Genomic DNA, 125,408 nt, shown 5'->3' with positions numbered 1-125,408 from the left:
GCAAATTTATTTGTATAGCACAATTCAACAACAAGGTGATTCAAAGTGCTTTACAGAGACATTAGAAACAAAAACAAATAAAAAGCATGATTTAAAATTAAAAGCATGATTTAAAATTTAACCTTGGTTTGCAAATGCCGCCCGTTCAGAGACAGGGATTTCTGGAATTGTTCCTGAGCTCATGGTGTCTTTTCCATGGCAGAATCATGCCTGTTTTCAAAACAGTGCTGCCTGAGGGTCCAAAGATCACAGGTGTCCAATACTGATTATTGACTCTTTGAACCTACTAATGTCACCGACAATGTTGCCATTTAACCTAATTAGTTGCAAAATGTCAAAAATGGGTTTATGACATTTGCTAATCATTTACAATTTATACAGTGTCTCAACTTTTCACTTTATGGGTTTGACATTTGAGATACTTTGACAACCAGCTTGTTGAAAAGCCATAAATATGATATAGTAGGTTTATCACCGTTAAAAAATCCACCCAGTGAAAGCTAGTTTTACATGTTACGTAACACCTGTAGCAACTGCAGGTCAAGTGCTTTCCCACTGTTGGTTTAAACAAGACTCTACAGACACGTGAGCTGTGAACTAGAGAATTTGAACATCTGGGAAACATACCATGCTTTTTTTATTTATTTATTTTTTAATTTAAGCCTATTAATATGTAGCTTAGACAGGATCAGAATGGGATCAACTCAAAAAAGACATTCATATGTGGGCAAGATTTCAGGTTTTCAGAACTGGAAGGTTTCTAGGCTGCATGCATGTAAATAGTCTGCGTGGGAAAATAGAAGAGGTTTGGCGAACTCCATCAGAAACTCTTATTCATTATTTAGAGATTATTGGATTATTGTCCTGTGGAACTTGTTTTACCATATTACCTGGTGGGAACCATCCATAAAGTTTTTCTTTATGTTGGTGGAGGTTTATCTGTGAACACGTAATTTAGAAAGACATCCAAAACTCAAAATCCCTTCAAGATCAGAGGAGAGGTCTGCTGAAATGTGCATCACTGTAATGTTAAAGAGAAATCACAAGAAAAAAAATCACAAAAAGATTTGAATATGAATCCAGAGGACAGCATGAACGTTACATGTTACATTCCATCTAATAGCTGATGGCTTATTTCAGTCTAGACCAAACCGGTGGATTGACCACAGTTAAGGTTTACCGGTAACCTAATGATGTCAACTGCTGCAGTAATGCATCTTGGGAAACAAAGCTGTTACAATACTCAAGTAGAGAGAATAAAATGTTCTCTCCTGAAGAAGGTGTGTAGGGAAGTGTTGAAACCGGTGTCTGTCTGGGCATGTACACGAGCGCAACCTATGAACCTGCCGTGACATCACCAGGTGATTTCGCGACTCAGGAATGCAGCATAGGCTTCCCCCGTCTTCCAGGAGTCTCCTTGTGGTACTTTTCCAAAGAAGAGCTTAATTACTTTTCCAAAACAACAGGAGAGACACAGCAACCTGCTTAACAGTTTATTACAGGAGACTTTGTTTAGTGGTCACTACATCCACTTTCACTTTTCTCCCTTTTACCTGCATGCTGGGTTTTGTTTTTCCCCTGAATTTTCGGTTTCTTAAACGTGCAGCACCATCGATACCAACAAAAACACACGTCACCGTTTACAACAGTCAACAGATTCACAATTTATTGCACCGCTGCATCTGAGCCACTGTATCTGGGGAGCCTGTTCAGAGCCCAGAGGTTATAAAACACAGGGCTTGCCGAATGTGGCGGCTTAGAGTCCGGTTTACTCCACAACAGTTTTAGGTTTTTACGATAGGTCCACCTTTTTAAGACCTTTTTATTTTTAAGATCTCTGCAGCCTAGCAACCTGCAGCTTCCAAACAATGCGTGCAGGTGTGGCGAGAGACTCTAAAGATTAAAGAAGTCGAGATAGGGAAACCAAACATAGTAGCTATACAGTGCACTGTGTTTTCATAGCCAGAATCCCCACACCACCACCCCTACCCACCCTTACTCTGTATTTAGCACCCGACCCCCGCCTACATGACGGGGATCTACAGATCACCATGACCTCACCATCCAGGAGGCTTGTGCATCCACAGGGTCGGGGGATGACATGATGTCATTAAACTGAACACGTACACCCCCCACTGATCACGACCTAGACTTGACCCCAACGTTAACACGAACCTCATGTTTGGTCTTCAGTAGGAGGGTATTTTTTCCCCAGAAATACACATGCTATTTAATGTTCTATATAAGGACTTTGATGAGAAAATGATTCTTCTTGAACTGACAGCAAAAAACTTTCCTTGCTATCAGTGTTGATCAGTAGGTGGATGCAAGGGTGTATATGGTTGTGTGTTATTAATACCTCAAAGCTAGTCAGTTGGGGCTGATTCGAGAGGCTTCTTGGGTTTCAGTGTTTCTGAGCTCACAGACAAATGTCCCTACATGGATGGTTTCTTCTCCAACGTGCTAACGACTTGGCCGCCTTGTTGGAGATGCCAGCCTAGTCCTGCAGGGCATTTCATGCAATCTATGCATTGTGCTGCCTGAGTAAGCACACATGCATGCCCACGCGTAGGGCAGCAGGAAACTTGTGACTGGGGTGTCATAGGTTTACTATTAATGTGATTTAATTACCAGGTTATTCGAGGGAAATCTATGTGGGATGGATGACAACCAGTATCAACGGTAGTTCAAATTTACTATTGTTAAACAGGGTGCTGGAGCCCAAACTGTTCCCCTGGGGCTGTTTATTGGTCAGCTAATCAAATGATTCTGATTCTGAGTCAAATGATAAAATTTGACTCAGAATCAGAAATATATCATCTTTCTGTATATTAAAGTTAATGCTTGTAATGATAATTGTAATGTAAAGGAAAAAAAACACCAAAAAACCTGCATGATGTGTGCACAAAAACTCTTGAGCGGTGACACAGCATGCCTATCTGTCAGCCACTCTCTGACCTTGTCTGTCTGTCTGTCTGCTTTAACACCATCATTGCAGGCAGCGCGCCTGCCTATCTGTCTAGCTGTCTATTTGCAGCTGCAGTCCTGTTTGTGTTTGACAGTTGATGTGCTATTTCATCTGCGCTTTTAGGTGATGTCATTCAGGTGCACTGTGCCAGGGCAGAAAGCTCAGGTGTCCATCAGCTTTTTTCAGACTGGACTGGAGCTTTCTGCTCTGATGCATGTGCAGCAAGTCTGATTTTGTGTTCCTGAGAGGTGAAGACACCTTCCAGACTTTTTTTTAAAACAATGCAAATGCTAGTTGTGAAGATATAAATCATGGACGCTCTTGTCTAATGCATTGTGCAAATTCAGAGGAAAGTCTGTTACCATAAAAGATATTGGATTGCACATTAATGTCACAGATTTAGTTTGATAAAATAAATAGTGAGTAAAAGCAGTAATGCATAAAATCACATTACTGTAGCCTTTAGGAGACAAGACATTCACAGTGTTGCTCTTTCAGTACGAGCTCTGCAAACTACTTTGCGGCCCTCCTGCACACGTGCCTTCATTAATTTCTCCCTTAATTAGGAGATTTATGCATAAATGACTTAAAACATGAAATCATGGAAAGACAAATAAGAATTATGACATTAAATATGCCAACTTGTACCACCCACAATATGGCTTTGCTTAGTCTGGGGAGAATTTTAGGGGCAATGCCTACAACTCCAATGCATTTGTGCATACTAGGTGGCATGTTGTAAGGATGCAGATGTTTAACACTGTGCTGTGGGTCCGATAGCACAGCGTGACCTGTGGCACTGTTGTGGTCAAATTGTGTTTGAGTTTTAAATAGACAAACCCTTAGATTGGACTGTGGTGACTGATGGGCCACACTTTCCCTTCCTTGCTCTCTGGATGTCTGTGCATTTGCACCGCTATGATGGATGCCCATCCCTCCGTAAATATAGCCCTGCCGCAGCTAGTTAGCATGGCTGGCATGTTCCAGGCTGGCGGTCATAAGTTAAATATATATCCAAAATAAATACTTCCAGATTCAATTTTCAACTGTTGTTTAGACTAACTATAGTATAAATGTGAGAGAGAAAAGGGGTAAGAGAACCATTTCGTAACAAAGCAAAGTGCATGGTTTTAGCTTTGGAGCAATAAAAAGCTCTGAAGCCCACAGAGGGTTGCATTTTTTTAGAGAGCAGTGGAGGAAAACGCTGTGGTTCTGCAGCAGCCTACAGGAGCTGAGCCCAGAGCTGTGGCCACTGTGGTGACGAGTCACTGCAATGGTAACAAGTCATTACCATGGTTTCCATCCAAACTCCGATTCTGTGTTCGAACGCACTGATACTGTGGAATGGATGCTGTGGGTGGGGAATAGGAGACAGCCAGCCAGCAGAGACCGCAGCAAGTGACGTGAAATGAGAGACTGTGATGTTAGTGTTTCATTCAGGTGCTAAATGTAGATGGAAAACTACACCTGCTTCATGCAGTTGCTTCTTGGTACTGACAGAAGAACAATGGCACATCCCAAAGGTGCCCTCCCGAAGGATCAGATCAAACAGCCAACACTGAACACATTCATCACCATCATCAAATCTGTAAGCTGCCGTCTGCATACACACCACAGAGGTATTCAAAAGGGGAGATTTTTTTGATATGGCTCACAACAGAGTCTTTGAGATCTCTTCAGATGAAGCTTATCACGCTCCCATTGTGACCACACTGGTAGGATGGAATGTCACTGTGTGAGAGTTTCTTTTCTCTCTGCAACAATAGAAGGCCTTCTCTGCTTGTTTCCACCCTGCATGACTCGCTGCGCTACAGTCACTCATACATATCTTCTGTTTTTTCCCTTCTGCTGTTTTTCTTTTATCTTTCAGACTATTGTGCATTATCACTTATGAAGCAGATTACACGGGAAAGCAAATGATAACAGTGTTAATAAACCGACCTTCCTTAAACCACTTGTCTAATGCTGTGTCGGCCAATCTCATGTTGCTACAAGTGGTGTTGGCATGGAACCTGTGTAGAGGTCCTTTCCATCTGGGACGTGACCAGACCAGGTGGTGTCTTTGTTCCATCGACTGTTCCTGAGGAGTTTTTGCAATGCTGCAGGGTCCTGAGGTTCGGTAGAGAAAGCTACTGTGGTTGGGGAGTGCTATTAGCAAGCTGGTTTTGACTGGGGCATCCCTCTCAGTGCAATCAATACAAATATAACTATATAATGTTAAATAATATAATATTGTACTGTGAAAGCTTTACTTTATTCTAATTATATTATTCCTAACATGTTTTCTTTTCAATAAAGAACTTGAAACAAAGGTGTGTGAGACATTGTTCTTCACTTCTCAACAGGATAACAGTCTTACATTTGTAACCAGACTGCATTGTGTTAACTCCATCACCTCGTAGCTGAATGTTGCGTTTCATTGCTGCTGTCATATAGTTACTTCTAAATTATGCTTCTGCGGTGAATCTATTTAGAGATTACAATGTAGCCCATGCAAGTGGCCGATGCCTTCGCCAACATTTATACCTGTGTGGGCTGCGTCGATGGCAACGTGTAGTTATTTTTCTAGGGAGGTGCACGTCAGGCCATGGTGTAGGTGACGGTGTTGGGTTTCAGAAGGGTTTGTGCTTTTGGCCCGTGGCACAGATTTAACACAGAGGTATAACTCTACTGTCACAGGGCCTAAAAATATTTGGAAGGTGCATTGTCTCTCCACATCTGCTGCTTTTAGTGATATTTATTTCTAATTTCAGACTTTTCTGATTTCCAGTGAGTCCTCCCTGACATCACAGGTGGCTGTTGCTCCCTGGCTGTGCCACCCCATTTTAAAAAATCCATGTAACATGCCTGGGCGAAATCAGCTTTTCCAGCACTTTAACAAGATGGTGACCTGTCAGTGGTTTTAATGTTGTGGCTAACTGCTGTACGCACACTTTATCTCACAGGGCTGCGGTCGTTTCCTGTGTCCCAGCATGGTATTACTATGTGTTTATCCTATCTTGGTTTTGAACATGGACACTGGTAAAAACTACAAATATGTACTGTTTTAAGTTTTTAAAAACACACTGGTTTGGACATCAACTTTCTTTTCATGTATTTGATTTCTTCTTAGACATATGTATTTTTTAAAGCCTAATAAATTCTAAAATTATCACTGGATTTGCACTAAAAACTGACTGCCATCTACACTGTGTGTGGCAGGAAAAGTTGCTGCAGGATCCAGCAGCAGCTTTATTGCTGAACTTGCAAGAATACACAGAACTTAAACCAGGCACGTACTGGAGAATGCTAACTGGGAAACACTGAAGAGGCAGAACACACAGCATTGAGGAATGAGGAAAAAGAGGGGCTTAAATACACACAAGTTAATCAAGGAGATGGAATACATTACATAACACAGGTGAGCTAAGTCAGGAGTTAAAAGGGAGTTTTTCTTTCTTACTGTCACCAAATGTTTGGTCAAAGCCGGTTGTGTAATTGATAGGATTGCTATGAATTGGCGCTATAAAAATAAAATGTAATTGAATTAAAAACCTTGAAAAATAAAGAGCAAAGGCTTTTTTTACAGCACAGATTTTGACATGTCAAAAGAACGAAGGTGTTTAAAATACCTTTAACAATGACTCTGAGGTATTCAAGTGGCGTAATACACCAACTGTGATGAGAATATGCGCAACAGCAGCATGCTCTAACAATGAGTGAGAAAAAGAAGTGCTAAGAATGTATCATTTTCACCGCTGCTTCAAAAGCCATGAAACCTATCTATTGTTTGTCACTAAAGCGTCAGGCTGCATTTTCTTTTCAACACTGGGTACACCCACCTGAAGTTGTGTAAAATTTTCCAATACATACCTGCATGTTTGTATGTCCTTTCAGTTATATGCGAAAAATGCAAAGCTGTGCGACACAGAGCTCGTTTATCTGTTATCTCACTGTACCTCCACCCATCAGCTTAGCAGCGTAACACGTGTCTGACCTCATATCCTGATATGACAAGTTTCACATTCAGCCTTATTTGATTCTAGAGAAAATCACTGTTAATCTCAGGAAAACTTATGAAAATATTTTTAAAAAAGCATTGCTTTGGATTTTCTTGGCAATCTGCTAATGTGTGGCCCAAATAAAATAAAACACTGGATGGAAAAAAAAAAACATTAGCTGGAACACGATACACCTCTCTGACACTTACCACAAACAATCTGGGGGCAGTTTGCTTGGCAGTTTATCCAATCAGTGCAGTATGTTGGATCTCCTGCTGATCCTGTTTACCGCTTATTCTGCTTGTCTTGTCAGTGTTATCATCAGTCCAGATGTAATCTTTATAATTACAAAAAAAAGCTTTGTTGCTCATGTTAAAAGTAAACAGTTTTTAAGGTCACATATGTACTTCGTGGGGAAAACTTGAGGGCCTACTTTACACTGCATTCATCCCGTTGGAGGGCACTGCTACTTCACTGGCAGTTGTAATTTTGAGCCCTTATTGAGCCCCACTTTTTCTCTTTTACTTCAAAATACCAAAAAAAAAGAGGCTACAACATTCGGATGTTTCAGTCAAGCTTCGAAATCATGATTAAAAATCTAACAAATTCATCAAAATACTACTTGATCAATGGTGATGTTTAATCGCTTTATATAATATAAAAACCTTACAAAGCTGGAAGCTAGAAAACCAAAAATAAAACCAAAATTTTTTTAACAGGAAGAGACCTTTGACAGGCTTGTGGCAAACAGCCATCAGCTGCCGCTGGTTATGGAGTGAAGGGAAAATGATGAAGGGAACGGCACAGACAGATGTCAAACAACAAACTATAGGAGACATATGTGCAAATTAAAGCCCGTGGAGTGAAAGTGAGGAGAATGGAGGGGAGACGGAGATCATCACAGGAGATCCCCTCTGCAGTCTGGGCCTAAAGTAGTAATAGAAAGGGTTGGATAACTCGACCCAGCCTTAACTATACCTATTGCTTTATTGGCTTTGATATGTTTATATTTAGTTGCCACTGCAACCTGTTACCTTTCACCTATTTACTCAATGATTATTAAATATGACAAAGAGTGCAAAGTGCAAGTGTTGCGTTCACCTCTTTGCCTTTGTAGGTGCATGGAAAAAATTTTTCTTAACTCTTACGTTTGCTACTCCCGCATATCTCCATCCCAGCGGCTTGATGCCAAAGTGAAATTAACTCTGATAACGATACACAGTTCCCTTTAGTCTATTGTGCCTAACAGTCATGGCAGTGTTTCTGGTTAGTAAGAGGGATTAATAAAACCTGTATATTTGTTTTTAATGACACAGATGGTCCCCATCTGCACATAGGCGCTTTGTTCATTTGTTTTTAGAGGAAATTCATTTGTTGGGCCTTTAGCCATGGATTATAGACTTCCTGTCTTCTCCAAATCCGACTTGGAAATCCTTGCTAGACTATTATGATGACCTTGTTTGAGATTCCTCGCCCATGATGACATACCAGTGGAGCAAAAAGTTCCTAAGTGAGAGCAGTGAAACATAAATATTTCTTTAACTGATGTATTAGTGTTAATGGCTGCAGCTTTAATGTCTGATACTTATATTATTAAATGTCTAATGCCCACAGTCTGCGAGGCCAGGCCACCTTTTTTTGACTCGTTCTTTTTACTTCATACTCAAAGAATCCACTGATCCACTCAGATGACCCCACAGTGAAGGAGTTCCCCCAACATTAATGTTTAGCAGAGCTCTCTGCAGATGGTGTCAGACCACGTGGGATGTCCATCCCCCTGTGTGAAGCTCTAAGGAGCAAATAGCTGAGATGGCATGGTATCAATAAGAATTTAGACATGTCATCAGCCCTGAGTGATTCAGAATGGAGGCAGCAAAGAGCCCATTCCTGCCTATAACTCATGTGCCTCTTGTTCTCACCAAGCACTTAAACACACACACACACACACACACAGACACACACACACACACACACACACACACACACACACACACACACACACACACACATACATACACACACATTCACTCAGTGCCTCTTTTCTCATTCCTTCCATTCCTCATTGATCTGCCATCCAGGTCCTTGGAGAAAGAGGAGGGAGAGGACGGGTAAAGTGATCAGGCCATGACATCATCTTCTGGCTACCTCATCCTCAACACTAGATCCTGCAAGTGTGTTTGTGTGTATGTACGCGTATGTGTGTTTCAGCCATGGAGACAAGGATAGACTCATACTTTCATCAACACTTTCCTCTCTAGACATGAGGGGTCCGGGGATTAAAAAGAGAGAGAGAGAGAGAGAGAGAGAGACTAGACTAGTCTACAGTAATGATTTCCACTATGAATGAAAACATAGTACTTTTTCTTTTTTGGTCATAGTCCATCATAAGTAGCTGTTGTAGCTCAGTGTAAGCTTGCCCAAATCAGATGCAGCGGTTACTGTACAAGATGACTCAGCCTGCCTCATGAATACGATCACTGAGGCTGTGGCTGAAGCAACCACAGGATGTGACATAAACAGACAGGTAGGGACACCACCTGGTGGAGAGAAGGTGGTCTGTCTGACACGCACAGGCAAGTGGGCGACTTGCAACACCCATCCATTATTAGTTGTGTGGTTGCTAGGCTACTTGGTTAATGCTGGAGGGTGAGGTTTTAAGTGTTTGTCAGCTTCTCGCCCTCCCTTTTCTTATCTTCCCTCATTTTCTCACCGTCAAAGATCACACGTGCTTGCATAGTTGTAACCGCGCCCACTTCCTACAGGAACAGCCTTTTATGGGCATACAGGTAAGCCGACCATAGGGATGTGACTTTCCCTCACCTTGTTTCTTGTCCTTTTTCATGATTAATAAAAACAAAGTTTTTGGTGTCACGCAGCAAGATTCCGCAGAGCAAATGGAAAAATTGGTGTTGTAAGCAGACATCGAAAGGATGAAACATCTTTTGACACGTTGTGGCTTCTCACGGATGAAAGTGTGCCTACGTGAAGCAGGCACATCGCAGCGGTTCACGGTGCTGGGGTTGAGCTTCCTCCAGTAGGTCAGAAATCCGTAAAGGGTTTAATAACAGTAGTCACATATAAAATCATCAGTGGATTTTAAACGTCTTCTCTTTTAGTCTAAAAATACTTGATTACCTTATTTGTTCATTTATAACTATGCAAATTATATAAATGACTCATAGTTCTCAGATAAGACTACCTTCTCTTCTGACACGGGTTAATTCAGGTCAATGCAGTTCCGTTATTTTCAATTTTATTCGTATATCACCAAAGCCTCAGTGGGAAGGAAAAATGTATTTTTAATAGGGAGAAACCTCAGGTAAGGGCAGACATCTGATGCAACTGGATTAGACATTCATTTCTCCTTCTTGATTGATACATTTCACACACACACACACAGTCATGGACAAGAACCGCTCCATTTTATTGTGTCATGACTCAGATATACTATTAGTCACTGTTAATCAGTTCTTGGAGGCTGCTGACATCCACTAATATCAGTGACTGCACATTCAGGGGGCACTTTGTGGAAAATGTCAGCACACGGCACAATTTATTCCCAAAGACTTCACGTGTCATCACCTAAACCTCTGTCTCTTATCAGGCTGACCAAGCCTCCATGCCACCCACTCTTTTAAACATTCTTCATATTAGGCCCTGCAGAGAGGACTTTTCCAGTGGTCAATCAGTGACCTCCGGTAGGTCTACATCAAAGAGACAATGTAGGTGGTTCTTGGGTGGGGTGAGGATGATGGAACTCCAACAGTTTGTGCGTGTGTGTATGTGTATATCTCTGCATGTGTCGACACACTGTGGGCTACAAAAGTGCCCACAGAACCATAACAATAACAGACACAATGGAAAGAACCCAGAGCACTAATAATGATGTCATGGTGTCTGTTTTGTGTGTACCCACGATTGGAATTCACCTCAGTCAAACACAACGTGGAGGACGTGTCTGGAAAAAGCTGATTAATGTTAAAAGATCATCAACAACCTAAAATATTAGTGAATTTATAAAATGCATTATCACTTTATTAAATGTCCCGACCACTGGCCGTCTCACCGATACCATAAGCGGTCTTGAATTTGCGTAATATTTGACACATTAAAGGTGTTAAGAGAAAATGTGCAGGATCATCCAACGAAAAGAAAAAATGTTGCAAACCTTGGATTTTATGTAACCAAATGTAGGTGGAAGTATTTGTGTTTGTCTGGAAGTCATTTTGTACGAGGCGTGTCCGGAGGTTTACATAGATGAGTGTGTGTTCCCAAGGTGTGTCTTTAATAGTTATCCAGGTTGTGGTAATGTGGAATCATGGCAATAAACTTAGATGTATGACATTTCAGTGACTAGTTCATAAAAGAGGAAGTCATAAGAATGCAGACTGGCACGTAGTTTATTTGCTGTGAACAGTAAAGATTCGCTGTGCAGCTCTTACTCGCGGATTTTGTAGACACTCTCTTTCTGAGTTATACATCTTCAGTGTCTTCCTTAGTGACATCCGTGGGAGGAATTAAGCCAATCTTATTTAAGTCAGTCACCCTCTAGATGTGAATGCACGCAGTCTTAGGATAAACAGGTATTTTTCTCAGTCATTCGAGCATATCTGTAGCTCAAATGATTGAGTGTCTGCAGCTGTCAGAGGGCTAGAGTACCACCTACCACCTAGAACAGAGATACAGACAGCCATTCACACTCACATCCACATCTACAGCCAATTTAGAATCACCAGTAAATCTAACATGCATGTGAGAGAAAGCATGGTAGAGAAACACACAAGTAAAGGGAGACTATGCCTCTCTCTGTGGACCCTTTTTTGCTCTGAGGCCACAGTGTTGACCATGTAGCACCAACAGATCATCCAATGAAAGTCTCAGTGTCTCACCTGGCCCTCTCACAAAAGGTTAGTAGATGTTCACATACCTTCAGGATGTGAGAAAGAGTCTGTAAAGCTGTAGTGGTCTGTGGCGCCACCCAGTGGTCACAGTGTGAGCTTACAAATTCAGACTGGGTACATTTTTTTTGTTTTCTACGACTTACCAAAAATCATAGTGAGTTAATAATTTGTTTAAATAATTTACACACTATAAGACCTTCTTAATCCAAATGAACACATTAATGGACCACTATCATATATGAAGGTTTATATAATCTGTTGTATCTTATGAGCTTAAGTGGTGTCCAAAGTTTCTGTGTTTTTTGGATCTCTTTAATTGTTTTTTAGACTATGAACTATCAAAATATATTTTAAATAAGTCTATATTTTTTACATTGATGCATTGTTCCAAGGATGAGGAGTGGGGGCAGTGTCACACTACCTAATTTTCTTGTCCGTTCTGGCAGAATATCTCACTGATGTGTGGAGCATTTCACTAAAATAGTATTTCGCCTCCATTTTTAATGTTTCATCCTAAAACAAAGCACTTTAAAACGAAGCTACTGATATCAGGAAATAACCTCTGAATCCGATTGCTACGCTGGCGAAATTAAAGGTTGCATGACCAAAGATTTCCAGTATTTTAAAACAGCTTCAAGATAAAGGCTAAAGTATTGCATCAGAACAAAACATACAAAGAAAGAAAGAAAAGAAAATTTTGTATGAGACATTTTATTGGCATTGATGTGTTGTTTTACAGCCATCGCGTGCACCAACTTAATCAAATTAAGAGAAACACAATCATAAAATAAATATGAGGTTCTTTTAAAACACTATTTTCAAGTTTGTTTTGTTTTTCGAGATATTTGTAGAGAAAATACACACCTCAATTAATCAATAAACTTATGGATTTAAAGTGTCTGCACATTACTAGTGACTTTAGAGTACGACCTGATTATCCTACATACACATTTTTGTTAGTACTTTTAAAGAGCGCCTCAAACACAAGGCCTTCTTGTTTGCATTTTGAATACCCAAGAGTCATCTATTTGGCATAGCACATAGCAGCAAATAAAAAATAAAACAACCAAAGACTTGCTGTCTTCAGTTGCAATGTGAAAACATTACAGGCTAACATTGGACACTCCATTTATACATTGTGTATTTTAAACCTAACAGGCTCCAGGAAGTCGGCCTCTACCCTCTATTTCAGGACCTTTTCCCCCCTGTTGGGGGTAAGTTGGGGGGATGTTTGTGGTAATAGTCTGGTGGGGTGGGATTGGGGCTTGTATTCATCCCTGTAGGGACATAATACATGCTCTCCAGGTAGCTGTGGTCCACTGGGGGATGATTCTGAGGCTCGGGCTTTGAACCCTGACCAGAGGGATTTCTGTAGCCGACCCCGGAGCCGCTTGGGTGCATTGCTGCTGCAGCTGATGCTTCGGGGTACCGGGGTGGCTGGGGCTGGGCCTGGGGGTGAGCTGGGGGAGCAGGAGCTGCATAGGGCATGTACTGTGGAGCAGGGGCGTACATGCTGGGGTTAGGGAGGGGTGGGTAGGGGGCTGCGGAGGGCGGATACAGGCCTGAATGTGATATTGTTTGCTGTGGGATGAGCACTTCCACATATTGGCCAGTCTCTGGGTCAAACAGCATCTTCCTCAGAGGCTGAACAGGCACCTCAATATAAAAGTACTTCCCTGTTTCAGGATCCAGGAGCACTCTGCGAGGCGTCTGCCCATAGCTGCTTTCTGAGTACAAACTGGAGCTGTCACCCCCGTATTCAGAGCCATAGGAAGGCCCTGCCATGCTTTGAGTGCCACATAGAAACTGAGGATCCATAGAGGGAAGGCCAGGGGAGTGATTGTGGCTGGGATCGCTGTAAGGAGCCCCAGTTATCAGCCCCGGTGGCTGCTGGTGGGGGGATCTGTGCACAGGAGGCCGTCGAGGGTCAATGTGCTGGGGTGGGGGCAACGAGCGGTCCACAGAGCAGGCCTGCATGAGTGAGGGGTGAGGAGCGCAGGGAGCAGGCTGGTGGAGAGGCTGGTATATTGTTGGCTGCTGGCTTGGACCAAAAGGGTTTGATTTGGGAGAGCCTGGCTGGTAGCTCATTGGCTGAGCATCGGGTCTGCACTGGTGGGGCCGAAGAGGAGGCTGTGCCACTGCGTAAGGTAGAGCCTGGCCCGGAGAATGCGTGGGGGCCGGTGGGGTGAGGTTATGGGGACTTCGGTGATGGTGAGGAGGGTGGAGACCAATGTGAGTGGGGCAACCAGCTGTGCAGGGGCAGGCAGGAGGACGGGAGGAGGGTTGAAAGCGATTTGATCTCAAGGGTGTCAAATCCGGGAGCGTCAGTGGACTGAAGCTCTCTCGTTCATCATAGCTTGGAGGGTCATCAGAGGCATAAAAATGCAGGTCGTCGGTCCTCTGTGAGCGCTCACTGGAGAGAGATCTGTGGCATGGCTGGTGCGTATATCTTGGCAGTTGTGTTGTGGAAACAGCAGTGGGCTGTGTTGTATTGTTTGAAGTCAGTGGCACAGTTTGTTGTTGATGAAGGTTTGCTGCCCTGGGATACTGCAGCTGGCTGTCGCGATCCATAACAGCCGGCTGGCTTGGTTGGCTTGGCTTGCTGACTCCTGCTGAGGCGGGTGCGGTAGTTTGGCTTGCAATCGGGTCAGAAACCGAACCTGCAGCTGAGGTTACACCTGAGCTGGTGGCTGATGTTGGAACTGAGGTTAAAGCTTTTTGTGCACATCTGGCAGTCTGAGGAGAGGCAGCTGGTTGCTGCATCTGCCCTCTGTCACAAGTAGCCTCTGAGTCTGGAGGTTCTGCTGACTGGTTTGAGAGACTGGAGCTGGCAGTTGAAGTTGTTTTGCTGGGCGGAGGTTTGAGGCTGGACACCGCTGACACGGCTAGTTTTCTTGAAAAATTAGATGTTGCTGTGGAGTCAGTGGAAATCTTCCTGTAGATTGTTGGCGAGCTCACTACAATCGTCTGAGTCCTCTCATCACTTTGTGACTTTGCAGTCGATGTTGCTGCCGACGATCTATGCGCTTCATTTGATGTCACACCAAAATCTGCAGGTTTAAATTTGCAGTTCGGCTTTGGAGGCACGACTGGCTTTTGGGAATTTTTAGCTATGGATTTAACTTCAATGATTTGAGGCCTGCTGTTTCCACTAGAGTTTCCAGTAGAGCTTCCAGTAGAGCTTGTGGGAATGTCTTTTTTCTGTGGTTCTTTAGACATTGATTTCACCTGAATCGGCTGTGGTTTGAATCTCCTTATTGCAGGTGACCGCGGGGGGAAAGTGGGATCTAATCTCTTCACAGCTTCAAAATCTGACACGTCCCTCTGCTTGGTAGGGAGTGGGTCTTGTTCCTGAGAAAAACTCCTTAGTTTTGCAGTGTCTTTTTCTGCAGGATTTATGATACCTCCCTCGTCTTCCCTGGTTTTTGTGGTTGCATCTGTGCTGTCAGACACTGCTGAGGGGACGGAAGTGGTAGATGAGGAGGAGAATGTCCTCTCTCTATGAGACTCATTCCAACCCCCGTCAGAAGGAGCAACGGTCTGAAGGGGGATCTCCAGAGAGTTCACATGCTTGCGGGGAACTCCTTTAACTCCAGATACATTCTGGCTGTCACCCACAACTGCTCCAATGTCAGCTTGGTAGCCTTTCTCCTTTAATAACATGGACACAGAGTGGCCACTAGTAGCAGGGGCACTACCAGGGGTAGTGGGCTTAGGTGAAATTGAAGCAGGCCTTGCTAGGATTGGGGTTTGGATCTCCATCTCCTGGGCGGGAGATGCAGATGTCCTGGTCTTGCTCGGTCCTTCCCTGATTAACACTACAGCAGTGGACACCTCTCTTTCCTTACTGGGCATTTTAGGGAGGTTTCCAAGCATGTGATGCTTCCTGTCTGTTCTTACAGCCGCAGGTTTATCCTCACTGTCTGGAACTTTGTGGATTTCTGGCAGCGTCTCTCGTGGTTCTGCTGTAATGTTTACACCAGGCTCACATGGTCTGGATATTTCAGTATCTGATGCTGTGTTGTTTGGTGCATTCAAAGACTGCAATTCTCTGCTCACATCGGTGACGGGCTTTGAAAAAACCTGGGACTTGTCACCTAGGTTCTCTGAGTCTTTTTTGACACGCGATGTTTTATTCTTGTCTTCTTTCAAGCAAACAGCTTTGTATTCTATTTGCATTGGCTGTGGACCAGACAGAGGCTTTCCTTTGCTGTGAGGTGGTGGAGATGGGGTTGACATTTTTGAGTCTTTTGCCTCCTCCTTCTCTTCCTCCGTCCTCTCCGCCATGAACTCCTCTGCTCTTTCCTCCCTCCTCTCCTCCCTCCTTATCCCTTGTCTTAAATCCATCTCCTCTGCTGCTATGGCCTCTTCTTTATGTTTTTCATCAGCAGTTTCTACACTTTCTTCAGCACTAGATGCTTTAAAGGACAGATTATAAGTATTCTTCACGAGCCGCCTCACATCTCTAACTTTGTGAAGCGGGCCTTTTGCTTTATTGTTCTCGTCTCCGTCTTCTTCTTCTGTTTTCTCATCCATGTTTTGTCTAAAAAATATATCTGGTGAAGTACTCTCAGATTTGCTTTCTGCTTCAGGTGTGAGACACACATTTAAAGAGGCTTTCTTTTTCCCCACAGCTTTCAGTTTGATCTCTTGCGTTTTAGACATGAAGGCGCCGTTGTCACCCTGTTGCAACTGTTTCGGTTCCTCCCGGCTTTCACACACGCCCCCTCTCATTGTTGGTCTGAACTGTGCGCTGTGGGCTGCGTCGGCAGAAGGAGTTTCTGTGGCATTTGCTGAGTCGTCACCCTCCCTTTTGTATGTTTTGCTGTAGTCTGCTTGTTGTTCTCCACTTCTGCGCTGCTTACTATCGAATGGCACCTTCAGTTCCGATCGCATTTCAGATCGCGACAGCACTGCATTCCTGCTTTGAGAATCGGCCTCTTCACTGTCAGTAAGGGAAAAGGTAACACTCCTGCAGCTGCTGGATGAGCTCGGCCTGTTACTAGATCTCACACCAAAGCTTCTGGGTGGTTTAGCTTCATCCTTGGCGCTTGGTTCCCCTCTCATGGGAATACTCTCCGATGAAAGGCTATAATCCGATTGAAAACTGGAACTTAGGTCATGTATGTCTGGTCTTGGTGATTCTTTAAGTGGTGCCACTTGACTCTCAGCTGGTGGACTGCTCTTCTCAAATGTGGGGCTCAATCCTTCGCCTGCTTGTTCATCAGGTTGTTTATCAGCACTTTGCATCTTTTTGGACAACACATTCTTGATCAGGCAAGAAGCCATCTGAGTTTTCGTGCATGTTTCATCCATAGAAGCAGATTTCTGGAGTTGGGATTTTCTGACATTGGGAAGATGGGGCTCAGGGCTGTGGTCAGAGGGGTAGTGCTCGTGCATTGCTGCTGGTGTACTCTGTTGCCTCACAAACGTCCCTCTCGATTGACTTGCCTGGGAGTAGCTTTCCACCATGCTTGCTAGCCCAGGACTGCTATTTCCACTGCTTCCGTCTTGCTTCCCATCAGCATCATTCCTCTTTTTCAGCTGGATCTGTCTCTTTGGGACTCCTCTCCTCAGCTTCCTGGAGTCCTCCCTTTCCACAGCCACATCTACGCATTCAAAGCTGCCCAGTTCATAGCGCCTAGATGGATCTAAGCCATCTGAGAAGTATGCAGATGGTTGCTGGGAGGAGAGTTCATCATGGTCCAACTTTGGCACAGAACCTCTGAAGTCAGCATAGGCTTGCCAGGCAGTGCCGATCCCTGCCGGGCTCTCCTGGGTAGATGGCTGGGAGATGTTTGCGGATGAGTGGTGGCTTGAGTTGTACATGTCAAGGTAATCTATATCAGGGCTTGACAGGCTGCGGAAAGCCACATCTGTAAACCACTTCACCTCATCGTCTGCCTCGTCAAGTTCACTCCCCATGCTGGAGCTGGAACTTCGGCCGGGCCTGTATGAGGCCGCATGTCCGGGAGCACTGCTCTTTGTTCGGGGTGCAGGAGGTTGAGGTCGTCTGCTGGCAGCACAACCCCTGGTGGCTTGTTGTGAAGCGAGTCTATGAACACTCTGTTGTTGCTGTAGCTGTCTTGTGGCAGACGAGCTCTCCGAATAGGAATGCGCTGTTGGCAACCCTTGTCGGGTCTCTCTGCTTGTGGGAGCTGCACCGCGACTCGCAGGTCCTTTTCTATTCCTGGCACTGAATGACAGCTCAACCTGTTCCCCTCTGTAACTGGTGTCCCCCTGCGACCCCTCCTCTTCCGTTTCAGGAACCTGCTCCTCCCTCTTCCTATTTCTTTCCATCTCCCTATCCTTTTGCCTCTCTCTGCCTCTCTGCCTCTCCTGCTCCAGTGGCATTCTCCTTTCCATTCCCAATTGCCTTCCTGGGCTGACCCAGTGGGCCTGGCTATTATTGTCGGGGCTTTCCCTATTTGTCACCGCCTTCTTTAAATTGCCTCTAGGTGAGGATGCGCCAACATGAGTGGGACTGCGGCTTCTGTTCTGCCACTGTCTGTATGGTTTCTCAGGAGCGATGATGTGGACAGGTGTAAACCTGGTGAGTGGCGGAGAGGGGGTCCGCCTTCTGTTTGCATGATGGGACATGTCCTCTGTGAACCTCTCTCTGTTTTCAGGTCTAACTTTGGTTAACAGCTGTCCTCCCGAGGTCTCAGATGTAGATTTTAAAGAGCTGCTACTGTCAGAAGTTGGGGAATGAGCAGCAAACAGAGGCTGCGCAGGTGAATTTGATTTAACCCCGTGAACAGGTGAGAGGTTTGGACTTCTCTTCTTGGGAACTAGAAGATTAGGAGAAGGACAGTTGATTTCAGAAGGGAGATTATTATCAGTGTCTTCTCTCTGAAAAAACAGGGGATGAATATCTGTTTTTTCCTGAGGGAAAGAAGCTGCGCCTGATTTATCCTTTATATTTACTTCCTCTGGTGTTTCTTCTCTCTCTTCCCTTTGCAGTTTTAGTGGGCAATCTAACTTTCTATCTGGTAAAATAGGTAAAGGAGGTAAAGGCAGAGGAGCTGGTGAACTGCCTTTGATTTCAGCAACCAAAGGTGGAGATTTGTCCCTTGTTACAGTCTCAAATGAGGGTGGCACACTCTCTTTTCTCAAATATGTGGGAGACTGTGTTTCTGTGATAACTGCTGAAGAAGAGTCCCTATCACTCAAAAGGGTATTTAATCCAAGGGGAGGGTTGCAGTCTGCAGAGAGGGTTGCTGGTGATAGCTGACACCTGTGCGGAGAGGCAGCAGGTGATGGATCTCTACTTTTGTGCTGAGGTGAAGGACTTTGAAATCTTGGTTCAGGTGAGGGAGTTTGATGATTTGGCTGAGGTGAAGGTGTTTGGTGCTTGGGATGATGTAGCAGAGTTTTTTCAGTCTCTGGGGCAGAGCTTGTGAAGCAGCCAATGGACTCTGCTATATCGTCTCTGCTTGTAGTGAGGCTCCTTTCTTCAGAGGGGATGGGTGTATTATCTGGCTCTGGGACGGGGAGATGAGAGAGTTCAGGAAATGGGGGACTGCTCCTGTCCTCGGGTTGAACAACAGAGTAAGAAATTCCTGTGATGTGAGGGGAGGAAGTGAGGCTTCTTGATGGGGATGTGTCAAAGAGAGGCTCCAGCAGAGGAGAAGCTGATAAAGGTTGCTCTTTCCTGCCAACCTCAGGAGAGGATGCTGTAATCCTGATTTCAGGTGAGGGAGAAGTATATCTGTGCTCGATGGGAGAGCAGCTGTCTCTAAAAGCAGGTGAGGGAGATAAACTATAACTTACCACAGGGGAAGTCGCCTGTCTTATTTCTGGTGAGCGTTCAGGAGAGGGAGTTGTTGACCCAGATCTGATCAGCGAGGCAGCGCTGAGCAGGCCAGGTGAGCGAGCTGTGTTTCTGAAATCAGATGAGACCGAACCCTCCACAAGTTCAGGGGATGATGCTTTTGAAATGACAGGTGAGGGAGGGGTGTATCGTGGGCCAGGAGTGGAAACAGAACTGCCTGCTTCCACTGATAACCTTTGGCTTTCAGGAGTAGCTGCTGTTTCTCTTTCTGCAGTAGAGGGACCTGATGTGCGGGGAGAATCTTTTATCTCAGGTAAAGAGATCCTCCCTCTTAGGTCAGGGAAAGGAGATGAAGCCTGAGTGTCAGAGGAGGAGGACCTATGACTAAGCTCAGGGGAGTCCGGTGTTTCTCTTAAATTAGATAATAAATCTGTGGGTGAAGGTGAAGGGGATAAATGAGAGGTTCTTAATTCAAAGGCTGATTCTGTAAAATCCTGAGAAAAGTCTTTGGATGGGAGCTCAGCTGATGGACTGCTGTTTTGATTTAAGTTAGCAGCTTTTGGCTCAGGTGTGTCTTGTGCTACTCCAAACTCAGGTAAAAAATGAGGGTTCACCGATTCACAGCACGACTCGCTGATACAGTTTCTGGGTTCAAGAGAGGGACTTGGAGTTAGAGACTGATGTGACGGGCTGCTGTTGCTGTCTTTGAATGAAGGAGTTGTTCTTATTGGTTCAGGTTCTGAAAGCGTTTGTTTTGGATCAGGTGAGGACGATGAAGGCCTTTTTTCAGCCGAGGAGGAGGACAAAGATGATAGTCTTCTCTCTGGACTGAAGATACAGGGGCTGTTATGTTCAGGAGAAGGTGTCCTCTCAACAGTGCTGGGATTTTGGAAAGAAGGGCTTGCTGTGCTAAGCTGAGGTGCTGGTGATTGCCTTCTTGGTTGTGAATTTGCGCTGCTGTCCTCAGAAACTTCTGGATGACTAGAGCTCAGCCCTTTGGCCTCCAGAAGCCTCTGCAGTGGGGGACTGTAAAGCTTGTCTCTCGAATCTTCAAAGCCTTCCTCGCCTTCACTGGAGCCCTGTGCTGTGTGGTAAGAGCCAGAGGAATCGTTCAGCTCGTCCAACAGAGGTGACGCAGCAGCCGTCCCATCCACCTCCCTCTGGGAAGGGACAAAGGGCCCTACAGCGGGGCTGCTTGAGAGAGACGCCGACTCACAGTCGTCTCCGAAAATGTCACACAGGCAAGTGGTCTCGGAGATGGCGCTGCGCTGAGAAGGGATGTTGATAATGTCGAATATTTCAACGTGGTTGGGGGTGCCGTCACGATGGCAAAGGGAAAAGGTGCGTGGGGCACTACGCAGGAAGGAGTAGCTGTCCCCCTGGAGAGTCCAGCTGTCCATTGCTAGTCCACAAGCTCCAAATTCTCACTGTGGCCAGTCCAGTCTGCTCCTCTTGCCTGTTCTGGGCTCCGTTCCTGGACTAGAAATAAGATACAGTCATCTGCACATTGTGTAGCTCATTCATTTGTAGCACCAGTAATAGCTGATAAATATCTGTGAGAGGCAAAAGTATAGAAATTACAAATGTAGAACCTAGAATTGGATTGATTCCTTTTACTTAACTTCCCTAGAGTGAAATTATCTTTCGGTGCCCTAATGTTCTAATAATAACTCCATCTACAATACCTTTGTTATGTAACTTGTAATTAAACCAATACAGCAAGCTATATGAACATTTATTTTGACTCTAAATCTTTTTGTGCTACAGACTCAAAATCTCACAAGAAGAGATTTTGAATCTCACAAAGAGATTATCCTAGATACATAGAGTAACAATATTTAAATTAACTTTCACCAACACATATCCCTTATCCAAACTTTAGAAAAAGCCCTCTCCTTGTGCAAGTAGACAGAGAAAGGCTGGTACTCTACCTTTAGCCACTGATGAAGACTTCCCAGGGACATTGAATTCTTCTTTGTTGTGGTATCCGTCCCAAATCGGACAAACTACCCGTTCAATCCACAAAACACCCCAAGCTGACAAAACCTCTCTTCATAAGCTGAATCCAGGACTGAGAAGATCCGTCCAGCTCTGTCTGCCGGTGGTCCACTGACAGCACAGTGTCAGAGGCACTGCCATGTATCAGACTTGAATAGAAAAAGCAAAGAGGGGCATCTAACCCAGACATATTACATCTCCTGGACTGTATTTCTGCCCCTCCCTTCTGCACTGGCAACAGGGAAAGTGCTTACTGTATCTAATGTGGATCTCTTTTCTTCTGCAGACTGGGGTTTGGTTGGGCACAGACTTTCCTGTGTGAGCTGGGATGGGGTGCGGCACAGGGGTGGGTGGGTGTATAGTTAGCAGCAGGTGCTGATCCAGCCAGGACGGATGAGTGCGCCTGGAATCTGACACTTATAGCCAGCTCAGTCACAGGGCTCTTCTATATATAGACCAATACTATCGGGGCCAGATAGCCATAGTCATTTCACTGTGTGCTGGAGGAGAAAAAAAAGGGAAAAGTGGAATTTGAAGTACAGCACACACATTGTCCAGGTGTTAAATACATGCAACTTAACTTACACCTTTGCTTATCTGTGTGTATCTGGGGAAAAGGTCAAAGTTTAGCACAGATTATCCAGTTTTAGTAATAACTCACATGCAGACCTCTGCTGAATTGCATTTTTGCGGCATGCAACAATTAAAGGTCTTAAACTTTCTACATCCTGCTGTTTTCCCCTAATAATATTGTTAAATATTAAGATCCATGATCTTCGTAGCCTATGAACATCCTTAGCTTTAATTAAACATTCATGAGTGCCCATCAATCAAATGCATGTAAAGTGTTAAGCCAAACCTACCAAACAAAAAGGGGTCATGTCATTTTACTGTTCTTATTACTGTTGCTACAACTGTATTGCCCAATGAGTCTCAGGTTGCCTAAACATGTTGGTTGGTAGTGAGTGTGGATAAGCCCTCTGTCCCATACCTAATACCTCATAAGATTATCATTCAATCTCAGTCATTAAGTCATCCGTAGGAAGTGGAAAATGTTTGAGCACACAGGACTGTGATTATGTTTGTACAGTGGAACGTTAATGACAGGTTTTGTGTATGGTATTGTAATTTCCACTAAGCCTATTCTATAGTATTAAGCGACACACATTGCTAAATTAAATTTTATGGTTGACTGTGGAATTTGGAGTCACTGACCTCTGTGGAGCTGTTTACTGTGGCTCTAATCACACAACATAAATACAGATATATGCTTTTTTTCCAACAGTCATTGCGAAGATATCATGTGATTTTATGTGCAATGGGTTGCTGTAAAAAAACAAACAAAACAAAACTGGGAATATCACTAGGGAAATGTGTAAAATATGGCTGTTCAGACCCATAAAGTATAAACCGCTGGACAGAAATGCATGCATACTTGCATCAATGCGTAAGGGTGCACTGGCTGTGAGATAAAGGGTAAAGGAGGGCTGATAAATTTGAACCTCTGCGGTTATGGCAGTGCAGCAGACTGGAGGAGGACTCAGAGGGAAAGAATGATGAGCACCTCGGCAATGGGGAGCTTTGGTCTACATCACTGATAGATTAGTCACGCCATACTGCTCAAGTCCAAAGACCTCACCCACCCTTGCCCTCATAAGTTGGGCATGAACAATAAGCTCCAGTTGTGCTCAGATGTTTACAGGCATTCATCACGGGCATGGATGTCGTGGGAATTTGGGTTTTTTAAAGATTTCTTTGAACTGTTCTTTTTCCAGGTTGGAATGATTGTACAAAATGCATCTTTAATGGCTTAAAAAACATGAATTTAGTGCACCAGTTTGAATATATTTTGGATTTCCTCTCATTTGCATGGGGTCAAAGCATACATGCTCAATTCACTAATATTTGGTTAATTGTCCAGTATCAAGTTGCACCTCCATTAGATGCTTTTGGTAGCTATCAACAAGCTTTTGGCATAATTGTGCCTGGATATTTGACCACTCTTCTCAGCATGTTTGGTATACTTCATCTAAATCGGTTAGTTAACTGGCAAAGACTCTGCTTTCAAGCTTATTCCACAACCTGTCAATAGGGTTGCAATCAGGGCTTTGGGAAGGCCATTCCAGAAGCTCTAATTAGCCTGTTTATCCATTTGATGTGTGTTTGTTATCACTGTCCCGTTACAACACCCAGTTGTTTTCAGGTTTCAACCATCCAGCTGTTGATTTAAGGTGGAGTTAAAGAATTTAGAGGCAGTCCTCCTCCTTCATTAATCTAACCATTTTGTGTAATATACCAGCCCCAGTGGCAGCAAAATAGCCCCAGAGCATGATGCTAACACTACCATGCTTGACAACTGGTACAGTGTTCTTAGATTGAAAGCCTCACCTTAACTCATAGGTGTCAAACTCTGGCCCGCGGGCCAAATTTGGCCCGCAGCCTAATTACATTTGGCCCGCGAAGCCATACCAAATTACTATTAGAGCTGGCCTACTGGTATTATACAGCTAATATATATATTGTTTAGTATTAAGCTTTGCTTGTTCCATATTCAGTTTTTCAGCAAAACTTGTTTGAGTCCATAAGAAAAGATTAATTCTTATATCTAGAGGAAGATTTTTTTTCAGTAAATATTAACGTTAGCCCGCAACTTTGTTCCAGTTTTGAATTTTGGCCTACTGTGTATTTGAGTTTGACACCCCTGCCTTAACTCATCCAAACATACCTCTTCTCATTGTGGCCCAGTAGCTCATTATCTTTCTCGCCTGACCATAAAACTTTTCTTCAGAAGGATTTGACTTGTCCATGAGCGCAAACGTCAGTCAAGCTTGAAGGTGTCATTTTTGGAGGAAGGGCCTTGTTCTTGGTGGGTACCCTCTCATTACACGAAAATTCAAAATAAATATAAAATTTAAGCACCCAAATCTTGTGTTTTTTTTAAGTAATTAAAGATGCTTTCTGTACAATATTCCACCCCTTAAAAAGAATAACTCAAAGAAATCATTAAAAGATATTCATGCCCAAATTGAGTGCATGTAAACTTCTGACCTCAACTGTACATGCATAAAAAAAACTAGAACCTTGCACAGAGCTTGGTACGGCGGCTGATGTTCAGTGTTCACATGCAGAGCAAATGCCAAATGCTGTCTGCTCACAGCACTCCCTTGTGTGTGAAGATAAACACGAGTTACTTAAAAAAAATCATTACAGGTAGGATACTTTTGCTGCTGGTGTTCTAACTGAGGGATATGATGCTAAACAAGGCTCTAGTCTCATGATGGGCTATTTAAGTGCCAGTATTTATGACAAACAGAAAGAATATAAACATATATATCACATTTCAAATCTATCTTTTTTGAACTGACCTAGTTGCTCTTTTAGGATGTGATTAACTTTGCACAGGCAGGGGCAACAGTAGCCACACTTCCAGCCCTCTCTCTCATTATTATTTGTTTTAATTATAACTGATTTATTAAAGCTTCGCCAGAACTAAATGACACTAAAGGTTGAGACATAATATTTAAAAGGTGATATGATAAATTTTCTACAAATAAACTCAGAAACTAAAATTGGGTTAACTATTTAGATTTGTTAATATAGATCTAAATAATAATATAGTATCCCGTGCTAACCACTTAACCTATGAACAGCATACAAGTATTAAAGTCTTGTACCCTTGAAGTCGTGCTTGAATTAGTCTGTCGCAGAGACACTGACTTTTATTTTGAAACGATACGTTAGCGTAGGATGCGACGCAGGAAGATTCGCATTACGGTGCTGCCGAAGTGTTGTCATAACACAGAAGTGGCTAACGCTAATGTTTGCTAAGTAATTAGCACGGCAGGTGAGTGCATTTTTTTATTTAAAAAATATCTGTCAAAATTCAGCTGAACCGCGACGTGTGTGTTGACTGTTAGGATAAGGCAAAATAGTGCAGACAAGCGGGTTGACATTCTCTCCTGAAATTATTTGGGCCTTGTCAGTTAGCAGATCGCTAACATCTACTAGTTAACTAGCTGCTAGCAATGACGAGCTTTTGTAGCCAGCTAGCGACTGCGAATTCCGTTTGTTTATGTTAGCTGTGCGGCGGCTTGTGTTTTTTTTTCTTAGTTAACATATTAATTAATTACGTAATAATTTATAGTACTTAAAAAGAGTAATTTTGAGTAAAAAATAACAACGTAGGGAACTTGTCATTAAAACGTTAAAAGAGAAGTCCGTTTGAGGCTTAATATTAGCTAGCTCCTTTACGGTAGGTGGACATATTTTGTTGTCGGCTTACTAGCGGTGAGCTACGGCAAAGCGTTACCATTAAGTAAAGCTTTTCTATTTAAAAAGTCTTAATTTCAGCATGCAGACATGCAGTGTTTAATATCATCACTTGGTTGTTAAATTACAGTTACAGCTGAGACGTAAATAGCAGGCCGCAGCATACATTGTGTGCTTGTTTGTGATGTTGTTAGGCCTTGCTAATGTTATCACGTAGGCCAAACTTTGAATCGGGGTAGGACCGAACAGCTGTTGGAGGTATTTTAAGACATTATTACTGATCGGGCATACTTGTTTTAGAGGCAGCTGTGAGATAGTCATGGTATTGTCAGTGTGAAATACAATTCGTTAATATTTCTGTCATTAAAAACCTGTAGTGTTTTATCTTAAATCTTGTGTTTAGCTCTTAAAATGTCAGATAAAAAAACTTTGTTCGGCTTATTTAATTACAAATGTTATTTGTTAAAACGTATCTTTATAGAAATGCACATTTGTGTTCACTGAGAATCCCAAAGATTCTTTAGAACTTTTAAATAACTTAAAATTAATTTAACTTGGGGATTCCCAGTATGCAGCCATTCTCCAATTTTCTGTAAATGGTACTATTTATCGATGGTCATGGCAATTTGCACATTAAAGAACATGAAACTGACCTCAGGCAATTGTGCCAGTTTTGTAAGTATGCAAATGCTTTGTTATAAGGCTGGGGAACCCTGTAGTCAGTCTTAAGAGACTGAAGAAGACACGTGGATGAGTGACAAAACATTTCTCTCATTGAAAATGCAACTTCCAGATGATATGCAGTGCTGTGCAAGAGCATTATAATCATGTCATTTTTTTTCAATTAGTCTAGTTCTCCAGGTTTTCTAAAGGGCATCTTTTACACTCATTTTTACTTTTTTTTTTTTTTTTTTTTTTTTTTTTTGTTAGCTAACAGTGACCTACGAATGACTCGAGTGTAAAAAGGCACCAACAGAATCAGTATCAACAAGGTTTTTCCAGTGTTGTATCTACACATGAGTGAAAATTTGGCAATGAACCAATTTAGGATTGCATCTTTAAGCACTTTGTTAGTAGGAGCCTGTTGCAGAAACACATAAGTTGTTGAATCAAAGTTAGATTTTTTTTTTTTTTTTTGGTTCAAATCATGGTTGGTATTTACAGAGTAGGTAGGGCGAGAATTTCAACTGTCTGTAAAACATGGTGGAGGCTATCTGGGTTTGCATTTCACCCAGTGGTGTTGGAGATCATGTCAAAATTGCTGGAATTTGAACCATCGTGAAATAACATGTGATTGGAAGAACTTAATTTTTCACCATGACAGTGATCCCAAACACACTGCCAGTACAGTAAAAGCATACCTAGATAGAGAATACCAACATCCAAAGAAGAACTTTAAATATTCCTTCAAGAAGCCTGGAGAACTATTCCTGGAGACCACACAGAATAAATTACAAGAAAGCTGCTTAAGAGAGTTAAAGCTGTTTTATTATAAGTAGGCATATCAGATATTTCTTGTAAAATGTAAACAAATGATTGGTGGCTCAATACTGCATGCTACTGTATCATCACTACAGTTTCAAAAGTCTTTCAAATAAATATCAAAACATTTAGTTAATAACATATTTCTGTTTTTCTAGGTGTTATTGTTATTGTGTGTGCGGGTTCCAGCCTGAACCATGGAACAGTGTGCATGTGTGGAGCGGGAGCTGGAGAAGGTGCTCCATCGCTTTGTAATGTACGGACACCAGTCTGAGGAGAGGCTAGATGAACTCCTGCGCAGCGTCTGTGAGATACGAGGACAGCTAGTTGCTTTTGGTAAGATCATGTATCAATGATTGAAATTGTATGGAAGGTTCGTGGTCTCTCTGTGCTCCATCTTCTCTGGTTTGGCACATTAAACCTTTACCTTTTTTCTCCAACAGGAGTACAAGATGCAGATTTATCGGTCCTATCACAGACTATGGCGCAGTGTTGTAAAAATATCAAAGAAACAGTGCAGATGCTAGCCTCTCGACACAAGGACATCCACGGCAGTGTGTCTAAAGTCGGCAAAGCCATCGACAGGGTGAGGAATGGCTACAGGTTTCTCTTCAACTTTCCTTGAAAATCTTTTAGAACATGTCCGTCACCTCTGGCATGCTTTTCTGTAGAATTTCGATGCAGAGATCAGTGCAGTTGTGGCAGAGACCGTGTGGGACTCCCCAGAGAGACAGAAATACCTGAGTGAATCCATTGTGGAACACCTTTACAGACAAGGGATGCTTAGTGTAGCAGAAGACCTTTGTCAGGTAAAGAGCTGAAACCTCCAACCTTTATTTTTTATTTATCTATTTATTGCAAAATATTTGCCTGAATAGCTTTGATGTGATTCTTTATGAAATGCTGATGAGTGAAGAAATAGTTTTGGCTGAAATGTTATGTAATGCTGTTTTTGTGAAGATAAGTCTTAGAAATTCTTAAAAGTAATTTTATTTTCTAGGAGTCTGGTGTAGTTATAGACATGAGCATGAAGCAGCCTTTCCTGGAGCTAAACAGGATCCTTGAAGCTCTGAGGATGCAGGACCTTAGGCCAGCACTAGAGTATGTGGTCTTTCTGTATCTATTGTTTTAATCATCTGCTTCCTTCTAACACAATTGATAAATCTTTAGTTGAGGAGTGTTTACGTTCAGTAGCTGAGTGTTTCTTCCGTGTCTTTGCAGGTGGGCTGTGACGAATCGGCAGCGTCTTCTGGACCTGAACAGCAGTTTAGAGTTCAAGTTGCACCGCTTGTACTTCATCAGCTTGCTCAGTGGAGGAATCGGCAACCAAATGGAGGCCTTGCAGTATGCCAGGCACTTCCAGCCCTTTGCTTCACAGCACCAGAGAGGTAAGCATTATAGTATCTCCATGTAACAAGAATTTAGATTTTTTCTTTTTCTTTTTGTGTGTGTGTGTGTATTTTCACCACTTTTATTTATTCATTTTTGCAGACATCCAGATTCTGATGGGCAGCTTGGTGTACCTGCGTCATGGCATTGAAAACTCACCGTACCGCAGCTTGCTGGAGACAAATCAGTGGGCTGAGATCTGCAACATCTTCACCCGGGACGCCTGCGCTTTGCTGGGCCTCTCTGTAGAATCGCCACTAAGTGTTAGGTTAGGAAAAACATGAACAGTGAACTAGATCACCTGTCATCAAGTTTAACACTGGAAGTGGAACAGTTTTTAGTAATTATTAGACATTTGTCATCTTTATGCTGTCTTATCAACAATGCCATATCTGTTTCTCTGCAGTTTTGCATCTGGATGTATGGCCTTGCCTGTGCTGATGAACATCAAACAGGTGATAGAGCAGAGACAGTGCAGTGGAGTGTGGACACACAAAGACGAGCTGCCTGTAAGTCCTTTTAGAGTTTTTAAAATGCAGTTATCCCTCCTCAGAATAATTTCTGAGCCGTTAGCTCACTCGTGTCCTGTCTGTACCTGACAGATTGAAATTGACCTCGGGAAGAAGTGCTGGTACCACTCTGTGTTCGCCTGCCCAATTCTTCGACAGCAAACGTCAGAGAGCAATCCTCCCATGAAGCTCATCTGTGGACACGTCATCTCCAGAGATGCTCTCAACAAACTAACCAATGCTGGGAAGTAAGTCAGCAAAAAAGGAATTTATTTATTTTGGAAGTCGGTGTTGGTTTGAAAGCACTTTTACTATTTTCCAGGATCAAAATGTTCAGTTTTACTAGTCACCCAGATGCAAAGAAATTAAGACTTAAGCTACATGCTGAGTCTGATGTTGACTGTAATTTCAGTCACTGCTTTCCCAAAAGATTTATTCCTGAACAAAATTGTAATTGCAGTTAGAAAATAAAATGCAAGTGGTTCACTGAAAGGTACAAATGTAGGATAAAAGAATTCAAAGATGGTAACACCTTGACTCTTGTCCTCCTCAGGTTGAAATGCCCGTACTGCCCCATGGAGCAGAATCCGTCACATGCCAAGCAGATCTACTTTTGATACGCTACTCTCTCCTCATCAAGGATGAAGTTGCCTGGAGCTGTTTGCGTCTTCAGGACCTTTTGCTCTGACCCTTTTCCTCTGTCCCTGGCCTTCTGGCCTGTTATGGTAAGCATTAAGGTTTTTTTCCCCAGTGCTCCTCTGGACTGCCTTGGGCATCCCGTCACCCACCTCGGACCCTCTAACTTTGCATAATATAAGGAGTCCAGAAAGGGATGGTCCATTGACAAACCTGTAGTAGAGTGAGGAGTCAGTCGGTAATGGGAACATCCTCACGAAGCAGCACCTATGAGAAAGGATCATCTATTGGAAGTCATTTGCAAATACCTGCAGAGTTATACGCTTATCTTTTTCAAGTATGTAATACTTGCTAGTGTTTGCTTTCTTGGCTTTATCAACTTAATTTGAGTTTGATGACTGCTTTTTTTTTTTCTTTTTATTTTGTTGGACAAAAGCAGAATGATAATGAATGGGTGTAGAGTGTGGGTACATGGTGTAGATAAGCAGTTTCTGATTTCAGGTTGGTAATAAACTTCCGTTATACATGAAAGCAACACGCTGAGTTACAAACTATTGAAGGTGTATTATTTGCTGGTGAGGGGAAACTGAAGGTCTCTCTCGAGCCGAACTCTGATTGTGACCCATTAGTCCTCCATAGTGTAATAAAGTCCTCACGTAGCTTAAAACTCACTGTCAGCTGATGCATCTGTTCAGATCAGATTATCCATCGACGGTGGGAACAGCTTTTCTTTTGTGTATGACCACACCAGCAAAACTTTCCTCATTATAGAAGCCATTTGTCTTGTTCTATGTATGTATTTAACAAATACTGAAAAAGCAAACGAAAAAATATATATATATATATATATCTATATATACTACTGTGAAATGTGTTTTGTTCCTGTTTTCTTTTGTTTTGTTTTTTTTAATCACAATCACTGCAGTGGCTTGTGTAAAATAGTAAACAGAAGAGCAACAGGCACATTCAACACTACTACTGCGTAACTTTGAGATCCGACGACTCCACAGTTCACATCACGGCTGCGCCATCGCTTTACTGTGCCCCCTTGTCGTATGTCCTGAGCTTGCACGCCATGTGATTTGGAGATGTAAATTGGTGTGATGGTAGCCGCATGGTCTGGCTTGCAGTGACTGTAGGCTTGTGGTTAAGCTTTACTTTTTGTGGATACAGAAGCCCTCTGGTCACTGTGGCTGTTGTTTAATATATAGAAAACGCCTCTGCTGCGTAGGGTTGGCTTTTATTTGAGATGGAGTCCGAATAAGTGACATTTAAAAAACCCCTACATTTCCTCAGGGCTCATTGTAACAGTTCATACCACACTTTGCATTTAGTATTAAAGTTGTACATTTATAAAAGGAGTCTTGAACAAAGATTATACATCTATAGATGCAGATTGCTTTGAAGGTTGTGGAACCTGTGTGTGTGTGTGTGTGTGTGTGTGTGTGTGTGTGTGTGTGTGTGTGTGTGTGTGTGTGTGGATATACAGTCAATTTCTGCAGTCTCACAACATCCAAGGCAGTGTTTACCATGTTTAGATGTTAATAGTGCAAGTTTCTAGTGATGTCACCTCGCACATTACTGAGGCTTTTTTTTTTTTTTTTTTTCTCTCAGCAAGCACTGCACCAGCATTACTCAGCTTTAGGTTTGATTTTGAATCAGTTTGGCTTTGTGTGGAGTTTCCTCTCCGCTTTCCTCCTCTTTGGTTGACAATCATTCTCTGCTTCTTTGACTGTCCCTGCAGATAGCGCTTCGTACTACATGTATTAACTTTTTTTTTTTTTTTAATTTTTTTTAGCTGAATGTGTGTGTTTCCTGCTTTTGTGTTATGCGACTTTTATTGTAAATATTTATCCTCTAACATGTTTCATATACTTGCATCTGAAATTAAAATAAAAATTTATACTCCAGTTGGTTTATGGAGGCTTGTACTGGGACTTGGTGATGGATTGCTCCTACCACACGGGGAGGGATTTGTGTAGCTACCACTTGGTGGCACTAGTGTCAATCTAAATAGCGTTTATGTGTTTGAGAAAACAGATTTGTATTCCAGTTTCACAGCTAGAAATGTTATCTTCTGAAATAATTCACTAATATTTAACCAGCACATTAATTTATTAGATAAACCGTGGTGCTGCCTTGCAGCGCTGCAGTACTCCCACAGACTGACAGCATGTGAGAGGTAAGAATCTTTCCTCATCCCACTTCAGTAAATCAATCAGCCTCTCTGGAGCTGCACGGTTATATTAAGCCTTAGTTTATATAATGTTTTAAATGCCAAGGTAAGGGCCTGTGAGTCAGCTGCAGCTCGTATCTATTCAGATTATCACCCTGCATTATGGACTTACATGTGCTCTGCCTTTTTCTCACTTTGGTGTTTCCATTGCACATTTTTTTTTCACCTGGAAAAAAGTCAGGTGTTAAACCTTCATTCCTGCCAACATTTTCTTGGCATTCAGTTCAGGCTTGTGCATTTGTTGGTTTCTACAGAGGCACCCCCCCCCCCCCCCCCCCCCCCCACCACCACCAATCAGGGATCCTCCTATGTTTCCATCTGAGCTGACCTTCCACCTCTTTCCTGTCTGTACTGCAGGCGATGGTATGTGAGGGCTGGCTGAGGTAGAACAGGGAGGGCCTCAGGGAGAGGGTGAGATAAGGATCCAAGGATAAACCCCTAAAAGCCATATTAGTCCCAAAAGCCTGCACAACTCTGTCATAAAGCTCCTATCAGCGGGCTTTATTGGTATACTCTCTGTGGATTTTAAGCCCCTTCAAAGCAGGCAGGTCAAGTCCTTGAGCAAATACCATCAGTCACCCTTCTAACGTTTTCTCAAGTGATTTCTAGCCGTTCAGTTTGGGCTACGCTGTATAGAAAAGGGTTATTGTAACACTTTTTTGCAGCCCAGATTTACAAAAAGGGATCTGAGCTGATTTTGCTCTTCTTCAGGAATAATTCACAAACAGAAAACAAATCTTTATACTGTACAGTTTTATTTCCAGTAAATAGATGTGAATCACAGTATGCAGAAAAGGTCAAATGAGAGCTGGTTTTTGAATGTTTATAATATCAATAATAACAATACCAGAGGACATATTTTCACTACGGGCATGCATTTGATGTTATGTGCTGGGTTTGTGCAACAAATCGCACCAAATAAGCATGGCAATCATAAATGCATCTACCGATTGATTTTGTTAAAGTATGCATATTTAAGACGACAGTGCTCTTGAAGTACCATGACAAATAAAAATTACAGTTATGTACAAAATACATATATATAAACCTCACCTGTCTGGAAACTGAAGGAAGTAAGGTGAGTATTTCCAGTTTACTATGCACCGTTTTCTCTGCCTTGGCACCATTCTTCATAATTAACCCGAAGAAGCTGTTTGCTCCAAAGGTCCAGGTGAACCCTGAATTTATAGGTAGTCTGCAAACACTGAAGAGGCTGTGAGATGTTAACTACTGTATAATCCAAGGGTCCCCAATCCCAGTCCACAAGGCCCAGTGTCCCTGCAGGTTTTAGATCTCACCCTGGGTCAACACACCTGAATCACATGATTAGTTCATTACCACACCTCTGGAGAACTTCGGTACATGTTGAGGAGGTAATTTATCCATGTAATCAGCTGTGATGGATCGAGGACACATCTAAAACCTGCAGGGCCCTCGTGGACTGGGATTGGGGACCCCTGGTATAATCGGTCAGGCTCAACCCAAATCAACACAAAGCAGTCACAATCATCATGTCAATTTTCTCATTTACAGGTTTATCAATAAAAAGAAGTCTTAAGTTGGACCGTTTAGGTGCTTGGCTGTATTTTTTCTTTTTACAGCGTTAACACAACAAGGATAGAGGAACCTCAATATCACTTGGCTCTGTGTGAGGTTGGGGGTCCAGCTTTAGCAGGAAAAGGGTTTTAATTAAACAAGGGTGGAGTGGAAGAGATGGAAGAAGGGTGAGCAGTCTGTGGAAGTCCTTCTGTACCATGAAAAGAAGAAAAAATCAAAGAAAAGCTAATTATGCTAAAAATAAATACTCTTCAGTAAGTCCAGGTTCACTTACTTAATTTGGGATAATAGATATAAAGTTTGATGTGATAATTAAAAAAAAAATGTAGCACATTAAATTTTGACCTATTTTTGTCTTTTTTATGGTCATCACTTGGAGTAGCGTATGATAGCGTATGATGCTTGTTTTTGGACTGAATGTTTGGTATCATATGTTTTTGGACTTATGGTTCAAGTCAAGAATTGGATTACACAGAAAGTATAAAATCTGACTAATAATTTTACAGTTTTGACTTGTTAAATCAAAATTTTTAATCATTTATCCTTTATTTTGACACAAGTCTTTTAGTTTTTATTATTATTATCATTATTATTATTGTTGTTATTATCATCAGTAAATATTTTCTTGTTATCTCATAATTCTATTACAGCAACATCAATTCATTAGATTTTTTTTCCCTTGTCCTGGCAGATATGGTCTTCCATAGACACACTTTGCATTGCAAACAAGTAGGTCACAGTCAAATTTCCGATGATTCGATCCGCTCTATCCACGGCAGACCAGGGGAAGGTGTGTCCTCTTGTTTGTCACCTGCTCTCTCTTTCCTAAGCTCTGGCGCTTCTTTTTCCAAAGTGCCATCTCTGCTTCCTCCGCCTGCTCCTCCACCTTGTTGCTCTCTGCTTGCCCTCAGCTGTTGCACTTCCCTCTCGAGCGCTTCGTTGCGGTGGTACATGTCTAAGTAGCTGGCCTGCAGCTCCTTCTGGTAGCGGATGACCTTGTCCTTTTCCATCTGCCACGTGTGCCTCTCTTCCTCGAAAGCCATGGCCTGGGCCTCGCTCTGGCGTCGCTCCAGCAGCAGTTCTGCGCGCAGACGCTCCTCTGTGGGGCCCCCGCACCCTCCTGCAGAGAAAGTGGTTCACATGGCTTCAGCTAGAGCCGTCAGGGGAGGGGAGGGGGGGCTATGATGAAAAACACTGGCTGATTTTAAATTCCTGCCCCGCTTACTCAAACGACCTGATTTTTGGGTTGACACATTGAAATGTCAGAACTGAAAATAAGCCAATCATCTGTCTGAGACGACTCGCTTAGTTTAATTTTAAAAACACATCTGTGGCCTACAAACACTGTGGTGTGAAACAGCTGCTGTGCCCAAAAGTGCAACTAACCCAAATATATGAAGACATGAGAGATGTAACTCTACCTATCGTCCGAGCAGATGGATTCTCTTCAGCTTCTTTTTCGTCTTCGTGTGCGGCCTGAGAAGGTCGTCTGTGACGCTGTGTCCCCTGCAGGACAAGCTTTAAAGCATCTATCTGGCGTTCCCTGTTGCGCAGCTCTGTTCGCGTCTCCCTGAGCTCTGTCTTCACCTGGAAGATCTCACTCAGCTTCTGAGTTACCTCTGCCTGGGAGTCCCTCAGCTGCTGCTTCAACAAGGAGATCTCCCCCGACTTCTGGCAAACCTGAGAGGGAGAGAGTCAAAGGGAAAGGAAGGAGGCTAGGGGTCGCCATGATTCAAAAAGGACAAACAAGGAATCCAGATATCTTGTCTCTTCCCTGTAGTTACTTTTATGTGCTTCTCCCTGCCATGAACTGTGACTGCCCTAACCTTCCACGGCCTCACCTCCCATTGTGTCTCCTCCAGAGTCGGACTGGTTTGCCTGGGCACTGCTCCAGCCTCCCGGCACATTTCCTTTCTCATACCGTCGAGCTCCTCTTGCAGCCGGTTCTTCTCCTGCTGGACCTTAAACAGCTGCAACTGCAGGCTGCGCTGGGAACGCTGGGCATGCTGGGAAACCTGACGCAGCTTAGCAGCATACAGGCGCTTCAGCTCCTCCACCTCCTTCTCCCACAGACGCTGCTTCCCTTCAAACACCTGAATGCGGTGGAGGAGATGAAAAGGTCAGATGTTAAAGGGTGATGAAGACGGGTGCGTAGACTTCTTGATGATTAGAGTCACCTGTGCGATGGCGCCCTCGCTCTCATCCAGGTTTCTCTTCATTTGCTTGAGTTCATGCTCTTTCTCCACCAGGCGCTCCTCCAGATCCCGCACCTGGAAAAGACAACAGCATGAAGCATTCAGGAATCTTTAAATCACACCCACCACTCATCCACCCCCCCCAGCACTCACCACCTCCTCCACAGACAGGGAGAGCGTCCATTCATAAGGAGGTGGAGCCTCCGCGCTATATGGAGCAATACGGCTCAGAGTAGCCATGCTTCGACATGCCATCTCCCCAATAGGCACGCCCCCTGACCCCACAGCCTTCATTCCCAGAGAGGTGCGGTCCAGGGAGCCGATGGTATTGATGTGGCCCATAGATGCACTAAAAGAAGAAAAGAATCCACAAAGGCCATTAAAATCTCTTCTATTATCACAACCCACACAGTCATTAACCATAAAAAAAAATCAAATATAGCAACACTGCTTTTCAGCTCAAAGTATAGTTAAGACTAATACTGCAGCAGACCTGATGTGAGACAGGTGTGGGCGGAAGGGAGGTCGGTACGGCGGCAGGCTGCTCATGGAGTTATGGCCCGAGTCTGACAAGTTGTCATCTTCCTGGCCCATCCCACACACCGAGGAGAGGGCCTACACAGTCATAATTATACAGCTGTTCATCAGTGTAGCATTAATGAGCTGAAAAAAGTTTAATTTTAGCCATAAATAATGAATGGAAATGAATTTTATAATAAGTCGCGCATAGTTAATTGTTGTGCACCTATGATCTCGCTCCCCCGGCTCGCAACTCGCAGCTTTCCGCCAAGATTAACAAAGGTAAACGAGATAATAATAACAGGATGGATGAAGGTTGTAGCGTTAGCTCACCTTGTTGCCGGCTGACGTCGGTCCTCCGTGACGTGACGGTGAGGAAGAAGAAGACGAGGTGGAGACAGCTTTGGGAACATGGGCGTACGCTCTGTGCAAGCCGTTAGAGAGGCCATGATCCACGTCCTCTGATTTGGAAGACGGGTAGAGGTTTTGCATTGAGCTAAAATTCTTGGGGGTCACAGGCTTAAAGGCCGAAGACCTCAAACGTGCCTAAAGGAGAGGAAGCAAGATAGTAGCGAGAGGTGGCAAGGCTACGAAACATGAATCACGATGTCTCTTTTAAATCAATAGCGTTGATTAATTCAAGCAGGGAAATAAAGGTGATATTTGATTGGTGCAATAAATTCAGAGCAGGTTGTCAATCTGTGCCAGTGACATGGAAGATGTTTACAGCTAGGTGACAACGCCATGGGGGTATTTCAGCATGCTGCCATTGATGTATAAATGTGATATGGATCAATTTACCACAGCCCTAGAAGTATTTCACTGACTGTAAATCATTTCTAAAAAGGAAACAATGGGAAGTCATTCATCTGCATTTGTGCAGATCTGTGCAGAACGCCTCATATTGACTGTTGTATTGACCGTTGTAGAGAATGCTATAGGTAGTTTTACTCAAATTACTCAAAATATTGAGTTTTTTCTTATATTTACTGAGTCTCCTTGGTCATGAAGTTAACATTTTTACTCTTACATTTAAAGTTTTAGTTGTATTTTGCAGCCATGTAATAAACTTGCTGAAAATGAGAATATCCTCCTTTGAGTTTCTTTGATACATCAAGAAATAAAACTTCTGAACGGATCTATTCGCAGTACTTTAAAGAAACATATTCACCTTTTCGTACTTGCCCGCGCTTGGCAGTGAGTTCTTTGTAAGATCTACCTCAGTGCCATCCTTATGGTAAACCTTAGCATAAACGTTATCCTCCTCCCGTGCACTGACAGCGCTGAGGCCCGGGATAATATCCTTCTTGCCGTCGTTGCTCGGGCTCGCTTTAGGCTCTTTTCTGTTTGAAAGCAAAGTAAGCCTGCTTAGGTCAAGTTCTATCATTTTTATAACACCTTGCAGACTTCTTCACCTTCAAAAACCTGCTGTTTCGAATTCCTACGAGGGAACTTTTTCCTCATCAGGACCCACCTGTTGATGTTGAGGTAGTTGAGCAGCTCTCTCTGGGTGAAGCCTTTCTTCAAGAGCCCGTTGCTGTGTTTCGGTCTCACCTGGGGCACTGCTCGGTTGCCTTTAGTCGGAGAAACATCCGGCCTCTCCACCAGACTGCCTACACTTCCCATGCCGCAACGCGGGGACAGGGGCGGGGCTGGGCAGGGGTCGCGGAAGTTTTTGCTGGGGCCACGAGTCAAAGGAAGAGTCTGGACCGAGGTTGCCATTGATTACAGGTCACAGTGGGGAGAGAAGGTGCTCTGTAAAAAAGAGAAAAACAAAGAATTAGTTAATTTGATGTTTGTCCAAAGCGTTTTCACTGTGGCCTCAAATGCTTTGTTGACCTAGAGTGTCAGAGTTTTGTCAGTCTTTAGTAGATAAACTGATCACAAATATTGCTAGTGGTAAATTTTTATACATGTCAAACTATAGAAAAGGAGTCTGTGACTGTGGTAGCAGCTCTGCAGAGCTGCAAAGTCGAGCTTCCACTGTCATGCCAATAGGCTGATGTTTACCACCAGCACTGTAGAAGGCATGCATTTACAAGGCATCTTTTGCATTGCGATGCAAATGCATGCAAACCAAAACACTGGGAGTAAATAGGAAGTAGAGGTCAGAGAATGAGTCACTGGATTAATACAATGGAAACCGCAGGGGTGGCTGTAGCTCAGGGGGTAGAGCAGGTCATCTACTGATCGGAAGGTTGGTGGTTTGATTCCTGGCTTCTCCTTGTCTGCATGCCAAATATCCTTGGGCAAGATACTAACCTAAAATACTAAAATTGCTCTCTGATGCATCCAATGTGCTTGTGCGAATGGGTGAAGGCACAAGTTGTGTAAAGCGCTTTGAGTGCTCAGAAGAGTAGAAAAGCGCTATATAAGAACCAGTCCATTTACCAAACCATGAATATCTGTATAACAACAGTTCCAACAAAGGGATGCTGAATGGTTCTCTTAAAAGCTAAAGCTATAACTGCCAATCACACAGGCACTGATACACTCATATACCATCAGAGATGCAAGCTTTAGAACAGAGCGATAACAAACCGGATGGTCCCTCTCTGCGTCTGGAGGTCATGACATCTATGTTTTCCAAAAGCAATTTCAAATTCCGGTTCTTCTGACCACATAACAGTTTTCTGCTTTTCCTATTTTAAATGAGCTTTGGCCCAGAGAAGAAGGCAGTGTTTCTGGATCACATTCACATACAGCTTCTTCTTGATAGAGCTTTGTGGATATAATTTCGATGATATCATGTACTGTTGATAATGACATATTCAAGGTCTTTGCAATTTCATGTTGAGGAACATTATAATGAATTTGATAAACTATTTGTAGACCCAGTTTTGTGCAGACTTGTGAATACTCTTTTTATGCCCAGTCATGTTACTGAACTGCTGCCAGTTAACCTAATTAGTTATAAAAGTGTTCCTCCAGCTTTTTTCTTTTTAGTACCACTTATTTTTCCATCTTTTAACTGCCCATGTTCCAATATTGGGGGGAATTGGGGTTGTAATAAATGTGCCAATCCATTTATAATGTCCTGACATATTTTACTGGAAAGATTCACATCCAGTATTTTTTAGATTTTCACTGTGGACCAAAATGTTGGAGCGACTGACACTGGCTTTTCTCCTTTGCTGAAATAAACCCCACCTCTTGCCCCTCTTACTACTGTTAGTGGATGTTAATCCTCTGAGGACGCGGTTGAGCTGACACGCGTTTCATCAGCTGTGTTTGTCTGTACCGACAGCTGTCCAACAGCACAGCTAGAACAACGCAGCCTCCCACTGCAGCCGAGCACAGCACCGCACTAGAAAACAAACTCGTAAAAGCTGAGCTCAATGCGCGTTAGACAACAGCAATGAAACTGAAATGATGTAAAAAGAGGGCAAATCCCCAAACGTGTTATCACGGTTATCTTTCTATCTCTGAGGCTTGAGTTATGTTTCCCCACAGGGAAAAGACCACAGGATTATGTGAAACGTGTACCCTGTCAGGGTAATGCTGTTTTCCTCTGAGGTCGGACAGCATATGTCCCATCGTAAGCCTGTTATGCAACTCTGATCCAGCTAGGTTACTACAACTCATTTCCTTAAAAAAGGCAGAGTGAGGTGCTTTTTGGTTGACAATGCACATTATGGAAAATCAAGTCCTGTGGCAGCTCATTTTCTTTGCAAATTTTCCTACCTTTCATGAAAGCCTGTCACACCGTGTGTTGTTTTATGACACTAGATTTACTGTTGGAAATACACTCATTTGCATTATCTGTTGCCAAAACGAAACAAGCTGTTAAATCACCAGAATACCCAAGTAAGAGGCCTGATTACTCTGTCAGCGTGTTCACCATACAGCCTCCCTCTCACTGCCGGCATATCCGCTCCTTTCCTTCTTTTCAGCAACCTCATTAAGGATCACTATTGATTTCACCCTTTTGACCCTCTCTCTTCCCGTGCATAAACACCCCCAGCAGCCATAAAACGTTCTCGAGACCATAAAACATGCAAGTGCGCCGCAGCCTTTCCGACTATAAACAGGACCCGAGGGAGGAGGGGGTTCCCTTCATGTTCAGCCAACTGATGTGGCACCTAAAGAACAGGTAGACTTCAAAGAGGCCATATAGGGACCTTTTACTTGTTTTAGCCCATTTACTACCAATCTCGAATACTTAGCATCGGTCCTGACCACACTTACTTGTCAGCAACTAGTTCTATTTACATTATACATTAACAGACAGCCTGGGTGGAGGGGGGTGATAAATTTGCCTTCTTTGTGCAATTTGTCACTATTTGAGACGCAGCTGCCAAAAAACACTCTAAGGTAAAAGTATGCCAGCATGAGACTGAACCTGACAGAGCAAGCTTCTTTAAGAGAAGTGTGGGTATTTGATTATTTCTCTCCCAGGATGCTGCTTAGCAGGTGACTCATAAATCTTACAAGAGTCCCTAAAAGCATTGTAAAATTTGAGTTTTCTTGCTCCTACTGAAGCCTGCGTTAGTAAGAGCAATAATGGGAAAATAAGCAAAGACTAGTCAGTGGAACTGACTGCTAATCAGTAGCACATTTCCAGTTATGCAACAGCAATATGCCATCAAAGTCAACACTATGTGCATTACTATGTGCATTACTTAGCAGGCACAAGCATGAAGAAACAGCCTGTACTTATTAAAGAGAAACTGCATGTGCAATTTCCATTTAAAATGTTGTGTTGCTTAACGATTTAAATGAATCTTGAAATTAGAAAAAAAAGTCAGCGTGCCAGGCAGGAATATATTGGAGATCAGATCCAGGATCATCCCAGCTGATGACTGGGCCTTCCAGCTGTCGATTCACGCTCGTGACATACTCGCATCCTTATTTTATTCTTACTTTCTACCACATTTGAGAACAGACACCCACAGTGGCACTCCGGCATTTCCTCTCGCTTCTAATACAATCCACATTTATCAAGTGTTTTGCACTGCTGGCCTCGACAGTTATGGCAATTATGCAAATGGTTAAAATGGGCAGAGAGAGCTGTGCAAAGGCAGCTCCAGCCCACTCCATTCGGGGCTCTCAGCCAGGCCCAGATCAAAGCAGACCAAGCTACTCATGTTTATATTCATGAGATACTATCCCCCCCCCGAAAAGTTAAAAAAACAAAACAAAATTTCCACTAAAACATCCGCTTCCTAATAAGCCGATATAACATGCTGAGCTCAGGCTGAGGAAAGAAACCCGATAATCACTGATAATGAATATCAGACGCTTTGTTAACAAGTCTGCTTCTCTGCTGCTGTCCATCTGAGACCTGGGTCAGAGAGTGACATGAACTATGTGAGTCAGCCTAAATGAGTGTGTGTGTTTGACACCAAATGAATAAATCATGAGTGTGCCAAACCTAATGGGCACTGGTCAAGGTCTGACTCAGTATTTTTAGCCCGACTACTTTACTCGGCACGTGCCTTCTATCTACCAAATATACGAGAGCCCAATCGATTCTTGATGGGAAGCCGAGCTCGGGGTGAGGGGTGGGCGAGGCAATGCTATTCCTTTTGGGTAGATAAGAGGATAAAAATCCTTTCAGCAGGCAACCACAAGTCTTGAAGGACGGAAGAAATCTTGCATCCAGTTGTTTTCCATAATTGCTTTCTAGTTTATGGGCCCAAGTAAACTGGGAGACAAGGCCAGATTTACAGCCCAGCCCCGACTAGCCAAAGGGGCCCTGAAATGCAACACTCCCCCTTAAATCGCACACGTGCGTGCGTGCACATCAAAGCAGCACCTTCAACCAGCCTTGAACAGTTATAGTCCGATTTAAAGTAGTCTGCTCTTGATTTATGCTTCCTTTAAAGCAGCGATCAGCTTTTTTTTAAAACCTTTTTTTTAATTCAAGCCTTGTGAAGATAACAGATGCTTCTTATGCTTTACACTTTCACATGCACACGCATTCTTCTGATGTGTTTCTTTGCAAGAGATGCACAGGGGCTATGTTTTGCTAGCACCACTTGTCAACTTTGTTGTACAGAGCTGACCATCACGTCCTGTCTTCAAACAACACCATAATTGCAATTTCCAAAATGAGAAAATATTTGTCAGGAAACACATACTTCACACATCTTGCTAAACGAAAAAAAAAACCCTGCATGCGCCTTTCTCCGTGTCCTCTAGAAAACCATACCCTTACCACTTTACTGCAGTCACAAAGAAAACAAAACACGCCTTGAAGAAGAGCACTTCAAGGACGATCCCTCCTGAGATCTTGTAATCAGACCTCCTGTATGCTTTTCAATGAAATGCTCGAGTTTGAAGAGGGAACATTTCAAACCCTTACAACGGGTCTCCGACAGAGGAGAGAATCGCGGTGCAGCCAAATTCCAAAGATGCTTAGCAGAACACAAGCTCGGGCTCGTCAGTGTTTGATGCACTAAAGGCTCACTCCCACGGACATTCACTCACACTTGTGTGTGCGCCGGTCACTCAGCGCACTCCCGGAAAAAAAGAAAAGAAAGAAAGGCATGTGCACAACTCGCAGATCCTCTGCCCTCTTCCCTCGACACTCACTCTCTCGCTCCCCTGCTCACCATCAAAGTTTGTTTACATTTGTGGGGTAAGTTTTACAGGTTACATCTAAAACTCCCACACAGCACGCACTCTCTGTTTCATTATATAAGCTCTATCAAAGCTGCACTCGCTAGATTTTCTGTCAGTTGTGGAAAATGCAGCTGCTACCATTAGGCCGAGTTCTTTTATTCTACAGAGAATTCTGCAACTATATTTAACACCTACTCTGACAGCCTGTCCTGAGGGACACTTCCCATCAAAAAATAAGGCCGTGACAGCATCTTGTGGTAGTCATGATGCACAGTGCAAACACCTTATAGGAGCTGCTGAGCACGGTGGTGGAGATGTGATTATTTGGGCTCGTTTTGCAGTTGTTGAACTGACCATGAATGCCTCTGTATACCAAAGCATTCTGAAGTCTGACAGCTGAAGCTTGACTAAAATTGGGTCATGGTACAGGATAGTGATCCAGGCATGGCAGCAGATCTACAACAGAATGACTGAAAAAGAGAGTGTCGCAAAGGCCCAGCCAAAAGTCCAGTGTTCAACCTGCCTGAAATGCTGTGGTGGGACCTTCAGAGAGCGGTGCACAAATAAATTCCTGCACATGATAATAAACTGAAACAACATCCGAAAGAAGAGTGAGAGACTGATAAAGTCACACATTAAACGATTACTTCAAGTTAATGCTGTTAACGGTGATTTTTCAAGCTAATGAGTCACGGCATTTACTTAAGGATATACCTTGATATACCCACCACACTGGTCACTTTGCATATGGCCAGCAACGTCATCGTTACAAAAATCAAGAGGTGCACTTTGTCCTACGGTGCCGTTCGGCAGGCAGCGCACACCAGATGTAACAGAGTCCTGGGTGAATTTCCAGCACAAGCTCTATTCTTGTGTTAGTTATTCACTTAATTATAAATTGTTTAAAAACGTAATATACAGTAATTATTAACGTCCTACGTTAAAAACAGAGTTTAAGATGGAACTGATGTAAGTGAATGTGAGTCTCGTTTTATATCGGCGTGCTTTGAGAGTCTATATGTGTCAGCAGCAGGAGCAGCAGCAGTGTGGTAAGCTGTGCCTGAGGCCGATAGGGAAGGTACCTTATACTACACGTGAAGCAAAGAAGAGCTCCGCTCTGTGATTGACTGTTACATGCTAGCCTGTAATGAGTGAGTGTGAGAGTGTCTCTCTGGCTTTGGGGCATGACAGCACAGGAGTGCTACGCAGCAGTCTCTAATTGTTAGCAGGTTATTCATTACAGACCGGGGATGTAGTTCCTCTCCACAGGCCCAGAGGCCATTCAGAAGAAACTAGACACTAAAGAGCAGGCTCATTAAATGTTATTTCTTCTGCGTCTCCGATGGTAGCTTTTATGTCATTTAGCATCTGTGAAGTCCAAACGGATGCAACTGGAAATGCCGCCTCAAGCACAAGTGCTTCTGGGTGATTCTTGTCTGTTTTCTAACTGAGGGACAGGGAGGGTGTCGCATGAAAGGTTAAACTTCATGTCACGAAACCCACGATGACAACTGGTCTGTCTGTGAAACATGGGCTATAATTTGCCTGATGATTGGACGTGGCACTGCCCAGTGTTTGGTTTCACACTGCCCCTATTCATGATGAATACGCCAGAGGTTAACAGAGGTTAAAGGTCATATTTTGTCATGGCTAGAGATACATGCTACTGAGCAGATAGCTGAGAGCAGACACAGACATTTCATTCTGCAATTTCCACGAAGCAAGTGCCGATGGATTTTAGGAACCCTCGTCTGTAAACCCTACTATTACTGCACATGTTCGTTCATTATACGCTAAGCGGAAGGAAGGAGGCCGGGGACTGGTGAGTGTCAGTACCACAGTCTTGGATGAGACAACAAAGATCCACGAATACATCAGGAAGATGACCTCAACCGACCGCATGCTCAGTGAATACCTCAGGCAGCAAAAACCCAATAAAGAGGAGGAAGAAGAGGAACCATCATGGAAGGATGGGAAGTGGCTGACATCCAGAAGTCCTACCAGTGGCTGGACAAAGCTGGACTGAAAGACAGCACAGAGGCACTAATCATGGCAGCACAAGAACAAGCTCTGAGCACAAGATCCATAGAGGCTGGGGTCTATCACACCAGGCAAGACCCCAGGTGCAGGCTGTGTAAAGATGCCCCTGAAACAATTCAGCATATAATAGCAGACTGCAAGATGCTAGCAGGCAGGGCATACATTGAACGCCATAACCAAGTGGCCGGCATAGTGTACAGAAACATCTGTGCCGAGCATGGCCTGGAAGTCCCGAGGTCAAAATGGGAGATGCCCCCTATGGTGGTGGAGAATGACCGAGCTAAGATCCTGTGGGACTTCCAGATACAGACGGACAAAATGGTGGTGGCTAACCAACCAGACATAATGGTGGTAGACGGTCGTGGTGATAGACGTAGTGATACCGAATGACAGCAACATCAGGAAGAGAAGCTGGAGAAGTACCAAGGGCTCAGAGAAGAGCTTAAGAAGATGTGGAAAGTGAAGATAACAGTGGTCCCAGTGGTAATCGGAGCACTAGGTGCGGTGGCTCCCAGGCTAGACGAGTGGCTCCAGCAGATCCCAGGAACAACATTCGAGATCTCTGTTCAGAAGAGTGCTGTCCTAGGAACAGCTAAGATACTGTGCAGGACCCTCAAGCTCACAGGCCTCTGATAGAGGACCCGAGCTTGAAGGACAGACCACCCGCAGTGGCGAGAGGGGAATTATTTTTAATGATATCAGTGGCTGTTGTTTGATTTTAATTCATAAACTGTACCTATGGGGTCTGAAAAGCTGCAAAGCCAATGTGTCTATTAGCACCTGTGTTTTAAAAGGAGGCTCCTCTGCCTTAAAATTGAAGTTTGACTGTATAGAAACCTACAAGAAAGAAATTGTTAGAATCTCGCTTGATTTATGACCTCGGCAAACACTTTCCTACTGAGCTTATGGTCTTAATCACTGGTTACAGCATGATATCCATTTTGTAAATTATAGTTTCATTTAGAGGAAAATGAATGATTACGTAGGGTATGATTTAGGACTGGCGTACTGTGTGCTTGACAAGTTTCCACCATGCGCTTAGATCCCAAATTTGTTGGAAAAAAACGCCCCACAAGTTTATAATTTTGCCACCGCAGCAGTTTTGAAGTCAAACAATCAATATGTGATTGAAGTGAAGACTTTTAGTCGTAAATCAAAGGCTTTAGCAACAGTTTTGCATTGACTGTCTATGAATTACAGCCACTTGTATACACAGTTGCCAATTTTCAGACTAAAAATTAATGGACAACTAACTGATAAGCGGTTTTATGGCAAAGTGAGGCCTGTTGCCTTATTATTTCACAAGCAGCAGCATATCTAAAGCTGATTCAGAGTGTTGAATTTGCAGTTTAGGTCTTTCACTGTTGCATTTCAGCCTCAGACAGTGCGAGTGATGGAGGCCATTATTAGGCTGGAGAAACAAAATAACACTATCAGAGAGAGCAAAAACTTTAGGAATAACCAAATCAACAGTCTGATGCATTCTTAAAAGGTAGGAATGCACTGGCCTGCTCAGCAACACCAAAAGACCTGGACGACCACAGGAGACAACTAAAGTGTATCATTGTCAAAGTCTACAATCAAGAGACAGAGAGGGTTTAGACGAGGCGCAAACCACTGCTTACACTCAAGAGTGAGAGGACCAGATAAGACTTTGCCAGAAATAACCTGAAAGAACCTGCTTTAAAAAAGTATTTGAACAGATGAAACCAAAACACATGGTATTATCTGTCAAATGTGGCATGATAAATGTTACTGCATGTGCACACATGTCTGCCTGTGGACCCTGGTCACTGGTGTTTATTGGTGATGTCACTGCTGACTGAAGTGCACAGGGCCATACGCTCTGCTCAGATTCAGACAAATGTTGCAAGACTCAAGGCAAAGCAATCTGACATTATCAATGGACAAGTCTGTCACCTGATCTCAGCTCAGAAGAGCATGCTTTTCAGTTATTACACACAAAATTGAAGGCTGAGAGACCCACAAACAAGCAGCAACTGAAGGTGGCTGCTGTGAAGGCCTGGCAGAGCATCTCAAGGGAGGAAACGGAACAATGGGTGACGCCTGTGGGTTCCAGATTTCAGGCAGTCACTTGTAGAGGGTTCATCCAAAAGAATCATCTGATTTTAAAGTGCTTTCTGCAGCTGTTCTTTGGTAATGGTTGAAACACATAGTGTGCGAAAGAGTGGATTTGTAAGTTTCAACACCACATCTTTTATGTACTTTCATGTGGTGCAGTGCTTTACTTGAAATACCTCAAGGTCTCAATACCTCTTTTAGATTCAATTTAGCCAGTGAAGAGAAACTAATATGGTAGAAAAATGCTCTTCACATAAAAACAGAAGCCACTGAGCACCAGTACCACCAGTACCAGTATCAGCTGCATGTGGCATGTCACATATATTTACTACAAAATCCTGCCATGCATATCATTCATCTTGTTTTCCTTTTACTCTCAAAATTGATGTTGTCAGTGGATGTGAGCTGGCAACTTAATCGCTCTGATCCCTGAGTAGACAGATGAGACCTCGAACTAATGATTTCCACAGCTGGATCAACAATTACTGACCCAGAAAAGAAAACCACGAAACTTACGTGAGACTCAAAGTTCAGCAGGGTTTTTTTTTTAAAAAAAAACCTGCAGGATTACTCTTAAGAGAGCTTCAGCTTGATACAGAAGTCTAACGTTTGTGATCTGACTGGCTGCGTCTGCCTTTCAGTAAATCAGGTGATGACTTCCTCTCAGGCTGATGTGGGTTTCCTCACTTTGCATCAGTTTGCCTATCGACGCAGGCCTGCACAGTGTGCTTTGGCTATAATGCCTGTGTTGACTTCGCAGTATTTCTGCAAAGAATCCAATGACCACAGCAGCCATGTTGGTGTTATCTGGATTGACCGGCTGCACCATATTGATCTGTAGCTGACTGATGTTACATAAATCAGTTTGATTTGGCAAGACAGCACAAGGGAGAGCCCTCGCAGGCACCTGCTCTCACAGCGCCATGGGTATTATTTGTGTTATTTATGGGGGGAATTTATGCACCAACATCCCTTCTGTGGTTTTTATGTAACTGTGACTCAGTAATAAGAGCAGGTTTTGTTAAAATATGATCAATTTGCAGTGTGAAAAGAATTGCACAAGTTTGTTTGGACAAATGCCTGCGTTGCTCCATCTGTGAGGTTATAAGTTCAACCTCTACATGTGGGTTTGTCTACGTTCGTCTAGTCCTGATATGACTCATGTTTCGGGGACCCACATATGTTTACACGATCACAGTATGAATCTGCGTCTCCCTTACGAGGACAAAAAAAATATTTATAGGTGTTTTAGGATTAGGGAAGTTATGATTGTGTGGATTTGTTCTGCTGAGGTGTAGATACACAGCTGTGTGGAGCAGCTGACCTCACTGTTGTTTTAGGTTGCCCCTTTCACTCCTTTACAGATCACACTTCCACAAAGCATACATGCTTATCCATCCCACAGAGCAACTGCATGTCGCACCAGATCATCAACATCCAGCCCCTCTGTGACCCTGATGAGGACAATCTAAAGAGGATGGATGGAATATTTAATTATTTTTAAAAAAATTATTAATTATGTGTAAAAAAATTTTTTTAATTATTTTATGGTTCAGGCTTTAAAGGGTTAAAATATTGTTTTGCGTTTGTGGTCATTTCCATCTTTATTTTTATCCTTACAATCAGTTGATTTTATTGATATTAATGGGAAGGTTAACGTGTTCAAAGTTGTTTCCTCTTTTAGTGTCTGTGTAAACGTGTCGTTTTTAAACACTGCTCAAATGAGTATGATTATGACTTACAGGTAGATCAAGGCTCGCAAACAACATAAAAGAAATGTATAACAATCAATGTAAATAGCTGATGATGATATAAGCTGTATGACATACAGGATGGGGCTGTTGCTATTCCATCTTTTCCCATAACTTACACGTTCCTATTGGATTTCTGATGGTGCCAAATTGTTAGCATTTCCATATGTTCACAAATATAACTGTACAAATTCTGACTCAGGCTTTGGCTTGCATCTAATAAAAAATAGAAATGATACAGGACGACACGACTAGTTCCACAAGACGCTTTAAACGAAGCTTTAGAAAAACATGTGGATCCGCTATTCAAAACAAAAACTGCTCTTCAGCCACAAGAGACGATGAGTTAGATAGTAGCGTGGGAGCCGAGATGAAGGCCTTAATCTCTGAACAAACTAAACAACGTATTGTTCCATAAGCCCTTCCTATTACAGTACTTGTTGCTACAACAGTCGGGATTTCTTCTCCCACGTGAAATGCATCGTAGTTTGCAATTACAGCAGTATCAGGTTTAGCAATCAGAAGTCCGGAGTTTACTGACAACTCTATGATGGGAAAAGAATTTGAAGCTAATCAGGAATCAAAGAGTTGCCAAGAAATTTTGCTGATTGTAGGTGTTGTTTTTAAAGCGACTTTTTAGCTAAGGTCTTAAATATGAAAATGACACACGTGGAGGATATGAAAATAAAGAATGTAGCACACTAAAGAGTGCTGCTATTTTTTTGGTAGCCGAACTCATTAAAAATGCTAAGATTTACTAGAGAATTGTTTTTTGAAATGGTGTAAAAACAAAAAAAAGGACAAAAAAACAGAGAGAGAAATCTTATTTTTCTGAAACCAACAATATGCAGAGAAAGCCTTTTTTAGGCGATGCACTACGGAGGAAAAACTGAATCCTTGACCCCTTCAGTGATAGGATCCAGCAGCAGCTCTTCTTTGTTGGTAGGAGGCAGGTCACTTCAAATCAATACAGAGAAGAGAGTTGCTCTTTGTTCTAATAATATGCTTTTGACTTTTACAGTCCAGATTTACACCAAACTGAACATTTTATGGGAGAATTTGGACGTGTTGGATGTGTTAGTCAGCGCTCTCCACCGCCATCATCAAAACACAGAGTGCAGAAATATGGGGGAGAATGCTGCTCCCACCCTACAGCAGCGCTTTAGAGGAATAGAGAATAAAAGCCACGAAGAACTGAAGCTGTTCAATTCAGTGCAGTTTCATTTGTACTGAACAATAACCTCAAAGATATCTGACTTTATAAAGGGAAACCCAACGATCCAACAGTGCCTCACCGAGCAAGCTCCTGATGACACGTGCCATCGTTATGCTGTTTTTTCATTTTATCTATCAAGATAAACTTATTATGGTGATTTTCATGGTTCATTTCTCACTTTTTGCCTTCTAAATATGAGGTTCGCTGCTCATGAGCTGATCAGCATTTCGCATCTTTTACTCTTTAGCTTGTGCAATTTCAACTAACCAAGAATGACACAATTTGGCGCTAGATTATAATTTTCTTACTTTCATACTTGGATCTAGTCTGCGTGATAATTTTGTATTAATATGCAGTTTATGATGCCTGACATGCTGAGAAAATGCATGTCAGGCATTCTGTAAAAGGAAAATATAGATTTTTTTTCTGTATTTTCCGTATTTTAAAAAGGAAATCAACAGCTATAAAACCAGCAACATGCTAAAATATTTCTTTACTCACCTTCGCTGGCATTTGTAACAACGGCATGATATTTATTACACTTGATTCTGAATCCAGTTCAAGTTCTGCTTGGTTTCTGTGGATAACAGGTAAAGCCTGTATAGTGTTTGCCAACTGCTGCTATCAGCAGAGCCATGTTCAGCGCAGAGCATAAGTCCACCGAGAGCAGTGTGAGGAAACAAACCCACATTCCTTACATTTCTCACTGGGTAATGATTAAATGTGCCATGCCGTTACTTAACACGTGGAGCTCTGATGTGGCTGATGTTGTCCGTTTCCCCTGCTGGAGGACTTTGAGGGCTTTGGGACATTTTTAATCTGTTATCAAAAGTAATTTTATTCCCATGAGAACCTGGTAACGGCAGCCCAACAACAACAACTCAGTGACCGATTATTCAGCCACATAATCATAGGCTGCAGGTAACATAATGTTAAACTGAGCTGATAAAGGCTTTTTATTAAATTCTTTACAGTAAGGAGGGGTGAGCAGAGACTCACTGTGGCTTCTTTGTTTCCTGGAGCGGTTCACGCAGGAGTCACCGTTCTGTGATTACATCGATGGAAATTGAGTGGTTCCCACATCGACCTACACCTGAACCAATTCCACTTAACAGCTGCAAAGAGTGTGCAAGCATCCATCGGGACGCCCTGGATGTTAGGCCACACACTCGGCACAATCAACATGGGAAAACGGATGCACCACAGCTAAAAATTGGTTTGGACTCAGAAGCTAACAGGCACACGTGGAGTGACCCGTGTGCAGGTGAAACTGCTCTGCCGATCACATCCCAGCAAATCCTTCTGATCTCATTTGCACCAGAGAGAGAGAGAACTGAAGAGGGATGATGTCGGGTAGTAAACACTGATGCTGACGAAGGCCGATGCCCAGTCAGAAGATCAGTGTCCCCCCCCCCCCTTCCTGGCTGAAGTTTCCCTGTAAATGAATTGAGTGCTACTGGAAAACACCTTATTCAGCCAAATGAGGTCATAAGTTTACTGTAGAGAGTTTACACTAACAACAAAAGCCGCAAGAAAAACTATGATATGTGAAATATCACCTAGATGAGGTTGTTTTGTTTTGATTGCTGTTGCAAAAATAAAAAAATCTCAAAAACAATTAGATTTAATTTAATTGACTGGAGAACACAGTCAGTTAAATTAAATCTAATTGCTCAGCCTGGGTACAGAATTCATGAATAGACCTCAGGGGGAATTCCAGAGACACAAATAGACCATCAGACCAGAGATAATTCAGATATAACAGAAAAAGAAAGCGTGATATTATTAATGAGCTCTCGATGCAACGCTCGCTGGAAGGCAAGTACCCCCGTTTATTATTATTTGAGGACCGTACGGCTTCATTCTGGACCATTCAATAATTAACCGTTAATTAGCACATCACTTCCAAGCTGGAAGGCTGATTCTGCTGCTCCGAGTGACGTCACATCCCCGTAGGGAAAAGATTCAGTTATAAAGTTAGCTAATTCCAAATCAGCTTCACTGCAAACAAGAATTCCTCGTGGGCAAAGTAATTAACAATCAGGATGCTTCCCTCTTCTCTCTGCAGCTTAGGCTGCTCTTTGACAGCGCTGCCTTAAATCTCAGTGCATTAGAGAGAATTTTAAGGTTACTGGCATGCAAATTAGTCAAGTTTTCCCTGGAGAAATCGGGGCTGCGTATTAAATGCTAGTAGATACACGGATCTTTGAGCTGAAACCAGAATTGAGGTACTTTCACTTTTATAAAAGGAACATTGTAAACAAATCTAAACCCAAATCATAAGCAGACAGGTGAACAGAGAGGCAAAGTTAACTTTTTTACACTAAGAGTGTCTTTAAATAGTAGGAAATGTAGAAGGAAAAAACACTTGTTTACCTGTGTTTGTCCACCTGAAACTTCACTTCTCTGCTCCTGATCCCATGCACGCCTTGTTTCTCTCTGTCACCCTCGCGCTACTGATGATGACATCACATGACTCGTGTTTCCCAGCCTGCGATGGCAGCTGGGAGGTGCGTGGATAAAGAGGAAACTGCTTCAGCCACTGACCTGCAGGAAGACTTTACACTGGTCTAAACAGATGGTTTGGTCCCATATCAACATTTTGGACTAAGCTAAGCGAGCTCTGTACGTTCCTAGTTACACTACACCCTTCCCTCCTGCTCACTTCTTTGTGCACTGTGAGCCCTCTCAAAGGCCAGTGTGGTCAGACTGGTTCTTCCAGTTCCAGAAACAAAAGCCCCCGCATGTGAAAACGCTTTGAAGCCTTCAATGCAGACCTTAAATAAAACTCCCAGCTTCACTGGACAACGGCAACGCAGTGCGTCTGTTTGCTTGAGGATAATAAGACAATCAGGAGGGATTTGACTTAGGTTACAAAGCAGACAGCATAAATGGGGAAAGAAGGATGAGGGTATGAAAAGAAAATAAGAGGAAGATGGGAATGAGGAAGAAGTGGAAAATGAGGGCATGCGGAGGGGGATGAGTCTGAGTGGACTGTCTGGACAAGAGTCTGAGTGTACGTCTCCCTTCCTGAGAGGCTAAGTTACTGGACGGGTTCGACACCATATCAAGTTACACATCTCAAACTAAAGATGCTGGGATCTGAGAAGGAAGAAGAGAGAAGACATTGTTCTCTGCTCTGTAACCAGGAGAGAGTGGCTCCTTTCTTCTGTCCTCACCATCTGATGTGGGCCAATGAGCTGAGGTGGGTATCCGGACCAACCGGTGGGCACACAAGAATCTCAGCTCATAAAAGCACCTTGCCAGCCAGGGATGCACTATGTTGAGACTGGCAAACTATTAAAGGCATTCCAGTGGAGTATGATGTTTTATGGTGCCCCTTGGCCTGCTGAGAGTAATCTGAAGAAAATCAGCAGAAAAATGAAAAGAGGGGCTAACCCCATCAAAGCTGGATAGCCCAGCCCAAAACCTGAGCAGGTGCTCCCTGTCATTACTGTATGTGTGGGCGCCCAGAGGGCCTCAGATTTCAAAGGCAGTCACTCCCAGCTGGCTGATAGAGAAGTTCAACCAAAAAGAAGAAAAACAAAAGAAAGAAAAACAAAGTAAGAGACGGAGGATCCTGAAAAATGAAGGTGGTGCATGCATGTGATTGGCAGCAAGCATTGCAGAAGGAGAGGAGACAAAGAAGAGAAGATAGGAACGTGTCAGAGCCTGCTTACAGTTACTGTACCTGTATGACCAATCAACTAAACAACAAACTCATTGTCAGCTAGACTCATTTCCTCTGGCTAATCTCTTCTGGACAATGTCATCACTGGAAAGTGCTATGGGAGGTATGCTGGCTGTCTGGTTCTTGAGAAATACCATTATCCTGTTTTAGACCGGAGCTTACTGTGTCTGCCACACAGGAGTTAGCTCTTGTAAACAAATTTTGCAACTCTGTCTGTAAGGATCGGGAGACGTTAATGCGATTAGTTAACGCAACTTTAAAAACTGAAGAGTCGCAAGTGTTAGACTGTTAGATGACAACACCGATGCCAGTCTCAGATCTGTACGGCAAACATACACAGCATTCAGTTAGCTTAGCGTAAAAAACAGGAAACCATTATTCTGGTTCTGTCCGAAGGTCACATAATCCACTCACCAGCTCCTGTAAAGCTCACGCGCTGGCACACAATGTCTCATTTCTTTAATTTGTACCAAAATATAAGCTTTTGGCAGGGCTGTATTACCGATTCTTCCCTGTTTCAAGCATGCGGCAACTGCTGGGATAAAAAATGAAGCTAATGCAACAGTGTAGCCACTTGAGGCTGTAAGCAGATATATATATATATACTAGGTGTAAGAATGTCCATGATTTTTTTTATCCATGACCCGTCTCTAACGTTTCTTGTAGTCACTTTCTTTTGTTGTTGAATGTATCAATAAAACAATAAAGAAGAAAGGGAATAGAAGCATTTTATAACACAATTTCAGCCTTGCTTGTTTAGTTGGCTATATTATAAAAGAAGTTATGTGTGTACAGATTACACATGTTAGACCTCAAAGTCTTTGTTATGTTAAATTAAACGAAACTTAAAATTAAAAACAATAAGGGGTCCATATCCTTCAATATTTGGTTTACAGAGTGAAATAATTATGAAAAGCTGGTACGCAATCGTGAAGCAATATTAAATGGAATAATGTTGGACCTCCTTTTGCCTTCAGTGATGCCTTAATTCTTCATTCACAGATTGAACAAGGTGCTGGAAACATTCCTCAGAGATTTTGGTCAATATTGAGAGGACATGCAGTTTGTTTGTTGGCTGCACATCCACAATGTCGCTCTATTGGATTGAGGTCTGCTGACTGTGGAGGCCAACTGAGTACAGTGATCTCATTGTCATGTTCGAGAAACTAGTTTGGGATGATCTGAGCTTTGTGGCATGCTTTCATGTTGTTTACATCAGCAGTCCCCACGGACCGGTACCGGTCCTTGAGTCGTTTGGTATCGGGCCGCGAGAGTTGAGGGCGGCTCGGGTGTTAAATGTTATGATTTTTCAGGGTTTTTATCGTTGACTCAGTTTCCCTGGGTCTTTTCTCGTGTTGTAGTTGTACGGCTCATTTTAAAAGAAATAGTTACACGTTACTATAGCGGCCAGAATGCATTAAGGGGCAGATGTTGTTGGCGGTTTTCAGGAGGACGCTGCTAGTAAAGTTAAACAATTACACAGGGAATTTGCGTTTATTATTATATTTGCAAAATACCACAGTTTTTGTCTTGGTCGTATCATTTTATTTTGTTGTATCTATTTGGACGGTCTGTGAAAATAATGTCTGACATTAAACCGGTCCGTGGTGCAAAAAAGGTTGGGGACTGCTGATTTAGATCACGTTCTGACTCCACCATCAAAACGTTGCAGTAAAAAATTGAGACCCATCAGACCAGGCAACTTTGTTCCAGTTTTCTATTGTGCAATTTTGGTGTCCCAGTGCGAATTGTACCCTCAGTTTTCCGTTCTTAGCTGTGGCGTTTGGTGCGGTCTTCTGCTGCTCTGACCCATCTGCTTCAAAGTTTGACGTGTTGTGCACTCAGAAATGCTCTTCTGCATAGCTCGGTTGTAATAAGTAGTAATTAGAGTTACTGTTGCTATTGTTCTCCGACCTCTGATTTCAACAAGACATTTTCTCCAGAGAACTGCCACTACCTAGGTATCTTCCCTTTTTCAGATAATTCCTCAGAGATGGTTCTGCGGGGAATCCCAGTAGATCTGCAATTTTTAAAATTGTTAGCCAATCACACCAGATTCAAAGTCACTTAAATCACCTTTCTTCCCCATTCTGCTGCTTGGTTTAAACTTCAGTAGGTCGTCTTGACCACGTCTATATGCCTAAATACAATGAGGTGCTGCCATGTGATTGGCTAGATATTTGCATTAGATATTTGCAATGAGGGGCAGTTGATAAAGTGCCTGCTGAGTGTATATCAATAGCTGTCTGCTTGTGTTTGGTCTTCCAAACACTATACAGGGAGTGAATAAGTGTAAAAGCCAAATACAGCTTTAGCACTTCACCCTCCTGCCCCCACATATCTGGTTCCAAAAATTAAAAAAGCTAAAATCGAGCCATAAAAACAGGAGTTCACTAACCATTGGGTGACATTACAGCAGCTATATTCATACTTTCATACAAGCTCCTGGTTTTAAATGACATAATAAAAAAAGAGAAATACAGCCTCAACAAGTCTTCACCGCTGATCCACTTAACTACCTGTGAGACATAAGGGAGACACTAGGAGGTCATGGAAGCTCACTGTAACCTTTAAAACCACCACGTTGATTTCTTTTGAGAGCACACGATATGACAGCAAACTGAAATGCCGTTGGAGAGAACAGAGCCGCGGCTGCCTCGACGACCGCTACTTGTACACGCGGATATAAATACAACAATGCCCACTCACAGAGGAGGGCTTTGACTCGTGGCCTTTTGTTCTGCAACACTACAATTCTTCAGAATAAATAGGAGACACGGGCTGAGCGCAACGCAACAGACACACACAGAAGGTAACCGCTGCTGCTGATAACTACAGGGAGGAGGTGAGTGTGAGCGCTTCTCACAGGGAGATAAGCCCGATCAATAAAAACACAAGCAAGCGATAAGGCTGAGATGAGGTAAACAGGTTGCATTTGACTCACGGGAAAATGTTGCGTTCCATAAACGAGTCTGTAGTCCCAGGATGAGGCGATGCCAGAGTGAGCGGCGGAGCTATTCACGTCATCCTTCTGAGTTGGTGACATTTAAAGACAAAAGGGTCTGTCCGGCCTCCTACACTCTCAGACCTTTCCCCTCTGAAGGTCAAAGGGTTCGGTCTGTCTCATGAGGATGAGGTAATTGTTAAGCAGTCAGTTGGGAGGTCAACTAACCACGCAGTCAGTTATATACCACCAAATAATGGGCAAAGTACACTTTTGCAGGGATTAAATGTCAAAAAGTGAGTCTGGCAGTTAAACTGATTTTGATTGACAGAAATGAGTGTGGGCCACCAAGCCAACTCCTGATGATGCCAAATCCACCCATGCTCACTCACACTTACACTTAAAACTGTTATACATCATGAATCTGTGATGTTCTGTACTTTGCAGTACTTATGTGAAAGTGTGAAAGTTGGGGACTTTCAGAATATCTCTGGCAGATAGCGCTGGACAACTTTAGGATTAAACCTGCATAGCAGCCATGTTACCTCATAGATAAACAATCGGAATCAGTGTTAGCCAACTGACACAACCACTGCTCTGCAGGTTTAATTTGCGAAGTTGTGACTTTGCTGCATTTAAGTTTCAAAATCTGTTAAGAGGAAGTGGCAGGAACGGTAAAATACTCCCAAAGATTAATCTCCAGCTATAAGGAAACACCTGCCACTCGGGGCCAATGATTAACTTGGGTGTGTTCTCTGTATGGGCACTTGTAACCTGTGAGTGAGAACAGGGGCCATGCTAATGCAGCAAGCATTGTGGTTCACATGGTTAATACGCTGGTTAGAAATTACACAGAACTTGCTGCCAGTTACTTACACAGTTCCTGATAGAAACTACTCTTGACTGTGGTGGGTTCGAAAGCTAAACAGCATTAAATCAAACCGTGGCAGAATAAAGGCTGGCAGCCCTGCATGCTTGGCCAGGTCCTGCAGTGATTTTCTTAACCTGGCCTGGCTTTAATTGCAGTGACAGACGGCCTTGAGTGCAGATCTGGCCAAGCCACGGGGAGAGGGATGAGCGAAGGGGAGGAGTGTTGAGTGTAAGAACATGACACTTTCACCTTAGAGCAATCAGACATGGAGTTTTGGGGATGACCGCACACAAAACGCACAAGGAGAATAGCGTAACGGGATAAGCTCGGGATCAGGAGAAGTGAGAACAGAGGTTGGAGGAAGGGGAAATCTGTGGAACGCTGAGGCAGAGCAAAACCAGTGAGTGGAAGGAGAGCTGATTAGTGTTTGATTAGGTGGCTAGCCTGAGGGGAAATATCACATGAGGAGGACTGTGCCATTACTGCTGTGCTCTCCCCATTCCACCATCTGCTTGAGTGTAGTACACGTGATTGGCTTTCTGTGCACTTTTGTGCCACAAAATAATATCAAGATAAACAGCATATTGCATCGTATGGAGCACATTTGGGGGGGAGGACATTCAGTTGCACCTTTGGTGCCTGCATTAAAACAAGCAAAGTATGAGAGTGCAGAGCTGGGAGAGCCCACTAAACATCAGTCTGATTGATGGACCACAATCTGGATCCTCTAATCTTTACTACGCTCACCAAATAGTCAGCAGAATATGTGTTTCATCAGCTGCTTGTGGTTTAGGGAGACAGACACAGAGGCACACTCACAAACGCACACTCACCGGGGGGAGCGTCAGTCCCCCAGAGCTCAAACAGCTGAACAAGGAGCTCTCATCAGCTGTTTGGCTGATTGTGCTGAGAGAAGAGCACCAAAGACTGACTGTGTCAAAAGAAATAAATAAAAAGCCCTAAAAAAAATCCAACAATCTCCCGCATTGAGCTTAGATTTAATATTCTAGAGTGTACAATGTGCCTATAAATAGTGTCACAGCCTTTTTTTTTCTTTAATAGATCGAGAGCACATGATCATTTGGGATTATTTGAGCTTAAATCAATATACAGTGTGACAGCCAAGGTATTAGTTTTACACTGATACAAAAGAGAGATCGTTATATTTGCTCTGCAGATTCTTCAAATAGTTATCAAATTATTACTTCTCTTTACTGATTGGCGTAACAAGTTTCTGCACACACACAAAAAACAAACTACATGAAAGCAATCTGCTGTCACAGACACAGAGGTTAAAGCTCTGATTGCAGAATTTTATCTCCTGGGTGATCACATGGAGGAATGTGTTTTTATGTGGCGACTTGAAGCCTAAACAGCACTTAAGCTGTCTGGGTGATTGCCATGCAGTGACGAGCGCAATCTCACAGCAGCAGAGACAGCAGCATCACCTCCAATCCTAAATTACAGGAATGGTTAGCGCGCAGTCTCCAACAACAGCCTGCACTTGTCTCTCTGATGTGCGCTTGCTCTTGCGTCAGCATACGCCCATAACCACGGCAGTCAAAGGACTCCTTCTGCAACGCTCCGCGACTTCTCGGGTCAGAGGTCACCTGTGGCCTCTGGTCTCCACGACGACGACAGCCTGGCAGTCCCCAAGACATCCCCCCACAGGCACCAACCTCCTTCCCCCTCCCACGCCATCCAAACACAGACGCTCACAGAGAAACAGCTTTTGTCCCCAAACTCCTGGGCATCAAACAGAGAGCCAAACATTTACAACCGTGCAGGCCCAACAGTAGAAGTGCAGGAGACCACCAAAGCTGCAAAGAGACCAGAGTTAAAGGCTAAAAAGAACAAAAATATATGGGTCCACCAACCCCCCTTCTCTTTAACATACTCACTGACAGGGTGAAAGCACTGCAGACGGCTGGGTAGCCGTAAGGATTAACCCTGATTTAGGAGCTAAAAACTTTGGGAGAGCGACACTGTGTCACTTTAAAGGCTTTAATCTGCACAGGCAGGCTTATCAAGCGCGGTCCTTTCACGTCTTAAGTTTTTATTTATTGATTGATTTATTGGATCATCATTGACCACAACGCACCATGCACTGACACAATTTCCAGCTGCAGCTCTGCATGCGCAGCAGTGGAAGCAGATCACGGCAAGATTGGGAAAAACAAACTGGCACTCACCATATTCCGCATGCAGGACATCTCTGGAACCAGCACGGCCACTCTGCTGCAGTTCTGTATCCCGGTGCTTATAAGCAGGGAGGAAAAAAAGATTTTAAAAAAAAGTAGAAGAAAAAAGGTGGCTCCCCGGGGGTATTTTCCAGTACTTTGGCGATCGACCGGCGTGGAGAGAGTGGAGTTCAGACTGGGACTGTGTGGTTTCCCTCTCAGAGGTTTGAATAGCGGAGAGCAGAATGAGGGAAAACACGAGAGGCAGGGAAACATGCGCCTGTCCTGTCCCCCGGTAACGCTGACACACTTAGCTGAGAGGAGGAGAGGCAGTGACATCTACCGACAGTAGAAGCTCATGCAAGAAAATCAGAAGCAGCGCGGATAATATGATTAATAATAGCAATAAAACAAAGTAATAATAAAAATAAATAGAAATCTTTTAGGTGATACCAGAGCTAGACTATTAGCAGGTAAAGAGGGCGAACACTACTGGAGTACTCACTTTTAGTAGTTTTAATCTATACAAATTTGTAAGAGAAAAATCAGCTGATTCATACGGAGCCCCTCTGATGACATGGTCCAAAAAATAAATAAATTGTGGCCACGAAATATCATTTCGAGGATGATATATATATATATATATCATCCCAGGGCACATTCACTAGAACCTGCGTCAGCCATAGTACGGAGTCCTTGCTGTTGGTGATGTCCTTAAGGTGAGTGTATTATATTTTATATTTATTTCATATTGTTATCCCGCAATTCGGCAGTTATTTATTCAGACCTATATTGTTACTATGTTCTAAATGGTATCTGCTGACGTTTCAAATGTTGTATCCTCATGTTGTTACTACACGTTGTTTTGTTGTGCTAATATGTAGCCGTAAACTCATTTTTAACTGTAGGACGTGCGGCGGCCCCGCAGCACACTTTCAAAGTAGAGCAAGGCTGAAGGCTACTAATAAAGGAGGTATGTTCAACATAAAACCTTAGTTCTCTGTGTCACGAAGGTGTCTCTCTTTTACCCTGGCCACATCACCATACTATCTGGTGCAACTAATCTGGTCTGGACAATAATAACAGTTTTAGATGGAAAGCATCTTAAAATTGCCTTTTTTTTTTTGCTGAACATCTCCTTTGAAAGTAGCATCATGTGAGTCACACTTGTTAAGGTAATACATGCTAAATGAGCCGTAGCTTTCAATGCATCACCGGATGATGATGATGATGCCTTGCAGTTACAGTAGCTCACTGCGGGTATCACGTTGCCAAGGGAACTAATAAAGCATACAGTGATCGGAATGATTTTGTATTGATGCAGGTTGTCATTGCTCATGCTGAACTACTTAAACTCCAAGTAGACAATCGCTCCATTCCTCATTACCTTAGATAATATCTAAGTAATAAAACAATCATTATCAAATTCTGATTTGCCATAGATAAAGTGATTTTATAGGTAGGCTATCATGTAAAAATCTGCTACATAAAATTTATAACTGAGTGTAAAAATACTTATTTCATTTTCATGTGGTTTAGAGGTCAGCTATGGATACTCGGCTGCGAGAATTCTTAACAGAGCGTAAAGCTGAAGAAGATGTGATCAAGAAACTTGAAGATGAGAATGTAAGCCACTGCAGCTGTTGCTGTGTGCATGCGTGTGTGTCTGTGTGTTTGTTTCTGAACGGAGAGCCGCAATCCACAATTTACTATGCACATTCTAAAAAAATGTATTGAATTTCATATTTTTGTTTAATCAGTGACATTAATTAATGACGTGATATGTTTAAAGAGTAATTTTAAAAGTAATTTTTGTTCATCTTATGTTGGACAAATGTGTACCACATTACCAAAAGTATCTGTTATCAAAAGTAGATAGCAAAAAACAACTCTAAAATATGCAGTTGTATGTATTCATTGTTTTTTTAATATTGACAATTTTATTAATTTGTTATTTATATTTTTCAGATTGATGAAACTGTCATTCCCTTAATGACAGACAATGACCTGGCAAAGTACATCCCCAAAGTTGGCGATAGAGTCTCCACTGTGGCCTTCTGCAGACAAGCAACACTGTCACGGACGTCACCATCCAGGAAAGAATCTATACTCTCAAGGCTACGACAAAGACTGACAGGAGCTGAGGGAACGCCTCCTAAAAAGAAATTGTCTCAGTGGGCAGAAAATACAAATGCAAAACGAACAGTGAGACGAATTGAGGTTGGCTGGATGGATTTTGATGAGGAGAAGGGTGGGTTCAAACAGGTGAAGTCTGTAAGTGGTGGTGGAACAAGGCATTTATCTGTAGATAAAAATGAAACAGTGTCAAATATCAAACTTATGGCTGAAAATCTGTTTTTTCCCCAATGGCACCTCAAAAAAACCCAAAAGTCTTTCACACTATTCAACTCATATTGAGAGCTCACAGATGCATGTGGATGCTTCCAGTACATTTGATGAGTTGTATAAGCAAAGTAAAGTCAAAATTCTGCGACTTTATCTGTGTACCAGAAAGAAAACACAACAGCAGCCCCAACAAGCACAGGGGGGGGGGGGCGTGCCGTCCAGAAAAAGGACCAAATGATTTTTCCACTATTTGTGTTTTTATGACCATGCACAGGGTGACACGTCAGGAGACTATCGCAAAACCCTGCTGATTCTCTGTGGAGGGGAAGATTAACGCAGTTATAGCCCCGCTGCAGCTCAGTTCACAGACTTTAGTGACCACAAGACTGTTGACAGAGTGAAACTGTGATGGTTCACGTCAGCATCTTTTCTCAGTGTAACTGCTGCCACTCTTCAGCCAAATCAAGTGACCTATGACCTCGCAGCCTTGCAAGCCAGTTTTCTGCTCTCATGTCTCAACTTCCTGTCCAGCAGGATGAGACGGTTCTTTTTTTTTTTTTACAGTGTTATACGCTCACGATGAAGATGATCATGTTCGCATCTGTAGTGTATTTAACAAGTAGGTACTAAAGCAGAACCTTTAATTTATAGGCCATCCAACAAATACTGTGATTTGAAGGTAACACACACACCTGAATAAAAAAAAAATACACAATTGAAAACAGTTGTCTCTTCTGTTTTTTACTACATGTTGTTATTACAGTTTTTAATTTGTCTCATCAGACCACACATTCTCTTGCTGTACCTTTTTTATGACGTGGGTTCCTGTATTTGACAAGGCACTTTAATAATTAACCATGTTGATACTGGCAACAGTACAGAGGTGAGCAAAATGGGAACTAGAATATTTAAGATCAGGAAACCCCCCTTCCATTTTAATACCTCTTCTGCTTAGCAAAAATACCCATATGTTATTGTTACTCATAAAAGAGAACTAGTGTAAATAAAGGCTGACAATTCCAGAATAGCAGATTTAAGATATTGAATAGCAGCTAATAGATAATTAACACGCTCATATTAGCTCTTCCACATTTGCGCGTATTAACGCGTCACTTTATGCTTCATTTCACGTGTGTCAGTTGCACTTGTACACTTGTTAATGCAGAGGAAAAGTGCAAGACAGCTGTCTTTTTCTTGTTAGTGTTTCAGCTCATTGCATATGTGTGAGCGCAGCTGTTGTCGGGCCACTGCAAGTTAAAAGAGGAAAGAAGAAAAAAAAGATGTATGTGGCGAGGAAATCCCCTGCAGTACGCCAAATCCAAGGCAACAAGAGTCTGCAGCTCTTGCTGCTCTCAGTGGCACACCCAACTTGAAATTGCTCTATTTGATCATAATTACAGGAGATTAAGAGATTACTGCAATAACACTTTGTTAATGTCAATACATACACTGTTCTTGAATTTCCCTTTTGATAACGGGGGATTTTTTTTTTTCTTTGCTGTAGCAATGATGAGCTCGTACTGCATAAATTAAACAGATTCAAGTTTACATATTTCAAAGGTGCTCAGTTCTCAGAGGGAGTCGAAGATATTGCTTTAGCCGTTGACTTCATGTTGTTATAGTTTTCATAACTGTGGTTCCTTCATGCAAACAAGCCAAGCACTGTTCTGCATGTAGGCCTACCACACTGTGCATACACACTAGAATAAGTTGTCTATGCATTTTTCTCTGTTATACTTGTCACATTATGTGCCCAGTGGCTCTTTTGTATCATTCAGTATTGTAGGTTTTTTGCCATGCATCCTTATATGAAGCACGTGCATGTGCTGCAAACTGCAAGCTGCTGCACATAAATGATTTAAATGTATACAGCTTTCTATTCATGTGTTGGCAAAGGCAGGCCAAACAGTTGGACACACACCAGGTTCTGAGCCTTCAGTATCAGGCCATTTTATGGGTTATGGGAATTCCCCAAGTCTCACAGTAAAATCGCTTCCCCCAATTCACCAGTTTCCTTAAAAAGTGCCTCTCCGATACGAGCTAAATGTGTGGGTGAGTTGTTGTTTATTTGTTTTAACATTTGAAATGTAAGTAAAGAATATTTTAGATGTGTGAATATTTATAGATATGTGATTTTTTTAAAATATAGTTTTGGGTGGGTCAGTTTTTGTTCTCAGTTATAGGCTGCCCTTTGTTTGCAACAGAATGTTTTGGGCAAATGGAACAGTGAAAACATGCATCACGCTAGAAAAGAAGAGATTTGTGATAAATATTGTATAAAAATCTGTTGTATATACGGACCACAGTGTATATTATCATCACTCTCAAAACTTGTTTTGCTTTTGTTTTTTCCATTTAAAAACAGTTTTCAATACATTGTGGATTTTAAAAACTGAAGATAAAAGAACTCAAATTATACTTTAAAACTGATTTACTCACTATCATAAAAAAAAATCTGTTAGTATCCATTACACACAGTCCTAGACGAACTGTATTTGTCAAGCTAATACAAAGTCTTGGATTTTATAAAGTCTACAACTTTTTTTTTTTTTAACTAAAATTGATGTAAGTAACCTGTAAAATGTTAAAATACATTTGTATCTGTTGCCAGTGATATGTAGCCCAGTTTTTGAGGTTTTTTTGCATTGCGATAGAGTCTCAGCAACAATAATGTCCCTGATTTAATGCCTCGAGAACGATGGCTGGTCACTACTCGGCTAACAAAAGGACTTTTTGTATTAAGTAGCACAGAGCTAATGACTATCAGCTGCTAATTTCCACTGCTGGGAGATGAGAAAGCGTCCCTGTCTCAGCAGGGTGAGGTGCCTACTCTGTGCTACAGACAAAAAGGGTTTAGAGAAGGGCTCAAATTTGAGGATTGCTCATTTAAAAAACAAACAAACAAACATACCATGTGTTCATTCTGCTAGCTTTGTGCAGTGCTTTAAAATATTGTCAAATGTTGGTGGGAGCATAAGAAAAAGTGTGCAGTTTGTCACCCAGCAAGACTGAATGATGGGTGACATTTCCTGTATCCTCAGGCCTGTAGTTTTTGTTTTCTTCTGGCACTCTCAGAGTCATCAGCCTGTTTATCATTTCTGCACATCGCAGCAGCCCGAAGTGGAAACACTTTGCACCAAAAAAAATATGGGCAATGTAAATGTTGGCAGGCACAGGAATGAGGAAAAAACAACTTCTGTGTGTGTGACAGCCACATGAGCTGTGCTGTTGCTTTTTCCTGTAGACACTAAATGGCTCTCTGGGGACCACAGTCACACATTTTTACCAGACTTTTATGGCCAAAGGGATAGATACCCTTTGTGTGTGCATGTGTGTGTATGCCTATTGTTTCATTGTTGTACATGGCTTTAGTTGAAGCATGTGACTTTTCACTTGACTTGAAAAGGGCATTTATAGCTGATTTGTGAAAGGATTTTCAAATAAGGCGTGTTGTCTTAAATCACATGCTGTCCACCCACTGTCTCTTGTTTTCTCACTTATTCTCTTTCTTTACAGTAAGATTTTCTGTCAGAGAAGTTAAGTCAAAGACATCAATGAGTAAAAGGAAATTCTATTGAAAGTCAAGCTGATTTCTCTGTTAAAGCAGTTTTAACACTAAGTCAGTAACACACCAGTAGAGTTTTTACATGACAGGAAGTAACAATAATAGAAAAGCTAAACACAAGTATAAGATTAGATGAGGTTTGGTATAAATTATGTCATGTATGGCAGTTTTACTTGTTATTTGTGTAAGATTTTTATTACAAATTACGCAGGAGGCTTCTTAGCCGGGAATATCCTTGTGTGGTTCAGTGTGATTGTGTGTAGCCACAAGCTGAATGATCAAGTATCACACTTTGTGTTTCCAGCTACCAGAGGAACAACGTACATTACTCCCTGAGGAAGAAACATAACCGCAGATTATCTGTTCGTTAATTCCCACAAGATGTCACTATTGCTCCAAGTGATTAATTTTAGCCTTCTTGGGGGGTCTTCAATAAAATTGGGACAGTTCTGGTCAAATACAGTGAGCAATGTGTGAGAAACACGGTTTTAAGTAAAAGTTCCATCCAATAAATGATGAGTCTGTTAATTTTGCACTGTACATGTTTTTCTTGTCTAACAATATATGGGTGTTCCTCCTTTCCTGGGACAACACAGATATAACTGAAGTGGACGGTTAATTAAAAAGAGTTAGGTCAGCACTGAAAAAAACTAATATTTGGGGTTGATTGTGTTATAGGTACAGTGTGCACTCTTAATACCTCATATTAATGGACTGGAAAAAAAGAATATAACTACTGTAATATTCACATCTCACAGGCTGAACTCTTATACAAGCTCAAAAAAAAATAAAAGTCAGCTATTCACCTTATTTATAAAACTTATAGTTCATCTTCATTTTATTTGTTATATCACATTTAAAACTAATCAATTTCTTGATCAACTAGATAGTTAATCAGGAAATAGACAAAACACAGTGTGTTTGGACGTTTTTCAGGAAACTACTTTTTTAAAATGTATTTTTTTTAACCACATTTACGATTTGCTCATTTTTTTAAAAATGTAAACAAATGTTTAATTTATCCAGTATTTCATTTGCATAAAAATGTGGATGGAATAACAAGTTTTCTTCCAGCTCTAAACTCATCATTACACATCTCTTAACAATAATTTAGTTCAGCTTAAAAAAAAAAAATCTGCGTAACTCGAACTAAAACGTATTGCCCTCTCAGTTCAGAGGAAATATGTGATGCAATCACAGAAACCCCCACCAGCTCCATCTCTGAATTTATCAATGAGGGAAAAAAAGTCACTGAGTGAAAAAGGTCGGGGTTTGTCTCATGACTTTGGGGGGATGGGAGTGGTAGTCGGGGTTTAGTGAGTACACAGTAAAAACAATAATAATGTTAATACGAAATATAATTAAAATGATTAAAATTCAAGAGAAAATATAGGGGATTTAAAAATTATTATTATTATTATTATTATTATTATTATGAGTCTTACTTACCATCGAATTATTGCATCATTCACTATTTTGCCATATATGGATATTGGTGCCTAAAAGTAGATCATGTGAACAGGTTTGGCAATTCTGGTAATACCGCCACGGTTAGAATACATGTAGAGCGTTTGCTCCAGTGTTTACATTAAGGTCAGCTGCTCCTGTTGGTGCCCCTCTGATAGAGCCGAGCTGCGATTGGCCACGTTGCTGTCAATCATCGCTGTTTACCAAACGTTGCGAGGTGGAATTTCCCAGGTTACAGCATAGACTCAGTAGACCACTTCCGCAATACATGTCTGGGCAGACGAGAGGCCACTGCGAGCTGAAAGGTACCGAGCAAAAAAAGCCACCTCTTTGTTGTTTTGGCTTGGCGTTTATCTCCGCGTTTCCAGCGATTTACCGAATCGATTACAGTCTCTGTAGAGGAAAAATAAGGGGAGTTTAGCACCTTCGTTTCCCGCACAGTCATCTAGTGTTAGCTAGCCGACAGCTAACGAGGATGTTGCTAGCAATTTGCATGACAACAGCGAAAACTAATATTAGCTTTCTTCAGCCAATCAAGGTAGCTGTCATTTGCTAGATTGTGGTGTATTTGAGCCTGGTCTCCTGGATAGATGTGTGTTACTTGGATTTGCATTACATTTTGTTTTGTTTTGTTATTTTTTTGCTCTGCTTTTGTTCCCTTTTTCCCAGGATAAGAACGTTGTAGTTGTCATATTATGCCATCACCATAGCTAACACATTTTTGCCATATGTCCGACTCTGTCAGGGTTCATAGTACAGCATTTGTCCTCTCAAAGTCGTCGGAGGATTTTTATTTTCCGTCCAACGTTTCGCTCATAGTCTACAGTCGTCCTGTTAGAAATGATAACTTAGAAACAGGTCGTTAGTGTCACGCTGTATAGTATAAAACAAAAAGCGGGTGGTATTAATGTCATTTGAGCAGATTTGCTTTTACTTTCGAGCTCCTGTTATAAAACTTTATCTTATGTTCAAGTGTTCAACTTTGAGAGAGAGTACGAGCGTATTTGGTGATCTTGTGGTGTACCTGTTATACTTTCAAATCACCTATGTCACTGACACAATTTTAAGTCGGAACTTAAATATAACCTCACAATGTAAAAATTGCCAAGATTTCTTTTTCCAGTTGTTTACTTTTTCAGCCTGTTAGAAAACTCTTTGTTTTCTGTAAAGGTCAGCTACTCCTGACTTCTTCTGTGTGTTCTTGTGTCTCCTGCTGCGTAGCTTCTGATATTTTTGTTAAGTTAAAAATACCAGTTTGTGTCTTCTTTCCACAGTTCAGAGGACGATGTGTAGGAAGTGAGCAACTGCAATGGAGGGGAAAGGACCGTACCGCATCTATGATCCGGGTGGGAGTGAGGTCAAGGCCAGGGATGAGGCTGGAGGAGGGAGCAGCTATCGGCAGCTGCTGGAGGAGAACAGCATGCTGAGAGAACGGATGAAGGGACTTAAGAGCTTAGGTATGTTTCTAAAGACTAGTTATCTCAAGTTGAAGTAAAGGCCGTGTGCGTCTGTTTGTGTGTCAGTCCTTTTCAACTCCTGGGGGTGTGGTGATCCTTTACCAGAGGCTTGGAAGTTTGAGAGTTCTGTGCAGTATCTAGGATTGCACTCCTCTGGACAGCGACCTCTGACATTGTGCCTGGAATCTGCTGGAGCCATTCTTCCAGTCTTGGGGTTACAGCTCCTAATGCTCCTGTTACTACACTGCTCCAGTTTTTCTTTCAGCCACTGGTACTTTTTTGTTTTCTTGTGAACTCTCTTTCAGATTGTGCTCACCACTGGGATTACCATGTCTATCACTGCTGCATTGTGATAGACGAGGCTTTTTCTGCTCTTTGTCATCCACCACTATGGTTAGCAGCTACACGACTGTCTGGAACTTGAAATCCCGTAGGACCTTAGGCTTGTTGTTCTCACCCATCCTTGGCTGTATCTCCCATCAAGAAGTGTGGCTTTTTATTCCATATGTAGCACAGATGTTCCTGTACACTATCCCAGCCTCTTGATTGTGTCGACAATGCACTACATAGTCTCCGGGGCTCCTTTGCACAGCCTTCAACGTGGGTCCTTGGACCCAGTGCTGTTATTTCCAGTGCTCTTCTGATCTGCATGTGTCATATATTGACTCATGTGGCCACTCAGCCTAGTTCATGAGACCCTGAGTTGATCTTCCATGTTAAGGGGAAGCAGGTAATTGGCTGGCTTGTAGTTTGATGGTGTTGTACCCTTGTGGGGGATCCTTCATGCTCAGATTGTTCTGGCCTTTGTTATCCAGTGCGGAGGAGTACCTGCTGTTAGCAGTCCCTTTTATTTGTGCTGCCAGGTGTCCATGGTGTGTTAGCTTCTTCATCTATCATCTTCAATTATTTTAGGTCTTGGTGCTGTCTAGCTCTTCATTCTTGAGGCTCGTTGCTGGATGTCTGCCTTTGTGATCTTGATTGGCACTTTTTCTGTGAGGTTGGTGCTCATAGATCCACCAGCCACTTGGCTTTGGTGTTGTGTCGTTTCTTCCTCCCAGGTGTTCTTCCATTATTTCTCCAGCCTACTTGGACTAAAAGTAGATCAATATTTTTATTATTGTGGCAGTGACATATATAAGCTCATTGGTTTTAGTGCTATTGGTAGTCGGGAGAGCTAGAGGTAGAGCTGTGTTCACACCTACAAGTATCTCCTGTGATGGGATTTTGTCAGTGAGTGAGGGGAGTTGTGTCCTTTGTTTCGGGTCTACCTTTAATTTGGTCACGATCTTCATCCTCAGCTCAGTAAGATGGAACATCTACTTAAGTTAGACTGCTCTTTTCGGCTCATTATGTCCGTAATACCACTGGATTTCCAACTTCGATGGTGGCTTTCTTTTACTGATGTTAGAGCGCCGAGTTACCATGTGCTTCTTGGTCACAGTGGAAGCTCATAAAGTTTTTTCCAAAATTTTCTACACAGGAAGTTGAGATTGTTCAGCTTGAATTCTGTAGCAGCAGAAAGTTGAACAGACATTTTAAATAACACATTTGTTATTTAAAACAAATTCGACATAGGCACAAAGACAACATGTGATGTTGTAGCATCATATCTGTTTGTAGTCAAAACAAAATCCTAAAGTGTCATTCAGCAATTGTGGTGAAATGTAGTGAAACCTGAAAATCTGCTTTGGTCATCCAGTTAAAAACTCACATGCTAACAACGTGAATGGCTCAGTGACTAACTAAACGAGTCCTTACTTTCTCACAGAGTTTCTGTCACACGTTGTTTGATGTTGTGCTGATATTTTTAGTGACAACAGGGTTTGCCAGTAGAAACAAAGCAAGATTAAGTGAAGGTGTTACTAGATAGAGACGAGCTCTCTCCAATACCTGCAGGTGATTTGCTGGAAGAGTCTCAGTCAGAGGCGTCGAGGCTTCGACAGCGAGTGGAGGAACTTGTGAGAGACAACGAAGCCCTGAAATCGTCCAGCTTCGCAGCCAGTTTGTGTATGGGAGGGCCCATTCAAACTGAGACACAAAGTAGGTTTCACATACTTAAAGGCAATGAAGAAGACTTTTCTTCACATTTTTGGATTATTACACAGTGTGGCCAGCATTTGGCTGATTGTTACCATTAATATTCATTTGGTGTATTTCAGGTAATAAACCCTGTTTACATACCACAGCTGAGCAGAAGGAGGAGCAATCGAGCTGTTTAGGAAAGACTCTTCAGCCAGAGAAGCCCAATGTAAATAATTTGTTTCTGCTTTCTGTTCAGGTAGAAATGACCCTGTTATTATTTTAAGACTAGATGTAGGCATTATCAGGGCCTAAAATATAACGTCCGACTGGAGACTGTTCACTACGTCGTTGTTTTTTGGGATCATGTTCGAGTTGTGTGTGTATATTTTTTTTATAGGATGCCATGTCAGAGTTTGAGGTGGTGAATATGGAGGGAAAGACTTCAGAGGCATTGACAGTACGTACCAGATGAATAGCTCAAATCTATTTGAATCATATGGTTATTTTTAGCATTTATTCTTTACCCTTTAAAAGGATATTATTTTGTATAGGTTTCGGTTTAGTGAGGTTAAATTTAATCATTCCTCTTTATAGCCATTTCCTCAATATTGGACATACATCCTTGGTGTGTTGACTCACCAAAAAACTCAATACTGGTAGCTCCAGCCTGAGTCAGTCAGGGGAAAGTCCAGGATTGTCACTGACTAGAATTACACCGCTGATTCATTCACATACTAAATCCCAGGGGATGTGTTAACAGGACATGAGGCCAGTGTTGAGGTGAACATGTTAAAACCTATGCTAGTGGCCAGCCTGTCACATATTCTAACAAATTTAGCCAACCTTGCTATCTAAAATATATGTTGGCGAAAGTAGAAAAGCTAATTGTAGTCTGTGGAGAGTAAAAATAAACCCAACAGGACCAACTAGTTTGCCTTTCATACAAATCGGCTGCTCCCTTTCATAGAGAACGATGACTCTTACAGAATGGTGTTTTAAATAATTGAGATGTAATTGAGAACACGCTCACTGAGTCAGCTTGAGAAGAACAGGTGACTGACTGGTTACTTGTGTGGGTATCTTCAGGCCGGGTCAGCAGTAGGAGTAATTCCCCTCCTTCCTCAGGAGAACATCGAGCTAGCAAGCCAGCTGAAGAGGCTTGAGAGCTCATTCAGCATATTTGCTGAGGAGTCCAACCCAAACCAGCTGTTAGCGCACCTTGGCCGCATGGCTGTGGAGTTTCATCATCTTTCTTCGAAAGTCCAAAAGAATGAACAGAGGACCTCCCTCCTACAGGTATTGCGCACAACTACTGTGTGATAAAACTAAAAAAATGTGACAAATCACCACAGTGCTTATTATAAATAGTGATTTATAAGTGTTGTAATAGTGCAAGAGCATACCAAGTGTATATACAATGATCAGTCATGTTAAAGAAAAATATAAAATCTGAATTTTGTTATAGCAACTCGAAACTATCTCGCTAAATACTACTGCTACGGCACGCTCGGCATAACTTGATGACTTTAAAAGCATTTTTGTGTGAGATTTGACGGGTCGCGAGAGTAAAACTACAGATGCAATAATACTTCGTTCGGACGGATGTGGTTTCAGAACTTGAAGAGTAATTTAAGTGTGTTTTGTGGTAGAACAAGTATTCTGGAGACTCAATAACTTTAAAAAAATAAAATAAAGCTGCACGTAGTTGGTGCTCTGTGTAGAACCTCTAAAACATTCAATAAAATATTTTTAAAGTCTCACTACTTTCACTACATGGAACATTAATTTTTCCTCAAAACCCTGTGGGCAACAAAAGTGTTATTTAATGGGATGAAAATAGGAAACTAAAGCTTGATTTATCAGATAAAACAGATGGCATTTCCTTATCTGTTAGATTATTACACGTGACTTGCATTCCGACGTAATTTAAAACTCAACATAAGTTTATCTTTGTGCCACTGGGTTGATGGCATTTCTGGATATGTGATTGAGTACAGATAATAAGAAAATGTCAGAACGGTGTTTAATATTGTCCTCTCTTGGCTTTATAGACTCTCTGCGAGCAGCTCAGACAAGAGAACAATGAGCTTCGAAAGAAAATGGAAGAGGATCATCATATCAGGAATCGAGACTTGGAACAGCTGAGGTAATGTTTCTCCTTTTGATGTGACTGCTACAATTAAAACAATACTATCGCTCTGACATCTTGTTCTCTTTTCTTCTGATCTGTTTTTTAACTTTTTGTGGGACTGTTTTGCTTCTTATAATTGTTTGATTTTATGTCGAGTCAAAGTCTCATTACTGTTAATAAAATATTTATCGCCTAATCTTTACTTTGCCCTTGATGTTAACAATTCAGCGCGCTTTCACTTCTGAAGGGGGATTACTCCAGGGCTTTCTGGTGTTGTAGGTTCTTCCCAGAAGGCCTCCAATAGCTGGAGCATGATGACGGCCATGTCTTAGAATGAGACCTAGTTCTCAAACACTATCATTTTCATTTTCATGCCGGTGTAGACAGGAAAATCAGAAACTTAAGGAGTTGGTCACAGGAGCGGCAGCAGCGGCGGCAGCATCTGCGTTGCCACCTGACGCTGAAACTCCAGAGGCCAAAGAGGAGCCGGTGAAGGAGGAATCTGCGGCTGTCCGACCCAAAATGGAGGCCACCACACCGCAGAAGGTAGTTTCAGTTTAATTAAAATTGATTTATTTAAATTTGTATACGTACATTATTTGCTGTAGCTTCATATTTAAAACATTTCTATAAAGTATTTTTTTTACCTAAACCAGTTTTTAATCTGTGTTCTTTTTAAAGACCTTTAATTAAATTATTCTCAATAATCTTGTGACTGAGAATTTCCCACTCGTGACCTCTTACAACGTGCGTAATGTAGTAATGTTGTGGATTTAGGAATATTTTATGTTCCCCCAACCCCCCAGAGTGGAAAAGCTGCAGAGAAAACCCCAACTAAACCTTGTGATGTCGAGGTGTATGAAAAGAAGATCAAGCTTTTGGAGAAGCAAAGAAAGGATGTGAGTCTTGCTTGCTTACTTTCTTACTTACTGCTCATCCTCTTTTGCCATAGGGGAAAGTCTGTGTATTTTGTTTCCTACATGTTCAGTGGTGTTTGTTTCGCTTTCTGGCTTCTTACAGGTGCTGGAGGTGAACAAGCAGTGGGACATTCAGTGGAACGCCATGAAGTCACAGTTTGAGCAGAAGGTACAGTAATGACTTTACAGCTGCTGTGACGGGTGTGGGAAGGCGTTACGGTGCTCTTGACTGCTTAAAAGAATTTTAAATTTTTTTTTAGATTTCTTTTCTTTTTTCAAATTTTTTTTTCAATTTCAGGCCTTTCTTTTTTTTCTTTTTTCTTTTTTTTTTTTTTTAACATTTTCAAAATATTGAATCACCTGCATCAGTTAGCTCTGTTTGGTCCAATTTAGTTCAAAGAGATGTTAAATGCTCTGTTGGACTTAAAGTAAATCACTTGTACCCAGTAAGAGTGATTTAACAAGTGTCAGTACAAGTGAGATACCAGTCACAAATTTCATTGGGTGTCTCTCCATAACACCACACTCAGTGATTTGTGTGTAAAATGGATTACATGCTATGAAAAGCTGAAACTTAACTAAAGAGTTCCACTGTATTCATTTCAGCATATAAAGAAGCTAAGGTTGGTTACCTGTGGGGTTCAAATATTGTCTTAATTACTTATTTTATGAATTAAAGTTGCTTCTGGTGTCTGTAGCAACACTTTTTCCAAGTGATGCTTGAAGTTAGTTTCAAGTGTTTTGCCAAACTAAGAAAAAATATTACTGATCACTGAGCATCGTGACATTAATTAGGTAAAATATCGTGATTTAACAGAAAAACAAGCAAAAAAACCTGTGATGGGTGAAGTGACAGATGGAAAGCATTTTATAATTTGAAAAAAACTTTAACAAACAGGACTTTGAAGTTTGTGTTTATGACTTGACAGAGAAGCAGCTGTGTATGTGTCTAGTTTTTTCTTTCTTTTTTTTTTTTTTTAAAAATGTGCTTGTCCAGTGGAAAAGGTGCAATCTTGCAATAGCTTGCGATCTGAACATGCTTACCACAAGGCCTGTCACACTTCAGTAAGAATTCCCCTTACCTCTCCGGTACCCGCTGACTTCCTGCTGTGGTGCAGTCAGAGGGCAGCAGAGACACACAGACGTACACACTCTCACACTGACACTCACACACCTATGTTGTGCACACCCACAATTATGTATAAACCTACATTCACACTTCGTTCAGACAGGGACACCGTGCAGCTTTGGGTTATAACCACAGAACCCTAGATATATCCATTTGCGTCACTCGGTTCGTTCATATGTTACACAAAAACAGCAGTGCGTGTTTGCGAATTTGATGGCTTAGTTTTCTATTTAGATAATATTTCTGAAGCTAATACCGGAGGGTTATTACTTAATCGGTTTTATTTATTATTAGGCACTTTATGGCAATTTATAAAAAAAAATGGATCTTTAACAGTGTGATCATTTCCCAAACTAAAAGATTGCCACTTTTCCTCAGATCACAGACCTCAGACAACGGCTAGCCGAGTCACAGAAAACTGTGCTTGAGCTGGAGGCTGAGCGGGAGCAGAGGCAACGAGACTATGACAAGAAGCTGCTGCTGGCCAAGTCCAAGATTGAAAATGTCCAGGTGAGAATACAGATGTGAAAAAGGCCAGGTGAAACTGGTCTAAACGAAAGCAGGGCACAGAGTGACTGTGGAAAAGGTGTTTTTAAAGCCATGGGGTGTGTGCGCGTTCGTTCCAGGGGGAGAAGGAGTGTTTAAACACTGAGACGGCCGAGCTGAAGCAGAAGATCCGCTACTTGCAGGATCAGCTGGTGCCCCTCAGCAAACAGAGAGAGTACCAAGAGAAGGAGATCCAACGCCTCAACCGAGTGAGTGTGGAAGAGATGCAAAAAGAGTAATCGGGCGAAGGGACGTTTCTGTCAGGGTAACATTGATTTTTGTCTTATTCAGGCTTTAGAAGAAGCCTTAAACCTACACTCACCTTCATCCTCCCAACAACCTCCTGGCCAGGGCAACTTTGCAGATGCGGCCAACAACTTTAAGAAACAGGAGCTGCTCACTCAAATTGCTGTACTTAAAGAACAGGTCAGATAAACAGAACATTTACACACACTCCTGCAGTTACGTGTGGATTTCCCTTCAGCTGCTTTTTCTTTCTTTGCACTTCAGGTAAAAATCTTTGAGGAGGACTTCAGAAAAGAAAGGAGCGACAGGGAGCGAATGAATGAAGAGAAAGAGGACTTGAGGCGGCAAGTTGAAAGACTTCAGGGTCAGATTACTAATTTGACCAATCAGGTAAGATCGTGCTCATGTAACATGTATTTTTTCCCCCTGTATATAATGTGACCAGGAAAGCTTTAGCTTTTGTATAATTTTTCTGCTAGTGGCTATTCTAGCTGACCTGCCCTAATATGAGGTGCTTTATTTTTCTTGTTGTGTACTTGTTGGTGTGGCGCAGCTTCATCAGGCGCAGAACGAGTGTCAGAGAGAGCGTACAGAGAGATGTAAGCTGGAGAGACTGCAGATGCAGCATCACAAACAGGTACTGCTAGTGTTACATATACACTGAAATGGTGGATTAAAGGGCGCTGTCACACTGAGTAGGTGAAATATTTGTTCAGTGTGGCTCCTGAAAAGAAAGTGCCAATAGGCTACAGGTGGTGGTAAAGCTTGCAGGCTAGTGCCCCCTAGTGACAGAATGGTGGAAGACTAGATTGACTTGACTGTAGTAGGTTCATGCCGAACGAATCACAAGAGCCTCACTGCAGCTAGCTTGTTTCGGTCAGTGCATTTGGGAGCAGCGAGGTGAACACTGGCACGCCTCAGTGGGAGGCAGAACCGCAGCAGGGTTGAAGGTCAGCAGCGTCCCGTGCCACAACAGGGCCGCTGCATTCGCTGAGAGTAGCCACAAAGCACTGATTGGGGATCACATGTGTACTTGTGATCCCTCGTAGGGGCAGCAGCAGGAAAGACGTACCTCAGACCCCACGTCAGACTCAGTGAACGGCCCGCTGAGCCCTCCCTACTGTGGTCCCTTTGTGCAGGTGGGACCGCAGGGCCTTGAAGGTTGGCCCATACACTTCCCTCCCCGGATGCCCAATGCAGCAGGCGCCGCAGCCGCAGCCGCCGCAGCACCACCCCCTGTACGAGACTTCCAACCCGTTACCCCGGTAAGGGCGCTCTAAAGCCCCTCTGTCTTTGTCTCTGGAGTGACTCTGGTTCACTGAAGAAACAAGGCTTTCTTTTTTTTCTTTTCAATTTCTCTCTTACCTCTACTTCCCTTACTTGCTGGGGGCAGCACGCTTACATTCAATAACCAATATTAGGTTATGGCAAAGACTTAAGGGCTGCTGATTGCGACGAGTAAGAATAGAAATTTTAACAGAATTGTTCTGTTTTTGTTTTTTTAAATCAGGGTTTTCCTTGGCAGTTGTCATTCAATCAACCTGAGAGGGGGTTGAGAGGGGCCAGAGCAGTAGGAGAAAGTTCACGACCACCACCAGAGAATGCAGGTAAGATACAACCAGTCATATGTAGTTTATTTCTATTGCACAATACATGATGGTGTGTATTCAAACAGATGTACTCTTAAAATGTAGTGGAAAAACAATGAGCCAAATTTTGTCATTAGTTATGCTTAAAGTTCTTCAGCTCAGAGGTGTAAACTATAGTGGGGTAAGGCTTATTTATGTTCATACTGACTATTAGCAGCACTATCCGTCCATGCAAATCACCAATGATTCTTTTGAAACATGATTTAGTTGTGCATCTTACTTTGGTGTCCGTAGATCAGTCAGCGGCGGCAGCAGCAGCAGCAGCGACAGGAGCACCTGGAACAGGATTTGGAAAAAGGGAGCGACAGAACATTGACCCTGGAAAGCACTAAAGCATCACCGTACCCACTTAAAAGGAGCCTGGGTAGTAGCATGAAATCAGTTTGTTTTTGAGTTGACAAGGTGTGATTTGATCTATAATTTTCCTACTGAACTGTAGATATCCTATTGTAATGTTGTTTATACTTGCGTTTTATAAGGCTATTTGTGACGCTATTCTGAATATACACATGAAATATTGTTTAATTTTTTTTTTTTTTTTTTTTTTTTTTTTTTTTAAATCGGCAACTTTAAGTCATTTGTTAAATAGGTTTGAATAATTAACATAGATTTTTTTTGTTTTGTTTTCCAGACAATATACCTATGTGATTGTCTATCTGCAAGTATGTAACAAGTAGTTTGTTACTTGTAGGGTCACAGGAAGCCATTCCCCAGTAAGACTAAGACTACATATACTCATTCCAGCCATGAATGATTATATAGGTACACTGAATCATAGAGCTTACAATGTGAATGTTAATTGATTTATGAGGGTTTTCAGTACCATCGATGTTATAGAACTGTCCCATAACTGTGTAACTGTTCAAAAGTTGTTGTTGAAATACAAAAATTTTGGGAAATGAATTTTGATGGTATCATACCAAAAAAAAAACCAAAAAAAAAACCATGATTGTGATTACTGATAATTTATTTATAACCTGCTGTTTTGATAGTTGCATTGACTAAGTGTAAATCATTGTCTTTAGTAATGCTGTTCTTTCTATGTTGTTAGTGTAATCCCAATATATTGTAGCTATTGACATTGTATGTTTGTATCAGACACAATACGCAGTACATACACAATCCTTTTTTTTTTTTTGGTAATTTCTCCCCCATGATGATGGACCTAATCTCATTAAACACTTCGACTTGATTTGACCACTCATTCCAATATTTATGCTCATCTCACTGCATCCTGTACCACTGCACACAGCATATCCCCAACACAGTACCAAGAGATTACAGCAGCAAAATCTTAAGGCAGCAGCCGCGTCCTCATATACCTGTTATGTCACATAACCTCGCTGAGTTGTACTTACCAGTACAAAATATCCAAATTCAGCTCAAGGAGCAGAATGAGGACGATTTTCATCAGAATTCGGAGGCCGTGGTTAAACACCCAGTTACAGCAGTACAGCCACCCCAGAGGATAAAACCCTCTGTCGGGATGTCTCGACTTTTTGTTTCCATCCACTTCAACAACCAGCAACCCACACCTTGCCGACTGACCTGTGAACTGCTCTAACGCAGTCAAAGTCGCAATAACAGATAGCGGATCCACACCTCCAGGTCACACTATTAGGAAAAAGTTCAATCTGATCTCCGAATCAACAAGCCTTGCCTGTTTAAACTGAATGCCAGTTACGATTACTTAGTATAGTGTATTTTGACTAGTCAGATGAAGGGCTTAAAAAAAAAAAAAGGTTTGAAATGGCTTACTTTTATCTAGCAAGATATCAACAGGGAACAAAATCAGGATGGGCTAGAGCTGAGATGAGACATTAACAGAATTGCACTTTGAAAGGTATGCTGTAATTTATGGCAGATGTATTTTCCTGGTTTTTAGCCTTTTTTTTTTTTCCTTTTTTTTTTTCTCTTTTTTTGCTGTAGGAAAAAAGCACATGTGAGACTTTTTGTATTTGACTGGCTTAATAAATCTATTCTAAATGTCTCATTAGTATCTTACCGTGTCTTGTTCCACAGAGTACATCATTTTTACCTTTCTGTGACACAACACTCATGTTTGTTTCTCAAAAACTGCACAACACAGTGTTATTCTTGATGATTTATTGAAAGTAATTAACATTTAGACAGTAATGGTTAACAAGTCCTGAGATGGGAAGATGACATGGTGCTGTGGGATTGCAGGGCAGCCTGAATGCACTGAAAGGCTGGCCTAAACCCCAGATTCCAAAGAGGCACCACAGAGTTCCTGTTTTCAAGCCTCCTCTTCATTCAACATGCCATCTTCACGGTACAAGAAACTGTAACATTACTCGTTTTCAGGCTACCTTAGTTCTACTAATCATTTGCATCTGATTACACTTAATTCATTAGACAGACAATACTAAATGATCGATCACATCTAATTAAAGACATCCCTTGTGTATTGTTCGAGCAGGTATCTCCGGATGTCAGCTCGGACCACAGAAACTTTGGTGGTCGGGTGCCACCTCATCACTGGCTTCCCATCCATTCCCACCAGAAACTTCTCAAAGTTCCACTTGATGTCACTAATCTTTAGAGGCTCCCAGAACAACCGGCCGTACATGGGACCAAAGTCTTCTCCGACAGCGGGGCAAGAGCTCTGCGTGGCACAAAGAACTTTTAAGTAAGACTCAGAAGAACACGGCTCAGGGCCATATGTTTTCTCTGCCTTTATAAATGCTCATGAAGGCATGAATTATATCTAGTGCATCCAGTCTGTTTCAAATACAGTGGGGCAAGTAATTATTTGATCCCCTGCTGAATTTCTAAGTTTACTCTCTTCCAAACAAATGAACAGTCTCTAATTTGGTTTCATTTTAATAACGAGGGACAGTCTCCATTGATATCTACCAAAATAACCCCCCAAACAAACCACATTGCATAACAGCTATAAACTTATTTGCATGTCATTGAATGAAATAAGTATTTGATTTCCAATAAAAACCAAGTTACCAAGCGGCAGCCAAGAAACCTAAAGGATTTGTTTCTGTAAAGCGGAGTGGCCCAAAATCCCTCCTGAGATGAGCCAGTGACCAACTACAAGGAACAGCTTACCATGGCAAACAAGGTTCCTTCACCAAGTAGTAAGTCGTGGTTTACTTATGGATAAAATACTTATCCGCTCAATGATATGCAAATCAATGTACAGCTTTTATTTAATGTGATTTTTTTCTGGATTTGTTGGTTGATATTCTGTCTTTCTCCGTTAAAATGAAAATGCTAAAATTAGAAAGCTTATGAATTCAGCAGGCTATCAAATAATTATTTTCCCCACAGAATATAACTAAACACATGTAAAGAGTCTAAGCATTGAGAGCAGACAGTAGCATTCATAATACACTTGGAAAAAAATAATTTAATAACATGTAAAATACAAAATTTAAAGGTAAGTTTCAACTTACAAAGACTCAACTGAATTTCACACACAGTTTCTTACCTTAAGGAAAGTATAAACCTCTTGCTCATTTTTCCCATTCACATCACCTTTCTCAAACAGCAGGAAGTTTGGAACGAATCCATTGCCAGGCCTAACGTATCTGGAATCCAGAAAAAGGACATCCTATCAGTGGACATGCCCCTGAGTACTTTACTGCTTGGCAGCTGCCCTAGATTCCCTACAAGCCGAGTAAAGTCACATAGTGTATTGCAAAGGCTTTGCTATGGATCTGTGATGACTGATGCAATCTGAGACATACGTTCTGGGTGTGCTGCAGAGACTCTCGAACAGAAACTGCCAAAAGATGCTTTCATGCTTTAATGAAGTTTTGTTGATTGACAGAGGATTTACCGTTATTGCACATTCCAGTCTACATGCTGCTTTAAAGCTTCTCACCTTACAGCACATATATACGGCCTTGCGATAAACGTGTGACTCAATACTAGGGAATTTAATGTTATCACATCAAAATCCTATCGAGTTCTCTGGAAAACCATGACCTTCATCGAGCCTATTTCATTCATGAGTATTTTTTAAACAGTGTTTTCTATGGGGCAGACTTGAAGTGCAGTGAAAGACAAAGATTTCTCACTTTAAACCTGGCAGGATTTCATGCCTTTGCCCTGGTTCCTGTTTTCCAAACTGGTTGCAGGGGAAGCCAAGAACAGTTAACCCAAGTGGGTTCATCTCCTCATACAGTGCATTCAGTTCTGATGAAAGAAGAGAAAAGAGTTCAGGTGGAGAAACCTTTTCCCCCCACCTCTTTATTTCTTTTTTAACTGCAGCACAAAACAACGCTGCCTGTGCCATCTCTTACCCACATACTGACTGGTGAGTCCTCAGTATGTAGCCACGTTGACAAAGAGGACAGCCTTGCCTGCATAGTCACTGAAGTTCACAGTCTGACTACCATTTAGAGTTTTTGCTCTGTATTTGTAAATGGTGCCTTCCACGGATGAGTTGCATTGCTGCAGATACAGACAAAAGGTCGAAGCAGTTATGGTTGCTTTAACTTGCTAACAGCCTATACAGTTAAGGTGAGCAAGAACACAGAGAGTCTGAACATGAATTGCTTCAAGAAGAACACAATGTACTCTCAGACTTCCAAACAGCACACAATCTATATTGAAACACAAAAACCTGAAGCTGGACTTAACGTGGACATAACCTCTCACCTCACACAAATGTTTATGAGGGGTGTGTTTAACCTTTTGTTCAGTCCCCCTTTAAATGATCTGCCACAGTGAGTGACTGAAAAATGACAATGTTTCATTTGCGTTCTTGTGGTAAATGTTTTTTCACCTAATGACCAATATAGCAAACAATTAATCACAGGCAATCAGCCAATAAGTAGAAGCATAATGAATGGCAAATATTTGCAGGTACAGAACTTGCCATTAGTAAGGAAGATATTTATTAGTCTTATGTGATGGTACTGGCCATCTTCGGGATCGGGCGTCTCACTTGGACAAAACAACACATAGGAAAATCTCGTTATCAGCTACTTTTTCGTCCCGTCAAGGTCAAATAAACAATCACCACGACAGTCTGACCATCCACTACAGATGTCAGGGGTTTGTTTGCCCAAATTGATCCTGAAGCTTTAACCAAATAAGCAGCATCAGGGACAGCTGCAATACTTCCCCTTCTTCCCCCTCCATACCTGCGTTGTTGTGTGGGCAACAGAGCTCCTTACAGTAAACATCAAGCTCTGTGCCAACAGGAGAACTCTGCTGACAAACAGTTAAAGGGACTTTAGCTGTCAAATTACCCTCACCCAGCCAGAAATCTTTACGTGAAATTACCAATGCAGCAGATGTGACTCTATATAAAATGGGTATCACAATATTCAAAAACATGAACGCAGAGGGCCATTACAGTTCCAAATGGCTCTGTTTTAAGCTATTTGCTTTTGTTGATGCACTTTATCTTGTCATTATGGCTGATGATTGCCAGATGCTTCCTTAGACGGTCATTTTTCACAATAAATCAGCACAGCTTGGAAAAAGGATGCAATCATGCTTAGAAATTCACCAACAAAAGAAGCCCAGAGTAACAGGTGTTTATGTTTCTATTCAAAGGCTTGCTGTCCAGCATAAGCTTGAATAAGCAGTAATAAGCAGAAGTTATTGAAAGAGGTGTGTGTTGAGCACAGATAGTGAGCAATTGGGGGAAGTTATTGTCGCTCAAACTTCCTCATAATTTAACGCAAATAATTTGATCTTTGACAAAGAACATTCTGGAAAACACTGACACAGGGCCAAACAAACAACTGCAAGAGTAAAATAGACCTATGCTGTGGAAGACTGTTTTTCCATGAAAATCAAGCAACACTCACCTGATAACCTACAACGTAAACAGGTGAGCCGGGTAGCAGCAGACCGAGCAGCAGTAGCGGTAACACGGCCCACATCGTGCAGTCCTTCCCCCCGACGCGGTGACTGCTCTCTGTGGATGTCTGTCTTCTCGATAAATGAACTGGCTGAGGTGTCGTCATCTGTTGACGTGCACCGATTGTGAGCGCGGATGAAAAGTGTCAGTAGTCTCCAGGTCAGAAAAATAACTATTCGTTCTTAGCGCTAATGTTGTGGGCAGAACAATGCTTGCGATTTAGTAATCAGTGGTATGGTGGCCTATATATGCCAAACAAATAATAAACAATTACAAATTACAATTCATACCGTGTACATTATAACATGCCATAATAGACCCATTTCTGTAATATACTCAGTGAGTACATATCTATATTATTGCTAATATATATTGTAATATATCTATATCACTAAAGCACTTCTGGATGGATGCAAACTGCATTTCGTTGCCCTGTACCTGTGCATGTGCAATGACAATAAAGTTGAATTCTATTCTATTCTATTCTATTCTATTCTAAAAAACAAACAAACAGGAAATTCTTATTTTATTCGTCTAACCAAGATTTAACCCACAAACAAGACAGGGAACACGTTACATATATACAAAGAAAAAATAATAGTAGATGTACGTTTATGTGTGTGATGTTGTCAAAGTTATCGGGGATTTTAGACACCTTGAAACCGCTGCAAAAGTTAAAGAAGAAGTACAATCCTGATCAAAAGTTTAAGACCACTTGAAAAAAGGCAAAAAATCATATTTTGCATGGCTGGATCTTAACAAGGTTCCAAGTAGAGCTTCAGCTTTAGATCATGATATATTAATAAGAAAACTGGAACGTTAATGTGTCAGAGGGTTAGTTTTAAATTGGGTCCGGAGTTATTTAAGTGACAGGAAGCAGTTTGTGAAATTAAATAGTGGTTGCTTGTGGTGTACCCCAAGGGTCAGTTTTGGGCCCAAAATTCTTCAACTTATAGATTAATGACATTTGTAAAGTGTCCAAAGTATTAAAAATGGTTCTCTTTGCTAACGATACTAACATTTTTTGCTCTGGTGATGATATGCAGAATTTATTGGATGACATGACTAATGAAATAAGTAAAGTGAAGTTCTGGCTTCATAAAAACAAATTATCATTAAATTTGAATAAAACTAAAATTATGTAATTTGGAAATAGTACTTTAAATACAAATGCTAAGATTCAAATAAATGGTGTTGATATTGAAAGAGTAAGTGAAAATACATTTCTGGGGGTAATAATAGATGAAAAACTTAACTGGAGAGCTCACATAATATATATTCATTCCAAAGTATCACAAAGCATTGCAATATTAAACGATGCAAAGCAGGTATTAGACAGGACATCACTTCATATTCTCTACTGTTCACTGGTTTCACCATACTTAAGCTATTGTGCAGAGGTCTGGGGCAATAACTATAAAACCACATTACATTCACTTTTTACTCTTCAAAAAAAAAGCAGTTCGAATCATCCACAATGCAGGTTATAGAGAACATACAAACTCACTATTTTTGCAGTCTGAAATATTAAAAATTGCTGATCTAGTGAAATTCCAAACAGCACAAATTCTATTCAAAGCAAAAAATACAGAACTACCAGGTAATATTCAGAGTATGTTTTTTTTTTGAAAGAAGTAAGTTCTAATTTATGGAGGACCACAAACAATTTAAGGGTTTTTTGTAACTTCAAAACAGGGAAGGTATGTACTACAAGAAAAAGCATTTGTGTTTCTGTGCATAGAGTGAAACTGTGGAACAGTTTGAATATATAACAAATATAAAACAGTTAAAAAAGAGTTATAAAGACATGATCTTCTTGAACTATAAAGAAAGGGAAATTAAGTGAATGTCTCTATTTACAAAATTTCATGATGTGATATTATAGTATATAGTATATCAGAAATCTGTTCACTTTTTATTACAGATTATATAAGTAAGGAAGCTGACTAAATATTGACTGATAACTTATGGCAAAGGGGTGGGATTAAATAAGTGTGTACTTCTTCCCACTCCCTTTCGACATGTAAATGAATCCGAACAGTGGCACTATTGAAATGTACTGACTTTATTTTGTATAGTATTTTTTCTCTAATTTTCTTTACTAAATGTACCTGTATATTGTTTACATGTTCGAAATAAATTCACAAACAAACAAACCCTGCTTATGCAGTTCAACAACCTGGCCACGTTCAAAAAGGGAATGTTTTTTTTGCCTTTGCCATCAGAACGTCATGACAGTGTGACTACCTGACAGAAAATGACAATGAATCCACAGTTTTGCACAGATTTGGATTTCTTCTTGTTGCATGTTGAAGCTCTACTTGGAACCTTGTTAAGTTCCACAGAAGACAACTAAAGTGGATGATGACAGAATTATTTCCATGGTTAAGAAAACCAACTTTACAGTGTTTATCCAAGTGAAGAACACTGGGAGAGCTAAGACTATCTTGTGACACTCTACAATCAAGAGACACCTTCATGAATCTCTAACTTACTATTCAGACAGAGAGCATGAGGTTCTGTGTGCATGGCCTTGGATTTGTGTGTGTTTGACTGTTGGATTACTATTAAACAGAACACACTGGAATTAAGCAACAGGGGACACATTACACTGAACAAATCAGGATCTTTCTGCTTGACTTATCAAGCCAGTTATGCAAGATTAGTTTACCCTAACCGAGGACCTCTCTTGTAATGTGTTGTTTTTCTTCTGTTTGGAGGATTAAATAATCATGTCTCGTGAATCTGAGATTGGAAAAATAAATACATGTAGAACTCAGTGTGTATTGAATACAAACCAGCTGAGCTGCACATCAATATTGAGTTGTACTTTCAAATCTGCCACAGCACCAACATGGCAGCAGATTTTGACACTATAAACTCAGCACTAACCTGTTGTGTTTATAGTAGTTTATAGTGTCAAATCTCACCTATTAACAGAGATACTGCAGTGTGACATAGTTTCAAAAGTGCATATGTTACTATAACTGCTGCTATAACTGCAGTCAGTGTGCTTTGAATGAAACATTTATGCTAAAGTAAATGAATAAAAAGCTCCTGCGGTATTACAAGTTGAACTTACCCGAATCTTCATGAATGCATGAGAGCTAAGCGGCCTACTGTTGGTTTATTTTATTCATGGATCATTTCTCTTCCTCTCTCCTCTCCGGGATCAGCTGTTGCCATGGTGAGCTGGTACTTGGCCATATGCCCTGTGGGTGGCTGACAGGAGTCTTTGCAAGCCTGTTCGAGTGTCTCGCTCACTGTATTTTGTACACAGCGTTCGGCTCAGATCTGCAGGCCAGAATAAGTTGTTATGCAGCGGGGAAGCAAGAGGCACCAGAAGGGCCAAATATCCCATGAATTTCTCTGGTTAAGGAGAAATACTGAAATTTAATTGATTATGATCAGTTGCAAGGGGCTGTGAGGACATGAATAAGTGCACATACAAATACTTTTATACAGTATATATAAAATAAAATGCAGCTTTGTCAAAACTCCAGGTAACACAACAGAAACTTGGGTGCAGATTCCTGCCATATCTTCTTTGTGTCATCCTGCGATATTCTTGGACTTAATCATTACTGTTTAAGTAGAGCCAATTATAAGAAAAATGTGATTATTTCTAATATTATGTGGGAATAAGGGAAAAAAATATTGTTTTTAAATCTTAAAGTTTAAAGCATAAAGATAAAGACATACACTACTGTAGATGCTTTAGTATTGCATGGATCAAAATTTCACTGTTTTTTTTCTGGGTTTGTTCACAATTCCATCCATTTTGTATGAGATCTACAACACTGCTGACTGGAATGCAGCCCCAAATCATGACAGAGGCTCCACTGTGTTTTTCTGATGGCTATAGACACTCACTATTGTACCTCGCCCCAAACCTGCTCCAAACACATTGCTGATAATTTGGACCAAAAATTTAAAACTTGGATTCATCACTCTGCAAGATCCGTTTCCACTGATTATCAGTCTAGTTCTTGTGTAATTTGATATACCTCAAACTTTTCTTCCTGTTTTTCATTCGGCTAAAGAAATGGGAACAACAGGCCACAAACGCAAATCTCACACACAACTCTGGCCAAAACATAAACGTGGCGTTTTCTATATTCACCACACGAGGGCGACGATGAGCTCACTGTTTTCTACAGTCATTGGTTTCTCCAGCCAAGCAACCAGCGGTGGCATCAACACTAGCAGACGGTCCAGTGAGTCGCTGGGCTCGTCTACGTTCCTCGGAGATGGCGTCCCTTCTGCAGCCAGATAGAGTTGTCTATCTGGTTCGTGGGGAGAAAAAAATTAGAGCCCCCCTGTCTCAGCTTTATTTCTGTCGCTACTGCAGTGAGCTACGATCTCTGGAATGCGTGTCTCACGAGGTACGTTAGTGTTTTTCTCATCATCCTCCGCTAACAGTTAGCCTTTTCTAGCTACTTTGTTACCTTCTGTTAGCTTTGACAGGCGGGAGGGACTAGTTCAGCCATATGCTGAGTTGTCTGGCCAAGCCGTTTGTCAATCAAACGGTCCCCTAATCTCATTGGTTGTACGGTTTCACTTCCGCTTGTTGAAAGAAGCAAGCGCAAGCTAATGAGCCGTTGCTATCTGTCGGCTTTAGCATTAAACGCACAGGTTAGCTTATATAAAGCTGTGGGTGGCATGTTCTCTAATTAAAACAAGTACACAAGCAAAATATTTTGATGTCGGTATGTCCTTGCTAACGTCCTCACTGTTAAAACCTTGTAAACCTAACTCAAAGTTACAGACACCACGCCCAGAGCGATTTAGCTAGTAGCATCACCATCATCATAGGATACCCTGACGAATATTTGTTAATATACTACTACTTGATTGAAAGCTTAACTTTTACTTCATTGAAGAATAGATAAAAATGAAATAAAACGGGTTCCCCTGTTTCATGGTACCATACTGTTCTAAGGAATGGTACAACGATAATCCTATTTATTCCTCATAACACTGTTGGTAATCCAGCAGTTGGGAAGCGTGTTTAAAATACACTTTAAGACTGACTTCTCTGTGTTCAGGTGGACTCCCACTATTGTCCCAGCTGTCTGGAAAACATGCCGTCTGCAGAGGCTAAGCTTAAAAAGAACAGGTAAGATTGATCTGCTTTTCTTTGCAGATTCGTAGAAAAAGCTTCGTGTTTATATTCCACCCCTTATGTCACTATGTAATTAGCGACCTTAGTTTCATTCTTAATTATTGGTGTGCTCTGTTGTAGGTGTGCAAACTGTTTTGACTGCCCGTGCTGCATGCACACACTATCTACTCGGGCCACCAACATCCCAGCTCCTCTGCCTGATGATCCTACCAAGACAGCCATGAAGAAAGCGTACTATTTGGCTTGCGGCTTCTGTCGCTGGACCTCAAGAGATGTGGGCATGGCTGACAAATCAGTTGGTGAGTGCTAGTTCACTAATCCTAGTAAACCTTTTTTGGTCAAGGCTGTATTTGTTCTCTGTGACTGTCTAAAGTCTGATGTTTGCATTTTGTTCACTGCAGCCAGTGGTGGATGGCAGGAGCCGGAGAACCCTCATACTCAGCGGGTAGGTTTTTTTTCCACCCTGTGGCCATCTAAATTTTTCTCAAGTTGCTCACATGTTTCCTGATAACACATTGCTTGCTTTTAAACCGATGTGCCCCTGAATAAGTGACACCCTCAATAACACAACCCAGGCTAAACTGAAATAGCTGAACATTTGCTTAGGCTACAAAACTGACATGCACGAACTGCACATGCTCCCATTTATTTATTTATGTCTTGCAATGAGCGTCTTTACACACATGTAGTTATTGCGGGAAGTCAACTGTTTTAATTTTTGCAGATTATTATTATTCCACAGTTTTCTACAGCTTAATTTAAGTCTATCACATTTTAATACAATCATACGAACTTGTAAAAAAAATTACATAAGTTGCGTTTAAAAAGACCAGTATCAGCCAATAATATTCGCCAAGCTATTAATTAAGAAAAAAACTATATTGCATATAGGGACATAATAAATTTGTGATAATATAGGTATTGATATGAACCTATACTATATGTAGCATAATGTATCCAGTTCTCTTTTAAATTACAATATAGTCTGTTTTTATAAAAGTACATAAAGAACTGATTCTTGTTTGTTTGCTCCAGATCAACAAACTGATTGAGTATTACCAGCAGCTGGCCCACCGAGAGAAGCAGGAGAGGGACAGGAAGAAGATGGCCAGGAGACGACAGTGCATGCCCCTGGCGTTCTCGGTACTCTGCTCTCTCTGAGCCCCACAGATGAACAGCTTCATGTTAGCTGTTGCCTCTGTGTGATTTGTCGTTATTGTGAATAGCAGCAATAAATTGCAAATAACAAACTAATTTACATAGACTTTGATTTAAATAATAAATACAGAAATATTTCTTTGTGTCAGTAAGGATGTCATTTGATTTGCATGCTTTAAGCCAAAGCAGGCGGGAATAGACTTGCTGTGCTTGGTTTACAGATTCACACCATGCCCATGCTGTTACCCTGCTTAAGAAACAAATGTCATGGTAGTCACCAGTGTGATTTGCCTGAACGTAGCGGAAAATGTGCACAATGAGTTTTATGCCCCCCTGCTTTGGATGTGGTCTTCACGCTTTGCTAGCTTGGTGCATTGTTCACACCTGCCGTTTTCTTCTTTGACAATTAACATCCATTAATGCAAACCCGTCTTTCCTATCGCGCAGTGGAGCCACTTAAGCTGTGATATCCTGCAGTTGTTTTCCATCACTGATGCATTTCTGTTGCCGTTGCATGTCACCAAATACCAGTAATGTTTTGCTTGATCGCTTTGGTTTCACCTTGTTCTTTATTCTCTCTCTTTTCCTTTTTTTTTTCTTTGCTTATGCACTCTGACATTTTGGTTTTTATCCCCCAGCAACACACTATTCATGTGGTGGTGAGTTGTACTTTTTCACAATTTGGGTATTCTCATCTTTTACAGTAGCACTGTTTTCTATTTCTATCTGTTCCTGTCTGCTCTGTTACTGACTGACCTCACAGATCACATGAATGTTTCTTGGGTAAATGAGACCGAGACCCACACAAGGAGAGCCTTTATGTTGATTAGAGGGAGGGAAGCAACAGAAGATCTTTCTCTTTCAAGACATTTATTCATTAAATATGAGTTGATTCTCTTCCTCTAGTCTAGAGTACAAAGGCTCTTCTTTCTGTCTCTTACCACTGCTAATTTTAACAGTTTGTTCTTTATTTGTTGTTTTTCCACTTCTTTACATTTTTTTATTCTCAAAACTTGCCATAAACTAAATTTTTTGGGTCAGGATGTTGTGTTGTATTTGTCATGTAGATAAATAACTGTAGATGCATATTTATAATCATCTTGACATTTCAGTGTTCACTAGGCTAGATCTCTGATCATGTTTTGTCCTCCAATTCTACTCAGGAAAAATATGGCCTTGGAACCAGACTGCAGAGACAGAGGCCTGGAGCTCCACTATCAAGCCTGGCTGGCCTTTCGTGAGTTTTTTTTTTATATTTTTATTATCATGTTTATCTGCAGTTATTGCAGCTTTTAACACATCCCATCAACCGGTTTTGTCCTTTTGAACTTTTTTTGACTTTCAAGGTCAGCACCTGTTTTCCATGTCTCACGTCTTTGACATGCATATTATCAGTGACTCAGATTAATTTTCTGCCGTCCACAAACCATTAGTTTGATTAATTTCAGGGTGCCATAAAAATGAATTTACAGAGCCTTGGAACTTGTCTTTAGATACTTATTGTAGTTAATCCATCACAATGAACAGTTTGTCACCTTTTTTCTTGTTCTCAAATTGCATCATCACCTTGTACTGATATAATTGTTAACAGAGATCGCTCACCAGAATTCATTCAAGGACCCTGCCTAACATTTTGGATTAATGATTAGCTGACAAAAGGCAGCGTATTGATAAACTATGCTGTCAGACCGAGGGGACGAATGTAAAGCTGGCGAGGACTCTCTGAAAAGAGTGATGTGTACTTGGTTGTCTCTTGTTTCAAAGGACTCTTGTTCAGGAGCCAGGTATGAAAAGTTGGATGCCCTTGAAGGCATCAACCTTAAGTTTTCCAAAGTTTCTTTGTTCTAACTGTAACCGTGCAACTTTTATGTGAGTAGGTTATTTATAAAGAGCTAGAGCCTCCAAAAATACCTGCACTGTTTGCTTTGCAGTGTATGTAATTAACTTCCAGTTACTTTAAAGACTGTCATTAAAGAGAAATAACAGCTTATTAAGCAGTATTTATATTAATCTAATTAGCCTCAAAGAGGGTGAAGACCAGAAGGAGATCACCATTGAACCAGCCCAGGCACTTGATGAGGTGGAGCCCCTGCCTGAGGATTGTTACACCAGACCCATCAATTTACCTGAAGGTATGGTCTTATCTGGCGCTCGCTGAACAGTACAGAGAGCTTGTCAAAGTGAGGTCAAGTTGAATCTGTAATTTCTCTTGTCTTGCAGTGACCACGCTGCGACAGCGGCTTCTGCAGCCAGACTTCCAGCCTGCAGGGGCGTCTCAGCTCCACCCAAGACACAAACACCTCCTGATGAAGCGCTCGCTGCGCTGCAGGGTCAGCACCTCTTCAGGCTTTTAGTGTTCCATATCTATCAAAGCCTCTCTTTTAATAGATTTATATTTACATGAGTCTTTTTTTTCCCCCTTCTTCAGAAATGCGAGCACAACTTGAGCAAGCCAGAGTTTAATCCTACTTCAATCAAGTTTAAAATTCAGCTGGTGGCTGTGTGAGTGCTGCTCTTCTGTTTACGTTTGAAACTTTTTTTTCTCAGCAGTTTATCGTCAAGTATAAATGTTGTTTAGTTGGATGACTGTATAAAGACGTCGGGACATTTTTCATGCAAATGCATGAGCACATTAACCCTCCTGTTATGTTGCGGGTCAGATTGACCCAGAACAGAAGAGATGTCACATGTCATCTGCATCACTACAGAAAATGAAAAAAATTAAATTATAAAAGAAAATTGTAAAATAATCAATGCCAGTGTTTCTGACACTTTTGGATGAGTAAATTTGCCCCGGGTCAAATTAACCCAGGAGCATAATTGGTGTTCCTGGAAACCAACATAACAGGAGGGTTAAATGGAGACAGTTTTCACTTTGTGCTTTTTCTTCTTTTTGTTTTGTTTTCAGGAGTTTAGACAAGAGGTCACTCTGACTGAATGTTTAGTGATCTTTGGTGTGTTAGTGTATTGACTGTCTGCCTTCCTCTTCCTCCCACAGGAGTTATATCCCAGAAGTGAGAATTATGTCCATTCCAAATCTCCGGAATGGGAAGGTCAGTGTCTGCACGAACTTTGGTAGATTATCTTGTATTTTAGATTTTTTTTTTTTTAAATTCTATGCACACTACCAGCAAAAAGTTTGTACATGCCTTCTCATTTAATGTTTTTTCTTTATTTTCATGGCTATTACATTGTAGACACATCTCTGCATATGTACACGACATCTGCGATTTTCCAAAATGAATTTTATCTGGTCTATTTTTAATTAATGATGCATGAAAGCTCTGGGAATTTGAAGTAAAAACCATTTCAGGTGACTACACCATGAAGCTCACTGAGAGAAGGCCAAGGGTTTGCAGAGCTGTCAACAAAGCAAAGGGTGGCTACTTTCAGGAATGTAAAATATAAAACATGTTTTGAGTTATTTAACACTTTTTTGTTTACTACATGATCCCATATGTGTTCATTCATAGTTTTGATACAGTCTGTGAGAATCTACAATGTAATTAGGCATGGAAATAAGGAAAAACCATTAGTGTACACATAAACTTGGAAACGATGACAAGCATTTGCCTTATCTTTTTTCTTTCCTGCCATTCGCTGTTTAGGAGAGCCAGGTGCTGCTGACCCTGACCAACCCAGTGGAGAACATCACCCGTGTCTCACTGACCTCTTGTGAGGAAAATGACCCTGATGAGATTAATAGCACTGCAAAGGTATTTTATTTATTTTTTTAATCGCTTCTATTGACACACAACAACAGTCGATCCGAAATTGATACAAAACTTTGTAACTTTAATGAAGTTTTTAAAATCTCTTGTAAGTAGAGCTGGGCGATATAAGATTCTTTCATATCACGATATGTTTTTTTCATTTCAGGCGATAACGATATATATCACGATATAAGCCAAATAACTATATTTGTAAGATTTAAATGTGCCGTTGCTCACAAGTAAAATGTGAAATAATCAGCAGCTTGTTTTGATTTAAATATTTATTTCCCATAATAAGTTCAACAGGGTAGATGTACTTAAGGAACATGAGACTTCTTCAGATAAATAAAGGCAAATATTGCAAACTACACAAAAGGCAGCCGCTAAAGCGTTTAAGTTTCAAAATAGAACAAACGAAACAGACTAAATTGTCAATTCCACTTAGAAACAAAATATTAATTCTAAAAATAAATCTTAGTTTGTTTTACAGAAGAACAGACAAAATTGACTAACTTTTGTCAATATCAAATAAACTGAGAACTAAAAGGAAATTCTCAATCTCTCCTTGTTGTATAGCTTAGCTTTTCAAACAGTTTTAACAGTTACTTTAATCTGACAAAAGCCGAATGACGAACTAGCGCTTTCAGTCAGACATTGAGCATGCACCGGTTTATTGTATTTCCAGACTTGCTTTCGGCACAATTTACAGTGCGCGCTACTCTGTTTTTTTTGTCAGACTTGAAATAGCCGAAATACCTTCACACTACGGAACTTCTCTGGCTCTTCCGTTCGACAATCTCTCCGGCATTGGAACCATCATGTTTTCTCTTCGGTAACCTTCGGTCACGCTCTCGGTTGATTTTTCTCTAGTTGGCACACTCATTTCCTCCATTACCCGGGCAAATACACATGTGAGGCTTGGCACTTGTGCTGTACGTAACAAGTCACGTGACGTGGCTCTGCGCTAGTTAATTTGGATTGGCTGTTCTTTTTTTTTTTTTTTTTTTTTTTAAGAGGACAAGAGAGATGAGGCCTATCGCAATAGTTTAACTTTTCTATCGAGAAAAAGTTATTTCGCTATATATCGTTATTGTTCTATCGCCCAGCTCTACTTGTAAGTTGCCTATTGACATTTTAGAAAGCAACCACAAATGCATCCAGTGAAAGAAACTTCAGACTGCAAATATTAGACTTGTTTTCAAAATGATAACCAGAAGAGCCGCTCTTATAGATAATTAAACACTTATCTGTTATTTTTAACGGAGGTTTGTAATATCATTAATAGGTTCAAAGAATCCAGTTGTTTCACTGATTTCCTTTCTGAAATCTGTATCTTTGTGGTAAACGAGCCCAGGTGCTTGACTGGGTGTGTGTGACCGGTCACTGATAGAAAACATTTGGTGTGGTATGAAACAAAAAATATGACAAAGGAGGCCCTCAAGCAGAAAGATAATGCATCAAGTGAGAAAAGGAAAGTATTTGGATTTCACAAGTGCAGCAGTTGGTCTCCTCAGTCCACAAGCAGTGATAGAAAAACAGGTGATGCAACACGGTGGTAAACTTTTTTTTTTTTTTCCCCTAGTGTGCTGGCACCAAATACAAAATGTGCATGTGTTAGCCATTTTGTTCTATACTTATTTACCTTATTTATTCAAATTTTACTCAGCAGCTCGGCTGTTTTGCAAATTGGCTTGTCTGTAGCCTTCGCGTCATCTCTTCATACTGTTAGTCACAGCTAACAGTGCTGCCTGGTGCACTGAGGCTCTCTGACTATAGGCGTTTTTTTTATCACCAGCCTCTTTAGTGATGAAGTCATGGGCCAGCTCGAGTAAGGTACAGCTCCTGGCCAAATAAGAGCATCCTGATGACCCATTTCCATTGACATTATGGCCAAACGGAGAGTGCAGTCCCGGCTTTCTGCTCGATCTGATATACAAACACCTGAGGGATATTGCGAACCATATCAAGCTATGCTCGGTTGAGTTTTATCGCTACTTCTCATGGCTAAGTTCACTCACCTCCTACATATATTTTATGTACTACATCTGTTCTCTCTGTAAGTCTTTTGACAGCTGAAAAGAGGCATCAATTTTAGCAAAAAGTGTGATTCATTTGACTTATTTTCCCCCTTAAACACAACACAGATATAACAGTCAGACGAGCATGAGTTTTTATGTGAGGTGTCAACTTCAGTAAAATACATCTTTTTATTTAATAACCACCATTGTTCATTTTAAGATGCGATTAACTTAGAAAGAAGTGTAATAATTCATCTTAATGTGACTCTAACATTTAAAATCTTGCTGTAAACATTACTGCTTGTTATTTTTTTCAGGTTTTAGTGCCCAGTAAGGAACTACTCTTAGCAGGAAAGGATGCTGCTGCTGAGTATGATGAACTAGCCGAACCTCAGGACTTCCAGGACGACCCAGAGTGAGTCAACACACAAACCCACGCTTGCTCTTTAACAGTAATGGCATGAGAAAACACCCTCACTCCACTTGATATCTCTGTCTTTTCCACAGTGTTGTTGCCTTCAGGAAATCCAACAAGATTGGTTTCTTTATCAAAGTGATCCCTCAGAAAGAGGAGGATATGGATGTCACGGTTTCTTTTAAGATCCGACATGACTTCCGCAACCTCGCTGGTCCCATCCGGCCGAGCGAGGAGGGAGCCGACACTGCCGCTGAAGCCATCTGGCTCACTCACCACGTGGAGCTGAGGCTGGGACCCCTCGCTTCCTGAACCCAAGTACTGCGTTCACCAGTGTTAGGCTCTTCGAACTAATACCTTCAAACTGGGATTAATTTAATTTAAAACTGATTTCTGATTCAGCTCATTGAAGCTTAAGGATAATTTGGCACCTTTAAGGCTTTCAGATGCTGTTGTTATGCTTTGGCTTAAGTCACATCAGCAGTTTATATGCTGCACAGTTTATCAAACTATATGAAACCATGACTTGTTGCACACTTAACTGATAACTATAGATTCTTGGTCTGGTTTATTGTTGCCTAATGTACCAAAAACCTCCTCTTTCTCATCTTAAACACTTTATAGTTCATCAGTAAGAGGCAGTTTAGCATGTGGTTACATAGAGGGGACAGATCCTTATTATATGCATATCGTTTCTGACTAAAATGAAGCTTTAATTTGATTAAATATATATGCCATATTTGTTGCTCCCAGCCTTTCTCTCCACAACCTTGACGAACGTTTTGTCTCAGCTGTGTTGTGCTGTGGGTATTTTGTGAGTTTTTTGTCTCTGCTGTTTATAGATTATAGAAGTTTAAGTTCAAAGTCGAGGGAGTGGGATTATAGAAAGATGAGCAGAATCAGAAATCAGAATAGAGAACAATCTGTGAATCCCAGCCATGAATCTCACACACACACGCCTCTGCGCTTTTAGCTTGTGTATCCTTCAGACAGCAGTAGGAGAATAACATGCATGCTTCACATATATAATAAAAAACCATACATGCTACACAGTATCATCACAATTATTGATTCCGTAGTATGTTTAAAAAGGATCTCCTTTGGATAAATATGATCGTTTTATTATTGTCTGAAGTTGCACAGTAACCTAATGGCACTGTGAGGAGGATTCATGAGAAACTGTACAAATGACATGAAGTACAAAGTGCCCGTCATTTCTGTGTATTGAAACACTATTTTTGTCTGATTTGAAAACTTGCTTTTGGTTCATAGACCTCACTGACCTCAATGTCAGTGCGTATTGTTAGCTGCTGCCAGTTCTTTTTTGGTCTTGGTTAAAAAACAAAACAAAAAAACTGTCCTTACATCACAGTTAATCATCTGTGCTGGCTAATAAATAATACTGTCAAAGAGAAAGCGTAAATGTCTTATGTTCTAGGTTGATGCGAGTTTTAAAGTGGTTATTCCAGACTGTGCTCCACTCTGCTTTTGACATAAAGCTGGGTTTCTAGCACTTTTCCTGCTGCTGTGCCTGAAAACAGCGCTATTAAAGCAAATGGCTTAAAACTGTAAAGCTGCTGACTTGAGATTTATTAGACTGCCTGTTATAAAAAGAAAAAAAAGTATTTTAGAAATCTATCAACAAAGTAAAAATGACTGAATTCATGTTTTTGTTTTCAAATTGGAGGCGTCACACTGGACTACATAACATCCAACCAATGAAACAAATTTGTCCAGGAATGCAAGTAAATGACTGTAATTTGGCATCTTAATTAAAAATAAAGAATTAAAAATGGTACATTAAAAAAATTAATAGATAACAATAATTATATTTTGGCATAAAAAATAAACTCTTGCACATACTGGTGGATTAACTATTACAGAAACTCAGAAAATGGATTTTACCATTGCTGTTAATTTAGGGCAGCTGTAATGTAAACCTTAAATTGCATTGCGAATAATCAGTTGCATTAAGGTTCAGGTGATATTTTTCCAAGTTCATCACTGCAATGAGCCAATGTAGAGCGATGGCTTTAAAAATATTGTCATATTTTAAAGCTTTTTTTAAAATAAAAAACTTAATTCATGTAATAGGAAACACGTTTGATTTGATCTCTATAACTATTCCTCTATGATTCTTTATATATTTATTTATTTCTATATCTTCCTTCAATTAAACCTCCATTTATGATATAGATTTTGTCAATGTAGTCTGCACTGTAAAAATTTAAGTGTAATTAATATTTATAAAATGACCTACAGCAATGAGGAGAAGAGAGAAGTAAAGATGATTCTGGTTTCAGCTGAAGTCTTCCAGTAATTCGTTCTGTAATAAAGGGTTTTTTAAAAATTAGGAAGGCAGAACTCTTATATATCAGTTTTGCATATATTGTATCATTTGGATGTACACATAATACATAGAGTAGTGGATCTGAAGTAACATCAGTTCCCCAAATCTGTTTAATCTTGTAATAAGCTTTTTGATCACGTGTATCAGACTTGCATTTTTGTCTGTCATTCACTCTCACCACAAGATGGCGCCATAGCCAAATAGTTTTTAAACATCAGCCACACAAGGAGCTCTGGGAGGACATGAGAGCAAGCACAAGGCAACCTTGATCTTGAATTTCTCTGCATGCTGAAAACATCGATCGATAGCAATCGTGGCTGTGAAAAAGCAGTTTTTTCCTTTAATCTGGGAAAAATATTTTCATAATGAGCGCAAAGCTGCTTATCAGCATCCAAATCATCAGAACGAGATGCCCTCTTATCACCACGAGGAGCAGAGAGTAAAAGAATTTGTACTCCAGCAGATACCGTTTTATATTTAACACGTATCCGTCATGTTGGGAGGGATGATTTGCGTGCTCGTGTCGTTTATTGCTTCTGAAAAGGCAGATCAGATATGTGCGATGCTGGTATGTTGCAGCTCCCCGATGAGGCCCTCCGCTGTGTAAACAGACCCACTCCGTCTGGGCAATAAAGCCATGATTTTCTTTTATCTTCACCAGATATAAACAGCCCAGAAAAGTGGTCTCTGTGAGAGCCATAAATCACCACTGAAGATGAGGTAATAAAGCACACATGGGGCGGGGGAGTGCCAGACCACTGAAACAGCACAGGCTCCCTCTTCAAACACAGCTGACGATAGCAGTAGCTGATTTCAGTGCCCTGCAGTGGCGTACCAAGCAAGCACTTGCTGGGCTCTTGCTCTACTACTGGGGAAAAAAAAATGTACTGTATTTCAAAAAGGCAAATTCTAAACGTGTAATTCGTGGCCATCATTTTTATTCGCCTAAACCGACGTGACTGATGGAGAACGACTGAATATGGTGATTTATGCAGTCATCTTTTAACTGACTCATGAGCAGCCCTTGAATGATCCCCAAACACACCGTCTGGAGGACAAATTCTGGATCGTTCTGGTCAGGATAATATTTTCCTGGATCAAGACAGGAATTATTTCACGCTCAGCATCAGCGTGTTCTTATTTGCAGAACCTCACACTGTAAACAGCACAGAAATCCAACCTGTGACTGCGTTATCGGGATTAGAAATGAATATCATAGGGTTTTCAGCAGTGCCTGTATAGTAAGTAGGTTAGGCAAGGGCCTGCTCATTTAATGTCTCTCCTGCTCCTCTATCTTTTTTTCCCCCCCTTTGAAGACTTAACAACTTTATTTATAAAGACACATGCAGCCAGCCTTGACCAGATGAAAAATTCCTCACTGAATTACAAGTCTGACTGCACCCAGGACCTTTCCACAATTACGTCATCGCCCAAACCGCCAGTAACTCACCCACAGAGGAAGCATGACACAGACAAACAAAAGAGGAGAGAAGCAGTGCCTTAGTGGAGGAAGAAAACTCTGTTAATCTAAAAAAAATAATAATACAGAAATATGTCCAACTACTTTTTCTCTGTGCCCCTTATTTCATAGGCCAACTGTGCTATGCTCGGGGATTGAGGTTGTTTCCTTTGTTAGCTGTCAGGTGAAATGATTCTGCCACAACACTTATGACATGTCCTTTACTGGGCATTAGCCCAGGTACAAAAAAAGATCTCTTTTTAGTCTCGTTGGGTTTTTTTTGTTATTTTTTTTTTTAGTTTTGTGAACAGGAAGCCCAAAAGGTGCTCAAAGTGATGAATCACCTCTTCCATTTTCTGCTCACCAGACCATCATCTGGTTAATTAGTTGTAATTGATGATGTCTACCCAGATGAATAACTGTTGAGGCATGGGGGATTTCAGAGCTGGGAAAGCCAAAACTGTGAAACCTTAGCTTTTCAGGAGGCAAAAAAAAGTTCACTTTCGCCTCCGATGTGCTTTGAAATTCTCATTCCAATTTCTCTTGCTTTGCTTTCGCTCTCTCCGCAGTCTGACGACTGTAGGCTGGATGGAATGTTTATTTTGGATGCAGGGTTGAAAAAGAGAAAGCAGCTGACCTTCAACACTCTCTCGGAAACTCTGTCTGCCTTAACTGACACACATGCAGCTACGCTCTCTGCTTTATTTATAATCTTATCAATAAAGGCTGTATGTTGTCAGGACCCCAGACTGGGGCCAGTGCTAAGAGGGAACCCTGTGAGGTCCCCGGAGGATGGAAAATTTGCTTTTTGCTGGACATCTTCTTGCTCAATTGAAAACTTGAGTAGAAAAGAGATTTGAGAAAAAGTGTAGCTAGTGAAGGAAGTAATGTCTTTTAAAGAAAAAATGTACAATTTAGGAAGCCCTAACTATGTTAACTTATCATCTGATCGCCTTAAAGCATAGAGTCTATAATAGAGGAAGGTTTTGTTTTGGAATGAGAAATGACAATATTTGAATGAGAGGGTGTGCTGCTAAAACAGATATGCTTAAAAAGGTGCCGACATGAGCAGAGTCTGTCTGGACTCACCTGTGACACTAATAAACTTTAAAGGTACAGTCAGTCATTTATTGAACCTATTTAATAGAAAAAAGAATATTGTACTCATAAATGCACATTGATTATTGTGTAATTACGTCTCCCAACAAATTGATGTTTTCTCATAAACTTAGAATAAAGTTTTGATTAAGAATTAACCATGTTGACCCACCTTACAGTGACCGAGGCGTCACTGTAAGGCGTCGCTGTTTGCTTTATTGTGTTTTATGTATGCGTTTGGAGACCAGCCACGTATGTAGAATGCCAAAGGTGGAGGAGAAGGGAACTCGTAGTTTTTGACTGCTGCAGGCAAATTTTGATACGTTTCAGACTCAACATATGAAAGATCACATGTACTGTATGTTTTATCATCTGTTAGGGGGTCTCCTTCACTAAAGAAGGAGAAAAAAGACAACATGACAGGTGTCTTAATAAAAAATGTCATGTTCTTCCTCCGCACCTGAAGCCTCATCTCCTAAACTCAGAGCTCTAAATTACAAAAACTTGCATAAACATGCTCTTTTATTCCTGATATTGTTTCAATTACATTTGTACATCTGACAACGAACTGGCGAAACATCAACAGTTAACAAGTGAACAAAGACAGTTTCAATAATGCTGGCTAACAGCAGCTAACAGACACTAACAGCAGCTAACAGGGGCTAACAGCAACACCCACCATAAGAAAAATTCAGGATATCCTGAACAACTTACCTCAGTATCTCTGTTATTAGACAGAAGTGAGATTCACTGACTCATTAACTTGTATCAGACTTCTTTCACAAAGTTTTACAGCCTCCTCCAGAATAAGTACATGTGGACACCACAGGATATAGACAGCTGAGGTAAACAGTGGACTGACAGCTTACACTCATTGCAGATGAATGGCGGCCAGAGTTGTTTGTCCTTCAGCAGCCACCGTAGCTGGAATTATGCACTTGAACTGGGAGGGTAAGAAAACAGAATTTACTTGACTGCAATTTTTTGACATCTATTGGTGAAATTTTACACGTTGTAACTTTAAGCTTTTATACAGTTGAAAACAGATGAATATTTGCGACTATACAGTTGTTATAAATGGACTATAAACATAATTATTTCTGCTTTAAGTTTGGCATTTTAGCATTTTAAATCGATGGGGATTGACTTTCTTTTTGAGCAGGCCTCAGGTAACTGCATGTCTGTGTTGTGTTACAACTTTCAGCCGTGACGGTTGCTGCTTGCCAAACCCAAGAAGAAAAATAAAATAAAATACAATAAAAGTTTACCAGAAAAATGTTTTTGTTTGCTGGAGCTTAAATTAAAATCCAACATTTCTACAGGCACCCAGGTAGCGCAGCACAGCTTGTCCAAATATGGGATTAATCAATGGCTTCGCCAGAGGCAAACATTTTGTTATTCCGGCAGAGAAAATCAGAGAGAATGAAAGAAAGATCAGATCACAAAAATAGGCTGCTGGAGCTGAATCTTACTGCTGGATAGATAAAAACACAAGGTTTTGGCTACATGAGGAACAGTAATGACATATTTGACTAAATGACATTAAAGATATTTGTAATTAAATGCTTTCTTGGTAAACCTTAGATGAAAAAAGCAAAACAAAACCACTTTTACATAATATCGCATTCTTTGTCCAGATGTTCAGCTCAAATTCAAAACAGGACTTAGTGTAATCCAATGACTAGCTCTAAATAAAACAAAATGAAAGACTAAGAAAAGGATAAATATGTTACCCAGAAATAGCCAAGGTAGCTTTTTCTGTGTAGACTAATTACAGCCATTTATTTTCTTAAATCACAAAAGAGAAATCATGTCTATAGACAAGTCTATAGGAAAAGTCAAGTATCTCTGCACCTGCTTCAGCAAGATCCTAATTGAGCAATACAAACCACTACCTAATCCTCTGTGGTCTACAAGTATCATCCAAACAAGCTTCATTAATTAGAAGAATTACACGCCCTGGAGAAAGTCAGACACACACCAGCGATAGCGCATTGTTAAGTAAATAGATGATTTCAATTAGGACAACACTTACAAAAGAAGTACTGTTGTTGTCTCAATGTAAAGCCGCAGGCTTCTTGGGCAGCTAAGGCCCATTAGGTTCTGATGAAAGCGCGCTTGAAGCTGAGAATGTGTGTGGCTGGGATATTCGAGAACAGACATGTTTGGTTTCCGCAGAAGACCCACAGAAGCCACAGAAGTCCAGCCCAACATCACACTACAAATTCTGACTGTCCACATTCAGCATAGGTAGACAACACACACACACAAGCTCCCAACGAGTGCTGTATTTCACCCCTGAGATGTTAAGTTAAATCAATGTGTGGAATCAATGAGAGCATCACTGGATTTACAGTGCAAGAATATGAAATGCCAAACTGTAGATGTGGATTTGTGACTCTATCAGTGGCACATTTCACAGGGTGAAGAGCCCCTAAAAAGTAGAAGTCCATAAAAGTCTCAGTGAATGAAATGTATTTCACTCTCCCAGACTCTGCTGTGTGCTCGGATTAAAGAATGCATTTCCCTTTCGTACGGGGACAATTTTCCACTGATCTTTGTTTATGGCATGCGGCTACATTTGCTAGAGTACAAACTTGCTTTTAAACCGTATTTGATCCATGATGTGATTCAGTATGGAGGCCATCTAAACGTTTTCCTATCCAGTTAGGATAAGCCGGGGTCACACTATAGACAGGTCACCAGCTCATCACAGATCACACTCAGGTTCAGATTGCTAATATGATCTCTAGAGTTTGGGAGTGCACAGAAAAGCCCCAGTGAACTAGCAGGTTTTTCTGCAGAACCTGTGCACCCATGTACTGAATTAAAGAAAACACTGTCTGCAAATGAGATACGTCAGCTCAGCTGTGGAAACACAGACAGCTTCGAGATTTCATAGAGTGTTCAGGGTTGAGTCTCAAAAATGAGCCTCACAACAGAATGGAGACGGCATTCTTTCAGATTTTATTTACACAAGGATGTCTGCAATCACAGAGAGCCAATGCCTCTGTTTATCCACGGACTGGACGGACCTGAAGGGTGGTTCTTTGTGAGGACATCCTCGAGCATTGCCAGGGCTTGTCACCAGTTAATGTTGCTGCCGGGAGAATCTGAGTAGCCTGAGCTTTGTTTGCTTTTCTCTAAACCATGTTGCTCTCTTTAATTTCCTGTTGATGAGACTCGCAGATCTGATTTCCTGCTTATGCGGCACAAATAATCTTGTTGCCAGTGAACCGACTTTAGTTGACTTTATCTCTAAGACCCCCCCCCCCCCCAACTCTCTGCTATATATATATATATATATATCATGTTTTTATAATTTAGTTTTGACAATTAATCATTTCATTTTTAATGCCTACCACTAACAGCAAGATCTGTTTCTATGCAATAAGCCTGAGATTGCACGGTGCATGAAGAAGGTTAAAGGAAAGAGAAGGATAAAGCACAAGGGTGGGGTGCTAAAGGAAGAAAACATGTCCTCAGAGGTGGGGGATATTTTGTTCTGGGACCAATCTGAAGCATCTGTGAGGTCTTTCCTGTATCACGTCCTCTGATAATACTCAAGCTTTGGCAAGCAGGACCTCTCGAAAGAGCTCCCTTTATTAGGTCCTCTTTTGAAATTACATGTGTCTTCTTTCCAAATGTATCTGCGGCATGAAACTGTCATTTCCATTCAAGTCAAACACAAACCAGTCGAGAATAATGTCAGCATTAGCAGTGCAACAAAGTGGAAAACCGGGACTGGACTGCTATCTACACACAGGAGCTCACCCACAGCTACAGATAGGGGAGCACACGGCAGATTTGACATCTTTCCATTTGCTGGAGAATGGATGAGCTTGACCCCTCTGTGCTCGACCTTGTTCCCCACCCCGGAGAAAGAGCAGCACATTCCCCACTGGATCAACATCTCCTGGAAAAGTTTCCGTCGGCTAAATGTTAAAAGAGAGACCACCTCTGAGGTGCGGCTCTGTACAGATCAGGCTCACGTGGAGAGCTTTGTGTTGCCGTCGAGATAGTCCTTTAAAACTCAAGATTATGAGAGAAACAACATGTGGGCGTAAAGCCTCGGGACTCTGATGACTTCACGTTTCTCGTGTTGTTTGCGCAACATTGTTAGCAGAAACTTTTTGCCAGCGAATGTCCAGCGTGATTCGATGCTGAGGTCCCTTTCCTCCCTCACTTCACTGAGTTCGTAAATATTTTCATGCGGAAGGTGATCATAACATGACCTCATCAATAACTGGATGAAATATTCCCTTCTCCTTCTGCAAAGAATAAAAACATTTGCATCTCAATCTCTCTCTGTCTCTCTATAATGCTCCCTCAATCCCTCTCATTAAAAATCATCCTCACTCCCTTTTTCTGAATTTCTTTGACTAGCTTTCCATTTCTCTCTTGCTTTTTCTCCACCCAGCCCGTAATTAGAGGGAAGCAAGAAAAAAAAAGAAGCTCGGAAGCTGACAAGAAACCTTTTGGGCACATCTGCCAACACATAGCTTTTAACTGGGTCATAGAAGTGAAACCCAGTGTGACTTTTTAGTGCTGAAAGAGGCTCTCTGGAGGCAAAGAGCTCCAGGCCCAGACAGGGAATCCAACCAGAAGGTCAAACATCCCCTTAATCAGGACGCCTCAAATCCCAGACACCTTGGGGGAATGTGGTGCTGAATTTATTAGCAAGCTTTTTAGCCTGGCTTGATCACCTGTGGGCTGGAACAGCAGAAGGTGGTTTTCTTGAGTCAGCCCGAACAGGAACTCGGTCCTGCTAGCTATTTATTTTCTCATTTTCTTATTCAGCACTGCAACTGGATATGCCCACATGGCTGCTCCTGGCTAGAACTAACAGGCGTGTATTTCAGGCTGTTTATATTTGGTCTTGTCTCCAGGGATACTTTTCAAACTTTCACGGCTGTTACACGAACACCTGATGAGTCTACACGTTCATCAGCGCACGCTCGCTTCAAGTCATTTCTCGATTGTTTACTCTTTGCAGCTTTGCAACCTGTGGTGTGGGTTTTATGCATTTTCTTCTAAATAAGGTATCGTTCACATGAGTTTTCCGCACTTGTTTTAATTGTTTCTGTGGTGTTGCATTTCACCTCTAAGGGTTTACGAAAGGAAATACATTACAACCCAAACTGCCAGTTAACCCTAAATTAGGCTTGCCAGTGGAAATCGTACACTGGTTACTGAGTCAAGGCAGAATGCTGGTCTGGATGAAATCCCAGAGAGAATGGTCCACGCTTTCTTTGGTTCTGCAGAATATAATAACATTGCTGTGTTGCACTGGTTTGGGTTCAACCTCTGTGTTCAGAGGTTTACGCACAGGAAGAGGCGAGCAGTGATGTGGTCATCATAGACCAGAGAATAATTGCTCAGGGATGTGTAACAATGAAAAGACAAAGTAAAGCGGTTTTGATGTTCCTCCATTACTTTGTAGCTGACAGTTGGTTGCTACAGGGTCTGGCTGAGCAGATAACTCTTGTGTATTTTTCAGCCCTGTCGCATGTGTTCCCATTGAATCATGTTGATTTGTGTTCATTCGTGCTCCTCGGAAGGCCCCTTTGTCCAAGATTCAAAATGAATCCCTCTGAATTTGACCTTCATGTGCTTTTAAGCTGGAATTTGGAAGCTAATCTTGGTCATTTTGCTCAAACAGCAATGAATGCATAAAATTTAATGCCACATGCAAATTAAAAGCTTGCAAAAATTATCAGATTTATCAAAATGAGCTTACTCTCACCTATGGATTTACTTCCATTCACTGGCTGATAGCCCTACTGCCATGAACACACCAGATCTCATCTGATCTCTGAAGCTAAGCAGGGTCAGGCCTAGTTAGTATTGACTGGGAGCAGGTCATCTACTAACTAGATGGTTGATAATTTAATCGCTAGCTTCTCTGGCCTTTTCCAAGGTATCCCCGGGAAAGATACCTAACCCTGAACTGCACCCAGTATGAATGTTACATAGAAAAGCACTTAGACGTAGAGAAAAATGCTTGTCTGAACGGATGCAGAGGAGTTTTACTTGCCACCATTTATGTTTCATGTTATTGTTGCAGGTTCCATTAAAATTTCTTAGTCTCTGTTCATCACATCACTGCTCATATCGCCTCTTTTAGGCACTGTTGTTCTCCTGTCAAGCCAACCCCCTCGAATAAAGAAATACCTCAAACCTAAACAATAGCTTGAAATTACAGTCACAGTGGTTGGAGACCGCAGCACAACCTAAATAATTACAACTGTTTGCTTTGAATTACGATATTGTTGCTTTTGAAATGGTTGCTACAAAGATGAGGACCAACTGCTTCTTCAAAGTGACTTCAGTTGGTGGAAATGGTCATAAAACATCAATAAGATGGACTCAATCTGCTACCAGCTGGCATTCAGTTTACAATTGAACAGGGACCAGTTGGCAATTACATGCAAACTGTTTGCAATAATAACTACAATAAACTGGCAAAAATCTGTTTACTAAAGAATCCAGCCAAACCATCATAGATCCGTATCCATCCTGTATGCTGCTGCACCATCCTGCAGGATGTTGATTTAACTGCAAAATTAGCAACCTTGTTTTTACATCAGAATATAAGCAGAATACAACCAGTTGGCAACCAGGTAAGAGATGCGTTGCACATGAGTCAGCACAGACTGACTCGGATTGATTCCAACGTGTTGACAGTCTGTCTGTGTCTATAAATTATACGGTGATTATTTGCACACCCTCACTAATCTGTCTGAGAGTGATTGGAGTCAGTCTGCCATGGAGACAAATTGCCTCCCGCCAAGCGATCTCTGCAATCACCTTGCATTTTAAAGTGGTTGCTCATTGAGGATGAGGATGCTGCACACTCATGGTGATGACCAGCTGGTTGGTGCAACTACTTGCTATTAGTCGCCAACAGAAAATCACTTTTAACTGTGGTTGACTCAACCATAATGCATGTTACTTTTGAAAAGTGTCCAGCTCTCATCAGTATGGTGAAAATAAAGCTACAGCTTACACTGATTTTCTTAGCTTAACAGAAACAAGTATGCTAGCTGTAAGACCAGATTTTAAGGATCAGAGCTAATCACTTTCCTTTTCCTTTTTTTGTCCCCTGTCTATGCTAAATTAAAGAAAGAGGCTGCTGGTGGTAGATAAGACAGCACTATTGCTTGTCTCATGTGACTCGTAGCAAGAAATGAATTAGCATAACTCTAAAATGTCCAAGCACTTCTGAGAAGCAGCAGGTAAAGTTGAGTTTTCTTTTCTCTCCTCTATCTTTCTTTAGTTTTTTTCTAGCTCCCGATCTTGTGATAAACTTTCATCCCCTTTAAATGACTTCCTTAACATTTCAACTATTTATGGTTCACATGAAATACTGGGGCTATGAGGCACACTGGACTGAACTGAAAGTTAAAAAAAAGACAGCCCACACATGATTCAACCATTTTATTGGAAATGTTTGGCCAAATGACTAGCGTGGGTCACAGTTTTTCTCAAATGGAGTCTGACCTAGTCTGTGCTGGAGTGCTCTGAGAGGAGGAGGAGTGGGAGGAAAGAGTGCTGTGGGAGATGGTAAAAAATAGAGAAGCACAATACTTTCCTATTCATGCTAGCTGGCACACAGGTGGCCAGGAAATAGCACAGGGAAAGTGCTGCCGAACATACACCCATTTTATTCAGCTAGTTAGCACGTCCTTGTCCACTTTGTGTGTTTGTGTGTGTTTCCCAGTCACAGTCGCTCATCTTGGTTTTGACCTACACCCAACTGTAGTGGGTGTGTTTCTTAGTTCATGGGTACAGCTTAAAGTAAAAAAAGAAAAAAATGCTGCTGCAGCTCGGTGTCTGTGCGATTTACCAGGAGTACAGTAGAGGATGCTGTTCTCATTCCAAGTTTGAATTTGGCCTTGTTCGAGCAAAATCGAGCTCAGTCGAGCACTAAACTGCGGGGGTGGGGTCATTCACCATGACACCCCTGTAACTTATTTTCTTGACTGAAAAAGGAAAGAAAGGGGCACTCCCATGGTAACTCATACTGCTAACATCTGTTTCAGCGTAATGTTGTGTAAATCTTTTTTGTATTCGTCTGCCATAACATAATCTAGATAAACCGTCTATCATCAAAGACAACTTCAACCCGTCTGCTTTGATGTGTCTCGCATAATTTCTGCCGTACCCGCGCCGCCGCTGCTGCGACTCGTCTGATCGGAGACATTTTTCCACATTTTGCAGTGGTTTGTTTGAAGGCACGAGCATGACAACTGCTCGAGTGGAAATGCGAGTCAAAAGAAATTGCATTCTTCGTCGGGCCCTCCTCTTCTTCTGGAAAGCACTGGGATTGAAACCAAGAAAGACAACATCGGGGCTGATAAGATGCTTGGCTGCCTGCCCTGTATACACACACACACACACACACACACACACACACACACACACACACACACACACACACACACACACACACACACACACACACACACACACACACACACACACATGAAATGTAAGGTTTCAGAAATCGAAATGCTCACGTGCAAATTTTGACATATCAGTTTTGGAAATACCCACCAGGCCGCGGCTGTCTGAGTTCACCGTGCTTTGGGTAGGTCAGTTCGGAAAGCAGACGTGAAAATTAATCAGGAAGTTGTTGAGAAGCAGATTTAGCACCCTGTGTCCAGTTAGTCAGCCTTCCCAGTCTGGGCTAACTGCATGCCCATTTGTTCTCCACATCTGTAAAAACTTAGAACTCAGTGGGCCGGATCACAGAGACAGAGCTGTGCTTTGTCAGACCTCAGCCTCTGCCAGCCCTCAACCTAAATGGATTAGAGACACTGTTAGAGAGCACCAGTGGAAGACCGAGTTCACTGCTCCCAACCAGCAAGCTCCAGTCCCTTTAGTTCATCAGAGCGCAGTATCAGCCACTCAGGACGGCTCTCCATTCCACTTAAAGGCTTTTATTAAGAGCAGTGGAGAGTAGAGTCAATGCAGTCAGCAGAGCCACGGGTACGAGAACAGGACAAAAGACCAAACAAAGGTGGCGAAGGCGGTGAAAACAGACATCTCTTTATTAGATGCCATGTTGTCTTCATGCCTCCTCCTCTTCCTCCTCCTCCTTTTCTCTCTTGTTTTTGTCACCTTCCCTCTCCTTTCACCTCGTCTTTGCCTGCAGGCCCTCGCCCGGCTGCCTTATAATGGCATGTGTTTTGATTGGTGCAGCAGGGGGAAGCGGGGCATTGTCTGGACAGGATCTAGGCTGAGATCAGTAGATAGATCGACTGGTGGTTTAGGGCAGTACTCAAACTACCGTCATCTTTGTTTTAGTTGGACCTTGCAAACACTTAGCTAATCCTAGAAAATAGGCAGACTTGCAGGAAATAGGAACTTATGAAAACAAGTCCAGCGGTACTATCATGCCGAACTTGTTCGTTCATTACAAATACTACTGATTATTGGCAGAGATATTATCAGACATCTTGTGTTCACTTTGTTAAGAAATTAAATCAAATGTTAGTGGAAGAAATGACATCAGATGTTTGGAGGTTTTGAACTTCACCTTTACCTCCCCGGCATCTTTTGTCCGGGCATCCTGAACGGCTGATTTCATGGTGGGTTGCGGCCCACCCCGGTGCTATAATTGTCAGGAATTCACAAGGCCGACCGCCTCTCGTTGCGCTAAAGGCGACTGACACTGAAAGGATGTGGACAACTGATTTATGTTTTCTGGCAAAAAAACCAAAAAACGCAGACAATTAATTCCTGGCGACAAGCACAAATTACAACATGCTTGGGTTGCTGTGGCAGGGTGCACGACCTGAAATAGCTGCTCTGTCAGTGCCATGAATCTGCTATAATATAAGAGAGGCCGGGAGCCAGTATAATGCAGAACATGAATGGTAATACCTCCCATACAGTCTGGAGAGAAGTCTGACACTTCCAGGGCTTCTGTTTGAGTTTGTCTTAAGAAGAAACACAGATTCATCCCAGGAATCTGTGATGAATGCTTAATACACGTGCTGAAGCTCGAAATAAGTTTTAGTGTCATGCTCCCAGGATTTTAACATTTTCTTTTCATCATTATTCGAGCAGCATTAAGCTCTAGTCTTATATTACTTGTGAATTCTGGTTCTTGATTTGATTTAATTGTCTTTCTACCAAGTTCTGGGTTCAGAATCAAATTCAAACTCCTTCTCCTCACACATAAGGTCTTGAGTAATCAGGCCCCATCTCATCTTAAAGATCTCATAACACCACATCAAACCAATTAGAGCACTTTGCTTTTGGACTGCAGGCTTACTTGTGGTTCCTAGAGTTTCTAAAAGGAGAATGGGAGGCGAAGCCTTCTGTGGGTCCCAGTTTAGATTTGAGAGACAGATACTCTCTCTACTTTTAAGATTGATAAAGCATATATTTTTAAAAGGCCTAGGCTGCTAGGAGCTTCCCATCTTCACTCTCAGTGTACTTACACACCAATCTGCATTTAATCATTAGTTATTATTAATCTCTGACTCTCTTCCACAGTTTGCCTTTTGTCCCGTCTGTCTGCCTTACTCCCATACTGGTCGTAATAGATGACCGCCCCTCCATTAGCCTGGTTCTGAAGGAGGTTTCTCCCTGTTAAAAGGGAGTTTTTCCTTCCCACTGTTGCCAAGTGCTTCCTCTTGATTACTGTAGGGTGTGTACCTTACATTTAAAGTTCTTTGAGGTTGTTGTGCTATATAAATGAAACTGAACTGAAATGTTGAATCCTTTAGAGCTTCTCTGTATGTTCCTCCCTCTGTTTGGTCTGTTTGCAGTTCCCATTATCATGTTTCGTGTGAGCCTTCATCTGTTTCTTTTTTGTCTTTTGGTTATTCCCTGCTTCACTACAATAGCTGATTTTCTTGTGTGCCTTGCTTCAGCTTTTACTTCCTGTTTATCTAATTAGCTTCACCTGTGTCTACATGCACACAGGTCTATATGTTGCTAATCCCCAATTCCTCCCCAGAGAATATACATGATATATATACAAGGATATGTATTAGACCTGGCATTTTCTGACCACACAACCACTGTCTGAAAAATACTGTTCATTTACCTGAAAAAACAAAACAAAAACTATATCAAGAGCTATTAAAAACATGCAAAAGCAACAGGTGGCAATATAGCCCTGACCATATAGAAAGTCGGGCCAATCAAAAGCCAAGAAAAAGCTCTTTTTCCCCCAAAGAATATCCTTGTAAGAGTGGACAGACCACAGCTATGTCTCCTCCTTTTTCTTTGTCAGATCCTACTGGTAATTTCCCTGTTCGTGTGGACTCTGGGACTCCTGGTTTGTGGCTTTTTATTTGCTTTGGATTTTGTGCTTTGCCGAAATAAAGTTGTCTGGGTCCTCTGCACATCATTTCATCTAGTGATATTAAAGTAAAAAGTCTAGCAGGTCTGGTTTGCAGAAGAGCATTTCTGAACACACACCCTTAACCTTGAAGCAGATGGACTGCAGCAGCAGAAGACCATATAGGGTGCCACTGGGTTTTTAATTACATTTTTTACACTTGGTTTCAAAACCTTGTATAAATCAAGTTTATGTGGTGGAAATACTGAACCCTTTCCTTTTTGTTGCTCTCATGTTTACCTCTTTTGAGCCTAACAACTGCTGGTTCACAAATACGGGCTTCAAGCAAGGCGGAGGGATCTCCTGTAATTAACCGTGAACGGGAGCTGGCAACGCAGCTTAGCAGTGCTTTCTGAGATAAAGAGTCAAAAGGGCACGCAGTGATATTCCAGGAGAAAATTGAGAAAAGTTCCACTGTCCTCTGCAAAGTAAGCAGCAACCAGGTGAAAGCCAAATGGAGCGCGGAGTTGTTTACTATTATGCTCTGCGAATGAGGATGAATTCCTGCACAGATACCGAACCGCAATCCTAGCTGGTCTTGCCAGCTCAGGCCGCAACAGAGTTATTATCCAACAGTTTAAAAATTTGAAACTGCTTTTCTGAAAGACTTCAAAAGCTATTCTGTACCAGGAGGGAAAAAAATCTGAGTGGTGGACTGACTGATAGTCATCCCTCAGAGTAAGAGACACAAACAGACTTACACACATATTTGTGCTGTAGCAGCTTAAGGAGCTGTGTCAACTGAGTGAACATGATGTGTTGTCCTCATCTCTTCCAGTCCGTCAGCATTCATCTCGTCTCAAATGCGCAATGAACTCCCGTCAGAGTGACAATCTGTCCCAAAGGACAGTCACACGGGCATTAGAATATGTGCCCAGCTTGTAAAACGACTGTCTCTCCTTCAGGGGTGGACTCCGCATCGCTGATCTTCTGTGGGATTCACAGCCTCAGAGGCTTTCCACGGCGTGTCGTTTCCTCCCTGGAATCTGTGGATTAGTCATATCACATCCTATTGTCCTTGCCAGGCAGTGAACTACTTGGCAGCAGCTCATCTTTGTCCTGCTTTTTATGGGCCAGCATTGCCACAGTCCAAACATGCCCACAACTGTCAGGGACACTTTTTGCTTTTCTGTTTCTTTTCCCATTTAACTGCTGGAAAATTAAATTGTGAAATGTGAGCGTACTGGAACTGTCATTCATTTCAAAATTCCCAGGCTCTGAATGGCATTTGGCCGAGGGCTTTGTTGTGTTGCCAAAGGCCGACTTTTCTTATCCAACAATCTTTCAAACCCCGGTATGGCCAAGTCATTAAAGCATTTTCAGCTCACTGCCCTGTGTAGCTAAAACCGGAATGTGTTAATGAGAAAACAGTTTCCTCGACACTTTCTTATAGCCCACTGAACCTTTTCTGCAAGGGAGTCTCTTTACCTCAGGCTCAAGTTGGCCTCTGGTTTAATGAAAAAAAGAAAAAAAAGGGGGACGAAGAAAAAAAAAAGTTTTCCATCCAGCTCCAAAGGCAGTCCCTGGATCTGAATGTGGAAGTTTTAATGGGAGTCAGATGTGCTTTTAATCAAAGGAACATGGCGGGAAATGTTACTGAGCTCAAGCAAGAAGAAATGCAACTACAGGAACTGTGATAAGACTCATATGACAATAACATACACCGATTTCTTGATGTAAGAGCCAGCTAACAAATCCACTGCAGTGTTAAAGCTGATTTTACCTCTGCTGTGATCATGGTCGTAGGGTGGTGTTAGGAACCCTTTATGAGGTATTGTACATGTAAAGACAAAACCGCTCATAAAGCAGGGACAGACTGGGGATCTTTTTGTAGTGGTTGCAGTGTTTGTGGTCACGCGTATTAGCATTGCACATTAATTTTGTTTTCATGCACTTAAGTGTTTAAAGCAGCTTTTATGAATAGTTAAAAAAAATAGAATAAATTGCTATGTTATATATAAAATGTTGTATTCAAAATGCAACGCTGCCATCGGTCATTGAGCTTTGAAAAAAATTTCTTTTTTAAAAGTTAATAATTGCATCACGGGTTGAATAAAAGCCACACATTAAAGATAAGTATACCTATTCCAGCATACAGACACATAGTCAACTGCACTGGTTGTGTGCACCCCCACCCCTCTTACTTTAGTATTCCCGGTCACAATAGACCAGTCAGTTTGAACAACTCTTAAATTGACATAAACATTTTTCACCACCAAATTCAGTTCAGCGGGTCAGAAAAGTGGGTCTTTCATTTGGTCATTTTGTGGGCCATTCAGGGGGTCAAAGGCCAAAGGGGGGATGGGGGGTTGGCTTCCCATTCATTTCCTATGGCAGTCACTTTTGATCGGGAGCACCACAGATGTAACCTAAGTTGATTAAAACACTTAAAATTCAACGAAAGAGGTGGTCATCACCTTTATATGTTCAAGTACATAGTGTGGAGGATGCCATAAGGCCTTGAGGCAATCGGATGTAAAACACAATATTTATGAGTTTTTAAATTTGTAAATTGGCCAGATTTGACCCAAACACGACAGGAAGGAGGCACAGGATGCACGATCTTCGCACTAAGAGGACTAAGTGACCTTTTTACATGGACTGTATTTAAAAGGTGGAGGCAGCTTTGGGGTCTGAAAAGTGAAGCCTAAAACTGAATTCTTTCAAATGGCCAGCGGCCAAAGGGCGGTCCCTTTAGCTGCCAAACAACATAGCTCACTTGATCTATGACTGAAAATAAACAGCTGGTGAGTTTGTGGTCCCAGTTGATTGTTTCATGGCTTACTGAATATGACTTAATGTTTATTTATTTTTAAATATGATCCCTGTTAGAGTTAAAAAAATAGATTTTATGGCAGATTTTTGTAATCGTTCTTTAAAGGCAGGCCAACTTTGTGGCTGACAAATCATCATGCAGCATTGCTCAGTTTCACAGCACTCGCCTCTCATGTCTGGTTTCAAAACAACAACATGACGAGGTCCAAAATGCTTAGTACGAGGCTTCATCGTAGGACTTCACTAACCAATGGTTGATGGTGCTACACCCATTTATTATACACAGTCTCAGTAGCGGTACAGTTTTTAATTAGAAAAACTCGTACTCTTTTCTTGGCCTAGTGTAATAAGATTATTACTCAGCTCGGCTCCATGGGTAAGGACCTGGATCCTGTTGAGATAGGACAAGCTCAATCTAAGCTTAGAAAAACAAAAACAGGATACAGGATATCAGTGATTCTTCACTAATAAGACACAAAGGGCCAGATTAACTAAACAGGGCAAAGTAACGTGTGAGCATAATCCCCAAATAGCACTCACAGATGTGGCGCTTGATTTGAATATTCTCTCACTTTGAGAAAGGTTTTTCCATAAACACAACAAGGTCAAAAGTCTCTGCGTTCACACCAAACTTGTCAATGTGCTCTCGGTAAATATCAACGCTACTTTTGTTAGGCCAGGATCCAATTTATGCCGGCGCACTGCGTCACTAAATCTGGCCCAATACCATCTAAATGATTAGACTGCTAATAGAGCCCCCTAAATCCTTCACACTAGCCATTTCCACTTTGCCACAGTAGTTGAATCAAAGACTGTTTTTAAAACACAGATGAAGCTCCCACGGCATTATACACCAGTTTGTGTTCATAATCTTAATTCACAAGCTGGGCCCATGTCCTCATTTTAGGTTTGACAGTGTTTAAGTGGTAAAGGTGAATGGCTTGGACATGAATTTTTTTGGGGGGGGAAGGCCTCAAAGGGGACTGGCGGCAGCTCCTGGGCCTGGCAGATCCCCATGTACTACACAGAAGTGAAGAAGTTAAAGAATTGAAAAGGGCAGGGAGGGTGGGGCATGTAAACGAGAATGAACAGCTTACAGAACTGGGGGAACCTATATAGATGAGAACCGGAATGAGCGTGTTTGGAGTCATGGTCTCGCTCCTGAAATTCCGATACTTAATCTCCAAATGAGGATTTTGGCCATCGGTATTTTGTCTCTTTGAAATTTTGAGGCCAGAAGTTTTCATATTTGGATGAGAGGGTGGAGTACTAAGTTCTCAGGTAATCTTTTAGAAAGCTTGGATAGCAAGCTACACCCATAGACTGTGTGGTTGGATTATGCCAACACAGATACCAACTAATCAGTGTTAAGTACTGTTAAAGTAATATGCTTGAATTTAGTTACCAACCCCTCCTAAAAAAAACATTAGCACAGACTTTTTCTTCTTTTGAAAGTTCTCAAAAATGCTCCAACAAAGCAATCATGGTTGAAAGGTCAACTTTAATGACTCCGGCTAACTTTAAAGCCTGTGCGACAGCTGGATGGTACAAGCGATGATGTACTCGCCTGCCACCAACTCTAAAATGGGAGATTTTAACATTGAATCATCCCACTTTTGAAGCCTTAGATTAGATTAGAGATTAGATGAAACTTTATTAATCCCTCGGGTGGGTTCCTCCGGGAAATTCAGTTTCCAGTAGCACAGCACCGAAAGAAGTTGCATGTTACAGATACAATAAGGGGAATGAGAGTAAGGACATAAGCATAAATACACCATATATACACATATACACATATATAAATACAGAATATACAATATGGATAAATAGGATTGCACATTTGAGTGCGTATATTGCACAGTGATTATTGCACAGTTGGATATAAGAAAGATATAAGATATAAGAAACCGCCCCCCAAAAAACAAAAACAAAACACCAAACCCCAAAACAAATATTACAAATATTGCACAGTGTAAAAAGGCACTACAGCTCAGTTGTTCGCGCCCTTCCTTGTCCCCCTGTTTCTCCTCCCCCTCCCCTCCAGTGAGGAGTTAAACAGTCTAATGGCGTGTGGGACAAAGGAGTTTTTAAGTCTGTTGGTTTTTGACTTTTTCGAGAAGCAACCTGTCGCTGAATAGGCTCCTCTGATTGTTTACAACCATGTGCAGAGGTTGCCCAGCATTGTTCATAATGTCCATCAGGTTCTTTAATGTCCTTTTCTCTGCCACTGTCACCAGAGTGTCCAGCTTCATCAGCCTTTTGAGGAACTCTAGTTTAAGCGGTGACTGTGGCACAGGTCAAGACACTGATCCCTGAGTTGCTCCCAGTGCATTCACTGTATGTATGTTTGATAGAAAGCACTAGAAAGTGGAGTAGAAAAGCACAAGAACCAGTCCATTTAGTTGTTTCCATGTTTCTGACTAAATGACTTTGAAATGCTATTCAGGTTACATAAAGTTAGTTTGGAAATATAATAATAACTGAAGAGGTAGCTTTTTTGTGACTGTGCACATGTGGCTATTTTCTGCACAGCACATACCGGTGCAAACGCTATTATATTTATTAAACTTTCAAAAATACCATCAATAATGATTAGGAGGTTCATTTTTGGCCAGAAATACCCACAACTTTATTGCTTTGGCTCTCTGTGACGTTGTTTTCAGCCACTGCAGATTTTGAACTTTCGAATTGAGTCGCTGCATCTAAGAAGCAATAAGCGGGAGTAAGAACTAGTATTGGCATGGACTGCATTTTACATTCACAGCATGTGTTTGCCATTAACTTGTGTGTATTTTCAATGTAATGATTTTCTCTCCACAAAAGAAACCGTCACTGCTGCTCAGCATAATTTCGCGCTGATGTTGCACATGTCGCTGACACTTTGGTAATACCCCAGAGTAGCTCGCTGTATGCTGTGACAATGGCATACCGTCTATCTAATCGGGCACTGCGCCGGGCCTCGCTCTGTCCTCTCCTCTCTCCTTTTCCAGTTGTGCATCCTGCTCTTTGCGGGCGGTATACCAGGGCTGTGCGCATGCACGGAGCACGCTGACTGCCAGCCAGTGAAAACTGAAGAGGTGATGTCATGTGCTGATACAGGTTCAGTTCACAGCGGAGGAACAAACCCAGCCATTCGTCTTTGTCAAACCACGAGCCCCTTTTCCTCTGCCTGTAGACTAAACATGCTCACTCATAGAGAGGCACGCATTGTGCAGCATTCATGCACGCTTGTGAGTGTGCACAATCAAAGTCAGCCACACACACAGAGATAAAAAAAACAAGCCCCTTTTGAGACTAACGCATATGTAAATCAGGCAGGCAGTGACAGAAACACACAAACTATGCGGCATGTGAAACATCCTCTCGACCGTAAAGTATATCTATTCTGTCATTCATCTGCCAGTATGTGGGGTCCCTCTCTTCTGTGGCGATTTTTACTGTTTCTGCAGCTCGAACTCTCACAGATAACTCTCACAGGCAGACAAACCACAGCGTTCTGGCAGCTGTGACTTAAACTTACATTAGTATAAAATAACCCTAGGTCATGCGCAAACAGCTCATGGGAAAGTAGCGCTAAGTTCTTGGGTCCCTCCAACCGCTCGAGCCTCCATTATAAACGGACATTTCCACTGCACTCCGTTTTCCTAACCAAGCTGGCTCAGCCCACAGAGAATATCTGTGGTTTTGTGATTACTAGTACAGCAAGAATCGAGAAAAAAAACACAAGAAAGAAGTCAAAATAAAGACAAAAAGTGAAAGAAACCATTGCAAAAATGGAGACAATGTAGGAAGCCTGTCAAAGCTTGTTTTGTCTATTTACAACACAGTCATTGCTGCCGTCTGGAATGCCTGGTTGTGACTAGAGTAATAATCAAGAAGGCTGCAGGCTGTGGGTTTCACACAAGAGCATGCATAAACTGTATTTCTCCTTGTGAATGGGACAAAAGCTTAAACCAATGTTGTGCAGGATGGTTCAAAAAAAATTTAAAAAAAGAGCCTCTGGAGTCTGTTTTTATTTAGCCCACGCTGAATGTCTAAGCACGGAAGGGCCACGGTGGTATCATCCAGGTGGGTGGCTGCTAACAGCAGTGGATGAGAGGTTTACCCGAGGCATATATGTGTTTTCCATTACAAACAGTATCAGGTGGAAAAACACGTTTTGTAAATTGGTTTTTTTTTTGTTCTCAAAGCCATGTGCTGCACAGATGGGATGAAACTCACTAACTGGTGTCCACAAGCAGTTCTAAACAACTTGGATGTCTTAAGGTGCAACCTCTTATTAGCAATAACAAACGAGTTTACTTAAAAATAGGAAAGAATACTTCCTTTGCACGCTGTGTGAAAAATTTGGGTATTGATTCCACATTGCCCTGCCTCGCTAAGTGCCCGTCGTGGGGTCGAGTGGAAAGGCATGCGTAGGATCTGGTATTTATGGGGAAATGAGGATGATGTCAGAGCTCCAGAGCTCCAGAGTCCTCTGCAGACATTTAGGGCCACGGCTGCTTTCAGCACGGGGCAGCACCCATACACCTGAGAATCATTTAAAAGCTTTGGTAATGGCGTGCGTGTGCTAGCAAGTTCATATGTTCGCACACACCTACAGGGCGCAGAGTGAAGCTCCAGTCATCTAAATCACGGCGGCCAGCATCAGAGACACATATGCATCATGCTTTCTCAGACTGAATCACCCACCTGTGGTATTAAAGAATGTTATTTGGTCCTGTCTGGTATTTAGTTTCCCACTAAAGCGATTTTAAGAGCTATGCATCATTTACGGAGTCACAGTCGATGGTGAAGAACCAAAAAAAAAAGAAAGAGAAAAAAAAGCGGCCTTTGAGAAGATGAAGAAGAAGAAAAACAAACAAGACTAAAAATCTGTCATCGTGAACGAGGATGGGATTCTCATTACAAACCCGAACAGTTTGAAAGATGCTGTGTTTACACTGTTTCCACCAGTGGCACATAAAAAAAATATTAATTTGTCACGGTGCTGATGTGGGGCCACACTTCTAATCCCATTGCCACACCATTAGAAGTTGCATTATACACTTGATTACAGTCTGGGTGAATGGGACCACAACACTTACCATCCGGGATGCTGAGAGACTAGATGGAAAAACAAATGATAGGTTCCAGCCCCTCGTGACTGTCAGTTGAATAAGTTGAAGATAACACACCTTTAGTTTAGCTATGAAACAACAGGTAAACACAGGTGTTAGTAATTATATTAATTAAGGCTCGCTCCCAAATAGAAGAGAAGCTTCGCTGTTGTCATCAGCGGTGTTTGTGCCGTGGCCCCAGGGTTTTTTGGACTTTTTAGATTCTGCTTTAGCGTTCTCTATTTAGTGGTAAGTTTGTTTACGTTTACATGTGGATTTTGATGCTTTTCTTTATTACCTCGAGCTATTAGCTCTTAGTTCCTGTTCCTGTTTTTATTAAAGTTTATGATAATACTTTCTGACTTTCTGAGTTTATTTACTTCTTCAGTATTCCCTCTATCTCTTCCTTGTGTGTTCCCCTCTGTCAAATTATTCATGTCCCTGCATTTCTCCTGTGTTTTCATAAAATTTCTTCTTTCCTCTTTTACTTTGTTAACTTCTGTCTCTTCTGTGAGTTTTATCCGACATCATGTCTGTGCCTAATTCTGTTCACCTCCGTCTTGTTCCCTTGCTATTTCCTCTAATTACCCTTAGAGTATATATAGTCCTCTCCCTTGTTCTTTGTTAAAATGTCTTCGTTATTCCTCTCTGTGCTTCTCCCCGGTGAGCTCTGTGTTAATCCGTGGGATTTTTGGTTTGTTTTCTCTCAGTGGGTTTTTGTATTATGGGGCTTAAGCAGCTGACCTAATAAAGTTTAGGTTTTTGTCTTTTGTTGTTGTTGTTACATCTGCCTTTGAGTCCTTAACCCGAATGCTTGTGAAAGATTACCCACTCTATAACAAATATCAGCTGTAAAAAAAAAAAGACCATTCAGCTGGATACCCTTTTCTTCTAAGACCTGTTCGAGGCTCCACGATGTCATTGTCAGGTAATCTGATAAACGGCTGGGTTGATCAAATCAGTGAAACTGTGGATACATCAAGATTAAATTTGTGTCCAACAGTAAAATAGACACACGTGAAACAAAATGTCGTGGGTATATGTGCGAAGGAAAGAAATGATGGATGATCGACAATAATTTCGCTCTTTTCAGTCTAAATTTTCTAAGTGACATTTATGCTTCCTTTTTTTTTTTTAAAAAAAAGAGCAAACATGGCAATGTTATCTCTATTGATTTATAGAGTTAGCACTGAAATACCAACTCTAGTTTACTCTCTTTCTGTGCTATAATCTCCCTGCGTATAGATGCTTATGTAACGTCGGTCTGCTAATATATACAATTTATTATCTCCAAAAAAAACTCAGTCTAATAAAAGAACTGTATCTTTAAGAGCCAGTGATACTTTGCAATGCTTACACAACCAGTGAGCTGTGACTGGCATTGACAGAAGTCCAGAGGATACTGAGCACCACAGAAGCTGATCCCCCTCGACATGAGTCGACAGTAATATCCCCTCCCAAAATACTAAGGCACATAAAGCTGATTAGCCATCTAATAAATCAGATTTACCAAACAGATGATCTGAAATGAAATAATAGACCATGAGCCAACAGTTACAAACTGCTATAATCACTTTAATTACAATACATGCCCCTGCCCCACAGGCAGGAAAGTCTGCCTTTAGGTTAAACCAAGCTCAGTGGAACCAGTTTACTTTCATTCATGATGCAAATCCATACAAATTTTCTCTTGATACATAATTAATAAATCACTTTGTTATAACTGGCTCCCACTTGCTTAGTGATTGCTACAGTCTGTACAATTAGACCTGTTCCATGTTTCTGTGGAAAGCACTGTGAGAAACATTAGCCTCATGCTGACCCATAAAAATCAACATTATAAAGGAGTCCATCCACGCACACACAATCCAAACCCTAAAAGTGACGGCCAATGCTTTGGTCTGTCATCTGGCTCAGCAGCACCTTCAGGATTCAGTACGTTTCTAGCAGTCCCATAAAAACTGGGAATCTCATCCCTGGTTTCAGATTGATGTTCACCCTGCTTTACTTTGTGTGTGAGTGTGGTGAGTGTGTCAGAGCTTTCCTTTACATACAAGTGTGATCAAGTTGCCTGCAGCTTTTACAGAGGAAATTCTTTCCTAAGACTTTCTGGATTTTGACCTGGGGGATTTTTCAGAATCTCTTTTACTGGTGCAAACCATGATTGAATAAGTCATTGTGGTGAAATGGACCAGTCACTGAGGGGGTTCCCACAGCTTGTGGGTAAGTTCCATGACACAAGAGTCTTCATCGTAAATACCTGTCAAAATGCTCCACTTTTCATGGATGACGTGCACCATGTTTAATTATGCTGGCTATCACATACTAGAGTCCTGCACCTTTCCTTCTCTTGTTAATACTTGAGTAAGAAGAAAACTTTTATTCATCATTGTTCAGAAAGGAAGGGAGAAGCTGGCGAAATGGGAAATGCTGCCCATTATCAGTCCCTGGGTTATTTTTTCAGGCTGTTGGGCCAGCTGTCGGTGCTTCTGTTTGTCCCGACTGTCAGAGCTCCGAGGGGTTCTTGTCAGCCACGGCTATCTCCTGTGGTCACCCGAGCCTGGCTGAAGAAGATAAATAACCACCTCCACCCTCCTGTGAAGCAGTTTCACCATGACCCGTCTATCAGCCGCCTCCTCGGACCCTTTTAGCACTTTCTCTTTAATGGAAAAAAAATGTCCTTGCCAGTGTCTTCGCTCGATTCAGAGAAATGGGATCTACCACAGGCCGGTGAGAGACCATTAAACCTGCGGAGTGACAGTGATGAAGAAAGCACACTGTGGAGACTCTGCATAAATGTGAACAGCAGGAACACCTATTACAGCCCGACTTACCGGTCTGGCAAACCTTCAGGCAAAGCCTGGCAGCTTAAATGACACAGAGCTTCAGCTTTTGCCCTTTGATCACACTTCTCCGTGAATGAGTCCTGTAAACTGACTTTGCATTATGAATGAAGTCATTCTAGGTTATGCCTCTCATTTGGATCATATTATTACAGCCATTTCACATGAGTGTTTTTGCAGCTGCCTATACTTGTATGTTAACTCTGAAAATCTTGTTACAGTAAGCTATTCCCAGGTGAGATAACTGAACCTTCTCTAGTGGGTTATTTTCCACTGAGAAAGGTAAAAAAGGGCAAAGAAAAGTCTGAACCAACAAAGCCTATAGTGTGCTGGGAATAAATATGAACCCACAGAATGGAAAATGATTCGACATAGTCTCTCAATTCACAGAGTAAAAAAAGTGAGAAAGACATGTAGAGCACAGATGGCAGGAGGAATGAAGGTATGAGTTTAATTACTTCCAGACACGATGCAAGCAGAGGGAGGTACAAGGTGCTGTAGCTGCACAAATGCACCCCGGGAGAGACGTCTGATGGAGATGAATATTATTACTAGTCACCTCAGTATGTTTGGTCTGAAATAAATGTGGCAAAGGCATGAGCAGTGCCATCGATCTGAGCACTTACTCATAATCTCAAAGTGTTAATTGTTCAAAATGAGGTCAAATCGAGGCAGAAATTAGACTGGAAGTTGCTCTGTGACGGTTTTTTAGTTTAAATCGACATCAGTGTGAAACACTTAGGCAGTGCGATGACAGCTTGCTGCTGGTGTCACCATAAATGACAAATCCAGGAATGGCTCTCTTCTACTCTTCATAAATCCTTCACTACGTTTATATGAAAAGTCCTTCCCAAGTTTGCAGTAAGTAGTTCCATCTTGTGTTTTACTCGTCTGACGTGCACCGTTTAAGCTAAAGAACTGTTTTAGTTTTCTCACGCTGCCGTAATGTGCAAAGCAGCAGCTAGGAAACATCTGAAATGCTGTTCAGTCAGAAGTAATCAGTAATGAACGGAGGAAGCCTCTGTAGCATCACAAACTGAGCTGCTTTCATTTAAAGATGAGTGAATCATAATTTAGTAAACAGTGTAATTATAACTAAATGGATTTAAAGCCAACCTGCATGTATTTACCCATTTACCCTGAATTAAAGAGCTTTTCTTTCACTACAGGAAGATGCGCGCTTTAGTCAGAGCATTTCCTTTGCTATTACTGCTCAGTGAAGAAAATACTGCTGGGTGAACTAAATTCATCTTTGCAGGAGTCTGTTTTTTATCCTGTTGCTAAGTACACCCTATAACAGCTATTAGTCACACAGTAACTGGCCACTTCATTAGTTACACCTCACTACTACTGGGTTGGACCCCCTCTTGTCTTCAAAACTGCCTTAAACCTGGCATGATATTATCACAGTTGCTAAGGGTTCCACATAATGCGAATGTCCTCTTCCACCACATCCCAAAGATGCTCTGCAGCATTATCCCTAACAATAAAACACCACCAGATTGAACTGTTGCTACAAGGTAAGATGGTCCAAATCCAAATGCAGCAACAGAAAATTGAGACTCATCAAACCAGCCAATGGTGTTCCTCAGTTTCCTGTCTTTAGCTGGGAAGAGTGGCACCCAATGTGGTCTTCTGCTGCTGTGGTCCATCTGCTGCAAGGTTCAATATGTTGTGTGCTCTTCTGCCTACTTTGGTTGTAATGAGTGGCTATTTGAGTTACTGTGGCTTTCTATTAACTCAGCAGTCTGACCACCCGACTCTGACCTCTAGCATCAACAAAGCACTTAACTGCTGCTCACGGAATAGTTTCTCTTTTTTCAGACGATTCTCTGTAAATCCTAAAAATGGTCGTGTGGGAAAATCCCAGTAGATCTGCAGTTTGTGAAGTATGTGTCTGACCTGTCTAGCACCAACAAGCAAAGTCACTTAAATCACCTTTCTTTCCCTTGTTGTGTTGTTCAGTTTTGAACTTTAGCCGCCCGTCTTGACCATGATACATGCATAAATCCACTGAGATGGTTCGATGTGATTGGCTGCTTAAATATTTAACAAGCCATTGCACAGCTGTTGGACACACACACATACAAACACATCCAACTTTTTTTTACTACTTTATTCTTTCACAACAACCTTGGCTCATATTTTCGGCTTACACGCTAATATCATTTGCACTGGGGAGGACGAATAAATATTTTATTAGGACCTTGCACTGTGTGACACAGATTAAGCCCTTAAGTTGCACGTCAGTGAAGCAGATCAGCATTAGGCATTTTGTTTCTGTCCTCTCGTAAATTTTGATTACGTTCTCTGGAGCGTTGATCCAAACAAAGAGCGAGCCTCTCTGTTGGGAGAATAATTCCTGCCTTGTTCCTACCCTATCTGCAGAGAGGCCCGGCAACTAAGCAGAAAGGCATTTAGATGGAAACAGGCTGAACCAAACAGAATCAGACACGACAGGATGTCACATCAATCGATCTGTAAGCTTTCGTGTATGCTTGTTTAATGGTTGAAGCGCTGCACAATGTTGATGCATGTTTATTTAGTGTGTTTAAACCCTGATTGATTGCAAGATGCAGCGTATGAAAGAAAGAAAGTGCAACCGCAGCCGAGTGACGGGTTGCAGCATGCGTATGAGGGGTGTGAACCTCTTGAGATCCCACACATTTCCTCTCATTCTTTAACCTTTGACATCCTGATATAGTGAATTAAGATTAACAGCGCTGCATGACATTCCTGTGAATCAAAAAATATCCTGTAGCTTTCTAACTGCACAGCGCTACTCAGTCATTGACCTGTGATACAGACTCACTTCACTCAGCATGCTAATCATTTAGCTTATAAAATGTGACGTGCATGGCCTGGTGTGTTGTCCATAAATGGAGAGAGGGGATAAGAAGGTCTGTATG

The 125,408-nt window shown here is 41.6% G+C and overlaps 6 protein-coding genes and 1 long non-coding RNA gene across 17 annotated transcripts; 3 read left to right on the top strand and 4 right to left on the bottom strand.

The window, feature by feature from the left end:
* Window positions 1-12,487: 12,487 nt before the first annotated feature.
* Window positions 12,488-21,950, bottom strand: si:ch73-43g23.1 (serine/arginine repetitive matrix protein 2). Its single transcript, XM_040016268.1, has 2 exons — window positions 21,555-21,950; window positions 12,488-21,102 (listed from the first exon to the last, which is right to left on the bottom strand). The coding sequence occupies exon 2, from the start codon at window positions 21,021-21,023 to the stop codon at window positions 13,038-13,040; it is 7,986 nt and encodes a 2,661-aa protein (XP_039872202.1). The 5' UTR covers window positions 21,024-21,102; window positions 21,555-21,950; the 3' UTR covers window positions 12,488-13,037.
* Window positions 21,951-25,334: 3,384 nt separating this feature from the next.
* On the top strand, window positions 25,335-31,816 carry rmnd5b (required for meiotic nuclear division 5 homolog B). The gene is made up of 10 exons (XM_040016269.1): window positions 25,335-25,465; window positions 27,531-27,708; window positions 27,816-27,958; window positions 28,044-28,181; window positions 28,373-28,473; window positions 28,594-28,760; window positions 28,864-29,029; window positions 29,168-29,270; window positions 29,364-29,518; window positions 29,824-31,816. The coding sequence occupies exons 2-10, from the start codon at window positions 27,570-27,572 to the stop codon at window positions 29,885-29,887; spliced, it is 1,176 nt and encodes a 391-aa protein (XP_039872203.1). The 5' UTR covers window positions 25,335-25,465; window positions 27,531-27,569; the 3' UTR covers window positions 29,888-31,816.
* Window positions 31,817-33,656: 1,840 nt separating this feature from the next.
* On the bottom strand, window positions 33,657-60,028 carry n4bp3 (NEDD4 binding protein 3). 3 transcript variants are annotated; one of them, XM_040016264.1, is made up of 11 exons: window positions 59,768-60,028; window positions 52,446-52,572; window positions 37,888-38,168; window positions 37,585-37,756; window positions 36,747-36,959; window positions 36,388-36,509; window positions 36,048-36,243; window positions 35,877-35,969; window positions 35,541-35,792; window positions 35,121-35,379; window positions 33,657-34,819 (listed from the first exon to the last, which is right to left on the bottom strand). In XM_040016264.1, the coding sequence occupies exons 3-11, from the start codon at window positions 38,133-38,135 to the stop codon at window positions 34,440-34,442; spliced, it is 1,935 nt and encodes a 644-aa protein (XP_039872198.1). In that variant the 5' UTR covers window positions 38,136-38,168; window positions 52,446-52,572; window positions 59,768-60,028; the 3' UTR covers window positions 33,657-34,439. The 3 variants fall into 3 exon arrangements, with proteins under 3 accessions (XP_039872198.1, XP_039872197.1, XP_039872195.1); XM_040016263.1 differs by lacking the exon at window positions 52,446-52,572 and having other exon boundaries at window positions 56,705-60,028; XM_040016261.1 differs by lacking the exon at window positions 52,446-52,572 and having other exon boundaries at window positions 59,768-60,027.
* Window positions 60,029-64,044: 4,016 nt separating this feature from the next.
* On the top strand, window positions 64,045-79,044 carry tnip1 (TNFAIP3 interacting protein 1). Of its 8 annotated transcripts, none has more exons than XM_040016254.1 (18): window positions 64,045-64,153; window positions 68,408-68,590; window positions 70,487-70,630; window positions 70,750-70,838; window positions 71,010-71,069; window positions 71,699-71,908; window positions 72,664-72,758; window positions 73,127-73,289; window positions 73,550-73,642; window positions 73,764-73,829; window positions 75,168-75,299; window positions 75,416-75,544; window positions 75,627-75,761; window positions 75,846-75,971; window positions 76,135-76,218; window positions 76,631-76,846; window positions 77,092-77,188; window positions 77,465-79,044. In XM_040016254.1, exons 2-18 carry the CDS (start codon window positions 68,443-68,445, stop codon window positions 77,560-77,562), a joined length of 2,085 nt encoding a protein of 694 aa, XP_039872188.1. In that variant the 5' UTR covers window positions 64,045-64,153; window positions 68,408-68,442; the 3' UTR covers window positions 77,563-79,044. The 8 variants fall into 8 exon arrangements, with proteins under 8 accessions (XP_039872188.1, XP_039872193.1, XP_039872191.1 ...); XM_040016257.1 differs by lacking the exon at window positions 64,045-64,153 and adding an exon at window positions 67,258-67,438 and having other exon boundaries at window positions 71,738-71,908; XM_040016253.1 differs by lacking the exon at window positions 64,045-64,153 and adding an exon at window positions 67,258-67,438.
* Window positions 79,045-79,321: 277 nt separating this feature from the next.
* On the bottom strand, window positions 79,322-86,193 carry gpx3 (glutathione peroxidase 3). The gene is made up of 6 exons (XM_040016267.1): window positions 86,167-86,193; window positions 83,032-83,190; window positions 81,511-81,661; window positions 81,286-81,403; window positions 80,694-80,793; window positions 79,322-79,856 (listed from the first exon to the last, which is right to left on the bottom strand). The coding sequence occupies exons 1-6, from the start codon at window positions 86,176-86,178 to the stop codon at window positions 79,635-79,637; spliced, it is 762 nt and encodes a 253-aa protein (XP_039872201.1). The 5' UTR covers window positions 86,179-86,193; the 3' UTR covers window positions 79,322-79,634.
* A 1,057-nt stretch (window positions 86,194-87,250) lies between these two features.
* dctn4 (dynactin 4) lies at window positions 87,251-96,929 on the top strand. 2 transcript variants are annotated; one of them, XM_040016265.1, is made up of 14 exons: window positions 87,251-87,469; window positions 88,133-88,203; window positions 88,330-88,508; window positions 88,611-88,654; window positions 89,245-89,352; window positions 90,006-90,026; window positions 90,531-90,604; window positions 91,387-91,499; window positions 91,588-91,697; window positions 91,796-91,869; window positions 92,366-92,420; window positions 92,976-93,083; window positions 95,416-95,513; window positions 95,606-96,929. In XM_040016265.1, exons 1-14 carry the CDS (start codon window positions 87,335-87,337, stop codon window positions 95,823-95,825), a joined length of 1,410 nt encoding a protein of 469 aa, XP_039872199.1. In that variant the 5' UTR covers window positions 87,251-87,334; the 3' UTR covers window positions 95,826-96,929. The 2 variants fall into 2 exon arrangements, with proteins under 2 accessions (XP_039872199.1, XP_039872200.1); XM_040016266.1 differs by lacking the exon at window positions 90,006-90,026.
* Window positions 96,930-107,845: 10,916 nt separating this feature from the next.
* Window positions 107,846-113,388, bottom strand: LOC120724197. Its single transcript, XR_005693864.1, has 2 exons — window positions 108,980-113,388; window positions 107,846-108,801 (listed from the first exon to the last, which is right to left on the bottom strand). It is a non-coding gene; the product is annotated as an uncharacterized LOC120724197 (long non-coding RNA).
* Between the last annotated feature and the right edge of the window lie 12,020 nt (window positions 113,389-125,408).

The sequence above is a fragment of the Simochromis diagramma genome, unplaced genomic scaffold, assembly GCF_900408965.1.
Source record: "Simochromis diagramma unplaced genomic scaffold, fSimDia1.1 OVJJ01000685.1, whole genome shotgun sequence".
Lineage (NCBI taxonomy): Eukaryota > Metazoa > Chordata > Actinopteri > Cichliformes > Cichlidae > Simochromis > Simochromis diagramma.
This window is presented reverse-complemented; position numbering and strand designations above follow the sequence as displayed.

What these genes read in the sequence shown, in the direction of transcription:
- si:ch73-43g23.1 (XM_040016268.1), bottom strand. Translation starts at nt 21,023, where the DNA reads ATGGACAGCTGGACTCTCCAGGGGGACAGCTACTCCTTCCTGCGTAGT.
- rmnd5b (XM_040016269.1), top strand. Translation starts at nt 27,570, where the DNA reads ATGGAACAGTGTGCATGTGTGGAGCGGGAGCTGGAGAAGGTGCTCCAT. An exon ending in AGGACAGCTAGTTGCTTTTG is followed by an intron (nt 27,709 to 27,815) that starts GTAAGATCATGT and finishes TTTCTCCAACAG; the next exon opens with GAGTACAAGATGCAGATTTA. An exon ending in TCGGCAAAGCCATCGACAGG is followed by an intron (nt 27,959 to 28,043) that starts GTGAGGAATGGC and finishes GCTTTTCTGTAG; the next exon opens with AATTTCGATGCAGAGATCAG.
- n4bp3 (XM_040016263.1), bottom strand. Translation starts at nt 38,135, where the DNA reads ATGGCAACCTCGGTCCAGACTCTTCCTTTGACTCGTGGCCCCAGCAAA. An exon ending in AACTACCTCAACATCAACAG is followed by an intron (nt 37,757 to 37,887) that starts GTGGGTCCTGAT and finishes GCTTTCAAACAG; the next exon opens with AAAAGAGCCTAAAGCGAGCC. An exon ending in TCCATCTGCTCGGACGATAG is followed by an intron (nt 34,820 to 35,120) that starts GTAGAGTTACAT and finishes CTTTCTCTGCAG; the next exon opens with GAGGGTGCGGGGGCCCCACA.
- tnip1 (XM_040016254.1), top strand. Translation starts at nt 68,443, where the DNA reads ATGGAGGGGAAAGGACCGTACCGCATCTATGATCCGGGTGGGAGTGAG. An exon ending in GAAGGGACTTAAGAGCTTAG is followed by an intron (nt 68,591 to 70,486) that starts GTATGTTTCTAA and finishes CAATACCTGCAG; the next exon opens with GTGATTTGCTGGAAGAGTCT. An exon ending in AGATGCAGCATCACAAACAG is followed by an intron (nt 76,219 to 76,630) that starts GTACTGCTAGTG and finishes GATCCCTCGTAG; the next exon opens with GGGCAGCAGCAGGAAAGACG.
- dctn4 (XM_040016265.1), top strand. Translation starts at nt 87,335, where the DNA reads ATGGCGTCCCTTCTGCAGCCAGATAGAGTTGTCTATCTGGTTCGTGGG. An exon ending in CATGGCTGACAAATCAGTTG is followed by an intron (nt 88,509 to 88,610) that starts GTGAGTGCTAGT and finishes TGTTCACTGCAG; the next exon opens with CCAGTGGTGGATGGCAGGAG. An exon ending in AGAACCCTCATACTCAGCGG is followed by an intron (nt 88,655 to 89,244) that starts GTAGGTTTTTTT and finishes TGTTTGCTCCAG; the next exon opens with ATCAACAAACTGATTGAGTA.